Here is a 144,179-nt window from a genome sequence, read left to right on the forward strand (position 1 = left end):
ATGATTCTGTAACTAAACTTTAGCAACAACAAAAAGATTGAGATCAATTTCAATACAAACACGAGCAATTCTCTCTCTCCACATTCATGATTTTGGTATAAACCTTTATAGGAATACTTACTACTAAAGTTATAGCGATTTTAAAAAGCTTTCATCATAATAAAAAAGATTTAGCCCAAAAAGTTTAATCCAAACAAAAGTTTTCTCCATCTTTGCTTCTATAGCAATAAAACTCTGGCTCGAATTAACAACCGTCAAATAATGATAGAAAATCATCTAAGGTGGTCCATTAATAATCTTTTTACGATATTGTTTTAAATCAAAATTTACCATATATAATTCATTATTGATATCCATGAATCAAAATTTTCCAATAGTTTCCATGTCTGCTTTAATTTTTCCATCATGAGTTTGTAGCCCACATGTTTTTCCAAAAGTTTGATAATCAAAGCTCTATTTATAGAACACAAAGTTCATATATAACTGAATTTGCAACTAGCACTTTGGGATTAAGTCAATTTTTACCTTCTAACTCAATTTGAACAAGCCTTTTCTCAATAAAGAATATAAGAGCACGAGAAGTAAGAGCACATGTAGGAGATTTAGAGTCATCAAAGAGTCTTGATTTTATGCACAGGAAACAAACTTCGTTGTAGTATTTTATTTATTTATTTATTTAATAACATGAGAAGATTTAAATTTAATATTTAATATATTTCAGAAATAAAATTTTGAAAATAATGGAAAAGGGTGAACAGATAGAAAGAAAATAGTGCAAAAGCAATTATCAGTGGAAAGTGGAAAGATGAAGTGTATTTCTATGGTCCACGAGGACGCAAGCAATCCCCAACCATAATAGACAAAGAAAAAGGCCGTTATAAATATTTATTATGTATGTCAAAATATTAATTGTCTGAATGAAATAATTTAAAAATATTTATTTCAAAAAATAAAAATAGAAATAAATCACAATATTAAGAATAAAATGTAAATAAAAAACTAAAATATTTATAAGTCAAACGACAACGAAGAATATAACTTAAAGAGTACTTTATAAATTTGGATAAATTAAAGAGTAATGGAAGAGAATGATATATGCATGTATAAAGAGAATATATAAATTTTTTGTTCAAATTCAAAGGAAAAGAATAAAAATAATAAAATTTTTGCTAATCGGTATCTTAAATTAAATAATCAATAAATACAAAATTTTTATAAAAAATTACTGTGGATGTTTATTAAAATTTACAGAGAAATAAATTTGTAATGTAAGAATAGGGATCAAAATGGATCTAATATTCACAATGGGTAGATTAAACACCTGCCAAATGGGTATGTTTTCGAATTTGAATAAATACTTGCAAATTTTGATGGTTACGGGTATAGGTATGGGACTAAAGTATCCATTCTCATTTATTTACACTAATATAAAATAAATAATATGAATACATATATAATAAGCATATACATAAAATTAAAATTTTAAATAATTGTTTTTGTTATAAGTGTATATGTATATTATACTTTAATTTAGTACTTCATTTGAATATAAATTAATATTTTATTTATAATTTTGTATATTGTTTGAAGTATTTTCAAAGAATGTTGTGATATTTATGCTTTATTAGTTTATAAAAATATTATTAGGAGAAATTATATTTTTGAGTAACAAACTACAGGTAATGGGTACAAGTGTGAAGATCTAGGTACTCAATATCAAAGTTTTTACTCAGAAAGTACGAGAACATATATGAATAATTTTTTTAAAACGCATTCCTGCTCCAGATAATTGGTTAGTATTTATCATATAACAATTAAATTACAAATATTTATAGTTTAATTTGCACAGAGTACACCTTTTATGATTAATAGTTCTCTAATTTAGAAATCAAAATTAAGGATGTAATGCTATCAATAAAAGTAAATGATTAAATACGTTGAAAATTTCATTTTTTCCAAATTTAGTAATGCCAAACAAGCAACATGCAATTGACACTGTAACTAAGAAACAAAAGTAATATCATCGGTCATCCTTCCTTTCGTCTTTCCACTTTCCTCACATTTGTCATATGATCATCCACTTTTTCTTTTTAATTAATCTCCACAAATCCTTTCTGATGGTTCCGAGTGTACATCTTTTCTTTCATTCGTAATTTTTTATTATTTTTTCTTTTGAAAAGAAGATCATATATCCTCCTTCTATAGTTCTATTCCTTTTTTTTTACTTTCTTACTATGTATTGAATGGCTGTATCCAGTTTCAATTGTGCTACGTACTAAACTACATATGCGTTCGCATAAAACATGAGCCATAGTGTATGCACCAAGAAGGGGAAAATGGTCATATGCAACAACCATTTGGGTCACAGAAAACACAAAACCCAGTATGCATATCATATCATTGATTCAGAGTTCAGTACACATCAACCGGTTTAAAGCAGAATGATATTTCTAACTGAGTGTAAGTATGCGTGGGAACGTATAAAAGAAGAAAATGCTTTTATGTATTACTCATTTAAAGCTACTTCCCTTATGGAACTAACTCCTTTGGCTCAACCAAAGATTGTGGTGCTGGTGGAGGAGGTGAATGGAAAGCAACCTCATCACAATAACCCTCCAAAATGTCAGTCTCTTCATTGGTGAATCCAAGAGAGCCCACAATGTTGGGCCAGCAATCATGTCCAATCACCCTTATAGCATGGCAACAACCATGGCTTAGATAAGTCTCACCATTGAGGAAAAATGTTATAATTTCTCCACTGCATGCTTGGAGCTGCCACAGTGAGTCCCAACAGTTTGAAGGTTCACCCTCTACCTTCAAACGAATTGCAAGGCTTGGTGAGGTTGATGATGGGTTTAAGAGTGATCTTGACTCAACAATTGATGTTGATGTGACCATTGCAGTTATAGCTACGAAAGCAACATGAATAAAGAGTTTGTGAGTTGAAGCCATTTTAGTTAGTTTTAGAAGAGATGATTATCTTGGTGTGGATGGTGAAAACTTGGTTCAGGGTTTATATAGTAGTGGGAGTGTTTAGTAACAGTTGGCGTATATGAAAATGAAGCGATTGAAAATAATTAATATTAATTTACGGTGGTTACATAAAGGAAGCCAATAAGACAAGAAGTGGATGTTAATCTTTTGTGTATGTGTATTATTCAGATTGGGATCAAATTTTTGTGAAATTTAAATGCTATTGGATTAAGCAAGTCTTTATGTGTGTCTCCGTTATAATTCGATGCAAAGATCGATCAATTCATACATGTCCTATAGGTTGTTTGACCGTTAAGACATAAACAAAAGATGGATAATAGAGGACACACTAACCAGTGCATTTACCTAACATATATAAAAGCTATATATGTTATATTATATAGTAAGAGGTGCAACTTTTTCCTTAACTTATTATCTTTTGAACTTATGTTTTAAATATTATTTTAATTTTAATTTTATTTATTTATCTTTTATTAACTTTTCATTCCTCTCAAATATACCTTGGTTAAATCTTTCCAATTTTACTTTTTTTATATATAAATTATGTTATTTTCTTAATTATCAAAATAAATAGTAATCAAAAGTTTAATAATCTATAGAAAAAAAATTGTTACATACGATAAATAAAAATAAACAATAAACATTATCTTCATTTATTTATTTATAAATTATATTATATTTTCATATTATTCTCGTTTGTTTTGACAAAAGAATATTTATTTAACTTATTTTCTTTTTATGTTTCATTCGAATACATTATAATTTCATATGCATAAGTTAATATATCTTTTTAATTGTTCAGATATAATGTTCAGTTTTATTCTTAATTTTAAATGGAAATTAAACTATATATTTTATGAAATAATAAATTTTACAATTTTATGATAACATGATATAAAAATAATAGAATTTTTGTGTTAAAAATTAATCAAATTATTAGAGATGTTTAAGTCTTTGGTATTATATTAAAAAAGGTATTTTCTTTGGTACCTGTAAATTGAAGAGGACAACATACCTTTTTGTTTTATCAATAAGAAAATAACGTGTGAATATTAAAATTAATCATATATGAGTTGGAATTAAATATTGTTCAAATTAGTGTCTTGGTTTAGTTTAAAATAACTGAGCGATTCCATCGAGCAACAATTCATTTCAAAATAATCGTCCGAAATTTGTATATAGAAAATAATTGATACCCATTGTATATATACTCCCTGTGTGGATTTGTAATAAATCTTTTGTTGAATATTTAAAAGGACCATTATTGTATCAAGCAATATCGGTATTTTAAGCGACCCGTGTTGCAAACTTAAAGACGAAACGTGCGAAGAAGTAGAAGGACAAAGTAAGATTCAACATCTTGAACCAAATTGTGTTGCTGATTCAATTATAATTTACAGAAACGATTCAAAATAAAGGGTTCAACTATGCATAAATGTTAATAGGGCTACAAACACTAGGTTTCTAGTCCATCCAATGTAGTGCAGAAATTGAAACTCTCGGTCCTGTATTTGACTGTGGAAGCCTTAAATAAGATGACAGCGAGCACAACTTCGGTTTCATTTTATATGCTCTCCCAAAATTATGTTATATCATCTTCAATCATAACCATTGGTTGTGATTCAATAAAAGTGCTAACTGCGATGCCCATAAATTTGAAAAGATATTCTATACTCTTTTTAGATTAACAGTTATAATTTATATGTCTTAAAGATTGAAGGATATTAATATTTTTTTTAACTAAACTATTTATCTCACTACTTACTAGCATAAAATTAACGACAATTATTGCACATATAAGAGAGAGTACTAAACTTTTTAATTATAAAGAGTATAGTAAATTTTACCTTCAAAAGAATGACAGTGATATGGTGATTTAGTACAAAAAATTATCATATTTTTATTTTATCTTTTGTGATAATTTTTTTATTTCTTTTTTTTAAACTTTTCTTGACTTTAAAAATACACATACAATCCATGAATACTTGAGAGTCATTCATCAATATATTTTAAAAAATCAACTGATACCTAGTAGGGAATAGCTAAAAGTTTTACAACATGAACAGCATTAAAGATCCTACTACGTTGAATTTGAAATTTTTATTGTCGACAACACGTAGTTGCCAACTCAACACATGTATACCGCTTTTTTATTATAAATTGAAAAAAAAAAAATCTGTGGGCACAATCAAGAATTTTAAATTACGCAAGTTACACAAACAATTCGCATTGGTCTTTTTATATATCTTTCCAACACCTGATGTTTTGATTTGCTATATAATAATTACGCAATAAATTTTTATAAAAATTATAGTAATATTTTGTTTTTTTTTAATTTATCTATGTTCTAACAAAAATTATAATATTTCTCTTTGGTAGCTTCTGAAAAACAGGCAGAGGACACGGAGATATAAAAAAAGGGTATGTTACTGCCACTACACACTCCAATTGCGCCTGATGCCTGAATGAGGTATTATTATCATAAACAAATTTGGATCAGATACTTAAGTCAAACAGTTTTTCAAGGATCAGATATTTGGATCAGATCACACGTTTATTATTATAGTCAAGAACAAAACTCATATTATTATTAGCAGTAGCACCAGCAGCATTATTATAATCACCTAATTTTACCTGCATGACTAAACTAGTTACAAACTAAAAAAAAATAAAAATAACATTTAACTAATTTAACTTCTAAAATATCAAGAAAAAGTTTCCGTTCTAACACTTCTTGAAAGTTTTTTATATCAGCTTAACAACCTTAACTAGAAAATGCATAAATATAGACAAGCAGCATGCAACAAATATTCAAATCTTGTGGTTGAAAAATAAAATATGGTTTTAAAAATAGAAGCATCTATTTTGTTATTAGTACTATTAAGTAACAATTTCTCATTTTACAACAAAGCTTGTATCCATTAGTTTATATTTTTTAAAATGAAACATCTTAAATATTTATGTGAACACTCATTTTTGTCTGGAATACGAAGTTTGTAACATTCTTATTTTTAGATTTATTATTATGACTTTGTATGTTGATTGTACGTGTAAAATTATTTTAATTTAGAAGAGTTTAAATGGTGTAAAATGTATTATATTTCGCTACAACAAGAAAGAGCGTCCAAAATCCAACTCTCTAAATCTCTTTCGTTGTAGTGAGGAGTGAATAAGGATGACCCATCAACATTCTCGTTGTAATTAGGATTCTTGTTGTAGCTAGGATTCATGCTCTAGTGAGGGATTCTCTCGCTGAAGCGAGAAACTCTTTCTGTACTTAGAATAACATATAGCAAAGAACAAATATTGTCTAGTTTTTTTTACTGTAGCGAGAAAAGGGCTTGCTGTAGCGAGAAACAGATCACTGTAATGAAAATGTCGTGAGTTAAGGGATATTTAAGGGTTTTCAACCCAAAAAATTTGGATTACAATCTAAGTTTCAACTTTCGCTCCATTCTTTTTTATCTCTCACTCTCTTATCTCATAAAACCTCCCCTAAACTTCAATTTTCCTTTGAATCTAGGCTTGAGTATATGATAAGGACTTAGTCCAAAAAAGTTTTGAGTAAGTATGATTCTTGAATGGAATGATATTGAATTGTGGTGAAAAGTTAAAGAAGTATGTTTGGCTAATCTAGGGTGTTAGTACTAAATTCTTGCAGTATACTTGTTTTGGACTTAGTCCATAAGTGCTTTATTAAGCATGATCTTTTACTTGAGTAATGAGTTTGATATGAAAAAGAATATAGAATGAGTATAAAGTGTTGAATGGATCTAGTATAAATAGTTATAGAGATACATTAGGGGTATATAGTCCGGAGACAATGGGAAATATGGGGAAAAGTAGGGTGGTGAGCGACATTCGCATATGTATACACACTTTTTCTAAGAACGAATGCATCACATAACCTTACACTCGTTTCCTAACTAGACTCCTAACTATACCTTTGTTAAGGGGCCCATTATTGTGTATGTTGTATCCGTGTGCATGGGCTAACTGGCGATTATTTACCTAGTTGTATAAGACCTCAAGAAGTGCTAGAAGCATCGAATGTCTGTGATCGCATTTCACTAGGAGTGCATATTTGGAAAGAGAGCGTGATAGAGTATGTACACGAATGTGTAAGAGTTAAAAATGTATTGCTTCTATGATTTTTAAAATAAGAAACTCATAGATATGTTGACAAAAAGAAAATTATAAATCTCTATTTGGTTCATTCTTTGCAAATATTAAATGTACAATTCTCTTTCAAATATTTATTGCATGCTCAAAATATTTTGATTTATCTTAAATATAAATAAAACATTCAAAATATATTTAATATTTAAGGGAGTTTCAACCGCAATAACTCATTTGCCTTTATATTTCTATAATCAACGGTAACTTTATAGAAGTATAATTAGTTTAATTCATTAAAAATGTTATCATCATAGGTCATGTGATTGTGCTTCAATGTTTATAAGTCCTATAGCTCTTTGTCATTACTTGCTACATAGTAAGAAGAAACACACAACTACAACTCACATGTTCTTATGCTCGACAACATAGATTTTTGGTCCTTGTTGCTTTGCCTTATTTTTACATATTTTTTTTCACGTGACTAAGTTGGTTGGAAGTCATTATGGGTTTTAGTATTCTTTATATGTTATTAACCAATGAACAAGTATACCCATTAGTTGTAGTAAAAAGAAAGCATTTTACATCCTTCTAGTATCATTCCTACAAAGATCATATTTACAATCATCCACTACTATTGTTCTTTGAATGTTCAATGATTTCACAGTTAAAATTTTGATAATTGAAAAGAGTAAGAAATAAAAAAATCAAGACTTAAAAATAATAGAGAAATTATAAAATGAGTTTAATTATAAATGAATGTTTGTGGCTTTAACTCCCTCTTGTAACTACCTAGTTGTCTTCCAATTCAATCATATTTAATTGTATTATAACAATTATCAATCATCTAATTAAATGTTGCCACTATGAGTGGTGGAGGAGTATGCATATAAAGATATCAAGGTTCTGCATAAAACAGGTAAAGGAAGAAAGAAAATAGATGAAAAGATTGATAGATCAAGATTCCCCTTCAAATTTCTAAAATTTTATTTTTAATTAGTCTTGCAAAGTATCAGTATAGGGTGTGCTGGTATCAACACAAGCGTGCTCAAGTTTGACACTAACTTTATCATTAACCTAGCATAAGGCTAACTCCTCCTAAAAACCTTAAGAGAGTGTTGTAACTTTATCACTTCCATCATGGGGTGTGCTAAGATTATCATGGAGTTCTCTCCTTTTGCTCATACTCATTTCAAGTCTTTTACCAATTTCACTTACTCTTTGCTTTTTTCTGTAGCTTTTATTTCTTGATTTAACCTATTTTAACAAAGTTGCATTATCGCTACTTCCTATAATAAAACCAAGAAAAATTTTAAATGCAACAATTCTTATGTCAAAACAAGTTACAAACTCAGATGAAGTGGCAAAATAATACTTTATCACAAGCCCTACATTTTATTTTTGGACTAAACTAACGAAATTTTTTGTACGATTATTCTTCTTGTAGTAGGGTGGACACTTTTCTTTTGAACCTCCTCCTTCATTACTTTCCTTTTCCTTTTTTTTCATTAAATGGTTTTTTATTTTATTTTTAAATCTATTGCATATTTGAGAAAAATCCTTATTTTCTTCAAGAAATAATATTTTTTTACTAAAAAAAAATCTTAGAAAGACATATTAGGACTTTCTCAACAATTAGTTGATTACTAAAAGTTCTTCACCTAATAATCTAATTTGTGTAACCATCTTTAAAAGTCTAATTAAAAACTCTTTAATATTTTCATATTCCTTTACTTTAATTGTTTCAAATCCTCTTCTCAAATTTATTACTTTTATCCTCCTCATTGCTCTTTCACTACCTTGAAACTATTTTGAGCCACTATTGGGATGTGTAGTAAAGAAGTTGGATTGCTTTCTTCTTGCACCATATTCTAAAATTGAGTCCTCAAATAAGTTTTTTTTAACCCATAAATTATAATTTTCTTTAATAACTAGAAGTGGAGGCAAGGGGATTGGTTAGATGTCATTTTGGTGTGTCATTTTCTACATAGGATTTTTTTTTTTTTGGCTAGTTTTCTCACTTCATAAACTCTTGACTTGTGTTTGGATGAAATAATTCAAAATTCAAGAGAATTTAAAATTTTAAACCTTTTAAATTACATCATTTAAATTTCTATCATATTAAAATATTTTGTTTGAATAAAAGAAATAAACTTAGTTCATTTACAATTCTCTTTATTTTAAAATCTTTGTTTACATAAATTAATTAAATTACTTTTGTTCAAAAAATTGCAAATCTTAAAAGTAATTTTATATATCTAACCAAGTGATTTTCTAAAATATTGAAGAGTCAATTACAAGGTATAAAAAAGGAAAAGCTTTGTTGATATTTTTTGGCATTCAAACACACTCTTAAAGATTCATGAAGCTCTTGATACTATAAAAAAAAAAAACCATAATCAAGGGAAAGAGAAAAAATAGAACTTAAAATTTGAAAAGTGGAAATAGATATTTAAAACGTGTTTAATTTTATTTTTAAAAACAGTTCAACATAAATCAAACATGCTCTTAATTTTTATTATTGTTCATTCTATTTGCATATACGTAGATCTTTTGAAAAGAAATAAAACATTACAAACAAAATAACACAGATATCACTTACTTAATAGATTCACTCCTTAAAAACGTAAGTTATCACTTAATTTTACATGTTACAACATAACAAAATTGGTGGAGACATTTAAATTCTACTATATGTGTGTGTTGTTTCTCTTCTAAAATATTTTTAAAAAATAAATCAATTATAGTAATTTTACTAATTCTATCTCATTACATATTTTCTTTCACTTGCTATGCAGAATTTTTTCTGTATAGTTTCACAAGTTATTTATCAAAATGAACTTAAATTTTTCAAACTCCATGTGCATATTAATATTTGGATCTTTATTATACTTAGGTTTGTTACATCTTTTTAATCTAAAATAGTTTTTTTTTTTTACAAAATAAAAACAGTTATTATGTAAGTGAAATACAAAGATTAATTTGACTTCGTAGGTAACCATTCTCCTTATCTTAACTAGGATTAGAATTTGGAGCTAACAAATAAAAAATTAATGTATTTTAATTTTGTTAATATACTGAGTAGACATAACTTGAAATTTAAATATCAGACATTTATTGTGTTACTCTAATGCAACAAAGATCGTATATTTTGTAATAGAAATTATTCAATCTTTCTACAAGTATACTAATCTCATTTGAGATATAAAAAAGTGACTAAAAAATGATTGACAAATTACCATATTATACATAATGTGTGAAAACAATACATATACAAATTTTTTAGTTAAATTAAGAGTTTTGTAAGATTGTGGTTTCAAAATTTGAATTTCTCCTCTACATATTTGAAATTACCTTTGACATATACTAAAAGAGTCTTATATTGTAATTTTATTTTATTTTTCTTTTATTTGTTTGTTTATTTTTCTCTACTAAATTATGTGTGTACACGACTATATATTTAAAATTATGATAATTGATCCACAATTTGACTAAAAATACATTTGCTTTAAAAAAAAATTGGTTAAACGGTCTTATAGATAATCCATGAATTAGAGTAAATGTATTTTAACTTTTACGTTAAATGCATGTCTAAATTCACATTAAAAAATTTATAAATATAAACTTAATATAAAAATTTACTTAAAAAATATATAAATTCATGATGATTCAAACATAAATTAAACGCATATTATTTCACTACATTCTCATATATACCGTGAAGTAGTTTAAATATACATAATGCATGTGTGAACCTGCCCTCTGTGCTGCATCTATCTGACTATGTTATCATTTTAATAATCACTCGTCACTTTGATTGTCTCATAAGATGAAGATCTCATGTTATCATAGAATAGATCCACATCTTGTGATCACACATGTCCAAGTCTAAGAGTTGAGCTATCTAAATTAGAACCTTTTTATGGCTAATCTGCTATCTGTGCCTTCATGATGTGGCAAAGTAAATTATAGTAAACCGAAAAGTTATGCCTATGATTGATGGGATGCAAGAAAGAAACCAAAGAAAGGATTAAAGTAGAAGACAGTGAAAAACAGAAATAGAATCAATTAATTTGGCAGATGTCAGGACAGGGTTTCGGTGCAAGTAACTGCTTTCCGTAATGGTCAACACTTTCTATCATCACTACCTTTAAGAGTTCATTTTTGAGGAGAAAAATATAAAACTATAAATTAAAAGAATAAGTAAATTCCATTTAATTGGATAAAATTATTATAGACTTCAAAACTTTGCATTCAAATTTTTATCCTAGTTATATTATTAAAAACTCAAACTTGCAGCGAAGAGATAGATATCACATGATTGGAGAATCATAACGCATCATCCTATTCATAATAACGAGTGTTCTTTGGTAATCATCACAATAATTATAATTTGTAGGACAAATTAAATTGGTAAAAACTGTAAGTATTAGATAGCTGTCTTGCAGATGAAGTTAAGGCGCTATTATCCTAAAGGGGGGAAGTAATCGATTATTTACCGCTATAATGATCAGATTTAAATCAAGAGTACTTATTATACAACTTTATACTTGAAAAATATGTATAATTATATACTTGGTTTCACCTGTGTTAAGTGCCACTAATTATTATTATTATTATTGACCGGAAAAAAACAAAAAATAATATGATTTTCTTTTATACATATGAATATTCTGATTTCCGTTAAATGGGTGTTCTATTAACAAGGAAAAATAAGTTAAACTAAAACAGCTTCTAGTCCCTGCTGATATTAATTAAAGAGTAAATAAATAAAATATTAATCAAAATTATGCTAAACATATATTAAAAATACGATAAAATTTTAATAATATATTTCAATATTTAAATACAATTTCTATGAAAGAAAGAAGTAAGCCTGGCAACATGTCAAAATATGTCCTACAAGATTAGAGAGATCGGAACTTAAATAAAATTATAAAATCACATAAATTACAAATTAAATTTAAAATATAAAAATGAAAATGAAGGGCAAAAGTATATTTAAATCAGTCTCAGTTAATAATCGAAAAAGTGTCCATTAGCATATGTCATTCTTTTATAATTGTCGGCCACAGAAGTTTGGATAAAAATTAAATTAGGCTTTGGGAATAGAACATGTTCAATGATGTGATTTAAGATTCCGTCAATTACATGACTACAGTGGAATGTTGGTAGCAAGAAATGATATCATGATTAAGGAAATTTTTTATTTTTTTCTGAGAAAAGTAATTATTATGCTTTCGGGTATGAAAGAAATTGATCATAATGATAGTAATTGATGATACATCTGTCAAGTGAGCTAAATCATAGTGAAGATAACTACTCAGCATACATCCAAAAGAATGTTGACTTTAGGCACTGAAATTCCATCAGAATGATGCTGGGTAACGGTAAATTTCCCCTTTCGCAGCCCTGTCACTCTGACTCTGCGTCTGTATTCCGTAAACAAAACACAAAAATGAGAATTACATTTTTTAATATTTATTATTAAATATATATAATTAATAAATAATCTATTAAAAATAAACAAAATAAATTTATAATTTTTTATTTAATTTATATTTAACAATTTATAATTTCTTATTTTATTAATTGTCAAATATAAATTAAATAAAAAATTAAGATAGAATTAAAAATTTTTAAACTTATATTAATATAAAAAGATTCTTTTTTATTAAAAATATATAAGTTTAAATAATTTTAATTTATTTTATTTTATATTTTTAATTTTTATTATTATTATTATAATAATATTTAGAAAAAAAATTTATATCAATGTAACTTTATATTCAATTTAAATTTTTTATTTAATTTAAATTTAATGGTTATTAAAATAATAAATTATAATTTGTTAAATTTAAATTAAATAAAAAACTAAAATAAAAGACTCTTAAGCTAAGAATTTTTAGACTGTGTAAAAATACTATATATATATATATATATATATATGTATTTATTTAAATTTCAACCGTAAATTATACTCTGCTATTTGGATGGAGTTACCGTTGCGTTGGTATTTCGCTGTCATTGGGGGTTAAGGGCGTTATTCTCCATGAACATGCTCGATTGGCTATCAATGTATGGCGTATTTGTCTCTTCTTGCTTGAATAGTTGTGCCATATCTAAAATCACAACTACATCATCATGTTGGTGCATTGGTGCATCATACATGCGAAATGGTAATATATCATAAGATCCACCTTTATGGATTGGGATTTGGGCATCTATCCCTCAATTATTTTTGGGTGGAACACTCCGCATGTGACAAAATTTACTGCCTTTTGCAATTAGATAAAGATATTAGCTAATATGTATGTCTTTAGGATGGATATTCATTAGAAAAATTTATAAAATATATTTTTTTAAAGTATCATGTTAAATTATATTAAAAATTATAAAAAAACTTAATCACATTTTTTGACAAAAATATTTATTTTAAAATTTTAAATTATTCTAAAAATTCTTATTAGCGTTTACTTTTTATTAAAAATAAATTTAAATCCACTTATGTTATCAAGTAATATGATATTATTATATTAAAAAGTAATTCTTATCGATATAATTAATGAATCATGCACGGTACAACTAATTATAATAATTTTTTATTTAATAAAAAATTATTTTGGTTTTTTTAACATGATCATATGATATTATATAACCACATAAAAAATGAAATAAAAAATAATGAATCGAAACATAAGGAATGTCACATGCGTTGTGCACGGCCATTAAGCCACCTTGCATCCACTAAGCTTGAGTGTTAATTACATTGCTTTTAACAGTCTCCGGGATATGAGGGTCATATTGACATTTGGGTAGACACCAAAAAATTGGATGATCCTCAGCGATTAATTGTTTGGCATTGATACAAAAGCACTAGTCTCTCTCTCCATCTCTCTCTCTCTCTCTCTCTCTCTCTCTCTCTCTCTCTCTCTTAGTCATCATCTAAGTCACCCTTTTCCCACTAGTCCTACTAGCTTTTGGCACCACTACTACTCCATGTAATTTCTCATTGCAATACTTGTCTCTTTCTGTTATTATTGTATTAAAATAACCTGGTTGAATATTATTACCACATGACACATACCAATATGATACCTCAACCATGATTCTCTCCCTTCTCTTTTTTTTTTAGTGGCTTCCTTTTATTATTTATTCATTTTTTCATTCTCAAAATCTTGAATTGGTTACCACTCTTCTCTCTTTATTAATAGAATCTGGTTCTTGTTTCCTAATATCCTTACTATATATCACTATATTATGCTATTCAGTCACCAAAGGTTGAGACTTTAACAATGTCTTCTTCTAGTTATGCTACAACAAGCAGTACAATGTTTTATCTGTTTCTTGCTGTGCTTGTTGTAAAAGTTGGCTTTTGCTTTTCTACCAAGGTAAACTCAAACAGTGGCATCTTTTTCAAGCAATTTTTTATATGGTTATTTCTGGGTTTTGGGTATCTCAAGTGAACTGTGGAACATGCTTTGGATGGCAGGTTTATGTAGTGTACATGGGAAGCAAAACTGGGGAACACCCAGATGATATTCTGAAGGAAAACCATCAAATGCTTGCTGATGTTCACAGTGGAAGGTCAGAATTAATGCCACTTTTCTCTTTTTGCAAAATTCTATAGGTCTTTCTGTTAGTTGCACTTTTTAAAATTTTTTTTTTCCGTTGGAATGGTTTGACAGCATTGAACAAGCCCAAGCTTCTCATGTTTATAGCTACCAACATGGTTTCAGAGGCTTTGCCGCCAAGCTCAGTGTTGAACAAGCTGCACAAATTTCAAGTAAGTCAGTGTTTATCTTTCCCTTTTCCTTTTTCCTTAACTTGACCCTCAGTAATTAATGCTGCTTGATTTAGTGAGGACTAAAACTAACGGCTTCTGTGACTTAATTTTCAAATTTGACCAGAAATGCCAGGGGTTGTTTCTGTTTTTCCCAATTCTAAAAGAAAGCTGCATACAACTCATTCATGGGATTTCATGGGACTTTTGGATGACCAAACCATGGAGACTCTTGGTTACTCCATCAGAAACCAAGAAAATATCATTATTGGTTTCATTGATACAGGTCAGCCGTGTGACCTTTTGCAGAAAGTTTTATTTTAGTCTTTTTGACAATTTGATAACTTCTATGTAGCATAACTGCATTTATTCGTCGGTTCACAAGAATTTTCGCTGCCACACTTCATTTATTACTTTCTTAGCTGGGTCTCCGGGCCCTTTATTCCTCTCCTTTTATTACTAGCAGACTTAAGGAAAGTATAATTAATAGCATTGGAAACTGGACTTCAAGTGAAATAGTTACGTTTGTCAAATTCTTACCAGTAAACTCTTTCAGTTGAACAACTCTTCTGCAGAGCATTAAAATAAGAACCTAAATATACTTTGTCTAGCCAATCAGTGGCTCAAGGAATCAAAAGGGAAATTTTTTTTATTACAAATTATGTTACATTGCATCGGAAATCACAGGGAAGTTGCATTAATATTATTTTTAGACAAAACTCTCTACTTTTAATTCTAAGTATTCATCTAGAAAAACATGGTTGAGAACTTCAGGCAGCGCCATACTGAAAATGCTCCAGTGGTGTGAATGACAGTGATTAATTACTTGGATTTTGTTAATAAATGGGAAATGGGAATGATGATGAGTATAATTCATAGCCACTATTCACTGTTCACTCAGGAATTTGGCCAGAATCCCCAAGCTTCAGTGACACAGACATGCCTGCAGTGCCACCTGGCTGGAAGGGCCAATGTCAATCAGGGGAAGCATTTAATGCCTCATCTTGCAACAGGTTGTGGTGGAATGAATCTTACCCTCTATCTGTTTTCATTTTCATCTCATACCAAATGGTTCATTAATCTTCAATGGTTAATAATTTGTGCAATAGGAAAGTGATTGGAGCCAGGTACTATATGAGTGGATACGAAGCTGAGGAAGAGGGGGATGCAAAATCCTTCAGATCTGCAAGGGATAGCAGTGGTCATGGGAGCCATACAGCTTCTATTGCTGCAGGGAGGTATGTAGCAAACATGAATTATAAGGGGCTGGGAAGTGGAGGAGCAAGGGGAGGTGCACCCATGGCCAGGATTGCTGTGTACAAAACATGTTGGGATTCAGGTTGTTATGATGTGGACTTGTTAGCTGCCTTTGATGATGCAATAAGAGATGGGGTGCACATTTTGTCTCTTTCTTTGGGTACTGAATCTCCACAAGGAGACTATTTCAGTGATGCCATTTCTGTGGGGTCATTTCATGCTGCCAGTCGCGGGGTGCTGGTTGTTGCATCAGCTGGAAATGAAGGCACCCCTTCCTCTGCTACAAACCTTGCACCATGGATGCTCACTGTTGCTGCCAGCTCAACAGACAGGGATTTCATTTCTGATATTCTGTTGGGAAATGGAGCTAAAATCACGGTAAAACTTTTTAAGTCTTAATTTTTCTTTTTTTTAAATGTATTTTTTGTTCTTAAAAAATATGACATTATTTAAGTTTTTTTATATAAATTTTATTCATTTTTAGTTCTTACATTCAATAAAATACTGCATTTTTAGTTTCTTGTTGAGCACTAAAAGCATATAGTTTTTAAGAATTCCATGTACGGGACTATTTGCAGTTTGACAATTTTTAAGAATTAAAAATAAGTAAAATTTAAATAGAAACTAAATTAAAAATGTCATATATAAAATATATTTAGGCCTTAATTTTTTTAAAGGAGACAATTCACCCTGATTGGTTTTCCATGATGAAACAGGGTGAAAGTTTGAGTATCTTTGAAATGAATGCCTCCACAAGGATAATTTCTGCTTCTGCAGCCAATGCAGGATTATTTACTCCTTATCAATCCAGGTGAAGCAAGGTACTTAAAAGTGAGAACTACCCAAAAATCAATGCAAAATGATGGGTTTTAAGTTATATTTTGTTCTCCTTTATTCGCTTCTGTAGTTACTGTTTGGAGAGTTCTTTGAATAAAACAAAGACCAAAGGCAAGGTTATGGTGTGTAGACATGTAGAGAGTTCAACAGAGTCAAAGGTGCAAAAGAGCAAGGAAGTGAAGGGAGCAGGTGGAGTTGGTATGATACTTATTGACGACACAGATAAAGATATTGCTATCCCATTTGTGATCCCTTCAGCTATTGTTGGAAAGAAAACAGGAGAACGGATTCTGTCCTACCTCAAGACTACACGGTTTGTTTTGTATAATTTAATTGGTGTAAAAGTTTTTTGCATTATCATCTTATTGAAAATCATTGACTTCATAATAATTAGTTTTAAGTTCTATTTAGAATAATTTTTAATTAGTTCACTATGTAAATATCTTTACTTTGACATAGTATTTAAAATTAAACTCTCTTTGTATTTGAGAATAAAAAAATGACGTTTCTCTAAAGTACTCTTCTTAATTGTCATTCTCTTAAGTTAACCTTGTGTCCTGTTATATACTGAACAGTAAGCCAGTGTCAAGGATATTTAGAGCAAAGACAGTTCTAGGGGCTCAACCTGCACCCAGGGTAGCAGCATTTTCTTCTAAAGGGCCCAATGCTTTAAACCCAGAAATTTTGAAGGTGGCATTCTCATCAGTAGGCAATTGAACGTTGATATTTCTGCCGTTTCTTTTTATCTGTCCAATTTATAAGAATATTTTGTTTTTGTTTATCTGTCTTCTTACAAGAGCAAGATAATATCAATTACTTTTTTTTTAATTATGCCTTTATCTCTGCCTAATTCTTAAGTACTTTACACACCGATAATGAATGAGGGAGAAATAATAGTGAAGGTCATGTTAGGAAGTTTATAATAATTTTAATATAAAAGAGAATAATAATTATATTCATAAATCTTTGTGTTATCCTCTCTAGCTTTGGCTTTATGTAATATTCATTATTATTTTTTACTTCATTCGTGGACTTCTGATTGTGCTGCTGTTGCTACTTGCTATGTAGCCTGATGTCACAGCTCCAGGACTAAATATCCTTGCAGCATGGTCTCCAGCAGCTGGAAACATGTTCAACATTCTCTCAGGAACTTCTATGGCTTGTCCTCATGTAACTGGAATTGCGACCATAGTCAAAGCTGTCCATCCTTCTTGGTCTCCATCTGCAATTAAATCTGCCATCATGACAACAGGTATGGTAACACATACATCAATAATTCAATATTAATATCATTTTCCGGAGGACTATATAATAACCCTGGTTAAAGATCATTCTTAATTAGACAAATTGAAACAAAACTTTATAATAAATTAAACTTCATTTGTTAATTAATGTCGGAACAATATTAAGAAGAGAAATGCTATCAACACTCTTTCAAACGCACTCATTGTTATTGATTGAAGTTTATTGAAAATTACAAAATTATGAGTCTCACATCTAATTTAATGAGACTTCCTCATGCTTTTGCAGTTTCTAATAAATTTTAACCAATAACCAAGAGTATTATTAGAAAGAGCATGTTAGAGACTATGTTTCTAGTACTCTTCACATTAAGAATTCTACTCTATCCATACCTTGCAGTGCACTGGCTTCTTCCACTCAAGAAACTAATCGTAAATTCATTATGCAGCTACAATTCTAGACAAGCACCACAGACCCATCAGTGCAGATCCTGAACAAAGAAGGGCAAATGCATTTGATTATGGATCAGGGTTTGTCAACCCTGCAAGAGTGCTTGACCCTGGTCTCATCTATGATTCTGAGCCAGCTGATTTTGTTGCATTCCTCTGTTCACTTGGTTATGATCAGCGATCGCTTCATCTAGTTACAAGAGACAACAGCACGTGTGATAGGGCATTCAGTACCGCATCTGACCTCAACTATCCATCTATTGCAGTGCCAAATCTTAAAGACAACTTTTCAGTTACCAGGATTGTGACTAATGTTGGAAAAGCAAGAAGTGTGTATAAAGCTGTAGTGTCTTCTCCCCCTGGCATTAATGTCACTGTTGTGCCAAACAAGTTGATCTTCACAAGAATTGGACAAAAACTAATGTTCACTGTGAATTTCAAAGTGACTGCTCCCTCAAAAGGATATGTATTTGGGTTCTTGTCATGGAGGACTAGAAGATCACAAGTCACAAGTCCTTTGGTTGTCCAGGTTGCTCATGGAAAGAATGGGTTGGTCAGATAGCAATGCCTGTAAATATCCATATTAGCTTAAGAGCTTGAGGGTCTTATAGTTACTAGAACAACCATTCATACTGAAATCCTGATGCAAACTAGATTATCAATGCCAAAACTATGCTAGTTATGTCTTGGAGCAGCAATAGTTATTAAAAGTAGTATCCAAAGAGAGATGATATATTTAAGCTCTTATATTACTGAAATTCATTATTATTTGTCAGTCGTTTCAACATAATAGCTTATACAGTACTTTGACCTGAAAAACACTTAGCTAATCCCATTTTCAGTTATCGAAATTGGAAACTCTTCTAATAATTTTGGAAACTATGGCCTTGCAGAATTTAAGGGTCAGATGATTCATACATATAACTTAAATGTATCTGTATAGCTAAATAAAATATACAAATCAGTCATATCCACACACGAATAGCTGATATAGGCTTCGTTCCTCAAATATTTGTAAAGAAGTTGAAGCTCCTGTGGGGTTTCTGGACATTGTAAATTTTCTGTTTCTATAGTTTACGGGGAATTTTTTGTTTCTGTAGTTTATGGGGAATTTCTACATCTTTGGTCCCTATAATCTCTCCCTCTCCTGTACACTTCTCTGATGGCATACTGAAATTCCTATTTACAGTAAAAGTGTAACCATAATTCCAATTTAGAGTTTTAATACACTCTCTTGGAAAACCTATCATGCAATGACATCTCAGACATCCAATTATGTTTGAACTCGCAATTATGTTTTACATGGTCCGGAATCTATGCAGCTCCAATTTTGCTAAGTCACAGTTCGTTAGTTGGGCGCATAATTAAATTTTGTGCATAGCAGGGTATGTTTGTGAGACGGCTTTTGAAAGAAAAAAAAAGTTATATTTTTTAATTTTAAATTAGGAGAATTATATATCATCTATAATAATAAATATATTATTAATATATTAAATTTATGTTAATATATCAATTTATATTTTATTTTTTTTTAAATAATTTTAAATATATATTTAAAATAAAAGAAATTGTCATCTTCTTTAAAACTCTACTTTCTTATCAACCGGAAAAAATAATAATATACAAAAATACTACTAAGAAGATTGATCAAGAGAAGACATGACAATATTAGTTGAAATTTTCTTTGTTAAACTCTTGTTGACATACTAACTCGTATTGTTTTTCTTCATGTAGTATATAGGCACCTTCCTTCTTATCTATTACATAGATTTTAATGTTTAACTTGAAGACTTTTCCAACCAAGGTGGGGTCTTACACAAAATGATTCACTTCTTCCTTACTTTTTTATTTTTTGCATGGAGAAACTTTATTTATTGATAAATCAAATAGAGGAGGAGGAGTTATGGAAACCTATTCATCTATCTAAGAATGACTCTAATATCACTTATCTTTTATTTGTTGACAATGTCTTTCTTTTTTGTAAAGTTAAAAACACTTACGTATAAAATGTTACCACATTGATTCAAAAATTTTGTGATGTCTCTAGTCTTAAAATCAACTTTTGACAAATCCAAGGTATTGTATTTGGAAGGGATCTCTCGCCAAAAGCATGATATTTTCTATGGTCTCACACTTTCAATCATTTTGTTACAAATCTAGGAACATATCTTGGCTTTTCATTGATAAAAAATAGACTGAATAGATAAGTTTTCCTCCTTCACTCGAGAAAATCCACAAAGGATGACAATTTAGAAAGGGAAACTACTTAATAAAGTTGGTAAACTTTGTTTACAAATATGTCTTAACTTATATTCCTATTTATTCTATGTATATTTGATGGTTATCTCAATCTATTTGTCATTATATCAATAAGGTAGTTAAAGATTTTATTTGTCTTCTTGTAATTCAGACCGTGACATTCATCTAGTTAGCTGAAAAAAATTCTCCTAAAAAATAAGGTAGCTTCAAAGTTTGTGATATGCGAAGGATTAATATCTCTCTTGCAAGTAAATTGGTATGAGGTATTTTACAAGATAAATTTAAATTATGGGTTCAAAAAAAAAGAATAAATATATAAAAGACAATCCGTTATGGGTGACTACTGTTTGGAAAAGCATTCTAAAGGATAAATATATATGTCAACTTCTTGGACCAACAGACAGAAGAAGTATTGAAGACCAATGGTATGGTATTGAGGAGATGCAAAAGAGACTTATCCCACAAAAGCAACTTATGTTTGGCTCAATAATTTGAGATTCAACCCTTTACCAATTTCATATCTTAATTGAGTTTGAAAATTGCTAGTAATAGCAAAAGTTATATTTTTCATTTCACTTATTGGTCTGGATCTTTGCTCATTAATGTTTTGTATCACCATTGTGGTTTTACTTCCTCAAACTCTTAACTTAGATGTTCTTATGATTTTAAAGACATTAATCACTGTTTTAAATATTATTTTTATTCTAAAGAAGTTTGGTTTATCTTGAAGTGTCATTTGTTGATTTTAATTTTCATGACCTATTGCTAATTAGATTGCTACCTGAACTTGGCATAGAGATTGTATTTTCTATTTATCCATTCTTTGGTGGCTTTGGCATTGAAGGAATAATATTATCCTTGATGAGGAGAAATAAATTATCTATCATGTTTTGAATTTCATTAGATAGTTTAAGTTGTTTATTAATTTCAAACAAGTTAACCCTCGAACTCATATTTTCTCAAAAATGTCATGGAATTCACATCCTTTGACTATTATAAAATTAAGGTGGATAGTAATTGTAGGACGAATTATATGGATTGTGGTGATGTTATACAATATTATAATCATAAATAGATAACATTGTTTATTTTTTTTTATGATAACAAATTTACTCTCTGTGTTGATTTAAAAATAATCTTTTAGAATCTTCACTTTGACATATTAAAAAGTTATCATGATGTGATTTTAGAATATAAAGTTTAGAAACAACGAACCTTATATGAAACAAATCAAGATTAGTTTTTCTTGAAATATGTTTTATTTTGTAGAATATTCATCATTTTATATAAAACTTTTTTCATATATTCATATGTCATTTTCTTTGAAGGTTAATTCAGTAGAAATTAACTCATTTGACACTTTTTTTAATATAAATCTTTTTCATCCTACAAGTGATCCTCTAAATACAATTTCTAAATTTTTAGTTCTAAATAATTTACATATTTTATAATTTATTTTTTTCTTTTTTACCAAATAAAAAACTTCAAAATTATTGATAGACCCTACCAAATATTCAAATGTGTATTATACAACTACATGTTATATTTTGATTGCATTACCTTTAAATATTGTATTGTACATTTTTTTAATAATAATAAAAATAATAGTATTATAACTTGAATATAATACTTTTATTTAAATTTGATTATGTTTTTTCCAATAAACTTTTTCAAGAGATAAAATATCAATGATGATTAATTAATATAAAAGTTAGATATTTTAAGAAATAAATTAACAAAATATAAATAATTTATTATGAATATTTAATTTTATTTGAACTATTTTAGCTAATTATTTGTTAGGAATTAAAACTAAGAAATTTTAAATAAATATAATGATTTTTACTATTTAATCCATGTTCATTAAAATGAAATAAAAATAATGAACAAATAATAGATTCAAACGTATTCTACTGATTGATATTTATTTTTAGTTCAATGTAAATTTTGAAAGAAATAAATTTAACAATAAGAGTTTCAATAAAAATTTTGTTTTTCAAAATTTTATGACTTGCTCTTTTCTTTTGATAAAAAGATAAAATTAGTCCAAAAATAAAGAAGAAATTTATCTTAAAAAATAAAATATATAATAAATAAAATTTATAAAGTTTGACTAGATATTTAAAAGTGATCCAAAAGTAAAAAAATTACGATGAAGGTAAATAATGTTATTTTAAATTAAAATATTAAAATAAAATACACATAAAAATAATAACAATAAAACTTTCTTTTATAAAGGGCTTAAGAAATAATTAAAATTCGTTTCTAACTAAAAACTTAGAATCAATCTAATAATAAATAATAACATTTATTTTAATAAAAAAATACAATGAATCAGTGAATAATAAAATTAATAAAGATAAAACTCATCTTTAATATTACAATATTCTTCGATCAATCCTATAACTCCTTTGCTAAAAAATAATTAAGTTATACATTTTGTAATAAAAATTGACATAGTTTATAAAATAGTTTTTACATCTTAAAAATCATGTTTTAATTTTTATAAGAGTTTTATTACGTTTTACTCTCTTTTATCAACGTATTAACAATGTTATGATGACAAAAATTAAAATATAATAAAATACTCATAGATGGATTAAAAAATAAGTTTTTTTAAAATATAAAAATTAATTCATAAATATATGTCAATTACATGGATCAAAGATATATTTTAATCATAAATAAAAAATATTTTTGATAAACTTATCTAAAAAAATTAAAAATGAGTCATCATATAAAAAATAATAATTTTTAAAAATACTAAAAAATGTATATTTAAGTCAAAGATCATTTAATGTTAAAAAAAATACTAAAAATAATTCATATATGATAAAAAAAAATTTATTATGATTAAAATAAATATCTAAGTATATTTAGTTTTGTTTTTTTTTAAAAAAAGGTAGATATGTTTAGTAATTTTTTTCGTTAATTGATAGAAAAAGTACCAAAAATATTAACTAATGAAATTTTGAATTAATATAATAAAAATTATTTATTTATATCATGACAAAAAAATTTACGAATTCATTTATGTAATAAAGTTTGTCTTCTAAAATTTTGAGTAATAGTATAATTTGACATCTTTAGTATAATAAATATTTCATTCTTATATGAGAAAAAATATTTTTTAAAGATATTATAAAAATTGATATATCATATAAAAAATATAGATCTAATTAAATGTTTAATCTTCATAAAAGTTGCACAATCTGGATTTAGTCTTTATAAAATATTTTGTTATGATATATTTGGCATATCTCAATTGACCACGTAATCAAAATAGACTAAAAACAATAGTTTTTAAAAAAGTAGAAATTAAATTCTATCAAAAAAATTTATAGGAACTAAATCTAAATTGTGAAACAGCTTTAAGACCAAACACTTACAATAACAATCAAGTATTGTCCACTAGGTAAAGTTAGCTACATATAGAAGGTTTCAACAAGTTTTACATTGGCTCTTGAAGAATTGATGATTGCAAAGATTTGTTGCTAATCCTCATCAAAATATAAATAGAAATTAATGTAATATTAGGATGCTAACCTAGGTCGTCCCCTTGTGAATTATTGGATTAGTGATCAAATATCAAACATATAGTGTGCAATGTATTCAGAAAGCAAGTAAAAAAAGTAGGTTATGATTTCAAGTTCTTAAACAGGGAATTAAATTTTAAAGTCTAATTAATGGAATGAGTTAACCCCTAGTTTCTCCATATTGATTCTATCCTTATTCCTCTCAAGATTTAATACTCTACCCTTTCCCTGAATTAGGTTAATTAAACAAGCAAAAATTAACCCTAAATTCCCATACGAAATTAAATCAATGAATGAGCTCAAATATCTAATCTTTAGGATTAAGCAACCTTAGAATTAAACTCAGAATTAAGCAAACCAAGTTCAGAACCTTTGTTAAAAATGAATTTGAGTTTGATTAAGCAACGTCCTCTCATTCAATTCTTAACTTATTTCAAGAAATTGGGGAAAGAAGAAATTCATGGAGAAGGGTTCATATTAACATTAAAAATCCAAGAATTCAAGAATCCATATGAACTCACTAGGAATTAACAAGAAAATTAGCCTCTCATAAGGATGGGTTTCACCATTACAAACATTCAATACTCAAAAAAATAGAAAAATAAAGTAAAAGGGGAAGAAGAAATGAAAACCCTAAAATGGAGTTCTTAGGCAGTTGCCCATAACTCCTACCCTAATCCTATGAAAGTGAGGAAATGGAAAATTACAAGAAATGGTAAAAAGTTCTACCCTAAATGGTAAAAATCCTATTTATAGTATAGTTGACGCCTTTGTAGTAGTTACTATCATTCAGAATAATGTTTACGCGCAGCTCCATGAAGTTCCTCCTCTCTATAGTGATTGCTATTGTACATGAAAGTAGTTACTTTCAATGCGCGTAATCACTATTGTCTACAATAGTAAACATGTGCAACATGATTCACTTTAGGGCTCTCTGTAGTGTTTACTTTCATTCACGATAGTAAACATGTGCAAGTCTGTACCTCTCCTTAGCTCTATAGTGATCATTATTGCTTCTCAAAGTAGTTACTATGGCCTGTTCCTTAGGATTGACTTGTTGTAGTGATTACTATAGTGTATGAAAGTAGTTACTTTCACCTCATATTTTTCAAAGAGCCAAAAAATTCATAAAATTTGTTTGAAATTTCTTGCACAATTATCAAATGATCAAATTTTTTAGGATCAAACACTAAATTAAGACCAAAAAAAATTATATATAAATTAATATAGTTAAATGTTACAAAATTATAATAAAAATATTAACATTGATATTGTATTCATTCTTTGGTAGGATAAAAGTTAAAATATATAATTAAATAAAATTCTTCATTACTTAAGAAAAAAGTGGTATGAAGATAAAATTGAGTTATAATACATTTATTTTTTTCAACTAAATTTGGTATATTGTATTTTTTTTAAAATCATAATTGATTAAAAATTTGACATATTTATGAATTAGTCCTTAAACTTAAAAGAAAAAGGTTTAAATGATACTTTTATACATATACGTGACTCAAATTTGTAAGTTAGTTCTTACATGTGAAAAATTTAAAATAAGTATCTATATGTATATTTATTCTTAATTTAGTCTCTATCGTTACTTTCCAACTAAACAACATTTACAAAATTTTCCTATGTGTAGAACAAATCTGGCATGTTAAGTAGTCATTGATGGGGGTACACAACTTAGTTGTCACAACATGTTAAGAAAAAAAACCCTAAATTGAATTGTGCTCACCTTGCTTCCTTTGCTTGCCTCTATCATTCTAAGTGCAATAGAGTAAGAAATAGAGACTACAACAAGCATTTCTACTCTGAGGAGGAGGAATGAAGTATCATTCTATAATTTTGGGGGTCAAGTAAAAATTTATATATCTTAGACTTCTCAAAATTCAGTTAGAAGGTTTTGTAGGTGTCTAAATTTCAAAGTAAGTTGTTATTTTGGTTTTTCATTTTGTTTTCCTATGGTTTTGTCATCTTGTTATGCTATGATGTAATAAAATGAAGACATATAGGCCGAGTATTGTGAATGGGTATTGGCACTTGTGTCGTATATTTGAATAAATAATTGTGAACAATGCGGGCCAAGGGTCGTGTAATATGAATGAATATATGCTTTGTGTTGTGTACTGTAGAACAAATGAGGGCCTAGTGTCGTGTATTATGCATGATGGTGGGCTTTATGCCCTATACTGAGAATGAATATTGCAATGTGTGTGAATGAGGCGTGAATAACTCTGGTCTAACGTGCTGTGAATGGATCAGTGATACATTGGGGGAGTGAAAGATGAGGACAGTAGAAATACTTTCGGTAAGAGAGAGTGGTAGTGACACCGACTGTGGGAGCGGGTGCACCACGAGCCACACACTCTTTTCCTGACTAGACCTCTGACCACTATCTTTACTGAGCAACCCGTGACTGCCCACGTAGTATCCGTGAGGCGGAGGTAACCGACGACCATCTATAGTAAAAATCTGTTATCACAATGCCACAGTGAGCATGGCTGGCTTGCAGTGAGTGCACGAGATTATTGTTTGATAATTACGTATGTGTAAAATGTTTGGTGTCGTGAGTGCATCGGAGTTGAATTAGAAATGAATTGAGTGGTAATGCTGCCTGTGATTATATTGTGTGAAGTGTATTAGAAATAATGCAAATTATGTGCAAAGTGAGACTCTATATTTGTTTTTGTATCTGGTAGTGTAGAGTACTCACCCTTACATTCATTTTCAGGTAATCAAGACGAACAGCACCGGACTCAGTGAAGGGTTTGATGAAATTACTATAGGGCTTAGAATGTTAATTTGAAATTGTTGTATTTGAAATGGTCCTGTAGCAGTTATTTGATATAAACTTGTAACCCTTTTCCTATTTTAAAATGTTTAATAAAACATTTATTATTCCGAATTTGCAAAAGTATTATTTATTAAAATTAAATTTAAGATATTACAAGTCGCTAGATCAGTTATTAACCATTAATCGTCATACATTTAGTGATCTAACAAATTAGTCAAAAAATTAGTGACTAATGAGTTTAACAGCCAAAATTTTTATATTAGTAACTAAAAAATCATTCACAAATGACTATTTTTTTTTGTAGTGAATATTAGTAAGACACTCTTTATAACACACTAAAATCTACTAAAAATTACAAAAATTATGTGAGTCTTATTTTTTTTAAGTGACATTTTGCTTCATCAATCAATGAACATGAGTGACTTACTCAAAAAGGCTAATATGGATATTACAAAACCCATCAAAACTCTGATGGTTGTCGATCATAAATTGTCTGCTAATGATTGCTATACGTTGACAATCTTACTATATGCAGATCTATAATTTGATCATTGCAATATGTAGCAATTACTCATCGGGAAATTTCTTTTGCAGTCAACAAGGTTTCTCGATTTATACATAAACCAAAGGATACTGACAAACAAGCTATTAAACTCATCCTAAGATATGGTCTCACTCTCTCAATCTATAGAACACTTGTTACGTGACAATTGATAGTGTTGGCACGGAACTAGTAGACTTAAACCAATTAGACTGAATTAGTGAGTTTATCGATTACCTGTGAGATATGTCCATTAACCCCCGAATGTAAGAAGTGATTGAATGAGCGTGTGGTTGTTTGAATTCCTTCCCTGCGGTGGAAGATTTGTTATCTGGTATCATAATGGTTTGAGGCAAAACCATTGTCTATAAGAACCTCTGCCATGATCATGTCTTTGCATTTGACAGTGATATATAATGGGCAAACATGCCTAGTTCGATCCGCCATCTGGGTTCATTGACTGTGATATAAGTACTAGTGAAAAAAATGAATAACATGACTTTCACTCCAATAAGAAAAAGGTAAAGGAAGATAAAAAACTTTAAAAGAAATTATTAAAAAATATACAATAACAAATAATTTTTTAAAACTTTTAACTTTTATCAAGTTTAATGTTGTGATCCATACAATCAACCTTGTTTAGTTAAATAAAACTAGTTGTTATATTATAATTCATCTTCAAATTTTATAAAATTAATACAAATCTAAGTAACAAATAATTATAATTTAATAGTCAAATTGATAAAAATCATATATCATATAAAATTATAATATTTTATAACCATATAAAATTCAACGGTATGTGAGGTAACTCATTCGACTATCTTTGTGGATATAAAAGGAGTAAGCACAAAAAACAAAAGAAACGGACAAGTAAGGCAAAAGAGTTAGAACTCAAGAAGCGTAGGGCGCGTTTTAAGTTACGTTAATCTTTTGCAAAGGGAAATGATAAACGGTACGAAACAAAAATACACGAAAATGGCAAAACCGAAACCAGCCGTGATTTTCTGTCAAACGAAGACTGATATTATTTTCTGATACAATAATAAACCGGTAATAACAAACCACATCACCTGAGCAAAATTTGTACATACACTATTCGTACCAAATAGCAAAGCTCTTTGCAAAACCTTATGCATTTTGATGCTAAGAAATATTTATGTAGAATAATGTATATATTTGTATGTGCATGAGTTAAAAAGATTAATAATATATACATAAAATTCAACTAAATTCAACTATACAGCCTAGATCTCTCTAAAAAGATATACAATCTATCCAGCCTTGTTTGATCATGAAAAATGATCAACAAACATTTCAAAGAGAAAATATATCTCATATGATCAATCCAAAGTATTGGTAGCTATTTGGGAGCTTCTCTTTACCTAGAGCCATTAGTGCTATCTGTCTTATCTTTGGTTGGTCGTTCATCTTGAATTTCTTCTAAATCTTCAAACTCAAGTGCTCTACCAGCTTGCTGTTTCCAGTATGCAACCAACTTCTTCAGCCGTGCTATCTCTTTTGAAGAAACATTTTTGCTGGGGTCATTCACAATGGATCTCACTCGTGATGCATACCTAAAAGCATAAAGCAATACCATTCCAACATGAGAAAAATATTAGCTAAATCAGACTATTAAGGAACTGTTTAGTTTCAGAATTTTTTTATTTTTTTTCTATTTTCACAAAAATGTCACATTATTTTCAGTTTTCAAATTTGAAATATGAAAGCAATGAAAACAGGATGACATTTTTGTAATTCAGAGTGAAAATAGAAAACATTTTTTCAAACCAAATAGACCCTAAAAAATACAAAGGTTAACATTTTTCATGTTAAAAATTATTATAATAAAAGAAAATAACAAATAACATACATAAGAGAGTTATTTGTCTCATCCAAACTTGATTCTGCTGGAGAAACATTCACAAACATGAGAGTTTTGGCATTACCACCAAGTGAATCACTCATCAACATAGTTAACTTGTGATTCCTGTATGGTGTGTGTTGACCACCAGAAGACAAAGCACTAATAACATCTCCAAGTGCTGATAATGATTTGTTAATGCTTTGAGCTTCTTTAAGTTGACTCCCTGTGGAACCTGATTTTTTCACTCTTTCTGAACCCGCAAGATCCACAAAACTCAGCTGTGTGTTGAATCCAACATAAAACAAGTAAATGTGTGCCTCAAAATCAAGAAACAATCAAGTGTTACTTAACAATGAAGAAATGTTTAACCCTGATAGTTAGATAACCAAAAAGGGAGAGAAATAATAGAATATAAATAAGAGACTAAAATTTAGTTTTCGGAATAGAGGTTGGGAGAGGGAGCTGGGGCTCTTGAATTTCCTGGGTATGGGAGAATTAGTTTTATTCAATCCTTTCCATTTTAACTCGAGATTTAGAATTAGGAATATATGGTTGAAGTTCATATCTACCTATGCCTTCAAATTTCTCTAGTCCAGTCCCTAAAAGATGATATATTGCTGTTGTTCAAAGGAAAAAGAAAATGTAAAATATACCTTTCCCCTAGCAACTGACTGACTTTGAAGATTGGTACTTTCAATCACAATAGATAGAATGAGATGAGATCTTGAGCTTTCATCATTCATTTGGGTTCCTGATATATGGCGCCGTTCTGATCCTCTTTGTATAATACTATTCAATTCTTCAATTGTAGAAATTGACATAACTGTTACATTTTCCACAACTACCATTCCCTAATCAAGGAATTAAAATAAATCCATTATGACTATGATTGAGAGTGATCAATGATGCAAGAATTCTTCTGAAGTAACAACTTTGGACAGTTTTCACATGTTCTATAATTTTCATAGCTTATTTTGAAATGTTTCCACAACGTTGCAAAAACACCCTAATTCAACAATTGTTAGAAATCATGGTTAAGTAGAACACACAAATTTAAACACAAATAAATAGGTCGGTAAACTTTCTAACAGAGAAATCAAAATTAAGCATACAAATAAACACCTTTAAATCCTTCTTGACAACCAGTTTTAAATGCTTTTCACTCTAGTAATAAAATATATAGAAGTGAAAATTAGCAATGACAACAAAGAGATAATTACCGTCGAATCCTTCTTGATATCCAATTTAAAATGTTTTCCAGTTTTTGGTAACAGAAGATCTATAAGGGTATCTTGATACAACTCTACCATGTATGCCTGCATGATTGACATATGAGAAGTCAACATAAGACTAAGCAAAGTTTCACAAATCTCTATATCGTTTGCATAACTCTTACACAAAAAGACAAATGGAAAAAGACAATGTAAACTTTTAAGCACCAACAATGCATTCAAACTAAATCCTTTAGTCATTTACCTGTTGAATATTTATTTGTATATTCACTAGATCTAATGACAACAATTTTCAACGTGAAAAGAGAAATGAAATTTTACTCATCTGTTTTAGAAAGGTTACCTTCAATGAAAAAGAATACTTGTTATTATCTCTTTTTAAAATTCTAAAAAGTTCTGCAATTGCACGAGGGGTAAGTCCAGGGTTGTTTTCACATCCATAGATTGTAAATGTCTTTCCAGAGCCAGTTTGACCATAAGCAAATATGCAGACATTATAACCATCTACAGCTGACTGCACCAAATACTGCATTGCAAATACAAGAGAAATTGGTAATGTGTTTAAGTTGTATATGTTCCCATGTTCCCATAAGCAAGAAATGAAAATGACTATGATTTATGACTTACCCTTGTATCCTCAAACACGCATTCTTGAGTTGCATCAGCATCAAAAACACGGTCATATATGTACTGCTTTAGCTTATCATCTTTCCATGGATATTCAACTGTAAACTCATCTACTGCAGTAAGAACTCCTCTTTCCTTCTCAGCGATCTCTTTTTCACCAAGAGGCCTTAGTCGGCAGTAAACTCTGATCTTGCCTTTCATATCTGAAGGAAAACCAAGTTCCACAGTTGAATATGTGTCAGTTATGTATGTCAACACATTCACATAGATTTAATTCCAAATATAAAGATTTTCCATCACCCACCTTCTATTATATTAAAATAGCGCTTCCTTAAAACCTGTTCTTCCTTATAAAGTGCTTCCATTTCAGCAAGTTGAGCCCCTTGCATTTTCAGTATGGCAGCTGTCTGTTCATTTTTTCTATCGATGTCCTAAACAATACAATTTGTCCATATTTTTATACTGTCCCAAACTAAAGTGAAAATAAACAAAACACTGAAATCTATATTGGTTATTAAACAATTTGAGCAGTGAAAAAACTGAAATAAAAGTATTAAAACCTCTCTCATTTCTCTCAATTCTTCAAGTTCCTTCAGATTATTCTGCAATGCAGCCAACTCAGAGTCCTTGACTGAAATAGTAGACTTGGCAGCCAGTAATTCTTGCCTACACGCTTCCAGCTTTCTTTCAAGGTCATACACTTCAGACTTCACAGCTTTGCGTTCTTGCTCAAGTTTCCTTTGACAGGAAGCAATCTGCTTTACAATGATCACCATTGTTGAGAAAGAAGAATGAGAAACATAAGATGAATCCGTGTGTCTTGATTACACAACAGAGCATATATTTATAATAGGGATCATTAATATAGAATATACAATTACATAATCACCATAATTACAAAGATACTAATTTTCCTATTTATTGCATTACTATAATTACAAAATTCCAACACTTTCCCTCAAGTTGGAGCATATAAATCATATGCATCAAGTTTGTCATATATAACTAATTCAAGGACCTCTTGAAGACTTGGTATAGACACCTGCCAATTGATCATAAGAATTTACAAAACTATTAGTGATGACTCCGGATAAAATCTTCTCTATAATGAAATGGCAATTTATCGCAATATGTTTCAGTCCTCTCATGGAAAAATAGATTTGACACAATATGTAAAACTGTCATATTATTGCAAATAAGTGTCATTTGCCTAACTTTCCCAAATCTCAATTCCTTGAGCAATTGTTTAAGCCAATTAAGTTCACAATTGGCTAAAGCTCTTGATACTTTGCACTTTGCAACTACACTTTGCTTTTTGCTTTTCCCAAGAAACTAGATTTCCACCAATAAGGATGCAATAGCCAGATGTAGACCTCCTATCACTAGGTGATCATGCCCAATTTGCATTTGATATCCCACTACCTGAGTATGTCTTTTGTCTTCATACAAGAGACTTTTTCTTGGAGCTTCTTTAATATATATTTTAGAATGTAAATGATTGCAAGTGCATCCCAATGTCCGTAACAAGGAGTTAAAGAACTAACTCACCACACTGCCTGCAAAAAAGATGTTTGAACGAGTAACTTTCAAATAGTTCAATTTTCCAACAAGTCTTCTATACCTTTCAGGACCTGAAAGTGACTCCTCCTAACTTGGCAAAAGTTTGGTATTAGGATCTATAAGACTGATAGGAGTATCAACAAGTTTGACCCCATCAATCTTGTTTACTCTAAAATATCTTTTGCATAATTCCTTTGGGTAATCACAACACAACTTTTGGATTGTGCCACCACCTCAATCCCCAAGAAGTGAGTAGCCGAACAAATGTCATTTTGGCTACAGGAGCGAAAGTGTCATTGTAGTCCTAGCCAAATATCTGTGTATAACCTTTCGCCATCAAACAAGCCTTAGGATGATCAATCTTACCATCAGGACCAACCTTGACTATATAGATCCACCTACAACCAACAAGAGACTTGCCGGGAGAAAGATGAACAAGTTTCCAAGTACCACTATTCAGAAGAGCACACATTTCATCGATCACCTGTAGATTGAGGAATAGAAATAGAGGACAAGGAAGACAAACAAGTATAATGGTATAGAGGGATTACGGGTAGAGCATATACCTTTGCGAAGAACCTTAGAAAGTTCAGTAACAGGAGGCACATCCAAAGGAGAGAGGGTGAGTGGCACCAAAAGCTAGTCAAAGGAAGGCTCGTTAGACATTGGTGGTACAAAGAGTGGCTGGCGACGATGATACACTTGCAAAGGAGGTGGTGTAGTGAAAGCATGAGATGCTTCTAGTAGAAGATAGTAAAAGAAATAGAAGCTGAAGAAGAATTGGACTCAAACTAAAGTTGGAAACTAGTTGTAAAGAAAGGAACAGACTCAAAAAAAGTGATATTAGCCGAAAAATAAATAGCAAGAAAGAGCTAAAGAGTAAAACTTATAACATTTCTAAAACCTAGTGTATTCAAGAAAAATACATTTTTGAGAGCAAGGTGAAAGCTTATCAAGCCTAGGACGAAAGTCATGAGCAAAGCAAGTTGACCCAAAGACTCAAGGGGTAAAAGGTGAAGGGATTAGTGAGGATATAAGACAATGAACAGAGGATGACATTCTATTAATAAGGTAAAACATAGTAAAAACATCACACCCTAAAAGCAAGGAGGAACTTGACTATAACATAATAAAATAAGAGCAATTCTGATATGTTTAATTTTTCGTTCAAAAATTCTATTTTGTATCTTTGAAGCCATAAAATTTTGAAATTGATTACATAGGTATTCACGAGCACATTGTAAAGTTCAAACTGGAACACCAAATCGAGTTTTAATTTCAAAAAATAAAGGTTTAAAAATAGAAAATAAATCAAAATGATATTTCATTAAAAATAATTAAGTATATTGAGAATAATCATTAATAAAGGTTATAAAATATTCTTATCCTAAAGTAAATACAATACAATTTGGACCCTAGACATCAGTGTGAACTAAAAGCAAAGGGAGAAGTAGAACAATGATGGACACAACTAGTAAAGAACTACAAGTATGTTTTTCAAATTGATATAACTCACATGACAAAGTAGATAAATTGGAAAGACTAGGTACTAGTTGTGGTAACTTGGTTAAATTAGGATATTCTAACTAGGCATGAATAAGAAGAGGAGAATCAATCATACAACCAGCACGAACAAAAGTATTTAACTGATAGAGGCCATGAAACATCTGGTGCCAATCCTCCTCCTCCTCAAACTTTGGTCCTATAGGAAAACATAATCTATAGTGAAAGAGATTATATAATCAAGGGAACAAGTGAGACAGCTAATGGATAGTAAGTTAAAAAGGGATCTGGAATCATAAAGAACATGATTAACGAAGCGGAGAGAAAAGAGTGAACAATATCAACACCCTAAAATTGTGTTTGGAACCCAGCAGCCAGTGACAAAGGGTAAATAATCAGATGTAGAAATAATAGGAAAAAAAAAGAATTTATTATCACTGATGTGGTCAATGGCCTCAGAATCAAGAACCCATGGGCCAAGAATGGAAGAACAAAAGACACCAACAAAAGAATTATGCGCGTGTGCAACAAAAAAAGTGGAACCAAAGGATTAACACTCCTCAAACCTTTGAAGGAAGTCAATGTATGCAAGTGAAGGAGAAGGTGTTGGTGGCACAGTTGAAAGTGCAGAGTTAAAGGGTGTGCATTGACAACATTAGCTGCCCATGGAGGGCAACCATGTAAGATAAAGCATTGGTCAATTGTATGGCACTCCTTGTAACAACGGTCACACTTAAAGATAGAACAAGATTTGTTTAGTTTGCAAGAATGAGCACAATCACTACTTTGTGAGACTAAGGTAGATAAGTTTGGCAAAGTAGAAGCAAGAGAAACATCCATAGAAGTAGATGGGGTTTTAGCTAGTACTGGTAGAATCTATAATAGGTATAACAGGCGACCCCAAAATTTAATCACGAATAATAGAATATTCTACAGGCAAACCATACAAAGCAACATAAAAAGTTGCTGATGATTTTCACAGTTCCTATCAATTGAGGTGGCAAGAGGCAAGACTTCATTCAAGTCATGGAGAATGTTGGTCACACAACCCAAATATTCAGTCATGGAGCCATCAAATCGTTGAGGAGCAAAAACATTCACGAAATTTTGACAAACCTTAGGCACCGAGTGTCATTGGTATACAAGTCTTTAGGCTATATCCAAACAAACACACGTCTCATGAGGGCGAAAAATTTGCTTCAAAGAAGGATGAATGGTAGATTTAATGACACTACAAAGCTACAAAGCTGAGCATTAATTTACTCCGTTTAAATTGTTCAGCAGCATCAAAGGAGTCCTCCTTAGTAGTGAGATGATCAACATAACTTTGACCTTTAAGCCAAAGTTTGATGTTGGAAGCCCATGTGGTGTAATTACTCCCATCCAACTTTTTCAAGGATAGAGGGGCAGTAATGTAGTTGCGTACATTACTGAAAAGTACCAAACAGGCTAGAAGTGCAAAACTAGGAGTGAAGAAGAAAGGACTTATCAGAGTAGAGCAACCTCCGGTGACTCCAACGAAACAAGCAGTGGCCAAAAACAATGTCGGACTCACTGCCACGTGCCGGCGAGGAGAGAGAAAACCAAATGGGAGAAGCCACGCGTGTGGGCACGTGGGACTTTCAGTCAGTGTGAAACTTTGGGGACAGGCCAAACTGAGCAGAGCAAGGCAAACCAGATTTGAGGGTGGTTGCTAAAAAAAAACGCACATGAAAAGTTGCCAGAAAAGTACAAGTGGTGGTGCAGTATCCAAGCGACCGAAAACTAAATACAAAGGACAGTTTTTGGAAAAAAAATTTGCACTAGCAAGCAGTGGGCCAATTGGGTAATCATGGATTAGGGTTATCCTATGTTAGGCTCTAATATCCTGTTGAAAAAGAAAAATGAAAAATATAGGATGAATCTGTGTGTCTTGATTACACAACAGAGCATATATTTATAATAGGGATTATTAATACAAAATATACAATTACATAATTACTGCCCTATTTACAACATTACTATAATCACTTACTTCCAACAACCAACAACCATCAACTTCAATTTATTGTTTTTTTATTTTATTTTAAATAGCAATTTTAATTTTTTATGTATGTTACCTCTTCAGCATTCCTCTTCTCAAGTGCATACAACTTTTGCTCCAACATCAATTTTTCACTTTTCAAACTTCTGATAGTTTCTTCAGCTGCATGTAGCTCATCTTTACAAAGTCTTAGCTCATCTTCAAGCTTTTGAGTCTCCTATTGGTACCATACAAAGTCCATAGTTTATACATCAAAAGTAAAAGCAATATTAATCAGAAAGATTATATAATAATAGTTTCATATAATATCTTACTTGGTTATTTCCAGCAAGATCCTTTTTGGTAGTGTTTTCTACAACTGCATTACTTAACATGGCCATCCTAGATTCCATATTCCTCTTCTCTACAATTGCAGCCTATTAAGATTGTATGATCAGTAAGACAAGTCCAAGATAATGTGAGATAGAATGAGTACAAGACCCATTTCACAATGTCATGATCTTTACCTGTAGCGCCTTATCTTTTTCATTGCATAGTGATCTAAGTCTATCTCGATCACTTGTAACTGCATCCAGATTTTGCTTAGCAGCTTTCCAGGATTCTTTCAAGCCATCCAATTCTTCTTGCATTTTCTCTTCTTGCTTTTGCTTCTCACGTAATTCTTCAAGCAACTACTCAAGATAATTAAAGATTATAACTAGTTACTGAAAAGCAAGCATTAGACATCAAGTATAATATGAAAATAAATGCAAATGTATCTTTATTTTACCCAAAGACAACTAGTATCAAACCTCAACTTTGACTGCCCAAAGGGAATTAAATAAGTTTTAAGGTTTCATTTACTATATGCAACAAGCCATAGGAAATGCCCTCAAGGCCACATAACGTGTTAAAATCAATTTTTTAAACTAAAACCAGCAATTGAACTGGTAAAGGATGTTCATGGTTTGATGGTTCAACTGTGGTTGAACTACGCTCAAACTGGTGATAATTAAATATATATTTTTAATATTATATAATATATTAAATAACAAATTAATATCAATATAAAAAAATTAATTTAAGAAAAACTTCAAAGGAACATATGATGTTTTATAATATGAAAAATTCATAATAAATAGTTAAATAACAGCAATTCATGTATACATCTCATATATGACCCTTTATTTATTTTAGAAATTTTTTTTAAGAAAATACAACCAAACTTTATCCCACTAAATAAGGTTGGCTACATGGATCACATGACACCATTGTCAAAAAGAAAATTCAAACACAATTTTTAATATTTTCTATTTTTTTAAATATTTTAAAAAAATAAGCAAAAGAAAATTATTTCAAATAATTCAATTCAGAACAGTTCGAGTTATTCAACATTGGTTCATACATGGTTCTAGACCAGTATTTTTACTCCACTTTTAGAACATGTTAGTGGATACTCTAAATTATTCTAAGATATAATATTATTATGAGATATTCAATGTGTAAGACTAGTTTAACTATCAAGACTAGTTGCACTAGAATATTATCTTAGCAATTAACTCTTAAGACTAGTTTCCTAATTTCTATATTTCCAAATATCTCATGATTTGTTTGAATTATTTATTAATCAAGATTAGTCATATAAACAGAAGATAGAGTTATATTTTATCATGATGTTTCATCAAATTGTAACAAATCATGTCAAATACTCAACAGCAATTTTATTGTATTCAACCTTGGGTCTCTCCTTTTTCTTGCTTCGGTGTAAAACATTATAATATCAAAGTAGTACTGAATCACACTGTTTCACCAAGTAAAGAAAAGTTACGGATCAACAATCGCTTAAAATATTTATTACTTGTTCTTCAATAATGCTCACAACTCACAACTCAACTGTTGGCAATTTTTTTTTAGGAAAGGTATATTTTAGAACTCAAGGTATAAATCAAGGAATTTCATCTACATATAATTTCTTGAACCTTTGTTGAATGTTATTGATATTCCGATTCATTTTGACTACTACTTTTCTTAAAATTTTGGATTGGTCCTAAAGAGTGATTTAGTTGATTCTTCACTGTTGTGAGTTAATAGTGATTATCGTGTCTATATCTTTAAGATTATTATTTAAATTATATTGCTTTAATATTTTGTCTAAAATTAGTTACTGGGGAAACATGCATTTATATTAATTCCTACTAACTTCAAAATTATTGCATTATGGGTTATGTTCAATACAACGAGTATATTTATGACATAGGAAAGGAGCAAAGATTTTCACTTTGTTTGATGTTGTTTAATTATGCAAAATATGATTCCAAAACTTCAATTATCAAAAATATATTTAATTCATATTTGAGAATGATTTTCTATGAATTATATTTTAGAAGGTAACAGTTTAGGTGCACATAATTTTACCCAAGAGAAAGAGGATTAGATGGAGTTACATGGAAAGAACTATCAATAAGATGAAGTTACCTTTGGCGAGATGAAATAAGATATCATAACATGAAGTGATTTGAGAGAGGAAAAAGTTTCTTCTTAAACAGTGTCACCACAAGAGAGGGTTATTAACAAGGTGAAACTACTTTCTACTTAAGTTCTCTAACATGTGAACTCTAAAGAATTAAACCTCTTTCATTTATAGTATTTGGATGAATTGTCATCCCATTATCATCTATATGTATCTTATTATGATGGTCATAGACCTAAGAAAATTTACTACCTAGTTGAATAAATTTCTTAACTCTTGATTATACTAAAGTTCATCGGAATGTAATTAGATAAACTTATTTTTATTAATTTAGCATGTTATAGTCACGTTTTATAATTGTGAACTACTCATGTATTAATTGTTTCTCCTTTTTGCTCATTATGAATATTATGCCCTTATCAAGTTTGTATGATTGACTCCTTTGTTCCTTTTAGATTATCCAATATGGTCAAGTTTGTATGACTGGCCCCTTTTTTATTCTTCTCAGATTATCCAATATAACAAAGTTATAGACTATTGAGAATTGTGGTCTCTCTCGGTAAGGTTCTCTATTGACAAGTCTTCATTGTTTCGGTAGCCTCCTTTTGCTTTATATTATTACACTTTGGACAAGATACAACTTTAGCAAAAAAATATCATTATTTCAGAAATGTAATAAATATTATGGTATTGACATGATGTGATATTATGTTCCTTTGGCTGTTGTTGAATCATGGTTAGATTCCAACAGGTTATTATTTTGAAGGAGACTACTGAAACCTTGGTAAATATGCAGCATTTTTAGTTTGGAAAATTGATTATATTGTAAATGCCTGTTTTGGTTAGGCTTGTTTGGCTAAGAGGTTCTTTTTGATAAAATATCTTGGATGCCAGCCATAGGTCCAATTTTTTATCATAACAAGTACCATCCACCACAACCTGCCTCATTCCTATTCAATCTAAGAGACTCAACTTTGCTTCTACAAATAAACTCTAGTCATCTTTGCTGTGGGTATCCTATCGTCGTTATTGCAACATTTTTTACTCAACATCCTTCATTGCAAAAACCTCGAGCACCTTCGTTGTGCTTATAGTTGCTTTCTAGTGCCATTGTCAACCACCATCCACAACCAGCAACAAAGTTACCCTTCATATTGGTAACCCCCTTCATATTGGTAAGCCCACCATTGGAAGCACCCTCATCAAACTAGTCAAACCACTGTATGTGTTTGCACCTATAACGGTTGAAGAAGATGCAAGTCCAATACAGACTTAAACACACTAAAGATTGCTGGTGAGGCACCATTGTCTGACAAGAAGACACTTACTCTTAAGTCATAACAAATATGAGTAGTAGTGTTTTAGTGGGTTCTTATTAGTTCCTCTTCAAGAAGTAATTTGGCACTTGCACTCCAGTCATGTGTTCATGACGATACCTCCACCTAGTTCAAAAGTTTCTGATAGAATAGACCATTGCTCTAAACATTGTCACCAGAGCATCATCTCTTATGCACTTTTGCACTCATTTTTTTGTTGTTCCTGTAGCCCAATTGCCAATATTGCCTCTTCTTGCAACTAGTCTAGATTTGTTCACCAACTCCTTGTTCAGTTTTACCCAAGTTTGGGCCATGCATCTTCCTTCCACATTTTTAAAGCATTTGGTGTAGTTTTCTCTCTTCATTTGCGAAAGCCTAGGCTCCCTCCATCGTATCGATTTAGTAGAGACCTTCATTGTCCCTATCACCAATAGATTCGAAGTTATTTTTTAATCAGACATAAAAGCATCACTGCTTCCATCAAGCTTCATTGCTAACAAATTTGAGAGTGGCCACTCTTCATTGCAGGTCCACTTTTTTATGCTGTCAACCTTCATTGCTTGCATGTGAATGTCTAGTCTTCATTGCAGGGCTATTAGTTAATGTTGTCAGCCTTCATTTCTAGCATGTACATGTCTAGCCTTTATTGCAGACCGCTTTTTTTGTTAATTGTCCAGTCTTCATTGCAGACACACAACTGGTCAAGTGTTTGGGACTCAACCCACCTAACCAATATCACATCGGAAGATGACTATCACTTACCCTAGAAACATTTGGTAGAGCTTACATAATGTTTTGGAAGGGTTTTATTTATAGCAAGCTTAAAGCTTAGTCCACTCTTGAGGGGCAGTGATGGAATATCTTAATATCAACATTATATTTTAGAATTATTTAAAGTACCCAATAATGAGACTAAATCTTAAACCTAAACCACCTAAGACAATTTTTAGTCATTCTTCCCACTATAGATGTTACTTCAATATTCTTATGTATACTATCATTTGTTATCTTTTCCTTTCTCATATGATCACTCATCAACTTTAATATTCTCATTTCTGTCAGTCTCACTTTTTTCTCATGTAGATCCTTTAAAACTCAACATTCACTACTATTAAGATGTCCCACATTAGTTAAGAATAGAGTCAGAATACTCTTTATAAGAGCTTCAACAGTCTTCCTCTTATGAGTTAGATTTTCGGAGTGAGTTAGGCCAAGTTTCTTAACATGGTATTAAAGCCTATTCAGTTTGAATGTTGAGCTCCACAGATGTCTAGTCCTGTTGGATCCACCTGTACAAATGTCCAATCCTGCAAATTTCACGTACCAAATGTCCAATCCTAAGCGTGAAGGGAGTGTGTTAAGATGTCACACATTGGTTAGCCAAAATATTCCTTATAAGGGCTATGACAGTCCTCCTCTTATGAGCTAGCTTTTGAGAGTGAGTTAGGCCCAAGTTTCTTAACAACTACCATAAAGGCTAGCTGGTCGTATTGCAGTTGGTAAAATCTTCCTTTCAGTTTAATAGGTACTTTACAATCACAAATAATTCCTAATATCTTTCTCCACTTTTAACAATCAGGTACTTTATATGTAACATCTTCATTAAATTTTTCATCATTCTATAAAATCAATCTCAAGTACCTGAACCTAGAAACTTGTAGTATAATATCATCTTCAATTTTAACTTATAACGCATGATCTTCATCTTGTTTTTAGCTAAATTTATAGTGCATATACTTTTTGTTACTTCTATTCATGTGAAAACTCTTAGATTCTAAAGTTTACATCCATAACTCGTTTAGCATTAACCTTCTTTCGAATCCTCAATCAACACTATGTCATTCGCAAAGAGTTGCACTTAGGAATAATCTTTTGTATCTCACTTGTAAGTATATTTAAGACTAAATTAAACAGGTAATGACTCAAAGCGAAGCCTTGTTGTAAACTTACCCCTATTTGAAAGTCCTTAAATACACATCCAGAAGTTCAATTACCCCTTCATTCTCGTCTTGTATAGCCTAAATATGCTACTCAGACTCTTTTCTTTTCTAAAATCTTCCATAACACTTCTCTTGGTACTCAATCATAGTTTTTTCCAAATCAATAAAAATCATAAGTCATTTTCTTTGTAGCGATACTTTTCCATCATATTTCATAAAAGATGTTTATAGCTTTTGTTGTAAAGCTTCTTGACATAAACACGTTGATTTTCTGCAATCTCAATTTCCTCCCATAGTGTATATGCATTATGCAATCACCTTTTCTGACAATATCATAGTATGACTCATAAGTTTAATACATCTATAATTTGCACAATTTTGAATATCACTCTTATTCTTATATGTAGAAACCAAAGTACTCTTCCTCCATTCATCTAACATTCTTAGATCTCAAAATCTCATTAAATACCTTAGTGAATCACTCAAGTCCTTATTTTCCCAAACTTCAATAAGGATATTATCAGGACCAACCACTTTACCATTGTCCATTCTTTTAAGAACTTCTTTTACTTCTCCAACTCGAATCATACGGTAGTATGCCAAATTTAGATTATTTTATTCCACTTCTAACCGTGTTATATTTCCATTTGTTTCTTGTCCATTGTTAAAATGTTTGTATATATTTCTCCCATACATCTTTGATGTCTTATCCAAAACCAAAATTTTACCTTCTTCATCCTTAACACATCCAACTTGATCCAAATCTCTAGATTTTCTTTCTCTACTTCTGGCAAGCTTATAAATCTTCCTTTCACCATACTTTATCCCAATATCTTGATAAAAGCCTTAAAACACATCCTCTTCTCTCTAATATTCTCTTGCACGTTTCGTTCCATCACCATAACTTTCTGTCTTTTGATCCAAAACCTCTAAATTCACCTAAAATTTTATTGAAAACTTTCTTAACCTTCTTAGTCATTTTGTCTCAAATGATGTTAGCATTACCTTTTGTAGCCTAGCTACCTTCTTCTACTAACTGATCCTAAAAGTTTAATAGTTTCTCACCTTTAAGTAGCCACAACTAGATTTTATGAACAATAATTTTTTGAATTTTCTGCTTACAATTCTTGAAATGATCATCATTTTACAATCCTTGCAAATTCCATTGTTTAAATTCCTTACAAAAAATAAATAAATAAATTTGTGACCTTGAAATCCTACTCTTAAAAGTGGTAAGATATTTTATCCCTCTTCTTAAAACAAGTGTTCATAATCTTAAAATCATAGGTCATTGAGAAATCAACAATAGATTGTCCTTCATTTAACTCTCCAAAACTAAAACCACCATGAACCCTTATAAAATGTCTTGCCTCACAACCAACATGACCATTAAAGTCTCCACCTATGAAAATCTTTTCAATTTGTGAAATGTCTTGGATCAACCTCTCTAAATCCTCCCAAAACTTTGCTTTCAAAAGGGCTTCCAAACCAACTTGTGGAGCATAAGTACTGATAATATTAATAGTATCTAGTGCAACCAATAACTTTAAGGACATGATCTTATCTCCAATCCTTTTAATCTCTATCACATTCTTTTTTCGAGTATGTTAGAAATTAACTCTTAGGACTATTTTTTCTATTCTTTTAGTTTCTACATTTCCAAATATCTCAAGATTTGTTTCCATCATCGAATTAGGATTAGCAATATAACAATAGTGTGTTATATTTTATCATGACATCTCATCAAATTGTTAAAAAATCGCATAATATAAAGTCAATAGCAATTTTATTATATCAACCTTTGTTTTCTCCTTTTTCTTCCTTCTACGTGTAAAACACTAATTCCACAATATGCTATATCATAAAGTAGAAGATTAGACTTACTTGATCAGCATTTTTTTGAGATTCTACAACAAGGTTTGATAAATCTTGAATGCGCTTCTCATATAGTTCCAGATTAGGGGGCTTAAAATTATTAGAATTATCTCCATTGAAAGAACCACCACCAGTAGCAGCAGCAGCAGCAGCAGATCGTGCTTTTGAATAGCGGCGCAGCATTACATCATTGATATGTGTCTGAAGAGCTACACAAATTTCTTCTCCCTACAACCAAAGGATAAAATACCAATGAGGCAAATAATTCCAAAGCAATAGGGCTTGTGTCACATTAATGGAGGTATTATACCTGCTTGGTTTCAAACTGGAATATGTGGAGAACACCTGCAACTCGCATTTTAAAAAAGACTGCAGTATTGCTGCTTCCAAATTGCATTATGTCTTTCAACTCAGCTGAGTGCAAATATTCCTTAGGAACTGGACGGAAAAAATGAATCTATAGCCAATTGATCATAAAAGCACACAATTAAAAGAACAATTTATTTAACATTTATAATTGTAAATTACATAATGTTTATTTTAACATTTTTTTCTGTTTAGTCATACCCCTCTTTTATTAATTCCCAAAATTATTCGACCAGGGAGGAGTCCAATAGGATCATCAATCTTGCGAACATTGAAGAAAACAGAATTGCCATAAGGAAGTGTTCTCAATATGCGTAGAAATTGTTGTCTTGCATCATCTTTTGTCATATGCTGCTATTAGAGAAGAAAATTTTATATAAGGAGGGGGCAAAAAACTCAGCATTATATTTCATTAACTACAGAGCATGGTAGAAGAAAATATCAATTCTTTTATAAACTAACACAAAAGTGAAAAATTACTAAAGGTACATGTACAAGAAGGGCTTATACATAATTAACATAGTTATCACTGTTTGAAGGTCAAAGACAAATAAATAGATAGCTTTCTCCTACCAATGAATGATAACGAGAAAGAATGTCTAACTCCCATTCCCGTTTTGCTCGTGTCATTGAAATTTGTCTAGGCAAGAAACGCTCCAGAAGTGAATTCCAGTCACTGAGAAATACAGAACTCCATCAGTGTCACAATAGTATAGGGCATAGAAATTAACAAGTTCACTCACTAGGACAAAGTTTAAATGAGACTAAACACTATTACGACACAGTTACTAAGAAACAAACATTAAAAATCACTCACGTGCATGATTCAGGGGTTCCAACAAATCCAATCTCAGCCAAGATTTGTAATGCAGAAAGCTGAGCAGCATCGTCCCTTCCAATAGGATAATTGCCCAAAATATAATCATGCTGCAACTGTAGCAAGTAGCAACACATCCAGCATCAACAAATCTATAACATGAAGGTAATTGCAGCTTCATACATAAACTAGATATGAACAATCAGATGTAGTTTTCATAATGACAAGGCATACTTGTACATAGGACAATTGCACAAACATTGGATCTGTCACAGCTTCATCTGACTCACGAAATAACTTTTTCTTGAATATCAATTTACAGTGCAAGATTTCTCCCTTACTTCGATCCTTTGCTGATTTAAATTCCGCCAGGAGGTCCCCAATATATTTGTTATTATCTAACCCAATGTACTCCTCTAAGCAACAATAAAAGGAATTGTCAGACTATTAATTTCACCTTGATTACAATATAACAATCAAGGAGAGGAAAAAAGACATGCCATTCCCAAGATCAGGTGATTTGGAGCCATTAACAACTTTACGACATTCAAATAGACTAAAGCTGGAGTATGTCGACAGTTTAATGAGCCCTGCAAGTTCCTGGAGTAAATATGTTGAGTTAGGAATAAAAGGATATAAACTTGATGGTATAAACACAAGTTTTTGGGGGGTATCAAGAACTTCAAGCAGAAGCAAATAAACAAACATGATATAGCATTCCTTTATGCAATTAACTTTATTAACCAAATACAATGTTCAATCAAACAAGTTTAAGAACATAATGCTGCAATTTAGCAGCTATTAAATATGTAATGCAATCAAAAGGACACATCAAACAAAAGAAACAGATACAGATAATGAGCAATTTGATCATGTTAGAAAGCGAAAGCTGCCTATGTACAAGACAACAAAGCAGTAGGATGATGTGAAAAGGAAGAGCATATCCATGAAAAACACTTTAAAGAGAAATTATAATCAAATGGATACTGCTGATAACAAAATTTCTTCTTATTGATAGAATCTGTTGTAAAATTCACCAAATGAAACCCTTTCTCAGTTACCCACAAAATCAATCCGTTAAATCACATACTCATAAATAAGCCATAGTAGTTTATGAACCATGTAATCCAAGAAAATAGAGAACATTTCCCAAGTTAACCAACTCAAGACACCTAGTTAACATCAACTTACTAAAGCTTCAGCTTGTCTATTTTTTCCACAAAAGGTCAAGATAACATCTTTCTTAATCACTGCAGGTGCAGGAGGTCATGAATCAACTAGTAAATTAACAATGTTAGTGCCATTCCCAAGACCTTTAGCAACTTAACCACTAAAGACAAAAAAAGATTGTCACATACAATTTAGTTTTATTTACTTCAATGAAAGAGAAGAAAGGCTGTTTATGAAATTTTTAGGCATTACTATAAACTATCAAGTATAAGCCACAGAAGGACTTGTAAGTCGCAGAGAAGTAATAACCACAAGCCTATAAATTCCATTCATCTTATTGAATGCAAACATTAATGTAAAATAGTAAGTCACTGATGAGTGGTAAGTAATAACCACTGGTAGGCTTTTATTCATTCTATTGAATGATACCATTCTTGAAAATTTAAACATCCACTAAAAAATACTTGCTGATTGAATCAATGAATCTGACGAAGCATAGAGAAAGAAACAAAATGATTTACTGAATTCTCTTCCACCAACTTCATGAAACTTGAACCATAAATGTCAGAACATCAAGGTACTGCTAGTTATAATTCTAGTAATAATCATCATCCAAAAGCTAATGCCCTTTCGCTAGCTCAAGCCTTTGATCCTTATCTGAGTTGTTGATTTAAAGGGACTGAAAGCTTTCGGAAAGGTCTAAAATTGGATGCATATGGATTATCTTCTTTAGATTGAGTAGATTCTGTCCAGGGACTCCCAATCCCTTTCATCAAGTCATTCAGTAATGTATCTATTTCACATTCTTGAGTTTTCAATCTCCCATAACATTTTTTATAAATTATCATTAGTTAGAAATGCATGCATGATGCAAATGTAAAGAAAAAAATATAAGTTTCAAGAACCTCAACAGCATCGGCAACTGTGGTTGACATGTCATATGTAATTTCTTCAAATGTTTCATCTAGGAAGAACACTATAGTTGTTAGCTTTCTCCCAGTCAACAGAGCTTCAATCTCCTCACGCGCAGGTATTATAAGTCTGGGACCAGCCTTGACAGAACGCTTCAAAGCATTTAATGTATTTAATGCAATGGCTTGAATCTCAGGATCAGTAGTCACACCATTTGCTATGTTATGAATGTATTCTGATAGATAACTGCCAATATCTTTACTAGGAGACATTGAGGATGCACATAAATACATGAGCTCCCATGCTTTAATCAAGTATTGCCTATTTTTGAGACAAGATAGATATTAATGACTAGTACAAAAACCACAGTAGATAAAATTTTAATGATTGAAGACCAAGAAAAGAGGAAGCATGACACTCAACACTAAACCTAAAAGTTGCATACCTCTCTGGGTTATTTCTTGTTTGCTTCGATATCTGAACAAAAAGTTCATCTCGGAGTTCTGAACGCTTCAAACTTTGCTTGTACAGCTTCCCTACAAGCTCAACTCGTTCATCTAAGCTTATTGGAGTTATACGATCAGACATATCGATTCCCATATATTTCAAAATTATTTGGAATAACTTTATCGCCCGACTCACTAAATCACCATTTATCTTAAGCAATGCTGTTGGAATTGGATCCTACAGAAATTAGTGAATTAGCTCTTCTTACCACGTATATTTTGAAATAGCTGGTATTTGATTGATTACCTTTTGGAAACTCAACATGTCCTCAAATGTAAATTTTTCTTGAACTTGAGGACCTACAGATCTTTTAGAAAAAAAACCACGTTTCCCAGCAGATTGAATTTGTTTCTGCATTAATTTTAAGAATCCTTCCACCTATGGAAAACAACATATACAGAAACTTGGTGATATCAAATGTTCATGCACATATAGCAAAAATATTTAAAGATAACAGGTAATTAGTCAAACAGATCATTGATGCACAAAATAACAGGAAGCAATAACATTTAAAGAAATTATATTATATCTAGATTAAAATATAAATTTTGTCACCTGGAATCTGCTAATCAAGGGTACAGCTCCAGCAAGTTCTGTTGGAATGGCCATTGATGGTGTGCTGCAACAAACAACTCAAATATACCAAGTTAGCCGCTCAGCTCAACGGGAAAATACTAAAATACAATGTCGCAAAGAGTAAGATAGATCATTGTCAATAAGAACAATATTCAAGAATAATGTTTGAGTGCATACAGTGAAAGTGGATAAATGCTTGCCGAGATGTAAAACTTCCAAAGTTTATAGTTTTCAAGCATGAGTCATAAGTATTATTTGAATATATTAAAGAAGGAAAATATGATTTATAGATTACATAATATGTTAAATTTTTGCATCAAATGCATTTTACAATCTATCTGACAAGAAAGATAGATGAGATTCTAATATACAATTCAAAAAGTACATATACTAGATTTTCGCCAAATAAAGTTTTTAAACACTAAAATGTAAATCATCATTTATAAAAAAAAAAAAATCTAAATTTTTAATGTACAACTCCAAAAGAAGTATGATACTCACGGCGATGCAAAATTGGAGCTATCACTGTCATGGTCATCAGCATTGCTAACAGCAGCACCATTTTGTAGAGAGGCATCATCATTGCCATTGCTAGAGCCAAAGGAATATCTGCTTGACCTACCGTTTTGAGCCATAGACGGGGGCATATCACTGGTCATTTTCCTTTCTTATTATCTTAAATCAATCAAATCAACAAATTTTGCTCTCCTTTTCCCTTCAAGTTCTTCCACTGCATAACAAAAATCCAAACATAAGTCAAAAAGAACACACTTCAAAAGGAAAGAAAAAGAAAAATAACGGCAATCATCTGAGCTTTGCTGATATATCCAATCTCAAAAGCAAAATGGAGAGAGAAGTAGTGTGATTGTTCTAGAGAACTGAAAACTCCTCTTCAAACATAAACCATTAGAAATCATGAATCAAGCAAAAGAGAAAGGAAAAAAGATTAAGGATTGGAATGCATATAATACCAAGTAGGGAGAAAACCCATCTGTCAAATTTTTCAAATAGAAAAAAAAAATCGGAGAAGGGAAAAAAAAACACCAACCCAGGAATTAAAATAGTTCAAAATAAAACAAGAAGCACAAGATCAGCAAAAGTCAGAAACTGTCAAGAACCAAACACCCATTTTGCAGGTACATCACTTTTACTAAGCAAAGACCCACTTCTGAAAATGAGAGAGAGAGAAGGACCACAGAAACTGAGCTGAAAATTTTAAAACAGAGGAAATAGAAGTAAAAATGCAACCTTTGTGACAGCAATGAAGTGAGTGGCAATAACATTGGTGTGTTGCAATGAATGGGGGAGAGAGATCTGAGTCACTGACAATGCAATTTGGTTTACAGTGAGATAGCAAACTGAATTTTGAGTGTGATGGTGAAAGAAAGTCACGAGTGCATTATAAATGCCACAAATCAAAATTGCTTCTTTTTTTCCCTTTCTCTCTAAGAATCAAATGAAAGTTCAGATTTTTATTTGTTTTACTTTAATTTTTTGGGTGCAAAAATGAAGGTTGAGATTTGGGAAGGAGAAGATAGTTGTTATAGCTAAGCTATGGATCTTCTTCTCCTTCTTTGGTGTTTACCCATTTTTTAAAAAATGTATTAATTAACAGTCGTGTTTGTTGGAAGCGGTATGGGCCAAACGGTAATACGGCCAAATGAAAAGCTTCAAGTCTCTTTCTTACCCCTTTTTATTCCTTCACAGACAAATGTATATAAGAAAATATTTACAAATATATAATTATTAAGGTTGTAAATGTATAATTGATTACATTATAATTATAATATTAAATATAGTATATAATAAAATTAAATAACATTTCCTCCCGTCTAAATATAAATAAATAGACATTAACATGTGATAGTCTAAAATATAAGTAAATTTAATTATTTTACACTATTTAATGAAAATTTAAATATCTTATTAATTCCATTTTATTTTAATATTTTTTTTTTCAAGATACAACTTTAACAATTACATACAACTTTCAAAATAAAAAACTACAATTTTACTCAAAATAAATTTATATCATTTAAGTCTTCTTCTTTTTTTAATTATTTTTTACTTTTAACATTGGCATTTGGTCGTAGGAACTTAAACAATCAACTAATATTTTTTTTTCTTATATTTAAGATCAGACAGAAAATGACTTAATATTATTTTCATTGATATATTATATTTATTAAATTTAATAAACATGATATATATATATATATATATATATTAAATGTATGATCTTTTCTATTAAAAAGATTATTACAGAAAAAATAAATTATTCCAGAATTCAATATCTGAAAAATATAAATGAAAAATATATTTTTTATAAATATTTTAAAAAACGGTTAATAAAATATATTTTAAAATAATAAAATTCACATTAATATAATACATGAATAGATTAATAACTATACTAATTTATCTTTTAATTTTTGTGTTTAATTGTTATCTTAAATAAATCATTATGAGATATTTTGAATTTAAATATGCATTAACACTTTTTTAATTATTAATCTTCACAAAATTAAAATTATTTTAATGTAACAAAATTCAAATGTATATTGAATTTATTTTATAAAACATACGTTACTTCTAATTTTATTTTAAGCATAATTATATTTTTAGTCTCTTTAGTTTTCACTATGTGTAATTTTAGTGCTTTTTTTTAAAATAACTAAGTCTCTCAATTTTTAAATTTTTTCTAATTTAGGCCTCATATTAATTTTCTTCTACTTGAAATTCTCAAATCATTATTTTATATCTGATTTTTAGGAGTTTTTTTTAATGAAATTGGAACGTAAAATATTTTTAAAATTATGAAATTTAGTCAAAACTTGTTAATTTGAAAGATTTTATAAAATGAAAGATTAGGGTTTGAAAAGAGAAAATTGAGATTTTATTTGTGTGTGAAATTTAATATCTTTGTTGGTAAAAGTTAGAACCAAAAATGTCTATTTTTTTAGTTACTAGAATATTAATGATAACATAATATTTAAACATAAATAAATCTTTCTTAACAATGTGATTTTTAAAAGAAAAATAGGTAAAAACATCAAGGATCATTGGAAGAATTATCTACAGAATAAGCATGGACATGAAGACTGATCAAAGATTGTTCTAAGAATTGTTTATAGCATTTTCTTCTTTACATAAAAAGCTTCTTTACATTTGTCAAGTTAAAAAAATCTACTAAGTTAGTCTCATTTCTACCTAATTATTCTCTATAGAAATACATAACAAAGATACATTTTTTAAACAATATCAACATAAAGTGATTTTGAAGTAAAATATAAATAAAAATTATTGGCAATAGCAAGACACAATAGCCTCATGCATTGAATGCTTATCATAATGTTTATCTCCAAGAAGATTTATAAATAAAAGAAGTTACATTTAAGAAAAGTAAAGATACATAGAAAAAATTTGAAAGCACAAGAACATGTATACGAAAAAGGTTAAATTGTGTGTTAAATAAAATAACTATAATTTTTTTTTTTAAAGTCAAATGATATATATCATATGATTTTTAAAATATCCAAAAAAACTTGCACAAATTGTTCATCAAAATTATTTTCAAAAGCGACAAATAAAATAAATAAGAAAAAATAGGTAAAAAATAGATATATAGCCAATAAATTTTAGACATTTTTTGTTTTATCAAACTTCAAATACTTAATCTTACTTAAAATTATTGTCTTATTAAGAACTAAACACTTTATTCAAAACATCAAGTTATTCTAACTCTTTTTTCTATATATCTTTAAATAATATTAAATTTAATTTTTTATTTATTTTAAATGAAAAATTCAAAGAGACTTGTATGAAAAAAAAGTAGTTAGTTGTTAATGTTAGAGAGAATTTTTATAAAAAAAATACTCAAACATTGATGCTTATAAATTTTATTGTTAATGTAACTGTTGTCGGAGTGAAAGAAGAGTGAATCAAGATAAATTTATAAATAAAATATATATAAAAGTCAATTAGTATAATATTATAACAAGCACATTTAAATTGAATTGTCTAAATTTTTTTTTTGACAAGTATAACTACCTTACAAAATTAAATTTTTATTTAATAAACTTTTTAACTTAAAAAAAATTATCAATTGTACACTAATTTTTTGATGTGTTTGTAAATAATGGACTTATGCCTAATCGTAATATTATTTACTCAATAATTTGGCTCCTAGTCTAATTAATATTTTTTTTAAAATTATTAATATATAAAAAATTATTTTTGACTTTTTTTGTTATATTGCAAAATGTATCGTGATGATACTTTTTTTAATATTTAAATCAGTATTACATATTTCAAAACAACATTGCCCAAGTAATAATAGGAGTAGTTGTTCATACAATTCCAGGCAGTTAGATATATTTAAAAGAAGATTTTTAGAGGAGAAGGGAAAGGAGGACAAAATTTTTAATTTTTAATTAAAAAATTATATATTATTTATTACGACAAATATATTATTAAATATATTAAATTTTTTTAATATATTAATTTATATTTTTTATTTTTAAAAAATATTAAATTTAAATATATTTATTTAAAATATAAATTTATACCCTCCCTCCCTTTCCCTCCAAAACCAAAACAATCCTTCCTAAACAACCCTGAGAGTTCTCTTACATCTACTTTCAATCTACCATAATAAGGAAGGCAAAAAGATCTTGAGCAAATACCATCACTTTTGAGGTGAAATTAACATCATCAACTAAGAGACCAAACTTTTTAAAATGTTGACATGTATTTAAGATTATAAAATTTTAAAAAATTAAGATTATAAATTTAAAAATATTTAAGATTTTTTAATAATAATTAATATTAAAATTAAAATAAATATATTATAATTTCTAATAATATTTTTAAAATTCCTAATTTTAATAAGTCAAATATTATAATTTTAATTTTTATGCATCTTAGGTCAACTAAACTTATTACAACTATTTTTTTTTACTAAAAGTTAATACTATAATTAAAATTAAATTGTTATTATTCATTATTTTATTTTTTAAATTCATAATCTTATTTTTTAAATTTATAATTTTAATAACTCAATTAATTATAAATTTATACTTTTATAAAAAGTATTCTATTAAACTTATCACAATTTATTTTATTATTAACAATTAAAATTAAATTATTATAATTTATGATATTATTTTTAAAAATTCGTAATCTTAAATATTTTTAATTTCAAATTTTAAATTTTTTTTAAATGTATAGTCTTAAATATTTTTTAAATTTATATTGCATATCAATATCTTACAAAGTCTCGTCTCTGTCAGTGAGATATCAAAGTCTCGCATTAGAAGTAGAAATATTTACTCTTTGCATGCTACGTGTTACTACATAATTGTGTCATGTGTAATGTGTTGTGTTTGGCTCAACTTATGAAATTAGTTTGAAAAAAGAAAAAATTTATAACCATTGACTATCCAAATTTTTTTGAATTATTAAGCTAAGGAGTGTTAAATTTTATTAAAATTTATTTTAAAAATAAAAATTTATAAATATTCAATTTAAGAATAAAAAAAGAATAAAATTTACATATTTTTAATTAACATAATTAATAACTAAAAATATATTAAAATATATATTAAAAAAATAGTGTAAAGGTTTTGTTAACCTCAGTTTAAATATTTGTAAAAAATTTTTTTATAAAAAATATATATTTATTATAAAAATTTGTAAAATTTTGTTGTACCCGATTCAATTTATAAAATTAGTTTGAAAAAAGAAAAAAATTGTGATTCACATATTCAGAAAATAGGTGGTAACGTGATAAAAAGACTCTAAAAAAGTATATATTTTAAAAAAATATTAAGAAAATAAGGCGATGATATAGTAATACATGATAACTTAATGATATGAAGGTGATTTGTTCCTTGTATGACACTATTGTGAAACAGTGGGCAGCATCTTTCCCGAAGGACTAAGTATAAAGCAGAAATGATGTGTACATAATTTGAAGCAGCTAACAACGGACCCACAACTTTTGTGCCCCTTTTGTCCCTCCAAAGATTCGTCCTCAGCTCAATGTTTGTGTGGGGTTATGCGTGAGGTACACAAAATAATTATTGAGGAGTTATGAGACCTGAGCCTATGATAACTATACATAAATGATATAATAATAAAAATATTAAATTAAAAATTATTAGCAATATTATTGACTATTGAGATTTCAGCATAAGATTTTATTCGAGTATATTATTATCAATCAATTTCGTATATAAAAATTAGAGATAGTATAGTATCATTGATAGTCCTTTTTCCCTACAGCGATTTTTCTTTTTTATTCATCTCACGTAATAAAAATTATATCACAATAAAATATATATATACTCACTTTTACACTGTTAATAATTTATTATACAAAATAATTTTTATTAATTTATCTGTTAAATTATAATTATATATTATTTAAATTATTTATATTAAATTTTATTAAAATTGAATATTTATAAAATTGTTATTAATTTTTTTTTATTTTTATAAATTAATTTAAATATATGTGAATAATATATAAAATAATTTTAAATTTTACATATATGATTTACGTATAATTAAATTATTCAATATAAAGTTATTAAACATTATAAGAGTACCTTTAAACTTTCTTGTTTGTGTATATAAAACTTTTTTTACTCAAATGATTGTACATGTTAGTAATTTAATTTTAATTATTTTTTCTCTTAATAAAATTTAGTTAGTTTTTAATTAATAATTTAAATATATATATTGGAAACATTAGTGAATTTTATACCAATGACACCAAGAAATTTTCTTTTAAATTTGGAGCGAATCTTTTCAATTCTAATGAAAACTCGTACCATGAAATTTACAGTTCCTATTTATAATTTTTTGCATCCAAAGTAATGCCCATTTTTTACCCCACCAATCACTCATTAATAATATGCATTCCACAGCTCAGCAACTCATCATAATATCTTTAATAAATACTAAATGAAACATTGATAACTTTTCCACGTCACAACAGCTTTTAGAAAACAGCATTTCAATTTAAGATGCTAAAACAATAGCAATTATATATATTATTTTCTTATAATCCGTGGATAGAAAGAAGAGCTAGGGTATTGAAATTGAATAGAGGAGCTGTAGGCACTACTCAGAAATTTCTTATGTATATGATTGGCTTATATTTTACAATTACTGAAGTAGTTAATTAACTATTATTTTGGCTATTATCAACTTGTCTCCAAATGTTTATTAATTAATATAATAATCCCTTCACACATACAAACAAAAAAAATAAGATAATTGTAATTGACTCGTTCAGAAAAGCAAGAGCCAAAATGCATGCAAATAACTAAGATCTTATCATCTAAAGCCAAAACTGCACGCAGCCAATGTTGCCGGCGAGGGTCTGTGAAATGCGCACACAAAAAGGAAGACATTGCAGAGAGAGAGAGAGAAAAGATGGGTTAAATTAATTAATGTGGATTTTATAAGGTTCACGAGAAGGGGCACTTTGACTGAATAATTTTCATAGCCATTGATTCTGAATTGTTTCGAAAAAACATATAATGTAAGAGTTTATGAAAGGGAAGCTTTGAAGTTACTCAACACAACAACCGGGGCAGTGATAGCTAGAAGAGTCTCTACTGGCAATTAAGAGGGGCATGAGAAAGTTGAGGAGCAATATTAAGTCATGAATTGGTGGACCAAATTGTAATAAGCGCGTAAGAGAAACTAAGCTTTATTGAAATGATCGAAAGTTGTTGGCAAAGGCAACTTTGGGTAACGACTTTGATAATTTATGTTTTGGTTATTGAAATGATTAAGACTTTGCTATTTGCAGCAAAATGGGAAAACACCAATTTGACGGAAACTATAAGGTGAGCTTTTATCTTTAATACAATTTTTGTCATTTTTGTTTTATATACCATCTATTATTTCCTTTATAAATTAGGATTTATCACGCTACCCTTTCTTTTCTATTTTTGGAAGAGAAATTTTAGTTAAAACGGGTACCACAATCTGTTCATTCCAGGATTGCTTTGCTCTCTTCTAGTTTGGGTTCAAAACTATGGACAAATATGGTAGCATGCCTCTCGTTAAATATTCTATAATCTTTCTACTCCTTATAAACAGGATTGACTTAAGACAAAGTTCGCTAACACCTATCTTAGGGTCTCCTTTATCGTGTGTCTCAACCAATATACATATAATTGAAAATTGAGAATAAATTAATTCTTATAGAATAAATTTAAATTCTCCTTTTTAAAAGTGAATGCTTTTTTTTTTTCTATTTTCTTTCTTATTAGGTCATGTGTCTTCTTTTACACTATTTGTTTAATTAAATTTTTTATTTATAATTTTTAAATACTATTACACTATTTTAATTTTATTCTTTTACATTAGTCAGTTAATTTTTACGCATATAAATAAGGTATTAAATAATTTTGAATTAATCTTAAAATTTATAAATATGATATATGTGATTTGAACTTTTAATTTAATGGTTGATTTTATGATTAAATTATCTAATAAAGAAATTATTAAATAGCATAAGAGTAAATATAATTTACGTCAATATAATTTGATTCTTTTTCTTTTATTTATATATATATATATAATTTTAATCAATTTAAATTTAAATTTAAATTTTAAATTTTGACATATTGCATCAATAAAAATGCATCTTAAATTTTCGCTGTGGTTCAAGTGATTCATATTAATTTTTCTTAAATAAGGAATAAAGTTCAAGTTTTACACATGAAAAAGAAAAAATCTCTAATAAGAGAGCTAAAATTACCATGTTGTAAATACGTACTTTAATTTGAATAATTTATTTTTTTATAATTTTATTTTCAATTTAAAAAGAATTTATTTTTCAATTTAACAGTATCTAATTCAATTTAATCTGTAATTTCGAGTTCGAATCTTAATAAATATAGCTAATGATACTTATGGTTTAGACTAAAAAAATTTAGTTGTGTCTAGAAAAAATATTCATGAGATTAATTACTTTTATTTAATTTTTTATTTAAAATTTTTACCTAAAATTACTCATTCAGAATACAAAATATTTTTCTAGTTCTTTTTCAAAAACAACCATAGCTTATAAAATATTATGACCTGTTCATGTTGTAATTAATGTTTTTAGAATCAAATTGGTAACGGTACCGGTTTATGATTTATTGGTCGAATAATGGTTATAAGTAATATTTTAAATTCATATTAGTTAATTTTATTACATAATAATAATAAAAATATATTTTATCTTCATAAATATATTTATTATATGGATTTTTTGTAATATGCTTTTATATATTAATATTTTGTTATAGTAAATTAATTTTTTATTATATTCCAATAAAATAATAAATATATATTAAAATGTGCTATTTTATAGAATAAAAATTAATGGTTCAGGGTTAAAAGTTTTATTTGTAGATTATAAAGTCAGAGTTTCGAACTTATTATGACCATTTGTTACATTTTATTGGGTCTAACAATAGAACTGGTTTAGACTAAAACCGTCTGGTTCTTATCGATTTTTCCGGTTCAAGGCCGATTTAACGGTTCGAAGACCGGTTCTTGAGCTACCGGTTTTGGAAGGTCAACTAAACCGATTATTAGACAGGTTCCCAGTTGGACTGATTGGTTCGGTTTGATTTTCCAAACTCTGGTTGTAATTCCTACAAAATAAAATAAATTCAATTTTAGTTGCATTTTAAAGTATTTCTAAAATCAACTTAAATAATTTAGCTATTTTATTAATTTAAACATTCGCTTCTAAATTTGATTATAAAATTTTATATTTAATGCTGAATCATAAGGAATAAATATAAATAAAAATTATAAATAATTTTAAAAATACATATTATATATTATTAAAAGGCCCTTATGCAATAATTTTTTCCTAAGGTCCCAAATACCATTGGACTAGCTTTGCTTGTAAAACATTTTCATTTTTCGTATAATTTTTTTGTTGTATTTGTTTTATACGTTAGGTGTTAAGTAACTATAAAAATGAAAAACTAAATAAGAAAGTTATGATATTTAAAAGAGTTAAAAAAAAAAAAACACTTAGCGGACAAAATTAATGAGAAAATAACAAATATAGTATATTAAAATAGAAAAAAATTGTAATGACCAAGTAAAATATTTCACAAACAAAAAGTTAAAATATTTAAATGAATCAACAGCATAAAACCCATACCTTTGATGAATCAATTTTCTATTTGATCCTCTCCCATTGTTTTATATTAAGGATCGAAATAGATGCTTGCGGACATGTCAAATTCAATGTGTAATGCTAACCCGTCGGCAGTAACAAAATGGTCCTTTGCCAAAAAATTAGAAAAAGGGACCAAACTCTCTTAAGTTTCCAATTTCAAAATGTTTATTAGAAGACACGAGAGTACGTTGCTGATATGATAACAATGTGACATGTCTAGCTTTTGGGTAGTTTTTTAAAAGAATTTCTTTTCTTTAAAAGTAAAAATTTTCCAATTATTTTTTATAGAAAATGCACTTTTCTTACTTTTATTTATTAAAATGTACTTTTGCTTTTAACAATTTTTAAAATTATTTTTGGTCCTGCTTCTCTTTTTCTAAAAAAAAACTAAAAAGAAGAAACTAATTTCCATTTTAAAAGCAGTTTTTAGTTTTTAAAAATAAAATATAGAACAAATTTATACTAAGTTTTATTTTTAAAAACTAAAAACTATTTTTAAAATAGAAAGCAAACATACTCTAAATACTACATGAGTTAAAAGAATTTAAAATTGTGTCAGATGTGACGTAAACAGAGAGATATCGAAAAATATGAAATTATGTGTATACAAATTATAACTCAAGAAATTATGCTCTCTACACCTGACCCAGTAAACCTATTAAAAGTAGGTAACTCCAGCTGTTGATTGTTGTTTGTCAAACAGAACTTGTAATCTATTCAAGTTAATCAATCATCGAGAAAAAATCTTAGCAGTCTAAAATGTATTCATGGCCTAGAGTTGCGTTTAATTCACCAAAAAATGAATGCACAACACAAAAACATTTATTCCATGTTTGGTTTTAAAAGATGAACCATAATAAAACAAAGGGTCTTAAGATTTTATTAAGGACGGTGAAATTGCAATAAAAATCAGAGTAAAGTGTGCTGGTAATACTTTTATATATATATAATTTTGTTTCACTCTTGATGCCTTAACTAGTTCTGAAAACACTTGTTAACAGTTTTCTAGAACAAAAAAGATGAGACGCATAACAGAAGTCTTAAAATTTATTATTTAGTAAATTAAGAAACAACTTGTCTCATACAAAATAGAAAAGTAAAAAATACTTCATCCTTCCCTCCTCTGCTCGATAGTTCTCTTTTCCTAGTTTTCTTCTCTCCCTCAACCCTCAACCCTCAACCCTCAACCCTCAACCCTCCTCCATCTCTTTTTTTTTTTTTTTTGGTTTTTCTTTCTCTAGAATTTATGTGTATGCTTCGGCTGCTAAAAAATATACAGAAGAAAAAATGTTATAACTCAAATCTTTGTAGTGTACTGCTCCAATTGTATTGTCCCTATGTGTAAAATATACTGATTCATCATGAAAGGCAATGCAGAATAAGTTATCAAACCACCAAGAGACCAGAAATTCTTTTCATATTCATTATGTGGTGTAACTTCAAGTTAATCTATTAAAGGGGAATTAGAGTTCTCCACAAGAATATAATTGTATTACTGATAATTGTCTTTCTGATTATACTGGAGTCTTATTTATAACCTTTTTTTCTTAACTAAATCTATCCTTATCTTCTAATAACTAATATATTCTTATATTCTAATAACTAATTACCTTATCTTTTAATAACTAATTACCTTATCTTTATCTTTAATTATAAATAACTTATAACAACTTTTCTGCCCATGAAAAATGACCTTGTCCCCAAGGTCTACAAAGTCTTCCTCCAATCAAAGTTAGGATACTTGTTCTCTACTTCATGTAACTCATGCCATGTAGCATATTCAGGGATAGTATGCTTCTATTGGATCAAAACTTCAGTGATAGCCCTATTGTGTCTTTTCTTCATTCTTTGTGCAAGAACAGCCAGAGGTTGCATGGAAAGCTCTCCATCATCAGTGAATAGTGATAGCTGCTAGTATACTAGATGATTGCCATGGTGCTTCTTAAGTACTGAGATGTGGATATTTTGGTACCAGCAAGTAATTCTAGTCGATATGCCACTTTGCCAATCCTCTTCAACACCTTGAATGGGCCATAATATCTCGCTGCTGAATTTGCTAAGGAACGTTGTTTGTGCGGTTGAATCTTTAGGTAAACAAGGTCTCCTTCAGCATATTCTCTGTCTACTCGTTTCAAATCTGCATACCATTTCATTCGTTCTTGTGCTTTAGTGAGGTTGGAATAAAGTAACCTTGATATCTGTTCTCTCATTTTTAAAGTATAGTCTACTGCTTCCACTACAGAGTTCGCAAGCTGAATTGGACATGGAATGGAGGGCTTGTAACTATATAATGCTTCGAAAGGGGTCATTTGGATTATTGTATAGAACTTTGTGTTGTACCATAATTCCGCTAATGATAAGTATGTCGACCATTTCTTTGGAGTCTCACCTGTGATGCATCGCAAATATCCTTCTAGTGCCTTATTAAGAGCCTCTGATTGGCCATCTGTTTGTGAATGGAAGGCAGTAGATCGAAGCAACTTGACACCATGAGCCTTTCATAATTCTGTCCAGAAGTTGCTTAAGAAAATAGGGTCCCTGTCAGAAACTAGCTCTCTTGGCCAACCATGTAATTTAACAACCGTATCCATGAACAATTATGCAACCTTTGTAGCACCAAATGGATGCTTTAATGGTATAAAATGTGCATATTTTGTGTATCTATCAACCACTACTAATATGATAGACATACTATTAGATTTTGGAAGACCCACAATAAAATCCATAGATACAGAATGCCATGCTTTATCAGGTATTGGTAAAGGTTGCAATAAGCCTGTTGGAAGTTGAGGGAAGTTCTTAAATTTCTAACATACTTGACATTCCTTGACCCAAGTCTTGACGTCCTTTTGCAAACCCTTCCAACATAAATGTTCTTTAATTCTTCTGTATGTTTGATCACTACTTGAGTGCCCTCCAATAAGAGAATCATGAAAATAGCTAACAATTCAGCTTCGTAGATTTTGATTCGCTCTCACTACCAGTTTACCTTTTCATTTCAGCAAGCCTTTATCATAACTAAATTGCTTATACTGCTGCTGTGTTAGTCGAATTTTGTCTATAATCTTTTTTAGTTTTATATCACATTCTCAAGTAGTTTTTACGTCAGTCACCAAGTCACTTACTAACTGAGAGACAACTGCTAAGTGCCTTGTAACTCCTTTCCTAGACAACACATTCGCCACAACATTGTCTTTGCCTTTCTTGTATTCAATGCTAAAATCAAGGCCCATAAGCTTCTCTAAGCTCCAATTCTGCATTAATGTTGTATGAGGTTATTCTAGTAAATGCTTTAAGGCTTTTTGATCTGTTTTGATAATGAAGTGATTTCCTAGAAAGTAATGAAGCCACTTTTTTACACATAAAATATGGCATAGAACTCCTTTTCATATGCGGATAATAGCTGAAACTTCTTCCCCATAGCCTTGCTAATATATGCTATTGGATGGCCTTATTGAAGTAGAACTGCCCCAATTACATATGCTGAAGCATCTGTTTCTATTGTAAAGGGTTGGTGGAAATCTAGAAGAGCCAAAACAGGTGCAGATACTAAGGATTCCTTAATGGTCAAGAATGCTTCCTCAGCTTCTTGTGTCTAGTTGAATGCAGTATCCTTCTTCAGTAATGAAGTTAATGGTGATGCTATTCTGCCATAGTTTTTAATAAACCGTTTGTAGTAGCCTGACAGCCCTAAGAATCCTTGCAATTCCTTCACTGATGTTGGTGTTGGCCATTCTTGTACAACTACTACCTTATCATTATCAGGGGCAACTCCATCAGCTATGATAATGTGTCCCAAGTATTCAACCTTCTTCTTTTCAAAGCTGCACTTCTTGTAATTTAATGCTAGTGAATTTGTTTCCAATATCTTCAAAGCCTTCTCCAAACACAAGAGGTGTTCATCCCAATTTTTTGTGTAAACCAAAATGTCATAAAAAAAGACAAGTATGAACCTCCTCAAATGTTCACGAAAAATATCATTCATCAAGTTCTGAAATGTTGCAGGTGCGTTGCTTAGGCCAAATGGGAGAACCACCCATTCATAGTGTCTGCTGTGAGTTCTAAAAGTTGTCTTGTAGATGTCAGATTCTGCCATTCGAACTTGGTTATATCCACTCCTTAAATCTAGTTTCGTGAAATATGTTGCTCCTTTTAACTCATCCAAAAGATCTTCAATAAGTGGAATAGGAAACTTGTTTTTCACAATCATAGCATTTAATCGGCAAAAATCAGTACAACACCTCCATATAGCATCCTTCTTTTTGACAAGAACTAGAGGTGAAACAAATGAGCTGCTACTTTATCTTATAAAGCCATTAGACAACATGTGTTTAATTTGTCGTTCAATTTCCTCTTTTTGAGTATGAGGATACCTATAAAGTTTCAGGCATATAGGATTATCACTAATGAGGTTGATTTTGTGATCATACTTTCTTTTTGGAGGTAATTGAGTAGGTTCCACAAAGAGTTCAGTATATTTCTGTAAAAGTTCATCCAACTCAAGAGTTTGGCTTGAATCCAATTCAGTGTCATCTTCTGCAACTGTTATGTCAAAGCTAAGTGGGCCATGAATTGGAAGCAACATTGCTTGTAAACTTATTGCTTTAAGTTTCCTAGCTCTGTCCACGAACATATTCACTTGTTGTTCTCCTGTCAACGTCACAGTGCTGCCCCTATTAACAAATTGCATTGTCAAGTTAGCACAGTTCCAAGATATTTCACCCAAGGTTTTAAACCATTGCATTCCTAGGATGGCACCAAAAGTTGAACCAGGTAGTACCAGAAAATCAGCAACAAAAGAGTGTTCACCAAATTTCCATTCTAATTTCTCACACTTCCTGATTATCACAATTGGCTTATCACTTGCAACCATTACAAGAAAATCTTTTATAGGTTGCGTTTTCAACCCTAGCAGCTTAACCCATTTTGCACTTATGAAATTATGTGTGTTGCTTGTGTCCATCAGAAAGGGCACGTCTTCTTTTTATAAGCCCTTGCAATTGTAAAGTATTACCTCCAGCTATACCTCTTAAAACATGCAAAGAAATCTGTACCTGATCATCATTTCATAATTATAAACTTTTGTCTACTAGAGATTCATCTGCATCATTGTCACTATCATCAATTTCCTCTGCATCTGAATTTTCTTGTGCACAAAAGATGGCATTTAGCTTACCCCAAACTTTGCACTTTAATCTATGATTCTTCTCCCATTTATCACTGCAAAATCTACACAATCCTTTTGAAATACGCTCACTTATTTCTTTTCTAGAAAGTGCAGAATTGGTACTAGCCTTTGAATCAGTAACTGACGCATTGACAGAAGAATTTTGTGGTTGAGATTGTAAGCTAGTAAATGATTGGTTCCTAAAGTTAGGGAATGGATTTGACCCAGAATGTATATATCTAGTTTGATAATCAGAAGTAATTGATTTTCCTGTTAATATCTTTTTCTTTAATTCCTTAATGACATCATCTTGTAATTTTGCCAATCGAACAACTTCTTGCACTGATTTGGGGTTGTGAATTCGCACAGATTTCTCCAACTGAACTTCCAATCCAACAAGAAAGAAGCTGATGGCCATGTCTTCGGATAGTGCAACTCGAGCAAGCAGGTTATCAAATTTTTCCAGGTACTCATGTAATGATCCTGATTGTTTCAAACGAGATAATTCAGCAATTGGGTCATCATAAGTGCCATGATCGAAACAGTTGCCAACATCTTGAAGAATAGATTTTTAGGATTTGTTCTGGAATTCTTGATTTTGCATGTAATGTCTCTGCCACACAAATGCTTTGCCATCCATGGATAGTAACAGTAATTTGCCTCGCTGATTAATGGGTGTGCGTTCTAATTCAAAGAACTGTTCTGCTTTCGCTCTCCATTCCCTGAAGTTGATGTCATCGAATGAAGGAAAAACAATTTGGGTTCGTTCAATAATCTTGCTCGAGTCAGGATTCGACTCGGCTTCTTTTTCGTGCTCTACGGTGGATTTGAATGGTTCGTTGATGTTTAATTTGGCCAAGAGTTGCGCCATCATCGCCTTCATCAAGTCGATATCCGCTTTGTGACTCTTTTGCGATTACTCAAATGCTTTCTTGTTGTTGCAGTGGTTCATCGAATTTTCCTCTTGTGAGGATGCCATCAATTTCTCGAGTCCTTCAATTCTGTTTTCCAGATCTTTATTCGTCGTTGATTCGTCCATCGTTGCCGGCAATACTGATATCAATTGTTAAAGGAGAATTGGAGTTCTCCTCTAACACCACTCACTCTCTCAATCTCACACGAGAATGAAAGAGGAAACACAAGAATATAATTGTATTACTAATAATTGTCTTTCTAATTACACCGAGATCTTATTTATAACCCTTATTTCTTAATTAAATCTATCCTTATCATCTAATAACTAATCTATTCTTATCTTCTAATAACTAATTACCTTATCTTTTAATAACTAATTTATCTTTATCTTTAATTATAAATTACTTATAACATAATCCCACTAAAAGAAAGTTGGATTAGTTAGTATGTTGTGAATATTCACCATCCTCATAATGCAGATTACTACAATTTTCATCCGGTAACTATCTTTTCCTTTTATAAAAACATTAATAATTACACATCATATTTTACAGACATCACCTCAGCCTCAGTCAGATTTTTAAGTGTCGTATCTAAAAAGACTACAATTTTTTAATGAAAGTACAATTTTGAAAATACACCCGTTAGTTTTAGATTTGCTGAGCCTGATAGCCATCTTATCTCTTCTGGTAACAATTTTGAAAACTTCTCTCTCAGAATGATGCTGCCCTTGTTTTCCGCTCTTTGCAGTAAATTTATTAGCAAAAGAAAGAGAAATGTTCACAACCAACAAAAGAAGGGATCAAACTAAATAGGACCAGCACCATGTGGACAAATAAACAAGGAGAATACGCACATCATATGAAACCATGAATTGGAATATTGTACATTACACAGAAAGAAATGAACAATTAGACACACTCGAATTGTGTAACCCCCGAAATGCCAGTCCCAGCTGTTTATTAATCTATTCATATAACTCTACTAAAATGCTAATGATCAAAATCCATTCACGTTCTTGTAAACTATCCAAAGTTACTACCTCTGGACTGAAACTCTTTTTTGAAAATTTGGATGTTGAAATTCTAGCCCATCTAATTTTGGGCTTTGCATGGAGAGGGCATGTACCTCCCCCATCGAATGACACTTGATATTGTTACCCCAAAAAAATAATGTCACTCCATTATAAGAAGCCGAAGTTAAGAGCTCTCACTCAACCAATAACAAAAAATGATACAAATAGCAAACTCTTGATCTGAAAAAACTTCGGTAGGTTTGAACCTACGACTTCCCACAACTTTTACCAAAACACCTTAATCTCTCCATGGCAGCACGGATTTGCTCTGAAATTGTAGTGTAGAGATATCTTTGTGCTGCTTCATCCAAACCATCAGTAGTGGGCCATCCAATGGTAGGGAATGACTCCCTACGAGACTGGGAAATAGCCTTTTGCCTCATTGCTGGAAGGTCAAACTCTATTGGATCACCAATAATTATGTCGATTTTCTTATTACACAAGGGTAAAAAGGGCCGTCTACCAAACAAATATTTCTCTGGCATCACCTATAAATATAAGCAGAACCTAGCATTATTTACCAACAACCAGGATAAACAAACAGCTTACAACAAAATCAAATACGTTCTCACCAAGAAAATGAGCACTCATTGCGACTGTTCAATCATCAAACAAGCAAGAATTTGATAGACCAAAAACATGCACAAAAGAAAACCATGAAGACACTTGCATATTCACAAATCACAGTTAGGCATGTATAGAATTTTTATGGGTAGAGAAAATGCCTTATGAAGTAAATAATAAAAGAACTTTAGAAAAAAGTATGTCAGGAATTTTCGAAAATGCTCAATTTTGCAAACATGTATAGAAAAACAATTGCAACTCCAGTCTTACTTAACGCACAAAACTATTTAGTTTGTGGGCTGGTCAATATAATATTATATTATGAAAATTTATCACAAAATAGTGAAACATTATAGAAATGTTTCATCTTTCTCCTTATAGAAATGTTCTCTTGCTAATGTTAATAACAAGAAACCTATATAAATTATAATAATAGAGTTAGGTGAAATCTACCGCATAGATTACACAACACAATACCATTGAACTCGATCAGAAATCAAATCTTTTGAAATGTTATATACCATAAGATCCCTTTTAATATTTTTTTTCAAAGTCCTTCTAAGTCTCTGCTTTTTTCATCAGACTAAAAATTATGTTATTCACTTTTCTCATTAATGCCTCTAGTGACTTTTACATGTGTCCAAACTATCTTAGTCAATTTTCTATTTTTTTTTATAATAGGTGTTACTCCAATGTACGAGGTCATTTATTATTTTGTCCTTTTTTGTGTGACTACTTATTCATTTTAACATTCTCATTTCTACAACTTCTACTTTTTTTCCTTATGTTTCTTTAAAGCCAAGCATTCATTAACATATATAATCGCTCATTGAATAATAATAAGATAAAACTTTTCTTTAAGCTTAGTAAATACTTTATAATCACTAACAACTCGCAACACCTTTTTCCATTATAACAGCCCAACTTATATTCTATGAGTAACATCTTTATTATTTTTTCCATCATTTTGTAAAATAAAACCCAAATACTTAAACTTAAAAACCTATGATACTACGACATCTATAATTTTGACTTCTTCCAACGCATAATCATCAACTTATTTTTTTGTTAAAACTATTATACATATATTTATTTTTCCTTTTATTTAAGCAAAACTCTTAAATTCTTAAGTTTACCTCCAGAGCTCAAGTTTATAGTTAGTTTTCTTTTGATTTTCTAACTAGGATTATGTTATCCACAAAAAAACATGCATTTAGAGATGATTTTTTGTATGTCACTTATAAGTACATCTAAAACAAGGTTAAATAAGTAAGGACTCAAAGTTGACTCTTGATATAAATTTACTCTTATAAACAAGTTTTTAGATACACCTTCAGGAGTTCTCACACTAGTCATTACCCCATCATAAATGCTTTTATATCTCAAATATATGTCACACGAACACTTTTCTTTTCCAAAGTCTTTTACTATACTTCTCTTGGCACACAATCATACATTTTTCAAAACAATAAAAATTAAGTTAAATTATATATTTAGTTCTCATAGTTAACACTCGTTTACAACTCAGTCCTTATGTAAAAAAAATGTGTTAAAATACTTGTACAAGTGTTTTGTTATGTTTTGATTCCTATCGTTTACATTTTGGTCTCTACCGTTAACAGTATTATAACGCCAAAGACTAAAATGTAACATCCACTCATTCAGGAACTAAAACATAAGTTTTTTTAAGTATGGAGACTAATCTACAGACGAGTGTTAACTATTAAGGATGAAATGTATACTTTAACAAAAAGTATAGAGATTAAATGACTAAAATCTCATATATTTAAATAAAAAATCACTATTTATAATTCAAGATCGTTCATACTTATTGATATAGAACTTATTGATTCGGTAAATACATAAAATAATATAAAAATTATAATTATAATTAATAAAATACTAAGAATAATTTATTTATGACAGACTTTTTACTATAGTTGAAAAAAAACTAGATACGCCTAAATATTTTTTTTATGGATAAAATATTAAATTGATAAAAAAAAGTTACCATAAATATCAACTAATGAAATTTAGTTAATATAATGATAACTGTTTATTTATATCATAATAGAAAAGTTACTACTTCAATCATGTAACAAAATTAATCCTTTAAAATTTTGAATAAAGTTATAATTTCACATCTCAAATATAGTAAATATTTCATTTCTTATAAAAATAGAATTTCAAAAATTTTATAAAAATTAATATATTACATATAAATTGAGATGGTTACATATTGAAAAATTATAATAAAAATATTAACATTGATATTTTATTCATTCCTTTAAAGAAATGATAAAAGGTAACAATATAAAATTTAGTAAAATTCTTTATTAATCAATAATCTAGTGTTTTGAAAATAAGATTGAGTTATAATACAGATTTTTTTCAACTAAGCTAATTTCCAGTATTCTACTATTCTTTCAAAATTACAATTGGCTAAAATACATATTTAGTTCTTATATTTGAAATGTTTAGACATTAATCTTAATACTAAAAAAGCATGTTTTTTAAACACCTATATAAGTATTTTGTTATGTTTTGTTCTCTTTCATTGTTAATAGTGTTATAACGGTAGAAACTAAAATATAACAAAACACATTACTTAACCATTTTTTTAGGCGTTAAGGACTAATTCATAAACAAATGTCAATTCTAAAGACTAAATATATAGTTTAATCTAATAAAATCTATTTTTTTGTATTAATACTTTTCCACCAGCTTTCTTAAAATATAGTTGATGAAAAAGTATCAATACCATTTTTCCTATACAATTATAATTTAAATTAAAAGAAAAAAATTTTGTTATATCAAAATAATAATGTGTTGAAAGCCTTGAGAAGGGAACAAGCACGAGGGGAAAAAATCTTTGCCAAAGCAAACACAAGTGTAAATTACAATGACAATTACAATTTGAAAGTGATATGACATGTTTTTTATGAACTATTCTGCTAGGTTATCTTGTATGTATATTTTAAGTGAATTTGATTATCATTAGGAGTGATACAACTTGATTTGAACATAATTTATGGGTGTTTTTTGAAAAGTAAATAGTGCAGGAAGAAGACGCAATAAAATAAAGGAATTTGGAGAAACTTTTAGCAAGAAAATGGTAAGATTAAGAAAAGGTACGTCATGCACGGTATGAAGCATGACTAGGCATAAAGAAGCACGACTTAGGGACAAGCATGCCATGCTGAAACAAGCATAGCCTGATGCTGAAACTATGCACGATAACAAGCAGAACTGTGATAAATTATGCATACTTGACTTCGAGAAGTTGCATGACCATGTTTGAAGTTGCACAACTTATGCCAAAGTATGCACAACCAAATGCATGATTGTGCATCATTATTCATGCCCTGATGCCCTTTGTATGCATGACCATGCCTGCTCATATGAACAATTGTGCATAATAAAAACATGGTCTTGTCAAACAGATCCCACTGTCTGGCAAGAAGCACCTAGAAAACCATCCATCTCCCTCACAATTCAATATTCTCTTTCTTCCTACTTTGAATGCACTTTGAAGAGACATGAGAGTCAATGAGTCATTCCAAAGTTATTGCCAATCTTCCCTTAGAGTTGCTACGTAATCATCAATATTGTGTGATCTTCCAAACGTCATGCAATAAACTGAAAACTCCTTAGCAAACGTCTTAGGTTAGTTCATAATGGTTGCTAAAAATTCTCTTTTCTTTTTGTTCTCTCTCATTTTATTTTTTTGCCTCGTCTATATTTAATTTCATTGAGCAATAATGCATTCATTTTTCTTGCCTAAATAATTAGAGAATGATTTTAATAATTACCATGCATTATTAATTGTTGACTATACACTTGTTCGTTCTTTTTCACAATAGTTCTCAACACTCATTAACTCTTCATTTAGTTATTGGAAGATACATGCTCACCACTTCTTCCAAGTTCCAATTAAGTGATTAGTTTGCAACATAATTTAGAAATACTAAATTGTTTTCTTGCAATACCACATTGCAGATCTACAAGATTCAAATACTCCAATTCCAGATATGTTTAACAACTGAAGACAATGACTTATAAGTTATAGGCTTTCTTTCCCCAACAGACGTGGTTAATTGAAAGTGCTACAAATGGTTTAGACAACATGTCTAGAAGACTAAAAGTTCATAATATAAAATTATAAGTAGAGAAACGTTGAGTTACCTCGTGGAAACCATGATGAACAATTGGCAATACAATTGGAGTTATAGGTGCACGAACAATTAGACTAGCAGTTCCCCATTTCAACCGCCTTATAGGCACATCTTCTTGATTCACTTTTCCTTCTGGAAAAGTATGCAACTGCCATAGAAAATTCATAAACGATGTATCAATTTTTACTAGTATAGAGAGTTTTTCATTTGGGGTACCAAAACATAGTATGTCAGTATCTATCTAATTATAGCATCAAATAAACTAACATCTAAAAATAGTTCTCTTGAATTATGGCTCTAATACATCAATTTACAACATTGACATCCATAAAATTTGCATACAAAGATTAAATTAAAAGGCTTTGTCAATCACAGGTGTTTTGATTTTCTTTTTTGCCCAAAATAGGAAAGAAAGCTTGTTAGGTCTCCACAAATTCAATATGCATACAAGGTAAGAATGAATGAGAAATGTGAAAGTATGATTCAATCAATCAGATACTGTATAAGTGAGATACAATGCCTCCAAAGTATACACTCCTAAACTAGAGGTCTTTGTCTTATAGTCTTACCACGTCACATAATGCATGCATACCCTCTCTCCAAGTCATTCCCTCCTAAAATACCCAAATTCCTGTGACTAAATCCTCTTTCTCTCCCTAACCATGTTAGGTAAAATTGGGAGTTGAATCGTAAAATCCACAATGTTACAATTCTGGAAGGCAGAACGATTCAAATCACATAATCGTTCCCAAGTGAAATCGGGATTTCATACTGATTTCATGAAATTATAGGTTTATATCCAGATCTCAGCCAAATTCATTCATAAGCCAATTGATATGGCCCAATTTTGAATGACTCGACTTATATTTTTGCTTGAACCTAAGTCCCGACCTCCTAAACTTAGTTAGGCCTCCTTCTTTCCTTTCTTCGAGATGACATTGGTCACCGACAATGTGTGACCTGGTTTGCAGGCGACCATGACTCTATCTTCACAATCCTCTGCTCCAATCTTGCTCTGTTCTGCTTTTTGGTTTTCTTCTCATTTTGCTCCGTTTTTTCTTATCTTGTTCAAGTCTGAAAATGGGTTCAAACATAGGTGCTGGTCAAAGCTCAGCTGGTGGCAGTTCTGGGTCTGTCCCAACTGCTACTGACAGCTCCACTGCTACTGACAGTTCTGCTGGCACTTAGCTTTCAGTGATCTATTTTTTTTTAATTTATATGCATAATATGAATTTATATGCATATATATATATATATATATATGATTTTTATAAAATTTTATGATATTGATTTACGATTTACAATTTTTACTCCCCTTTATGATTTTAAGTAAAATCCCAATTTTAACTACCTTATCCCTAACTGTCTGCCAAATTTGCAGCTGGAGAATATATAGGTCTTGGCTAGGCCCAAGTCCAGCAGTTGCTCACCCTCCACATCTGAGGGCCTAACACTTTTGCCACCTAAATGATCCATCCGAGGTTAAACCTTTCCAACAGGTCAAGAACTACTTCTATTGTTTCTCATCAATAGAAATAATCCTACTAGCCGGGGACTTCAGCGCCAATACTACAAAAAGCTTGATGTACTTGTTCATTGTTCCCTCTTGCGTCCCTCAAGATAGTGAGCTCCTCAAAAGGGTTGTCCAAGCACCCTATTCCATACCTCCCTACCTGCAGTTGCTTGAGCCCAACCTACATTGAAATTTCCTCCGCTTCCTTCCATAGATTGCACCACCTAGATGGCTCCATCTTCTTCACTGAAGCACGATTTTGTAAACACCATCCATGCCTTAGCCCGTTGTTACATGATGCTCCACTCCCTAGGTCACCCTTACCTCTTCTTACTTTGATTTTGTGAATCTCACTCTGGAAGGATTTTCCAACAACGATGTACAAAATGAAGTTTGCAGATTGCTGATCACAACTTCTATTTGGTTCAAACGTCAATCCAATGCATCTACATTCCTTTGGTGGCATGACATGATATCCAACAAGTTGGACTAATATTTAGGTCTCCACAAATTAGATTATGCAGATAAGCTAAAAATGAATGGAAATGCAAAGGTATGATTCAATAAATCAGAAACTATATCAGTGAGATACAATTCCTCTAGAGTATACAGTCCTAAACTAGAGCTCCCCCTCCTACTCACCAAGTTTAAGAATACATGTGTAGCCTCTCTCTAAGCCATTCCCTCCTAAAATACCCAAATTTCCATAACTACTCTTTCTCTCTCCCTTCCTATCTGCCAGTGCCATGTTGGCAGCTGGAAAATATTTCTTTCTTCTAGAATAAACATGCCAATGCCATAACTTGGGTTGGCTGGCCCAAGTCCAGCAGCTGCTTACCCTCCACTTTTGAGGGCCTAACAAAGCTTATGTTTAATTTAGCTTAAAGGAAAATGTTTCATAATAAATATTTTCAATGTTTCCACTAAACCACAGTAGCATCTCTGACTCTCACAATTTACATTTCATAAAAATGCTAATTCTAAACTCTGGTTACCCATTAATGCAAAGGGAATCATCTCTAATAATCAAATAAAAGAAAAACAAACACCCATTAACCTACATTGATTTACAGTGACCCTGTTGGAAAATCAAGTAAATATTAATTTATTTCCTTTTCTGCACCTCTATACCCTTCAATTCAGCTCATAAATGCATCAAGGATAGCCTAGAAATGAAATAAACCAATTGCAGTCTAGAGCTTTTCTTATTATCTACAGTATAGAATGCTTGTTGGAGCTTTGGTGATCAAGGAATTACAAGTGAAAACTGAGAACTGTATTTTATCCAAGTTTCTTAGAATAAAAGGGTTAAAAACGAAGAAAAAGGAAAAGAGATAGCTACTGCTAACACCTTCCCAGAGTAAGCTCCTATGGAGAATACACCTCCAATCCTCTACCCTTAGCTTACAACTAAACAAGAGAATAATCTTTCATGCCCTTTCTCCTCTATCCTAATCTCCCTCTAAAATCATTCTCATTCATTTTCCTGGTCTTCTTGTGGATGCTCCTCAACAACTAACTTCCACTAGGCCTAGCCATCTCACTCACTTTGTTGGGGTTTCTTGTGCCAAGGGACGACTGGTCTACCATCCCTAGGCTCATGTGTCATGTTCTGGTTACTAAAAGACTATGTAACAGCCCGACAACTTATTCAAGATTGGTGACTGTCCCCACAAACCAACACAAGACTTTTTAATGTGTTTTGTCTTCACTCACACACTTCCCGGGAGCTTCTCAAAAGGTCACCCATCCCATAATTTCTCCAAGTTAAGCACGCTTAACTTTAGAGTTCTTAAGTGATAGGCCACCGAAAAGTAAATGGTATAGATAGTCCTTTTAAGCTATCCTCAACTGTATACACAGTCTATGGATCCCTCTCATTCCGGTGTATGTTCGATTCATTCATGTGTCCCTTAACACCGGAAGCTTGTAGGAGCCACTCCTTGTCTGTGCCACATCTCCGCCCTCGCTTGAAAGCCTGCCAGGAGCTGCTCATTGTCCGTGCTACAATGCACCGGCCATCATTCACTCTCCGCCCTCGCCTAGCGACTAGATGTCATAAACTAGGTGACTTGGAAACTTTGTAGCCCATTTAACAACAACAAACGAGGAAAACAAGAACAAGTACGTTCCTAGAGGATCATAACAATCAACACTTCACATGAATTATCCAAAATATCATCATAAAAATGATAAGCTTTTGTGAAAGAAAAAGTATGAAACGTTACATAGATACCCATTCTCCAGCATTTAAGCGCTCAAGAGCTTCGTTCATGTGCTCTTGATAAATTCCACCACCTCTTGTAATCGGTATGCATTTCCCTGTGCAAGTTACTGTCTCAGAAACAACAAAACACAAAATATTTTGATGCATAAATTAAAAAAAAAATCAACCTAAACACACAAAATAGTATTACATTATGGACCTTCCACTCAGTTCAAACTTCGTTTAACTTGTGAAGTGAAATAGACTCTACACAAAAAGACTTCATCAGAATCACTACAACGTGATATACGCATTTGCTATATTCATGAGAAACAAGAGTTCGTTTTACTTGAACCGTCCATTTATTTAGTTCTTAGTCATCAAGATTTGTTTAAGAGACGCATTCTACACAATAGCACTTACCAAGGCGAAAAATATATGAATAGAGGGAATTCTTGAAGCAAATATCTTCGGCAGCGAGAACCCATCGAGCTAGTCTTGTGTCGAAGATGGGAAAACCCTTGAAACCCCACATAACAGGGTCGTCCAAACTGCACCGTTTCACATAAACAAACAAAAAGGAAGGAAAAAAGAAAAAAAAAAAAAAAAAAAGAACAAGAGAGAAGCGCTGACGTGGACATGTGATTGCTAACGGTAATGAGGGGGACACGTGGGGGTCTGGAGCGGAGGAGGCGAAGGAGGGTGTCGGCGTTGTGAACGGAGGTGCTATTGAGAAGAGACGACACCGTTTTGGCGAAGGCGCCCACAGCCGCTATGACGAGTTTTCGGGGTATGCCATCCAAGTGGTCGGCCCTCGCCGCCCACTCCATTGTCCGTGACATTTGTGACGGAGGAGTTCCTATCTATAAGCTCTTGCGTTTTATTCAACGCCACACTCAATATTTCACCAGCAAATTTGCGTCTCGGATTTAGTTAATTCTACTTGTTAATACATATTTTTTTTATTTATTAATTTACAACTCATAAATTTAAATCTCGATATTTTATATTAAATTAATAATTAATTCATATAATTTCTTTATTTTATTTTAAAGGTCTTATCTCTATTTTATCTGCATATAATAAAATAAGAATTTCTATTTTAAAGGTCTTATCTCTATTTTATTTATATATTTATTTATATTTGTTAAATTAAATTTATATGATAAACTATCTATTTATAATTATAATTTTAAATTAGTAATAAAATTTTACTATATAATTATTAAAACATGATATCATATTTTTTAAAAATAACTTATTAGACTAATATATAAAAGATAAAGTATTTCTTTAACTAATGTATGAAATTTTAAAAATTTACTTTGAATATCAATATACACAAAATTATATGTTAATATTGAAAAATAAAAATATATTAAAATTTTTATATATAAATAAAATTATCATTAAAAATATTGTAAATAAAATTAATAATAATGTAACGTATATATTGAATTTAGAAATTTACTTTTTGATTAAAAAAATATAGAATTGAGTTTTTTTTTAAATGATTAAATTATTTTATATTTTTTATAACTTAATAGAATTAATATTGATTGACATTATAAATAAATTTTTAATTTTATTTAATAACTAATTAAGTATAATAAAATTATGTTATTTGAATAATAAAATTAAAATAATAAATTTATTATTTTTTATATAATTATTTTTTAATTTTTAAAAATAATTAATACAGTTTGTTTATTATTTATTGTTTTAATTAAGAATTAATAAAAATAAATGTATCTATAAAATAATTTAATGATAAAATAATATTAAAATTTTTTTATTAAAAGAACAAATATTAATTTAAATAAAATTTAAAAAATAAATTTAAAATGTTATATATAAAATATATATATATATATATATATATATTGAACTAAAAATAAGTAAAAAAAGTATATTATTATTAGATCTCTAAATATTTTAAAGATATATAAATATAACTTTAATATAAATATATTAAATTATTATATTGCCATTAAAAAAATAGATGAGTTCTAACTATTTGACGTAGATATAGTGAATTAGAAATTTAATTTTTATTTTCAGATATATTTTTTGTCTATCTCTATAATATATTACTTAGTTCTACAAAAAGATGTTAATATTCAGTGAACTTAATTTAATTTTTTTAAATAAAAAAATGTATTATTTTAAGAATATAACATAATAAATAATTATAATAATAAATAATATTTGTATTAATTTTATATTTTTATATACAATATCTGTATTTTTATTTATATTTAGAAACTAATTGTAAGTTCACAAAATGATTAAATTTTTCTATTAAAAAACACTCTTCTTTGCATTTGTAATTGAATGCTATCATAAAAAAATTTAAAAGTATTAGAATTTATATTCCAATTTAAAAATTTTGATTAATCATATAGTTAAAATATGAAATTTTAATAAAAAAAATATAATTTGATATGTTAATATAAAAAAAATTATAACATTTTAAACACTAACTTTTATCTTTCTAGGAATTAAAGTTTTTTAATAGTTGTAAAGATTTATACTTTATACTTATAAAATTTTAAAATAAATGATATATATAGAAATTAAATATAACATTTGAACTTAATTTAAAGTTAAAACGTTATATTTTCTTTACTTATTCATTCATTACAATATAAAATTATTAAATATAAAAATAGAATGGTTAAATCTTATTTATTTTTATTGTTATAATATTTAATAAATTTTAATTTATTTTAATTATTATAATTAATTAGTTTTAATTAGAAAATTTTAAACTTATCATCATTATAGCATTTTATAAAAAAAAAATTGTAACAAAATCACTAAATATAAATATTGTTAATTTTGAATTTAAAAAATAAAACTTATTATCATAATTATTATAATATAAAATATAAATAAAATATTGTCTATATTAATAGATTATACATAATTATGATATATCAATTCTTATTAAATTATTTTTAAAAAAAATTAAAATAATAGAAGAAGAGATAAAAAGAGTGGTTAAAATTTTTTAATTAAGATTTAGGTAGAAACTAAAAGAGAAGAATTGTTGTATTTAATATAAAAATTCTTTATATTAATTAAATTTACAGATGTTGATATAATATAAAATTTATGAATCACATATAAGATTTGTCTAAGAACAAAGTCAATACATAATATATATAATAATAAAGTAAGAAAGATATATATAATAAAATTACAAAATTTTTTTATAAAATACTTAAATGTTTGGTGACATTTTATTTTTCAGATTCTACACAATATTTAAAGTATTTATACAATATTGTAATAAAAATAGTTCAATCTTCTAAATCCTCCATTGTTGCCTTTTGTTTATCATTTTTTGCTTTATCTTCCTCAAGTTACAATCTAAAAGAAAATATCAAATATAAATTACTAATCTAAGAAATTTGAAGAATACATTATAAATTTATAATTTATACATTAATTTTCTCATTTTTTTTAGTAAATTTGGTGTTTCCATGGTTAGAGGATATAGATGAACAACTTATTGTCAAATCATTTTCTTTTGTTTTTACATTTGTATTTTCTAAACTTTCTTCCTTCTCAATATGTAAATATCAAACAATGAAAATAAAGTTATTCATCATTGTATTATAAACATTATAAGTGAAAATAATGAAACTCTAATTTAATTTCTATATTACCTTCACTATCGACTTCACAATTTTATTTACATTGAAACTTTATCTTCCATGACTTTCAAAAAAAGTACTCATTTTTATTTTAAAAAAATATATGAAGTGCCAATAATCTTTAAAAGTTGTGGAGGCAACTTTAGCACTTCACTCTCACCTTTAAAAAAATTATCACATAAAAATAGTTATATGTTTTAATATATTTTATTTATATAATCATTTATTTGATTAGATTTTTTAGGAAGTTAGAAATTAACACATTTGCTTACAATTTCAGATGTTGCAATACAATTTTTTAACTTTACTTGTGCTAATTGTTCAACAATTTCATCAAATAAGACAAATATAGTTGAATATGCAGAATCTTTAACATCAAGTTCAAGACGAAACTTGTAATGTATATAAATTAAGGTCATAATATATAATTCAATTTATTTACATATAAAAATTTAAAAATTAGAATACATAGTGATAAATTAATTACCTTGTCATTGGATACTCAACGTCTTTATAACATGATTCACATTTAAAATTTGTAGTTGTGAAAGAAACTTTCTTCTTGCAATAGGGGCAAGAAATATAATATCAACCAATTTTAAGCAATACATCGTTTACAGTTGTAATATAACCAATTACGACATTCTGAAAATTAATTAAAAAATTAGTTTAAAAATTAAATAAAAAGCACAAAGTATAAGAGAGATTAAATTTATCATATCACTCTTTGATTTTGCCATTGTCAAGATTTCATATATGTTTTTGAAATTTTCTAACTTAGGAAGAATAGTAGATCTTGTTTTGTCAACATTGTGAGCAATATGCATATCATTAAAATTTCTTCAACAAAGTGATAATGAATAATTGAAAATATAGTTAAAATAAAAAGTAAATAATTAGCAATAATTAATGTAACAAAGATTTTAAATAATTTCAATACTTGAATATATCTATAAAATGAGTAACTTCTGATATGTCAATATTGAGATAATTCTTTGTAGATCTTGACGTGAAAATATAAATATTATCTATAATACATACACTCATATTTTTTATAATTAAATATCACATATATTTGCACTTTTATTTTCTATTCTTCTGTTGTTGAATTTAGATCATTAAGAAAAGTTCATTTATCTTCGTTGAAACTTGTTTTTCTCCTACAATATCATGAAAAACATAAAAGTAAATAATTACTTGTGATGAATATAAGAAAATAATAAAAGATTTGATACAAATTAATCAATTAAAATAAGATTCAATACATTATATCATTTAAAAATAATACGACTTTATGCTTACTCACAAAAATAAATTAAAATATATAACACAATTTAGTAAAAAAATAAAAAATATCAAACTTGAAAATACATATACTTACATAGATAGGACATGGTTACAAAATATAAAGAAAAAATATGACAATAAAAAGAAAGTGAACAAATTTTCAAAAGTTATGTAAATATGACTTATATAAGTAGAGAAAAAGTCTTTCTTGAAGATATATGAAAAGTCAGCAAATAAAAAATTAATATAATAAAAGTTATCTTTTCATTCAAAATTTACTTTAATAATATAATATATAATATAAAATAATAATTCACATTTAATATATATTTTAATTTTTAAAATATATATTGAACTATATATTATATTAAACTAATTAATAAAATTATTTAAATATATAAACTTACCTTTTCATTATAAACGTAATTTAACAATATATATTATAAACTAATAATTTTACAAGTATTTTAATTTTTGAGATATATATTGAACTATATATTATATTAAACTAATTATTAAAATAATTTAAATATGTAAACTTACCTTTTTATTATAAATTTTGATTTAATAATATATAATATAAACTAATAATTTTATATATGTATTTTTTTTATTCAAATTATATTTTAATATTTGAAGCAAATATTGAGATATAAATTAAATTAAAATAATTAATAAAATAATTTAAATATATAAAAAATTTATAAAAAATTTAATTTAATAATATATAATATAAAGTAATAATATTATACAATAATTTTTTAATTCAACGTATATAAATAATCATAACTTCTAATAAATTCTTAAATATATTTCATAATAAGTATGAATCAGATATAATTTTAATTTATAAATTTTAAAAAATATTGTAGTTAATTTTAATAAATGGTAATTTAGAGTAATTTATAGTATAAATATTTATGTTGCCCTTTGTAACGTAATATAAACATCAATTTTAATATTTTTTTTAAATACAAATCATCAAATCTAATAAAGATTCTTTAAATACAATTCAAAGATAATAAATATGAATAAAATATAATTTCAATAGGTAAGTTTTACTTTTCGAATTTTAACACAGAGAGTAATAATTAGATGTAGTTAATATGAGTGACTTTATAGGTTTTGAATTACTTCTTTAAGTACAATTCATCAATGCTAATAAAAATTCTTTAAATGCAATTTAAAGATAAATAAGTATGAATAAAATATAATTTCAATTTATAAGTTATACGTTTCAAATTTTAATGCATAGAGTAATAAGTGAGTGCACATACGACTGACTTTATAAGTTCTAAATTTTAATGCATAGATTAATAAGTAAATAAAGTCACATATATAAAGATAACTTTATACGTTTGAAAATTTAATATATAGGGTAATAAGTAGGTGTAGTCAATTTTACATATAAATATAAAATATAGATAGATATAGATGAGTTAGCAATGATAATATTTTTTCTTTAAATTTTTTATAAATAAAAAACTTTAATTATATTTAAAAGATTTTAATTATATTTTATAAAAATATATAAGTTACAGTAACTTTTAACCTATTAATAAGACCTATTATCTTTAACAAAGAATCATAATATAATAAATACAAATTTCTATTTTAATTTAAACTTTTTGAGACTAAACAAACTAAGAGATTAAAATTTTATAAGCTTTATATGGTAAATTTAAATTTCTATTTTTAAACTTAAAATATATTGTTGGTATTTATTTTGATACTTTTAAATTTAATGAATTTAAATATCTGTATATATAAAAATGTTATGCAAAAGTCGATAATTCATGTTATTATATTATATATATATATATATATATATATATTATTTTTTTATATTAAGTATTCTAACTCCTTACAACTCTAAAAGAAATTAATGATGCATGTCAAGAAATTATTATTCTAATTCACATGAACAATTAATTTTTATCAAGATTCTGTTGTAAGTCACTTCCAAGAATTATTATATTTTTTAATAAAAATATTTTTTATTTTTAATTAATACTCTTAGTAATTTTTAAGATTTTATCTTATTCCTCTACAATGAGCTAAATCAACTAAGCGATAATAAAATATTGGTGATAATATATTGATGTTTTGTAACATACAATGTGAAAGTAGAAATTTAAAAGAATTACGTTAAAAAGTAATATTTAATATACTCTAATTAATATAAAGTATTAAGCATATAAAGTATCAAGCATTAACAGGGGTTTTAGGGAGGGGAGAGCCCAATCAAAAATTAAGGATGACAATCCAACCTTATATCCATGCTTAGCCAGCCAATCAACACATTGGTTGGCTTCTCTTAGGAAGTAGTTTAGCCTAACAAACTTAATTTTTTTAAGGAAGTGCCTAATCTTATCAATGAAAAAAAATAACAGATGCTCACAACTTTGAATATTAGCAACTAAGGATAGAGCTTCTTTAAAGTCACATTCAACCCATATTACATCAATATTTCTAGAAATAACAATCTTAATCCCCAAATATAGTCCCCATAATTCTGCAACAAGGGGAGAGCAAGGCAAAAGAGTTTTATAAAAACCAGCCAAGAATGACCCCTTCTAGTTACGAATCAGGCCCCACAGTTAGCTTCTCAAGAGTTAATTACAATTGCTCCGTCCATGTTTATCTTGAATTGACCATTAATAAAGGGAAGTCATTTCACAATGTTCTTAGGCTCCAAACTGCCAAAAATGAGTCTAGTTACTCTTGTTACAAAACAACACATAGTCCAAATCATATACAATTTTATTCAGCAAAGCATCATTAGATCAAAGATTCCAACTAACTATACCAAATAATTTGCTCCAGGAAGGATATGTTGCAAATAATATAATTATATTTTAAAAGAATTTATTAATTATTAATTTTATTTTATTATTCTAATTTAATTATTATTAATAATTATATCTTCAGTTATATGTAACGTTTACGTGAGCAATTATAATGATTAAAGTATTTTAAATATTTTGAGAAAACTGCATGAAACCTCACTGACTAGAAGTTTACTAGTTCTTGAGAGCCTTATTTTCAAATAAGAACAGTCTATTGTATCCTGGAAGAATTTTGACTACACCAAAATAATCCTTAAATTGTTGTCAAAATGATTCGAAATAGCTGATCAATAAGAGAGAAGTTCATCATCGGACACTATTATAAGTGGGAGATGAACGATGAAAAAGATATCAATACTCATATCAATGAATATCACAAGCTCTTGGAAGATATAAAAGGTGAGAAGATCATACTGCCTCAGAATTTTGTCATTGGACTATTAATTGAAAAATTACCAGAATCTTGGAACGATTATAAGCAGCAACTAAAGCATAACAATAAATCGCTATCTCTAGTTGAACTTATCACCCACATTATCATTGAGGAAACAAATAGGAAGGAACTCAAGGCTGCAAGGGCAAAAGCATTAGCATCAAGGGCAAACATAATACAAGCTAATAAGAAAATGTACGACAACAAACCTAATCAAAGGTCTCATTATAATAAACCTTATGTCCTAAAAGTGAATAATCCCACTTTTAAAATTGGTGGAGGAAATTGTTTTGTTTGTGGCAAAACAAGTCATCGTATTTCTCAATGCAGAAATAGGAAGAGAAGTGACAATCCTCTAAAACCAAATTTGGTTGAAGGAGATAACGTTATAGTTGCTGTCATTTCTCAAGCCTTACTAATGGCTAATTGAGTGATTAAGTGGTAGACTCTGGGGCTACCAAGCACATCTGTGCAAACAAAAATATGTTTACCTCTTACACTTTAGTGGGGGATGGAGAAGAACAAGTGTATCTTAGTGATTCAAGGACTGCTGAAGTTCTTGGAAAAGGAAAGTTCTTCTAAAGCTCACATCTGGCAAGACCCTGGCTCTCAACGAAGTGCTACATGTGCCTAGTATTAGGACGAACTTAATTTCTATTAGTTTATTGGGGAAGGTTGAAGTCAAGGTGTCTTTTGAATCTGATAAAATTGTGATGACAAAAAATAATGTGTTTGTGGAAAAAAGTTATTGTAAACAGGGACTCTTTGTACTCAATGTTGCTAATGTTATCAATGAAAATATTTCATCTTCTGCTTATTTGATTGACTCTATGGATATTTGACATGCTAAATTAGGACACGTTAGTGCTTCTCATATAAAGAAAATGCAATATCAAGGTTTGATTTATGGTTTTAGTAATGGAAAATTAAGCAAATGTGAAATATGTGTGGAATCAAATAACAAAAGTCATGCTTACTTATAAAAAGAAACACCAAAATGCTAGAATTAATTCATTCTGATTTGGGAGATTTAAAACAAACTATGACTAGAGGTGGAAAAAATATTATGTGACTTTTATTGATGATTTTTCTAGATATACCAAAGTATATTTGCTTAGAAATAAAGTTTGTAAGCTCCTCAAATCTTTATATGGTCTAAAATAAGTTCCTAGCAATGACATGATAAGTTTGACCAAACTTTAGTTAGTAATAGTTTTTCTACTGTTAAAGTTAATAAATGTGTGTACAGAAAATTAGAAATGATGAATGTGTGATTATTTGTCTATATGTCGATGACATGCTTATTTTTGGTACTAGCCATGACATAGTGCATCAAACAAAATGTTTTCTTGCATCTAAATTTGCATAAAAGACATGGGTGAAGCTAGTGTAATTCTGAGAGTTAAAATCATAAGGCAGTGTGATAGTATAATACTATCACAAGAACCTTATGTTGAGAAAATTTCTAAATAAATTTAAATATTTTGATGTCAAACCAATGAGTAGCCCTTATGATGCTAACATACAGTTGAAGAAAATAGAAGTGAATCAATTGCTCAGTCTCAATATGCACAAATCATTGGGAGTCTTATGCACTTGATAAATTTCACTAGACCTGATATTTCATATGCTGTATGCAGATTAAGTAGATATACTCATAATCCTAGGAATGATTATTAGGTCGCTTTGGCTAGGATATTAAAATATTTGAGAGGTACCATGAGGTACTATGAACTATGGTCTTACTTATAGTGGATTTTCAATTGTATTAGAAGGATACAATGATGCTAACTGGATTTTAGATTCAAATGAGATTAAATCCACTAGTGGTTTTGTCTTCACCTATGGTGGTGGTGCAGTGACTTGGAGTTCAGCAAAACAAAAAATAATTGCAAAATTCACCATGGAATCAAAGTTTATAGTTTTGGAAAAAACCAGAACTAAGGCTGAGTGATTAAGAAATTTCTTAGATAATATTTCATTGGGAATAATAAAGCCAACTCCTTCTGTGTATATACATTGTGATAATAAAGCGACAATATCTATTGCGAATAATAAAATCTTCAATGGTAAGAATAAACACAGTAGATTGAAACATGGGATAATAAAGCAGCTACTAAAGGATGAAATTATATTCATTGACTATATGAAGTCAGAATTGAACTTGGCAGATAGACCAAGCCCTTGGAAAAGAATTTAATAAATACCACATCGAGGGGAATGAGACTTAAGCTAATTTGATATCTAATATTAATAGTGATGACAACCACAAACTATGTCGCCGAATTAAACGACCTTGAATTGGATTTCACACAATAAAAAAAAATTATTAAGGCACAAATAGGAATTAAAATAAGAAGAAAATTAATAAAAAGTGAAAACAGAATAGAGATGGAAAATGGCGCCAGAATCGCAAGATTGATAAGTCAAGGAACGATCGCCACAAGAGTCTTGGCCTCTTAATAAGATCAAAGAAAATTGGCTCACTTAAGAACCTAGAGTCACACGCTCTCACAAGAGTATTCAATCTCAAATTGTATTCAAAAACTAATTAAATTTGTGTTTACAAGAGTTTATATATGCCTAATGCTTGTAAACTAATGCTAACGCAAACCCTAATGGGCTTCTTGTACCAACAAGTCTAAATTCAAATAAACTAAATAAAATAACAAGATTTTATCCTAAATAAAAAACTTAAAATAAGTAATGACTAATATTAAAATAAATAAACTAAACATAATAATTAAATCCTAATAAAACTCATTAGAGTTCAAATCCTCTAAGCATATGTAATTGATTATCTTGGGCTTTTCTAACTCTAAATTGAGCTTCCTTTCAAATAAGACAACAACAATCTTTTTTAAGTCTCCATTTATTCTTTTTGCCCTTGCCCTTGTCATTGGTCCTTGAAGCTCTTCCAATGCCTTCAACTCTTTGTCTTCAATGAGTCTTCCTTGATTCTCATCAATCCCTCCTTCTTCAAGAGAATTTGCCCTCAAATTTGACTATTTATTATCTACATCAAAGAGAGATAAATCAGATACATTAAAAGTAGCACTAACACCATATTCACCTGGTAAGTTCACTTTGTATGCATTATCCCCAATCCTCTCTAAGACTTGGAATGGTCCATCCCCTCTTGGCTGAAACTTTGACTTTCTTTATATAGGAAACCTCTCCTTATGCATGTGTACCCAAACCCAATCTCCGGGTTCAAATACCACTTTCTTTCATCCTTTGTTGGCATATTTTGCTTGTTGTTCCACTTTCTTTTCAATTTAAGCCTTCACCTTTTCATGCAACTTTTTAACAAATTCATCCTTGGCATTGCCATCCTTATGTACTAAAGACGCAACATTAGGAAGTGACAACAAATCAAGCGGGGTGAGAGAATTAAATCCATAAATAACCTTAAAGGGTGAATGCAGGGTAGTTGAATGAAATATCCTATTATATGCAAATTCAATATGAGACAAGCATTCATCCCATGATTTGAGAATTTTTTTTACCATAGTCCTGAGGAGAGTAGTTAAGGTACGATTTACCACCTCTGTTTGTCCATCTGTTTATGGGTGACATGTAGTAGAGAATAGAAGTTTGGTTCCAAGTTTTTGCCACAAGGTCCTCCAGAAGTGACTTAGAAACTTCGAATCTTTATCTGAAACAATGCTCCTTGGTAAACCATGCAACCTTACAACCTCTTTGAAGTATAGGTCCGCAATATGTGCAGCATCATCTACTTTCCTACATGGAATAAAATGAGCCATCTTTGAAAATCGGTCCATAACCACAAATATGGAGTCCTTGCCATTCTTTGTCCTTGGCAAACCTATAATGAAGTCCATAGAAACATCAATCCAAGGGTAATCTAGAACAGGTAACGGAGTATAAAGGCCATGAGGATTTACCTTGGATTTAGCCCTCTTGCACACAACACACCTTTCACAAAATTTATAAACATAATGTTTCATTTTTAGGCCAAAAGAAGTGTTCTTGCAATATCATTAAAGTCTTAGGTACACCAAAGTGTCCCATTAAACCACCCTCATGGGCTTCTCTCACAAGCACGTCACGAATTGAGCATTTAGGCATGATAGCTCATATTTTGTTCCCACATTTTTAGTCTTATTGCATCCTTTGCATGTCTTTTCATTCCCTTATTTCTTCCATTTAATATGTTTTTGCATTTCTCTTGATAATTAGGAATTTTCGTAAATACTATACTTTTGTTCATATTTTCTATTCTAACCTTTGGTTACTAATTTGACCATAACTTTTTCTGTAGATATCCTTTTTGGCTGTTTCTTTTTGCATTGTATTCCTTACTGCTGGGGGTTTAATTTCGATATTTGGATCATGCTGTTTGGAGTCTGGAGCTTTTTTCTATGAATTTTAGAAGTTTAGACCTTTAGTTGACTATTGTATAGTTTTTATTTTGCTTTTATTTTGCAGTTCTTTTGTATTTAATTTCGGCCCCACTTTGGCCCACTCGATTTTTACTCTTTTAGGATTAGTATTTATAGAGGTCAGGGGCTGATTGGGAAGAACTTTTGATTCATTTTTTCCTTTTTCAGTTTGCAATACCTTTCCCGCTTCCAATAGAACCTCTCATTTTTTTTTTTACCATTCTTCTTCTTTTCTTGCATTTTTCCATTCTGAATTCGTATGCCTTTGCAATTACAATTGAAAGACGTTTAAGATTCTACAAAGTCAAGATGATTTCTGCTATGTTCCCCCTTCAATTTCATTGCCAAAGTCCAGATCGTATTTGTTCAAGACGTTTTTGATGCTCCGAGTTTGTTTTCCGATCTCACATTTTTACGATTGTATAGAAGCATTGTTCGATTGAATTATGCATTATTCTTAATCGTATAACAATCAATTGATTAATTGTTTGTTGTGCAGAAGAGATTTAAACAAATTCGATTTTCATTCAATCTTAGTTTTGGATTTTCGTGCTCTGGATTTCGATTTTAACTTTCAGTTCCAATTCTGTGCAATTTCATTTGTTGCATTTCAATTCTGTGCAATTTCATTTGCTGCATTTCAATTCTCTACGATTTCGTTCTCTGTAATTTCATTTTCTGCATTTCAGTTCTCTGCGATTTCATTCTCTGTAATTTTGTTTTCTGCATTTTAATTTTACAATTCAGTTTCTGCATTTAAACCCCCAAACATACAACCTTTTATGCATAATTGAGATTAGAGCAATGTGCATTTGCATCCTTGTGAGATATGACCTAGGTTGCTCCCTGAACTGCATGTTTTTGTGAGGAATTTAGTAGTTTTTGATACCACTGTGACATGGCTATCAAAATTGGCGCCATTGCCGGGGATGCATTTCGTATTGTTTTGATTCAATGGTGCATTGTGTTTTCTGTATTCTGTGTTTGTGTAGTTCAATTGTGAATTCTGTAAATTCTGTTTTCTGAATTCTGTAATTGTGCATTGTAGTGTGTTTAGTGTCCTGTGTCCAATATAGTTCGTATGCATTTGGTTATGTTATACAATTGTAGTTCTGTGATTTGTGATTCATGAATTGTTTAGTTACATATCGTATGGTGTGCTCTGTTTTGTTCTACAATGGTGTGATTTGGTGTAATCTGTTATGATTCATATTACATGTGTTTGTATTGCATGATATATAGGTGTTGTCCTTCAATTCGTGTTTGAGTGTGTGACTAGGTTCAATAGATCTGTGATAGCATTTTGTGTAAGTTGCAGTTTAGTGTATGCATGCTGAAAATAGAGGACTAGTAGAAATCATGTTTGCCTTGCTGAATTGATGAATTCCTGAACTATTCCTGCACTATTTATCTACTATTCATCAGATTTTGGAAAATCTCAAAAAAATAGTAAATGGTCAAATTTTGGCCTGAATTTTTGTGTCCACATTACATTTAGTGTATATTAGTGTGTAGAGTTGGTAGAATTGAAAAATCATTTGTAGAGAAAGAGATACACCTTGGTGGTAAAGAAAAATTTTGTGCAACTTAAAAGTGTCATAACTTTTGCTAGGAGTGTCAGAATTTTTTCCACCACACATGACTTTGGGGTAGAATAAAATTTTCTATTCATTGCAACCCGCTTTGCGGGTTGAGGTTTCCCTAATTTTCAAAAATCGCATGTTTTCTAAAAGTTTTTTTATTTTTAAGCATTTATTGACCTATTTTTCTTGACTTTAGGCTTCCAGTTTCCATATCAGATCAATTCCAAAAATTCTGAAAATTTTTGTGGTGTTATCCTATACCATTTGGGGATTTATCATGGTCTCACTTCAACCATTGCTTGTGTTTTGATGGTACTTGCTTTGTTAACTGATTCTGTGCATTCAGGATTTGTGTGTTATTCCTTGTGACCCTAACCTTGTATGACTAGATCTAATCCAGGCATACTGCATTCATTTGACCCTGAGATAGAGAGGACGAGATTGAAGCTTTTGAAATTGAGGAAAGAGCACAACACTACTCATAGTCAGTTTACTTCACAAACAAGCAACATGGCAAACAACCAAGAGAGAACCTTGAAGGAGCTTGTTGCCCCTGATGGTTGACATCAACCTTTATGCATTCAGATACCACAATTACAGGAGGGAGTAGCAAGTTATGAATTGAAGTCTGGTCTTATTCATGTACTTCCTAAATTTCATGGTCTTGCAGGAGAAGATCCACACAAGCATTTGATGGAATTCCATGTGGTGTGTTCTACCATGCGACCAGTGGATGTGCCAGAGGACTTTGTCAAGATGAAGCCATTTCCATTTTCATTATGTGACATAGCCAAGGACTGGTTGTATCTGTAGCCAACACCAATCTGTACATGGAGCAACATGAAGAGGCGATTTTTAGAAAAATTCTTCCCTGCGTCCATAACAGCACCAATAAAGAAGGAGATTAGTGGCATTAGACAGCTGCAAGGAGAGAGTTTATATGAGTACTGGGAGAGGTTCAACAAGTTGTGTTCGACCTGCCCAAACCATCAGATAAATGAGCAGCTTTTGATTCAATATTTCTATGAAAGATTGATGCCTATAGAGCGCAGCATGATTGATGCAGCTAGTAGAGGTGCTCTGATGGACAAAACTCCAGCAGCTGCAAGATATTTGATCTCCAACATGGCAGAAAATTCTCAGCAATTCAGTTCCAGAAATCTTACCACTAGAGTTGTACATGAGGCATCCACAAGCAGCGTTGCTGCAGTTGATAACCAAAGGCTGGAAAACAAGCTTACAGAACTGACTTCTTTGGTGAGGCAATTAGCCATGGGCCAGGCAATTCCACAGATCCAGCAGACGTGTGGTATTTGTGCAGGTGACCATTATACTGATTCTTGCCCTCAGCTGCAGGAGACAACCCAACCTTCTCATTTGGTAGCAGGCATACACCTTCCTTACCAAAGTCACCAGCAGCAACCTCAGCAATATAACCCTTTCTCCCCTACATACAATCCAGGGTGGAGAAGTCATCCCAATTTGAGGTATGGTCCACCAGCACCACAGCAATAGCAGAAATATGTGTACCAGCAGCAGTCTGTACACCCTTCATACCACCAGCCACAACATCACCCTGTGCAGCAGCAACAACCAAAGTATCTGCCTCCTCCTGTGAGACAACAACAGCAGCCTGCACAGCAAAATCAGACTCAACAACAACCTCTTCCACAGCCCAGCAGTAGTGGACCTTCTTTGGAGGAGTTGATGAGTCAAATGGCCACTCAAAGTCTGCAGTTTCAGCAAAACGTTTCAGCCACCATTCAGGACTTACAGACCCAAATTGGGCAGCTGGTAACTTCAGTGAATAATTTACAACAGCAAGGGTCTGCAACACTTCCTTCGCAACCTGTAGTTAATCTGAAAGGTAATGTAAGTGCTATTACTTTAAGAAGTGACAAGGAACTGACCAATTGTCCAGTGCAGGCTAGTAAAAGTAGTGGAAGTGAAGAGGGAGTCTGAGATAATTTACCACATCACCAGATTCCCCTTCCTTTCCCAACCAGAGTTCCTCCACCAAAGAAAATAGAAATGGACCAAGAGTTGCTGGATACCTTCAAGAAGGTGGAGATTAATATTCCTCTGCTGGATGCCATCAAACAGATTCTTCGATATGCGAAATTCTTGAAGGAGCTCTGTACTTATAAGAGGAACTTAAAGAAGAGGAATGTCCAGCTAGTTTCATCCTTGTCCCAGTCTAGCCTTCCACAGAAATGTGGTGATCCAGGAACTTTCTCCATTCCCTACACAATTGGAGAGTCCTCTTTTGCTAGTGCCTTGTTGGATTTGGGAGCTTCTATCAATGTTATGCCTTCAGCCGTATATAAGTTGTTGCATTTGGGAGACTTGAAACCAACCAACGTGATTATCTAGTTAGCAAACCGAACCACAGCTCAGCCCTTGGGAGTGCTCGAAGACGTGTTGGTAAAAGTTAACCAATTGATTTTTTCGGCTGATTTTTACATTCTTGATATGCAGGATGAGAACTCGACCTTAATTTTGGGTAGACCATTCTTGATGACTGCGAAGACAAAGATTGATGTCCATACTGGCACACTGTCCATGGAGTTTGGAGATGACACAGTTCATTTCAATATCTTTGATGCCATGAGACATCCGGCTGAGAGCCATTCGATGTTGTCCAAGTGTTCTGATTTTTCTGTTTTTCTTATTAATGTAGTAGATAGAAATTCTGATTTATATTTTGATACAGTTCATGTAATTGATTCTGATTTTGATTCTGCTTTTGATTCTAATATTGATATTGCTGTAGATTCGGATTTTGACTTGTCTCAGTTTTCAGACTTAGATTTAGATTTAGATGCTTTACCGGGATGCACCTATGATAGTGGCATTTGTTCCATTTGTGCTGAGATTAATACTGCCATATCTTCTGCTGTTTTGCCTTCCATTGCAGGTGCATATCCAGATTCTGTGATATCTATGACTACTGCAGCCCCACAGTCTCCATTATCAGTTATAGAGCAGCAGCCAAGTTCATTGGAGTTGAGCCCTCTGCCAAATCACCTTAAATATGCTTATCTGGATGCAGAGCAGCAGAGGTATTCGGTAATTATATCCAGCAGCCTTCTGGAGGATCAGGAAGAGAAGTTGCTACAAGTCTTGAAGGTGCACAAGAAAGCCATGGGTTGGAGCTTGAGTGACATTCCTAGGATCAGTCCAGCTGCATGCATGCACAGGATTCACTTGGAGGATGAGTCTAGGCCAGTGAGGCAGCCCCAAAGAAGACTCAATCCTACCATTCTGGATGTAGTGAAGAAGGAGGTGACCAAGCTACTGATGGCTGGGATCATCTACCCCATTTCTGATAGTACATGGGTGTTACTTGTCCAAGTGGTACCTAAGAAGTCTGGGATTACTGTGGTGCAAAACCAGGAGAATGAGATGGTTGCCACCAGAGTCGCCAACAAATGGAGAGTGTGTATTGACTATAGGCAACTCAACCAGGCTACTAGAAAGGACCACTTCCCTCTTCCATTCATTGATCAGGTCATTGAGAGGTTAGCAGGTAAATCCCATTATTATTTTCTGGATGGTTTCTCTGGCTACATGCAGATTCATATTGCTCCTGAGGACCAGCACAAGACCACTTTCAACTGTCCCTTTGGCACTTTTGCCTATAAAAGGATGCCATTCGGCCTATGCAATGCACCTGCCACTTTTCAGAGGTGTATGTTAAGTGTTTTTTCTGATTTAATTGATAATTGCATGGAGGTGTTTATGGATGATTTTACTGTTTACGGTTCTTCATTTGATTCATGTCTGCATAGCTTAACCAGGGTGTTAGGGAGATGTGTTGAAACTAACCTCGTGTTGAATTATGAGAAATGCCATTTTATGGTAAAAGAAGGTGTAGTTTTAGGACATCTTATTTCTGAGAGGGGAATACAGGTTGATAAGGCGAAAATTGATGTTATTTCCTCTCTATCTTACTCGCGTCTATGCGGGAGGTGCGTTCTTTCCTTGGACATGCAGGTTTCTACAGGCGATTTATCAGAGATTTCAGTACCATTGCACTGCCGCTATCCAGTCTTCTAGAGTACCATTCTTATTCTCTAATTCGTGTAAGGAGGCTTTTGAGGAGTTGAGGAGGAGACTCACCACAACACCTATCATGCAGGCACCAGATTGGGAGCTTCCCTTTGAGTTGATGTGTGACGCCTCTGACTATGCACTTGGAGCTGTTCTATCTCAAAGAGTCGGTAAATTTCCTCATGTTATTGCCTATGCCTCTAGAACTCTCGATGTAGCCCAGATAAATTATACCACCACTGAGAAAGAACTCCTGGCTATAGTGTTTGCATTGGATAAATTTTGTTCTTATTTGCTAGGTTCCAAGATAACTGTCTTTACAGATCATACTACACTGAAATTCCTACTGAAGAAGCCGGATGCGAAACCTAGATTGATTAGATGGATGCTTCTTCTGCAGGAGTTTGATATTGAGATAAAAGACAAGAGTGGTGTTCTGAATCAAGTTGCTGATCATTTGAGTCGTATTGAAGGGACTATAGACCCTTTACCTATTCATGATAGTTTTCCTGATGATTATTTATTTGCTCTGAACTCTATAGACTCTATTCCCTGGTTTGCTGATATTGTGAATTATTTGGTTACTTCTGTTGTACCTCCTGATGCATCTAGATCCCAGATTGATAAATTGAAAAGTAATGCTAAATATTATGTTTGGGATGATCCATATCTGTGGAAATTTTGTAATGATCAGGTCATTCGTCGATGTGTTCCTGACCACGAATTTAAGGACATTCTGTATTTTTGTCATGGCACATCTGTAGGAGGCCATTTTGGACCGCAGAGGACAGCTAGGAGAGTTTTGGACAGCGGATTCTATTGGCCTACCATTTTTCGAGATGCAGCCAGATTTTCTGAGAGTTGTGAGATATGCTAGAAGGCGGGAGGGACTATTAATAGGAGACATGAGATGCCTCAGTAGCCCATTATTTTCTGTGAGATCTTTGATGTTTGGGGCATTGATTTTATAGGTCTTTTTCCTGTTTCTGCTGGATACTCTTACATATTACTTGCTGTTGACTATGTGTCTAGATGGGTGGAGGCAAAGGCCACTAGAACTAATGATTCTAAAGTTGTTTCGGATTTTCTCCGTACTCATATTTTTTGCAGGTTCAGTGTGCCTAAGGCTGTCATCAGTGACCAGGGAAGTCATTTATGTAACAGGACCATTGCAGCCTTGTTCCAGAAGTTTGGGGTTACACACAGAGTTGCTACACCATATCATCCCCAAACTAATGGGCAAGCTAAGGTATTCAACAGGGAAGTCAAGCACCTGTTGTAGAAATTAGTGCACCTGAATAGGAAAGATTGGAGTAAGTTTCTGGATGATGCTCTCTAGGCTCAGAGGACAACTTATCAGACACCATTAGGCATGTCTCCATTTCGAGTGATGTTTGGTAAAGCATGCCACCTTCCGGTGGAAATTGAGCATCGATCATATTAGGCTGTGAAGAGTTGTAACATAGCACTTGAGCAGGCCGAAATTGAAAGGAAGCTCTAGCTTTAGGAGCTTGATGAAATACGCCTGCAAGCCTATGAGAATTCTAGATTGTATAAAGAGAAAGTTAGGAGATTTCATGATACACATATTCTGAGGAAAGAGTTCTCTGTAGGCCAGTAAGTGTTATTGTTTAACTCTCGATTGAAATTGATTGCAGGTAAGCTTCGATCTAGATGAGATGGACCTTTTGTGATTACTCATGTTTTTCCCCATGGTGCAGTTGAGATTCAGGATGAAGCTACCAGCAGGACTTTTAAAGTCAATGGTCATCAGCTAAAATTATTCCAGGAGAGTAGACTAGTGGAGCCGGCTCAGAACATAGTTGATCTATCCTTAGTGGAGCCTACTTTGATGGAGGATGTGTCTTCTTAGGCACTTAGAGTTTAGAGCATTGTGTTCTTTGATCTTTGTTTCTTTTCCTTATAGTTTCCTTTACTTTCTCATATATAGTTTTCATTCTATTCTTGGATTGTTTGCATGTTTTGCATTTTATATTTCCTTTTCCCACATTGTGGACAATGTGTGTTTTAAGTGTGAGGGGAGGGAGTAGTCCTTAGCATATTTTTCATTGGATTCCCCTGCTTTTAGAGACTTCATTCTTGTGAGCATCTTTTCATTTGCCATTCTTAGTTGGAAGTTTCATAACTTCATAGTTGTGTTTCTTGCATTTTGAATTTAGCTAGTTTTTCATGATGATTAGGTTGTGGATCATTAATTGGTAGAATGCATGCCTTAGTGAGATTTGAGCTTATCTTCTTTCTTGTGTGATTCACTCATGTTTGTAGGTATTTTAGAACTTGAATTGACTCTTTTTGATGTCATCTATTCACATGCACTTTTGATATGATTTATGCCTTCTTTTGATTTTAGCCACTTGGCGAAATTGACTTACCTTGCATGTATTCCATTGGTTATCCCCTTTGAGCCTTATTGACCTTTTTCTTGATGATTTTTCAGCTCATTACAAGCCATGTAACTTGAAAAACCATGATGTGCCCAACCTTTGGGAATAGATGAGCTTTGGAATTGTTTTGGGAATTGGTTAAAAACAAGTGTGGGGGTGTTTTGTACATATTGCTTTGAGCATATTTTGATGCATTGTAGGTTGACTAGAAAAGTGGATTGTATAAAAACAGTGCAGTACTTACAAAGTAAAAAAAAATGAAAAAAAAAATAAAAAAAAGAGAGTAAAAAGTACTATTCTATTTCTAGCTTTTGTACATGTGTTCTTGATTGTTGTGATGTGTTGTTGTTTTGCTTTTACTTGTTTTTAATCCATTCCCTATTGCTCTTCGTTTCTCTTTGGTTTTTAGCTTTGTTCACTTTCTTTTATCTTACCTTTACCTTAGCCACATTACAAGCTTAATTAAAGTCCTATTGATCTTTGGTGCATGTGTTTTAAATGATAGAAATTAGAGGCTCTTCAAGGTTATGGAATTACTTACTTTCATGATGTGCTTTGAGTGAAATTTCTTGCCTAGACACTTGAGAGATGAAGGGATACACATCTATGTGAGAATTCTATCAATTGTGATCCATAATTTGATTGAAACTCTTCTTTACTTTTAATGTTGGAGCATATTCTTGATTGTTTTGATTCTTCCATACTTTGATTGCTGGCTAATTTTTGTTGCTCACATTACTTACACTTTGGGAACCATTGAAAAATTTTGCTTTGTGTTCATTTCATTTCATTTCTTTTCTTTTGCTTGGGATTGCAAAAGCTTAAGTGTGGGGGTATTTGATAGCTCATATTTTATTCCCACATTTTTAGTCTTATTGCATCCTTTGCATGTCTTTTCATTCCCTTATTTCTTCCATTTAATATGTTTTTGCATTTCTCTTGATAATTAGGAATTTTTGTAAATACTATACTTTTGTTCATATTTTCTATTCTGACCTTTGGTTACTAATTTGACCATAACTTTTTTTGTAGATATCCTTTTTGGCTGATTCTTTTTGCATTGGATTCCTTACTTCTGGGGGTTTAATTTAAATATTTGAATCGTGCTGTTTGGAGTCCGGAGCTATTTTCTATGAATTTTAGAAGTTTAGACTTTTAGTTGACTATTTGTATAGTTTTTATTTTACTTTTATTTTGCAGTTCTTTTGTATTTAATTTCGGCCCAACTTTGGCCCACTCGGTTTTTGCTCTTTTAGGATTAGTATTTATAGAGGTCAGGGGCTGATTGGGAAGAACTTTTGATTCATTTTTTCCTTTTTCAGTTTGCAATACCTTTCCCACTTCCAATAGAACCTCTCATTTTTTTTACCATTCTTCTTCTTTTCTTGCATTTTTTCATTCTGAATTCGTATGCCTTTGCAATTACAATTGAAAGACGTTTAAGATTATACAAAGTCAAGATGATTTCTGCTATGTTCCCCCTTCAATTTCATTGCCAAAGTCCAGATCGCATTTGTTCAAGACGTTTTTGATGCTCCGAGTTTGTTTTCCGATCTCACATTTTTATGATTGTATAGAAGCATTGTTCGATTGAATTGTGCATTGTTCTTAATCGTATAATAATCAATTGATTAATTGTTTGTTGTGCAGAAGAGATTTAAACAAATTCAATTTTCATTCAATCTTAGTTTTGGATTTTCGTGCTCTGGATTTCGATTTTAACTTTCAGTTCCAATTCTGTGCAATTTCGTTTGTTGCATTTCAATTCTGTGCAATTTCGTTTGCTGCATTTCAATTCTCTGCGATTCCATTCTCTGTAATTTCATTTTCTGCATTTCAATTCTCTGCGATTTCATTCTCTGTAATTTTGTTTTCTGCATTTTAATTTTACAATTCAGTTTCTGCATTTAAACCCCCAAACATACAACCTTTTATGCATAATTGAGATTAGAGCAATGTGCATTTGCATCCTTGTGAGATATGACCTAGGTTGCTCCCTGAACTACATGTTTTTGTGAGGAATTTAGTAGTTTTTGATACCACTGCGACATGGCTATCAAGGCACATACAATTTATTCCCCTTAAACAAATGCCCATCATGCTTGTAAAACCCATCATGAGCTCCCTTTTCACAAGATGCATATAATTCAGCAAAGTCAGCATCATGCGCATGAAGTTCCTTTACATGTTTAAATCCAAGCAATTTTGTATCAAGCATAGAAAGTAACACATAACGCCTAGATAATGCATCAGCCACTACATTCATTTTACCTTGCTTATGCTTAATAACATAAGGGAATTGTTCTAGGAACTCTACCCACTTAACATGCCTTTTATTTAATTTCTCTTGACCCTTAAGATATTTCAATGATTCATGGTCACTATGGATCACAAATTCTTTAGATAAAAGATAATGTTGCCATGTTTGGAGTGCCCTAATCAAAGCATAGAGTTCTTTATCATAAGTAGGATACTTCAAGCATGCTCCATTAAGCTTTTCACTAAAGTAAGCAATGGGATATCCCTCTTGCGTCAAAATAACCCCTATCCCAACATTAGATGCATCACACTCCAATTCGAAAGATTTAGCAAAATTAGGGAGTGCAAGTATTGGTGCATGCATAAGCTTATTCTTCAAAGTATTAAAGGCTTCTTGTTGCTCCCTTTCCCATTTAAAACCCACATTTTTCTTAACAACTTCATTTAAGGGTGCGACAATGGTACTAAAATCTCTCACAAAGCGCCTATAAAAGCTTGCTAACCCATGAAAGCTCCTCACTTCAGTCACAGTCCTAGGGGTTGGCCAATCTTTAATGGCTTTAACCTTTTCCTCATCCACATGCACACCTTTAGAATTAACAACAAAGCCAAGAAAAATTACATGATCTTTACAAAATGTGCATTTTTCAATGTTTGCATACAATTGTTCATGTCTTAAAACCTCCAACACACACCTTCAATGCAACATATGCTCATCAAAAGATTTGCTGTAAATTAAGATATCATCAAAGTAAACAATAACATATTTTCCTAAGAAATTTCTAAGCACATGATTCATTAAGCGCATAAAGGTGCTAGGTGCATTAGTCAACCCAAATGGCATAACCAACCATTCATACAAGCCATATTTAGTCTTAAAAGTTGTTTTCCTTTCATCCCCTTCCCTTATTCTTATTTGGTAATATCCACTCTTAAGATCAATCTTAGAAAAATAACAAGCACCAAACAATTCATCAAGTAAATCATCCAAACGGGATATGGGGTGTCTATATTTTACAGTAATATTATTGATGGCACGGCAATCAGTACACATCCTCTAGCTTCCATCTTTCTTAGGTACCAAGATGACTGGTACAACACAAGGGCTTAGGCTTTCCTTCACCCATCCTTTCTCTAACAATCCTTCTACTTGTTTTTGAATTTCTTGAGTTTCTTGAGGATTGCTCCTGTATGTAGGTCGATTGGGCAAGGTTGCCCTGGAATCAAGTCAATTTGATGTTCTATCCCTCTAATTGGAGGTAGGCCATGAGGCACCTCTTTAGGGAAGACATCTTCAAATTCCTGCAAAAAAGAAGAAACACCACTAGGCAAAGTATTATTAGCAAAAGAATTAATATGATCACTATGAGGCCTTGATGATGAGTCCTACATCGGTTGGGGGGAGTGACTTATCAGTCTTTAAATAGTTGTGGCGTCCTTCCTTCTAGCATGAGGCCTTTTTCCTAGTGTGTCATATCTGGGAGAAACAAAACCGTAAGGGGTTAACCCCCAAAGCGGACAATATCATGCTAACCGACAGATTGAGTGTATGTTATCAATTGGTATCAGAGCCTGGGCCGGAGCCAGTGGACCTTATCGGCGTATCTGTGGCGGCTTAAGTGCCTTATTAGTGCGTTCGTGGCAGACTCTCTTGAAGAGGGAAGGGATGATAAGTCCCACATCGGTTGGGGGGAGTGACTTATCAGTCTTTAAATAGTTGTGGCTAGGGATGGCAATGGGTAGGGTATGGGTAAGGTACTATAGTACCCATCCCCATACCCGCGTTTTAAAAAAATACCCGTACCCGACTCCATACTCACGTGGGTATGAATATTAATCCCTGTACCCGTACCCTCTAGGTACCCGCATACTCATCTTGTACCCATTACCCGCGCTTGTTTGAGAAAAAAATATTTATAAAGAAAAATATGTTTATATAACTTCACCTAAATAGCATAATAATATAAAAATTCAATATGTAATTGCCGAACAAGGTACAAACATAGATAAAAATAAATATTCAAAGATTATAAATGTTAAATGTATCTTAATATAATAATTTTCTAAACTAAAATTCTTAGAAACAATAAGTGAAACTAAATACATAAGTTAGAGAAAGGATGGGTGAAGGATTGTTATATAACTTCGTCTTTCTCTAACAATCCTTCTACTTGTTAATATTAATCTTATATAACTTCACATAAGTAATATAATAATACAAAAATTCAAGCATATATATATATATATATATATATATATATATATGCAGGTATAGGGCAGGGTGGGTACTTAGATACCCATTCCCATTAAAATTTACGGGTTTTTACCCACACCTATACCCGTACCCGTATAGCGGGTAAATACTCTACCTATTGTGGATAAATTTTGCGGGTACCCATCGGGTACTTTACCCATTGCCATCCCTAGTTGTGGTTTCCTTCCTTCTAGCATGAGACCTTTTCCTAGTGTGTCATATCTGGGAGAAACAAAATCGTGAGGGGTTAACCCCCAAAGCAGACAATATCATGCTAACAAGCTCTCTATTGTAGTATGTAGGAACAAATCTCCTACGCATTAGGTTCTTCATTTCAATCCATGTATCTATAGGTTCTTCATCATATCTCCTTCGTTCCCTTTGAATTTGATCCCACCACACCAAAGCGTAGTCATGAAACTCTAAGGAGGCCACCTTTACTTTCTTTTCTTCACTATAATCATAGCATGAGAATACTTTCTCTATCTTCAATTCCTACTCTAAGTATGCTTCAACATCATTCCTTCCATGAAAACTAGGAATCTTTATTTTAACTCCACCAATTCTCTCATTTTCTCTTATTCTTACATCTTTTCTTCTCCTTCTTTGATTCCTCCTTTCTCTATTATCTCTCCACCTATCATACCTTCTTTTTTCATCATCTCTCCTATTTCTTCTCCTTTCTCTTGAAGAATTACTAGAGTCTCCATGAGCATGTGGAGAATGATCATGTGACCGCCTTCTTGCATTATTTGCCAACGCCTTTTGAACATTCCTTATTGCTTCATTTTGCCTCTCAAACATGCTTTCAAATCTTTGAGCAAGTCTTTCAATTTGCGAGGCAGGAGTGCTCTCTCTACTTGATCCTCCTTCTTGAGACATTCTACAAAACAATAAAAGTTAATGCAAAAAGAAAAGGTTCTCTCCACTCACTAAGTGTTTTCACTCAGTAGATATTCACTCATGTTTCACTCTAAATTGGCTTTTGTGTAAGAATTTCTCTCTTGCCTTTTTCCCCTTAAGTGGTCTCAAGAGTTCTTAAGAAAATCAACCTCCAATCCACACAATTAACCAAAACCAAGAGACGATCAATCAATGAGAATCAAGTGAAGCCAACAAAAGAAAACTCTAAGACAAAACTAAGGAAGCCAACAAGACAATAGAAAAAAAAAAGACTAAATAAGAAATAAGCACACTAAAAAATAGATTGCAAATAAGACAAAATTGAAGAATTTAAAGAAGATTGTGTAACGTGAAACAACGAATATTTTTTTTTTGTATGGAATCAAGCAAAATAAGTGAAAGATTGGAAGAAATATATCAAAAAAATACTTTTGTATATTGCAATTTTTTTTTGTAGTAATTTTTTTTTCTCTTGTTTTTTTCAATGAGTAACGTGCAATGAAAAGTACGTTTCAATCCAATTCTAACCAAAGCTCTCTGATACCAATTGATGACAACCACAAATCGTGTCACCGAATTAAACAACCTTGAATTGGATTTCACACAATAAAAAAAAAACAAAATTATTAGGGCACAAATAGGAATTAAAATAAGAAGAAAATTAATAAAAAGTGAAAACAGAATAGAGATGGAAAATGGCGCCACAATCGCAAGATTGATAAGCCAAGGAACGATCACCACAAGAGTCTTGGCCTCTTGATAAGATCAAAGAAAATTGGCTCACTTAAGAACCTAGAGTCACACGCTCTTACAAGAGTATTCAATCTCAAATTGTATTCAAAAACTAATTAAAAGTATGTTTACAAGAGCTTATATATGCCTAATGCTTGTAAACTAATACTAACGCAAACCCTAATGGACTTCTTGTACCAACAAGCCTAAATTCAAATAAACTAAATAAAATAACAAGATTTTATCCTAAATAAAAAACTTAAAATAAGTAATGACTAATATTAAAATAAATAAATTAAACATAATAATTAAATCCTAATAAAACTCGTTAGAGTTCAAATCCTCTAAGCATATGTAATTAATTATCTTGAGCTTTTCTAACTCTAAATTGAGCTCCCTTTCAAATGCCTTTAAGTCTTTGTCTTCAATGGGTCTTCCTTGATTCTCATCAAATAGTAACCCAACCTTATGAGTGGAGATCCCATGAAAAAGTTCATATGGGTAATAACAAGTCAATTGTTGGTCTTGCTAGTACATTGTTTATCCTTTCCTATGGTGTAAGAAATATGAGAAGTATTAGATTGCATTAACGTGAAGATAAACAAAAGCTTTTAATGAATTCTATATCTCTTATGAGTTGTGTATAAAGTGCAGTATACACATGATAGAATCACCTATATAAGTGTGGAATGGGACCGCTCCTATGAGATGATAGCTTAGTCTCTAGAACACTCATGAACATCCAAGCACATACATGGCCGAAAAGCACAACACAACGTTAACAGCAAGAGAAAGGTATGATGTAAATGTGATCAAATAAGACTCTAATTTACATAAAAAAATGTATTGGTTCATAGAAGTTTTACTTCACTGATTACATTGTTAATTAAAGTCATATTTATCTAGGTCTGATTCATAGTCTAGAAGACACCAGACTTGAAGCATTTACATTCATTGTGTAACCCAGTTTTAAAATAATTTATTTTATTACGTTACATTCTTTTGAAATAAGTAGGGGATTGTTAGAAATAATATAATTATATTTCAAAATAATTTATTAATTATTAATTTTATTTTATTATTCTAATTTAATTGTTATTATTAATTATATTTTCAGTTATATATAATGTTTACATGGGCAATTATAGTGATTAAAGTATTTTAAATATTTTGAGAAAACTGCATAAAACCTCCGTAACTAGAAGCTTGCTAGTTCTTGAGAGTCTTGTTTTAAGATAAGAAGAGTCTGTTGTATACTGGAAGATTTTCAATTACACTAAAATAATTCTTAAGGACATTCATTGTTCTACACACTTTAAACTATATTATTGATAAGCTACTTTGAGTCATTTTGACAATAAGATATAGGGAAAAATTTTATTTGGATAGATTAAAATGCAACCAATTTTGTCAGGGGGAATAAAATGGTTCCAGATTTGGGTAGCATAGCCATAATTTTTGAGGACATGAATCACTGATTTAGAGGCCACATTACACCTAGTACATAAGGGAGAATTAGACATTTTGCGATTATATCTTTCATCATTAGTTAAAAGCTTGCCATGAGCAATTTTTCAAAGAAAAATATTAATTTTAAGGGGACCCACCCTCCCTATCCCAGAATAAGTTAAAAATAAGATTATTATCCTACCTATTCTGGTTCTAATAAGAGATAAGATTATAAGCTGATTTAACTAAAAACACACCATTATTTGATAGATCCCAGAAAAAGTGGTCTTAATCAAGAGTCATAACAAAAGGATCAAGGTTTGCAATTAAATCGCAAATAAGGGAGGGGGGAGAAACTGGTTAATTCTATGCCAATTCCACCTACCCTGGTGAGCAAAAATAGCAACAGGATCGTTCAGGTTCTCCCCAAGAATGGCTGGAAAGCAAACAGGGACAGGTTCTGATGCTTAGGAGTCCAACTATCCTTCGAGAACCTAGTAGTCATCCCATTGCCTAAAGACCAACTGAACCCTCTACAGAAAGATTCCCAGACCGCATCCATTCCTTTCCACAGAGGAGAAGCTTTTTTGTTATTATTAACCACAGGGTATTTGCCTAAGGAAAATGTATATTTATTACACATGACGTGGGACATAACTTAGTGGGAAAGAAATAAGCCTCCACCAAAGTTTCATGATAAAGGCTTGGTTAAACCATATAAATACTTCTAAAACCCAAGCCATCCTTACTCTTAAGTCTACAAATTTTCTCCCAACCAATCAAATGACATTTTCTACCACTCAAGGAACCCCAAATAAATAGATAGTGTCAATTTCTATACAAACAGACTTAGGAATTAGGACAACTTACATAAAATAATTAGGAATGCTCATAATACAAGATTGAGTAAGAGTAATTCTACCAGCCATAGATAAAGATTTCATTTTCCAAATAGAGAGTTTTTTCCTTATTTTATCAATTGTGAAAGCAAAATCTTGTCTAAAGGGATTAAGATGACTAATGGGAATTCCAAGGTATTTTCCAAAGTGAGAGCAGAGTTTAAAACCTAATCTGCTACTCAAAGCCAGGGAAAGGGCATAATCACAGTTTTTGGAAAATAAACATAAGACTTTTCTTTATTAACAGACAAACCAGATGCAAGACATAAATCATTTAAAACCTCAGTAATGACCTCAACATTCTGCCTATCTGCTCTAGCAAGCAAAATAATATTATTAGAAAAAAAAATGATATTTTTGGGCCCATACTACTGACAAAAAGGAATCTAACTACCATTACTAATTTTATCCTAGATCAAGTGGGTAAGTCTTTCAATGCACATGACAAATAAATGAGGAGAAATGCGATCCCCCTATCTAATACCCCTACAAGGTTTAAAAGTTTCAGTCTTGTTTCCATTCCAATTAAGAGACATAAAGGTTGAAGAAACACAATGACTAATTATATAAGAGAATTGATAACTGGAGCCTGTAACCTTAAGAGTATCTATCATCAATGAAACTCCACCTAAGCCTTTCATAAGCCTTTTCTAAATTAATCTTAATGATCATGAACCTAAGAGTTACTAACTTGGTTCTTCAAATCCTCATGGAACAGCCAAGGGGTTAGGAACTTAAAAGGTTTATGAATCTTGCTCCTACTATCTTTACTTCTAATTTTTAACCATAAAGCAACATGATTAGACTTAGGAATAGGGAGATGGATGAGAGAACTATTCTGAAATAGCATCCTCCAAGAGTCATTGATAAAACTCAATCAATTCTTTTCTTGATGTTACCTCTCTGCCAGGTAAAAGGATTTCCTTTGAACCCCAAATCTTGGAGACTACAGACATTGAGGCAATTAGCAAATTGACCCATAAGACTCAAATTAGTAAGCCTACCTCCAAAGTTCACATTCTAAAAAGATAAAGTTGAAATCCCCAACAAGGCACTAGGAACAATTTATAGTAGAGCTAAATTCGGAGAGTAATTCCCAACATTTGGCTCTTAACCCCTCTTATGGCTAGCATAGACAACAGAAAGAACTCAATCACTCTGACCATTCCTAATTTTTAAGTGAATAAAATAATTAATTTTCCCTAAAATATCAACCTAAGTTTCCTAGAATTCCAAAATAACACTATATGCCCCTAAAGAAACCTATAACATCCATTTTAATAGAACTATCAAGGTTAATTTTATTAATGACTTAGTTAGCTTTGAAAGAATTAATTCTAGGCTCAAATAAGGCCACAAAATCTAGATTATGAATTTTAATAAGACCATTAACGAGTTTAGGAAAAGTCTTTCTCCCAGCACCCTTACAATTCCAAAACAAACAGTTCATAATGAATTTAAGAAGAAAAGTTTGAAACATCCTCAAGATGTTTGAGAAAGCCCTTACACATTACCTTCCAAACACAAAGTATTGAATTCTCTACTAACATCATTACTAGTCTTATCTAGTTCTATTAACAAAATAGGGTCTGGAGGTTTATCAGAAGGTACATGGGTAGAATTTTCCCTACTCATCCACAGAAAATCATAATTGAGACCAATAAGGTCCTGAATACTATACCCCACATTCCTATTTTTCTGAAGAATATTCCATAATGTAGACATTAGCTTTAGAATATCCTTATTATCTTGACTAGACTCACTTTTATGATTTTCCTAAAAATTCCTGAGAGGACTAGCCTTTCCAATTTGGGCACTACTTTCTTTTTCTAAACCTGATTTGACCCCATTAGAAGGAGTTTTGCTTTTAGGCCCTTTCCTGGTATAAACATTGAGTTTAGAGTTATTAAGGGACTTATTTATCTTCTTATTAGTTGTTGGTTCCTTAGAGGATAGGTCTTTTATTTGGTGAATTTTAGGAAGCTTTGTATTATTGACTCTTAGTTCCATAGAAAGATCATCTACATTCTAGATCTTGAGGCTAATTCTTTTAATTTCTCATTTTTTATAGATGTCCCAATAGATTGGGAGTAATTAGACTAGGGCTCAAATTAGTCTTCATTTACCTTAGCTCCAATCTCAGGGCCATCTATAACCATGTCTTTACTTACACTTGGATTATTTTCTAAGACATCCTCACTGTTTTTTGAATTATTAATAGTAGAGCCCTCTTTATCTAAACTAAGGTGATTATGTCTAGTAATTTTCATGCATTGTTCTTGCCTATGCCCTACTTACCACAATTAAAATAGATCAAGTGCAAACTATTAATGTAACATATTTTAGGTTTATATTTAGAGTTTTATTTTGATTAATAAACACTTTTCATATGCTTTATTTTTAGAGTTTTTATCATTTTCTAGTTATTTGAATAAATTAGGTTTGTTACAAATAAATGCTTTAATTTCATATTTTCGGTTATTCTGACCTCTGACTACTCTTTTGGCCATAACTTTGTCTACAGATATCGTTTTTGGCTGATTCTATTTGCATTAGATTTTACACATCCAGGGCTTCAAAATGCATATATGGATTGCTGGATTTAGAGTTATTTTCAATTTTTTATGAATTTTTGAAGTTGAGGCAGATTTGTTGAATATTATTGCGGGATTGCATTTGGACTCTTGTTATTTAATAATTGTATTTGGGTATTTATATATTATTGAGGCCTAAAATTGGCCACTTAATTTATCCTAATTAGAACCTATAAATAGATTAATAAGGTTCTGAATTAATGGTGTCTGAGATTAGACACTTTGAGCTTTTGAGATTTGGCCGAAATAAGAATCATTGTTTTTACTTTCTCTTGAATTCTCTCATTCTCTTCTCATTCTTACGAGAGTTAAGTGCTTCGATGGAAGGATAAATCTCCCGTTCAATCTGCAGAATCCAAATGCTATAATTCCGATTTGAGTTCTGAGTCAAATTGTTCTGAGTTTGTTCTCTTTTTCTCTAACCTCAGATTTGTGTATTGTAATCATGATTAACTTTTTCGTTGTTAGAATTCAAATTAGGATTTGATTGATATTCTAATATGATAATTAATTCGAGTTAGGTTAAATGATAATTTGATTTAATATATGATCTAGTTTAATTAGATTATTCGATTGAATTAATAATTGAATTGGATAAACGTTCAAACTTAGATTAAAATCTTTAGATATTGTGATAATCAAAATTACACACATTTAGTATTCTGTGGATTAATATTTTTTCATTTATTTTCTCCCAAATTTATTTTGTTTATAGTTCAATTTAGTATTTTACAGATTTTAAAACCCCCAAAAGTTTACTCTCGTTCCTGAAAAGAATACCTAAAATTAAATTTAGCTGAAAATATGTCTCTATGAATTAACCTAAGTTTAGCGACTCGGCATTACCTATCAACCATCGTACTCTACCTTAAACTCTTGACCTAGGACCCTAAAGGCAGGAACTAGTTTTTTCCTAAGGTCTATCTCAATACAAATTCTACCAAAATTTTCTCTTGATAACAAAGAAGTATAGGGGTCTACCTTTAGCATAGACCCTAGGCAGGCACCAACCTGCCATAAAAACTTACTATTGTATAATTCAAGGGGTAGGTCAGGGATTCTTACCTACACAACAATCTTCCTAAGGTTGTAATCTTTAGTCTCTACCTTTACAGCAAGAGATAATGGTCAAGAATCAGCCAAGGGCCTTCAAACAGAGCATACTTGTAATCCTCTATGTTCTCACACTTAACTAAGAAGAATTCATTGTTTAAGTCCAAAATTTTCAGTGACCCATTTTTCCCCCAAATACTATTCAATCTTTGATTTAGGTAATTGTAACTTACTGCCTAGAAGTTTAACTATAAGGGTGAACTTCCACAAATTACACTACCCCTCATAATCTTATAAGGGGATCTTGATGTTAAGATAAAGATTGAGTCATATTATGGGTTTCATCATTTTCTTCAAATTCAGGGTTAATATTAAAATTGTCTAAGATAGATTTAATGATATCTTCCTCATTTAAGACTAGATCTATTCATTAAAGCCTATCACTTTATCTTTATAAGAGGAAGATTAAGAAAAAATAGGGTTAGAGACTGAAAACACTTGAGAAGTCTTCTGAGCTTCAAGGAAGGGTTCTTCTTGCATGCAGCCCTCTTGCGATATTGGGAAAGCCTTCAAATTTGTCTTTACCTTCTTTGTGGTCTTATTTGCTCGATCGATTTAATTGTTAGATCTTTTTTCCACCTTGCTTCACTCCATCCTTCAAGAGCCACTAGAGCAATGGCTGGAAACCAGAATGCTCAACCACAAGGGACCCTTCTCCGCACTAGGTTGAGGTTAGGGTTGCAGATTCGCATAAGGGCTAGGATGAGAACCCTAGCAGTGCTTCTCCATACTTCTTGAAAAGAAAAGAATAAGTCTTGGAATCCCGAGAAAAAGCTAAAAGCCTAGTACCTAATAAAATATTTTTTAATAATGTAGTAAAAATTTATATGTATTTTATAATAAATAACTCATGTATTTATTTAATATTTTTTGGAGTTGCATCATTAGATGAAAGGATTATTCAAACTAATTACCTAATTAGTTTTTTTTTACTTCAGTATTTCTACATTTATTCTCATCTAATTAATTTTTTTTCTGCTGTATAATTTTGGATAGAAATATTACCCATTATATCAAATAATTTTTTTATGTGTATTGTAATTAGAAAAAATCACTTGCTTTTTATGTGTTTGGAATGATGATCTATATATATAAATATACGAGTCTTTATGTTTTGTATAATTAATAGAAATGAAACCAACTAATCTTGTTCATGTTTTCTTTAATTATAATATAGAATAATTTTTATTAAGTTAAACTCATTGTCAATGTTTTGTAGATTTTAAGTGTATTTTTATTAAAAAATAAATAATTTAATATATTAATACTATTAAATATTATAATTTTTAATAAAATATTATTAAATATTGTTGTATAAATAAAAAAACAATTTTATTTATTATTAAATATTTATTGACAATTAATCTTAAGTAATATAAAAAAAGTTCTATTGGCTATATTCGAACTCTCTTGCGCTGGTCCTTGAGTATGGCGGTGGTGCGGCTGCGTCTGCATCTCCCACTTCCGCAGAAACTGTTGCATCCAATCCCACTTAGCTTCGATTCCTCTTCCCTATGCCTCAAACTCTCCCTCTCACCTCATTTACGTATCGAGATACTTGTTCGCATTTGAACACTGAACAACCCTTCTTTCTCCATTCCACAACGCTCTCTATCCATCACTATTCTATGCTCTGTTCAAGAATCAAGAGTGCACGTCATCTGTTCGACACAATCACTGTAAGCCACTTTGACACTCTGATTTTGATTGATAACGCTGATAATTAATTATGAGGGGACAAAGAAATTTTTTTTTGGTTGGAATCGAGACTTTCCTCAATTCACTTGAGAGTTAAGATAAACTAATTTTTAGGTTCTTTACTCCACTTCATTTGTTTTGGAAGTATCCTACTCCCCATTTGGATATGAAAATCTTATACGGAAATTGTAAATGCAGAAGGTTGTGAAATCTTTGCAAATGCAGAAGGTTGTGAAATCAAACATGCTCTAAAAATTTCCTGCATAAAAATAATATAAACTCGTCTTAAATTAATTACTTAGTATTGATTTCATTCATCTAAAGATACAAGAATCAGTATTTGGCTATTTAATAATTCTAAAATCAAAATGGTGCTTCAAACATTGACATTAGAATGTGTCAGTTGTCTCAAATGGTATCGGTTTTTGCATTCACGCATGTATCAGTAACCCTCTCCCCCTGAAACTAAACACACACACACACACACACACATAGAAACAGAGTTTTATGGTCTCCTATTCCTCTTTCTCGATCTTTTGTCTATCTAATCTCTCACGTAATCTTCCAGTTCTGACATTTTTAATTTGACAATGGTGATTACTGGCAAGTTTTTAAAGCAAGGCTATTAAATAATGCAGACCCGATAAAAAATATATTTGTCTCTCGTTTAGCTCAGTTACAGATAAGGATGTTATAAAAAAAACCCAGTAGTTGTTAATTACAGTGAAAATGAACTGACTCTAAAAATCCTCGAGAGACTGGTTATAGAAAGACGAAACCAGTATTTTATTCCTGTTCTAGTTCTTACTTTCAAAATTTGTAAAAAAACAATGAAAAGAAAAAAACTATTTTTAATATTTCCTGTATAAACTTTTTTTTTATTTTATTATTTTTGTCTTAAATTAGACACCATAGATGTCTTCAACCACAAAGAGCTTAAGATTAAATCTTGCCCATGGTTTATGGTTGTCGCCGGTATAAATCTTTAAAAACAAAATGGAAATAAGATAATAGGATTATGAGTAAAAGTGGATGCAGAAAGTGTTTTTTAAAATTAGAGTTCCTTAGTTTACTTGTACTGCCAAAAGTTTAAGAGTGTTTGGACAGAAACTTTAAAGTGAGGAATTTAATTTTTGTGAGTTTAAAATTATGTGTTAAAATACTTTATTTGGATATTTAATTTTAAGAAATTTAATAAACTAAATTGAGGAATTACAAATTCTATTAAAAGAGCTTAAATTTAATAATTATTCTATGAACTCAGTCTCCCTCAATCTTGCGTCTCTTTGTCACCCATGTTCTCTCGCTATCTATATAAATATATTGACTTGACTTGTCTCCTAAACTATTGATCTTTGCTTGCATCAGTATTTTCATTCCTTTTCACTCATTTCCAACTTTATTTTCAATTTAATCCTCTCTCTTCATTTCTTCCAAGAGACTAAAAGATAGTAATGTTTGTAAGCTTGCAGATGGAGGTTGACAATAAAAAATAAATAAATTGAATACTCCATTCAAATAAAAAAATTTGAAATGAGAGAAATTTAATTCTCAATCCAAACAAAATATTTTAAATTCATAAATTTCAAACAATATAATTTAAATGTCTTAAAATTTAAAATACTCAAATTTTTAATTTCTCCATCTAGACAAGAGTTAGAAAATTTTACTTAACCATTAATTTCTCTCAACTTTAACCGCAAGCACTTCGGTGAAAGGCGATAGGAAAAATCTAATTAAAAAACTAAGGAATATACACCATTTTGTTTTCAACATAATATGAACCACCTTCCCTATGTTTTTTACCCGATGATTCTACAATATCTCAAAGGTATAATATTATTTCCAACTAATGTGACACAGGTTGTTGAGTTAAATAATAGTTACAATACTTAAGTAATTATCATACTTAATGCTACATTAATCGTTTTTTCCTTCGACAATTTTACATAACCTAGGGTCTAGGCATAACGAATATCACGCAAGGGCACCGTAATGGTATACCCCTTTCAGAGTCCATCTCGGTCACTTTGTGCAGATATTTTTCAAAATGTCAATATTTAATTTTATTCATCATAAATTTTACTCTTTTGAAAACGTATAAATAATATCTTAAGCCATAAAACGAAGAAATTTTACACAACTGAAATCAATAGCTTATTCGTGTAAAACATGAGCATTGTACTATATTACAACTTTTCGGTAGTTTAACTTTTCAGTGTGTTTTTCCCAGTCACCACTAACTATAAAACAAGTTGAGATTCTCTGTAGTAATGGCGTTATTAGTCTGAAAAATGGTATGAAAACAGGCACAAATGAATTGATCTTAGCAGTTTGATGAGCTTCTCGTGCTCAGAAGACTTTGATGCTTAATTAATATCTGAAGGTTATGGTCACTGGAAATCTGTACAGTGGTGGCAGAACATGGAGACTCGGTAGCTACTAAGGGAGAGTGGTAAGGAATGATGGAAAAGTGCTTGTTTGTTGTGCTATGCAACTTGTGGAGGAAGTAAGTTTAGAAGTGAGATCCAGGCGAAGCAAATTAGTTTGGAATTAAACGATCTGGCCCCCTCAGGTCATCTCCATGACAAAAACCAAAATGCTGGGACAATCATGTATAAATGTTTTACAGCTTGCAGTGAAGATTTAGAGAAAAATAAAATAGAAGGGAAAGAACTGAGATATCCTTTTGTGAACAAGTATCATTAATTATGCAGTACAATGACAACATGGTCTGGCTATGCCCTGAAAATTTTCATCTCGGGCAGTTCAATTTAATTGGCCTACAACTCATGTCCAAAATAAAAAATTTGTTGCACAAGTACAGAGTCCAAAATTACAGAACATAGGTTAAATGAGTGGGAATCTTATTTAAGTATGGCTAAGGAACCTGTACTAATCTTCAGAAAACATAAAAAGATCAATCAACAAAAAGAATATGCATGTGCTTTACTAGTATATAGTATAGTATTTACCTTTAACTATTCTTATGTTACAGTAAAGAATGCCTATGAAGAATGGATAAAGCAAAACTGAAAGGAAGAGAACGGTTTCTCTATATATAAAAAAAAAGAAGTAAATTTCGAGAAGATATTAGTGTAATCATACCAAAGTTTCCAGAAGACGATGTCCTAAACCTTCACCATGTGTGCCTCAGCCAGTGAGGAATTCAGGTCTTCTCGGGACTGTGATCTCCTACTCTGCAGCCGCATCTTACTTCTGTGGGGTGACCAGAATGTCCCCATATTGCTGCTGTCAAACTGCATCTGTCCTAAATTGCTTGAGGAATAACTATGCGAGACATTACTAGCTGATGGGTAAAAGGTAGATTCCATCAGCTGGATGTCACTGCTGTTATCACCAAGACCATGCCCCAGGCTAAATGGTCTATCTTGTGAACCTGCAATTGTCGGGCTGAGTGGCGTCTTTGTTCTTCCATCTGCAATACCATACGAACATTGGCATCAAAGCTATCGTAAAGAAATATTACCAACACTGTACACAGATTCCGCAGACATTCAAACTATCCAAAACGAACAACCCATCTATATTTCGTAAATAAACTGAAACAAACCACGTTATGTTGTAGAAGTACATGATACACATTTTTGTCAACAGCAAATGTTACAGTGGAAAAACTAAGAGCACAACAACAACTACAATTAAGCCTTATCGTTAGATTGCCTACATGGATCACCGATGCTTTCAAGGGTCTTCTCTCCAACGTTCAAACATTATGAGCACACAATATAATTAGGATATATTTTTTAATCATTAGCATTTAACAGTGTAACTGTATAGTGCATTTCAGATATAGCATTTGCCAAAGATCCCCTTACGTGAATTTGATACACAATTTCTTAGAATATTAAGAATCTGTTTGGTTTGAGAAAACAATTTTTGTTCGAATTTTCTATTTTCTATCACTAATAATTACAGTAATGTCTTGTTTTCACTTTATCTCAAGTTTTCAAATATTTGTATAAAAAGTTCAGATTAAAAACATTTGATTATTTTTGCTATTTCCTATACATTCAGTTGCAAAATAAAGAAGTTCCATATTGGATGGAAATGAGAGAAGTAAAGAGAATATAAGCAAAGAAATGCACAAGTCCAATTGCCGTTAGCATTTTGGATAAAGTTGTTACCTTAACCCCAAAACCCACCTTAAGAGAAAGACCAGCCACTCTCCCTATACTGCTGATTTGAATCAGGACCGTTCACAAAGTTCAACAAAAAATTTTCATATAAAAAGAAATAAAGTGAAAACATGGGGGCTTTTTATAATTAATAGTGAAAATAGGAAATAAAACAGAAAACATTCTCTCAAATCAAATAGACCATAAATTTGTGATTGACGACCATATTTTATAAATCCCAAATATTGGTCGTGAGCAAATGATCCCAAAAACACTGCAATGCGATGGGAGATAGTGGGATGGCCCCTAATTTGAAGATTATCAAAGACAAGGTAAATAATGTATGTAGCAGCAATCATTTGAGCTTTGCTGATATATAAGAATCCAATCTCAAAAACAAAATAGAGAGAGAGAAGCGTTATAGAAAACTAAAAACTCTCTCTCTCTCTCTCCCCCCTTTATGGAAATAAAATCTCAAAACAAGAAGATGTAGCATATTCATAATTACTAATAAAATAAAAGACACGGCATCGATGAGAGTAATAAGTGGTCAGAACACAATTAAAAAATATCAAAGACCGGTGTGCAGGGCATGAGTCAGGAATCAGAACAAAGCTGTAGGAGTGCTGGAAAACATCGGCATGGAAAAGAAATGCTGATGAGCAGTGTATTAGGGGTTGGTTGAGTGTTTGCATTGAAACACAGGTCAATGCTTGTGTTCCATCAAGGATCTTCAGAAGGAAGAAGAAAAGGATAAATCATGAAAATACCCAAAAAGAAAGGGTTGGATAAAAAAAAAAAGGAGCACAGAGGGGTTTTTTCCCCTGGTACACCATAGGGGCTGCAGTGGCTACTACTTTCCACAATTTTGCTGTGGTTGATCATGAGCACAAAACAACAACACAATGAAACTTGGAGCAATCACCAGTCAAGACTCAATGCCACTGTAGCAATGTTATCAGAATCGGGATCCTACATAAGATTGACAATGGGGGTACATGATCCTAAATCATAGGATCATAACAAGGATCGTAAGATCCTACCAAGTATACAAAATTATACTTAATCATATACATATGTATAGAAAATAATATAGATAAAGAAAATAATCTCCAAATCACATGCTTTAACTAAATATAAACAAAAAATTAATAAACATATGATCCAATACAACTCACAATTAGCCAAAAAAGTAATAAGTTTTTCTAAGAAATAAAAAAATAAGCCCAGAAAATAGAGGACCCATGAATAGCAGTCATGATGCAAAGCAATGGCAAAGAGGAGCAGACAATTAGAAACCAGAGGACCATGAACAGTGCCACAAACAATAGTGTCAATGGTAACAGAAAACCAGAAAACCTCACAACAGCACTTGGGTAATGTGAAACAAAGGACCATGCAAAGAGCATGAAGGCAGTTTCGAAAATGAAAAAGAAAGAGTGAAAACATTCTAACCTAGGGCTAAAAATCATCATTACGCAAGAGGAAATGGTCTCAACACAAAAATCGGGTTTAAAATTTATGGGAAATGAGTTTTTTTCCAAAGAGTATCCATAAACCTGAACCACTAACCCATGCGCAAAAGATCAGATTGAATTTGCGGTCCTTGGGAGGAAGATTGCGATCTTGATAACGGTCCTCCATGTTTGTGATCTATATGTGATTAAGATCGATGATGGTGCAATCTTTATTGCGATCTTGACAACACTGCACTGTAGTACATGATTGATTCCCATGTGGGCAATCAAATAAGATTCATGTAGCCTTCTAACTATCCCTAGCTCCAGAAATGTTGCAGGTACAATGTAAAAGGAAAAATAAAATGAATATTTGGCACATAACCATAACTGAGAGAACTCTAAATATGCACTATACAAAAGTAGCCTAGACTGCTTTCCTAGACAAAAATGAAGGAGCAATTCTTTAGAAAACCTTTGAACTTGATGAAACTATGTAGTTTTAGACAGAGGGACAAAAAGAACAAAAAAGAGTGTGAATATTATAGAACTGATATTCACATAACTTGATGTGATGTCTTACAATTGGTGATGATGTTCATAAAATCTAAAGCACTAAGCCTTTTTTGTAATAATTTTTATGGTCTAGGACTACCAATATCACGAATACCACATTGTGTATTCAACAAATTTGAGTTAAGCTAGATAAGATCACCATGATCAACAAATTTTTCCTTGAGTTTTTAATGAATACATTACTAGACCACTGATTAAATTAAAATAATCCCCCAGTAACTAATCTATGTGCGCTCAATTGTACCATCATTTTACACTAATACTAAATCATAATCCTCATCAAATAAGGATATGATCAAGATACTATTAAATATTTTTCACCTGTTTTAACAATTTTCTTGTTAAAGCCTATTAAGCTCTAAGCTTGTTACAATTAAACCCTTTCAAAGAAATATTGGCTCTACCAAACGTGTCTGCAATGATCATCATCTTGAGATTGATGCTTAGTGGGACCAGACTCCAGAGCATCCAGGACTGAAGACTGACATGGCCAGGGTGTCTAACATAGAGATTAGCAGGGCTAGACGGTGTCTGGGAATGAGATTAGGGCTTAAGTGCGTTTGGTACAAAAGCTTGCGCTAGATTGCATCTTGGACAAACATTGCTGGGGTTCAATTGTGCAAAGGACTAAGACTAGGGCTAGACCATGTTTAGGATGCTAGAATGTGAATCATACAGCCCTACATATGCAGAATAAGGAGGCATGGGTCCTGAAACAGATGAAACAAGGATAGATCAGGGAAGGGGACATCAGCACAAGTTCCCGATACTACAAAGATTATATACAGTTGCGCGAATGCTGAAACGTGCTGGAGAGAACCAGAAAAGTATGAGTTGACTTTGGGATCATGACTCAAATTGGGTGGTTGTCAAAATGAAACATGCTAGATGCTGAAGTAGGTCACAACAAAAAAGCAGCAGCACAGAAACAAATCTGACAAAAAATCAAAGATCAACTGGAAAGACAACTAATTTGAAAGCAAAGAACATGAAAAATAAAGTAGAGCTCCATAATTGAGGAGCGAACTCAGCAGCAGAATAGAGATGAGACAAATCATGGAGGGAGGTACTGATCTGATACAACGCTAAATTATAAAGTTTAAGGTATTGTGGGAGGAAAATGGGAGAGGAAAAGACTGACTACTGCATGATTGATATTAGCTTAATTCAGTGGGATGTATCACAATTTGATGATGTTCATAAAACCAAAAGCATTAATCTTTATTTATAAGTAATACCAAATCATAATCCTAACTAAAAGGGAAACAGAACATTAGATAATAAGGAATTATGTGAACTCAAACTTAGGAGATTCTGAGAATCTATAATTCTATGCAAACTAATCCTAAGAGATAATATGAATTACTCTAACTTATTCCAATATATGATGATCAAGAATCAAGATAATACAGGATATTTTTCATACATTTTAACAAAAGTTATTCGTATAGAAATTAGAGTTAGTCTTCAAATTTGGATGAAAGAAGAAAGTTTGATTGACGTCAGTCCGTATGTAATGTATCATCTTTCTTCTGTAACAAAATTAAATATATAAATAATATCCATTGGCCACATCAGTCTAGGAAAGCTGGGATATTGCTCTTCCCAAATAAGGGATCAAGATATTAACTACAAAGGTAATTTTGCTTCACATACTGGAGCACTAAGGTGCATGGCCAGATTTGCATCACTCTAGTTCACTTGTAAAGGAAGAACACGTAACAACCATCTATGCTCAACAATGGATCATTTTCTTAGTTAAAACTCCTCAAATCAAGAATCCAATTGAGAAAACCTAACAGAGATCATGTCCCCCTTCATCCTAGGCCAATGTAGTTGAATACGTTGTATACTTGGTTTGTAAAAGCATACATGACAATGGCAATAAATAATTTGTTTATAAATGTTCGTGGTTTGAGTTGTAGTAATTTCGTGAAATTATCATCAGAAATCATCAGTTGTGAAAATGGAATGACACTAACTAGAAAGAATATTATAGACTTTCGTTTCTTAAGTTGTGGTAAGTTCAGAAATTAAATTTCATGGGGATCAGAAAATCAGATATCATGTGTTAAATAGCTTACCAGAATTGATTGGACTCCATCGCTGGAACCGGAAAGGAGACGGGATATTAAGACCAGATGCACTGGACACACCGTTATGCCGGAAAAGTGGAAGATATTGCATCCGGAAAAACCTTGGTGTCCATTTGATAACACATGATAAAGCACAGAGTAGAAAAATGAAAGAAAGTATCAAAATGGGAATAAGAATAAGTGGATTTGTCTTCATCCGAAGCATGTCAAAACCATGAAGCCCAAATCTAGCAGAATATGCCTTCCCAGCTTCCAACAAAGCAACCCCAAGTGTCCAAGTGATACTTCCAGAGCCCACAGTTATATGTTTATCAGTAATGTGCAAACCCTCTCTCAGCAATGATGCAATGTACGGTGCCCTAAAGCAGTATTGCTCAATAAAGGGCTGAGGAGCAACACTTTTCTTAGCAACATCCCACCTTTTTTCACAGAAATTCCTACCCTTTTCCAACACATCATCAAGCGTGGCTTCAGAAGTTAGGTTGAAGAACCTATACACCACGAAAAATCCAGAAATCACATAAAAGTGGCCCAATGGGCGAGGGAGATTATCACGAAGTGCACAAGGATGCACTTCACAATCAAGCCCTGGACTGACATCAGACCATTCAGACAAATTGACAGCAACTTTCGCAAGTGCACTGCATTCTTGCCAATTCGGAGCACCAACAACTGTCACTGCAGTCCTCAATTCTCCCTTCTTACCCAACACATTCCCATCAACTCTAGGACTTTCACCTCCTCGGCCAACAGGAGAACAATGAGAACAAATATACTGATTCTTGTACCCAGATTGCAAGCAGGGATGCTTAACTTCCACATTCCCATTAGCCACATCCGCATCACTATACCCAAACTCCTTAAAAATATGCGCCACGGACTTATCAAACGCCTCATTGAGGCCATACCCAGCAAGCGAATACGCGGTGAGATGATGATTCACAGATCCAATCCTAACATACAAGCTAGTCTCACTATTCAGCTGTTGAATATCACTCTCAAATGTAACCTGCAATGATGAACCACCCAAATCGAGCGCGCCATAAGTAGCTTTCTTAGGCTTAACCCCCAAAATGCCACTATGATAATTAAGTGCAATCCACCCAAAGTAAGCTTCTTCAGTGCCAGTAATAATCTTAACCCAATCCTTTCGACACACGAAAGGCGAACCCTTAAGAACATTCCAAGCATTATCAAGCAACCACTTGGAATCCTCAAAAGGAAGCCTCCTAACACCAGCAGTAGCATAAAGAAACAAAGAAGTAGTCTTGTGAGAACTCTCAGGTATCTGCTTCTGCGCCCACTTTAATAGCGGTTTCAACGCAGTTTTCAAACCAGAAACATTGTGCACCAACTTATCAAGCCCCGGTTCAGTTTCCATTCTATCATAGGCACGCCCACTCTGCGAACCACGCTTCTTCTGCAAACCCTCCTTCAACGATTTAACAGCGATTGGAAGGTTACTATCCTCCTTGTGATCAATCTCGGCCTTGTAAACATAGACACGTGTCCCCGTGCTTCCACAATCGAGTACAACGTAGTACTTCCCCGACCCTTGGGACCAGTGAGAATAAACAGCGTAAATCAGAAAAAGAAGTAATAAGACACAGAGAAGCATTGAGACCAGTCTGAGACATTTTTTGCGAACCGGGTTGGAGGGTTGAACCGGTTTGGTTTTGGAGAAGCTGGTGGCGAAGTTGGTTTCCTTGTGGAGGAGGGGGTGATGGGGTTTCTTCAAATCGGGGGTGACAGAGACGGCGACATCTTGGGGATCGAGGTGGCGGTACGAGGAGAGATCCTGAAGGGAGGAGGAGATTCGGAGGTTGTTTTTGGCGGCTGAGACTTTGCCAAAGACCATATCTTTTGAAGGGCGAGAGAGGACTTGGATCAAGAGGATTGGGATGAGAGCTATGAGGCATTCCGTTGCATGGTGAGTGCTGAGGATCGCGTTGGATGAGGCAAATGTACAAAGTCCCAAGCTGATTCAGATTTTGGGACACTGAGAAAGCCAATTCAGTGAAAGTGGTTGTTGTTGAGGCGAGATCAGGGTGAAGACGCAGTTGTGTAGTGTCAGTTTCAAGACCAAAGTGCAGTGAATGAGAGAGAACGAAATGCACGCAGATCTCTGCACCGAACTGCGTCGTTGATTACTGGTAAGAAAACAAAGAGGGTGGCCAGTTTTTATATTTTTTTTCTTTGATCATTTTGTTTACTTTGATGCTATGTTACATCATCGGCCTGATACACCAAATGGGCTCCAGGCCCATTTGTCATATTTAATAAATAAGTTTTTCAAAATTATCAATCACTTATAAATTTATCATTTTTGACATAACACTTACACAATTAATTTTATAAAATTTCATATAAAAGTAAAATATATTAAGTAATTTTTATATTTTTTGTAAATAAAAAAATATTATATACTCTTTCATATGTAAAATAATTATTACATTAATTTTATATTAAATATTTATAATAAATAATGAGGTTAGCAGGCTATTTAAAAAAATAAATATAAATATTTTTTTAATTTTTAAGATATTAAAAAATAATTGCAACCATCTTTTTAAAAAAATATAAAATTTTCTTTTAAATTTATTGACATTATAATAAATATTAATATATAAATACTTTATTACGTTATTTTATTTCAATGTGTAATATTTTTTAAATATAAATAATATTAAATTTTAGATAACATACTTATAAATATTTAAATATGTAAAATTTGAAATACATGATTATGAAGACAGTATTAAGTAATTTAATGGTTGAATTAATATAACATCTTTAATTCTTTATTTAAAATAAATAAATTTTTCATAATAAAAAAAGAAAAAGAAAATATTTTTGTTTTGTTTTATAACTTAAAGAATTAAATAAAAATAACTTATATTTTTTTTATGAAATTTTATAAAATTTAAAAGTATTTAAAATTTTAAAAGAAATAGTTTTGAGATTTTAAAGTGATAAAATGAGATTTAAGTTTACATTTAACAAATTAAATAATTCATATTGCATACGTATAAGTCTAAAACATTATTAATAATGCTTCTCAAGAGAATAAATTTTCTTTTTTCTATGATTGCAAATCACCATAAAATAACTAATCGTCAATGTTACAAATACACTTTAAAATTATTACTTACAACAAAATTTATTCAAGTATTATAAATTCTAAAATTTGAAATTTGAAGTATTTACATAACCCAGTCAATATAAAATGTAAATAATAAATATTACAATTCTTCAAATTATTCTAAACCCTACAAAACAGTCTTTCCTTCAAATATTACTAGACTATAATCTTAGAATAAACCAATTCTTTTATTTTCTTCAAAGTCCATTCCTTGAAAATGTTTAGTAAGGGTGAGTATTTTCTACCTTACTAAGTCCCTTATTTGCTAGAAAATATTATATAATATTAAAAATATCTTCTAATATATATTTAACATACATTGATTAACAATAACACACAAATCATTCTCATAATAAAGCACATACATTTTACATTGAGCTATATGTCATAATACATGTATTATATTATTACACCAATTGATATGTTACAATACATGTATTTTAATCATACCCGTCGATGTATTATAACACATATATCATAACAACACCAATTGATATGTTACAATACATATATTATAATCATACAATTTCTATACTACACATTCATCACACTTTTATCATCATTACCCCTGGGATTCCTTGAGGACTTCATAGTGTAATACCTTAAATTTAATTTCATTAATTATCAAATTTCAAAAAAAGGAGAAAATAAAATTTCTTTCAAAATAGTTTTTTCCCATTCATGGTTCATTAAAATATTTCAAAATAAGGATGGTTGCAACTTGTATTAAATCGTTGCTACACGACTTAATGAGTACATCAAATATTTCAAAACAAATTCCTAAGTCCTACAGCAGTTTCATCCATCCTTCACTAAGTCCAGTGCTGATCGTCTTGGTCACTTGAAAAATAAATATAAGGGTAAGTACTCTACACTATCATACACACACATAAACAAGCATAGTCTTACCTTACCCATTCCACACATTTTCTAATATGTTTTAAATCATGCATCAACAAGTACAAGATATTAATTCCATCATTTCATTCTCAATCACAAACATGTGCGCTCATTATAACATCAAACTTCATCATACAACACTCATGTGCGCTCACTGCATGCTAGCTACGCTCACTATGGCACTGTGATTACAGATTCACACCATGAACAATCGTCGATTACCCTCGCCTCACGGATACCGCATAGGCAGTCACGAGTCGCTCGATAAAGGTAGTGGTCAGAGGTCTAGTTAGGAGGAGAGTGTGTGGCATGTGGTGTACCCACACTCACAGTTGGTGTCACCACTACTCTCTCTTCCCTAAAGTATTTCTACTGTCTCATCTTCCACACCTCTAGTATATCGCTGAACCATTCATAGCATCATTACAACAACATTTAACACGCCCCATTTACATACATTTCATTCACAGCACACGGCACAATGCCCATAGTCATTCACGTTACACGACACTTAGGCTCACATTTATTCATAGTACACGGCACAAGTGCCTATATTCATTACACGACATTTACAACATAATTCACATTCATCAATGACAGGTACACTCACTCATTCATCCATATTTGGCTCAATTATTTCAGTCATTACATTCAACATCAATTCCTAATCAAAATATACTCATAATAGGTTTTAACGTTATCAAAATCATACCCAATCATGCATTATTTATTGAAATACGCCAGTTCACACATCCTATCTCAATCACATTACGAAAACACAACAATCAAACGGATCCTCAAGCAAACTAAGATAGGGTAGAGTCCCCAATTACCTCGAGTTGAAGATCCACACACGAATCAACAATGAAAAAGAACCTCCACACAAATTTCGATCATAAAACGCATGGAAATCCCATGAGAACCCAGGAAACAGAGAAGAGGGACGAGAACTGAAACCTTAACCATTAAAACTCACCTTCAAGTGTTTCCAACACGAATCCAACCTTCAATCCAACTCACGAAGCGCTTTGGAGGCAATTTAATCGGTGGAATAGGGTTTGGGATTGAGAGGATCAAAGAAATTTTGAAGGTAAATATGAGAAATGAGGTTCCCCAACCCTAAACCCCTTTAAATTCCTTTCTTGTCGCGACACTCTTGCTACAGCGAGACATTCTCGCTGCAGTGAGGCATCTCTCGTTGCAGCGACGCCCCTTGTCGCTACAACAAAAATCTCAATAGAAACTGCACTCTAGTTTCTGCAGAATCTCGCTATAGCGAGACTGCACCCAGAAATGCACCCTAAACTGTTGTTTTGTCGCTACAGCGAGAAGGCAACAGTTTCACGCCTTCCTCCCAGGGTCCTCTCGTTACAGCGAGACATCTCTCGCTATAGCAAGAACACCGTGCATCAAATACTTACCCAATTTCAGTCTAGTTCCAAACATACACATTAACATTCAATATTCATCACGTACTCAAGTGTACATTCCAACCAGGGTCCTCTCGTTACAGCGAGAGATGTCTCGCTGTAGCAAGAACACCGTGCATCAAATACTTAGTCAAATTTTAGTCTAGTTCCAAACATACATATTAACATTCAATATCCATCACGCACTCAAGTGTACATTCCAACATCCGTTTATATATAATAATAATAATAATAATAATAATAATCAATATTACAAAAAATAGGGCGTTACAACTCTCCACTCTTTGAAGGAATTTCATCCCCGAAATTCAACCAAATACACACAAGTTATACAAATAATCTCGGATATAACTCTTTCATTCTACTCTCCGTTTCCTATGTGGCATCACCCTCATCACGTGAGTTTCATACCACTTTCACCAATGAGATTTTCTTTCCCCCAAGCTGTTTAACACAGTGGTCCGCTATCCTCATCGGATATACATCATAAGACAAGTCTTCTCTCACTTGAACCGGATCAAGATCAATCACATGGGAAGGATTCGACACATACTGCTTGAGTTATGACATATGGAACACCGGATGTAAATTTGAGAGACTCAGAGGTAGTGCTATGTGATATGCTACAGAACCAATTCTACTCAGTACTTCGAATGGCCTAATAAACTTAAGAGATAGCTTCCGAGATTTAAGAGCTCTCCCAATGCCGGTCACAGGTGAGACCTTCAAAAACACGTGGTCACCCACCTGAAACTCCAACAGCTTTCTCCTCTTATCATAGTAGCTCTTTTGTCTATCTTGTGCAGCCTTCATTTTCTCTAATAATCTTGATTTGTTCATTCTACCTTTGGATTATATTCGGTGCACATAGAGTAGCCTCTCCATTCTCATACCAGCATAGAGGAGTTTTACATCTCCGTCCATACAGAGCTTCAAATTGTGTCATTCCGATGCTGGCGTGGTAGCTGTTATTGTAAGTGAACTCCACCAGCAACAGGCACTCTTCCCAAGTTCCTTGTTGCTCGAGTACACAAGCTCTTAACAAGTCCTCCAAGGACTGGATAGTTCTCTTGGTTTAACCGTCTGTCTGTGGATGATATGCTGAACTAAGCTTCAACTTAGTGCCTAACACCCTCTGCAGGCTCTCCCAAAACCTCAAGGTAAACCTCAGGTCTCTGTTAGACACCACACTGGTCAACACTCTATGTAACTTGACTATTTCCCTCACGTACAAGTCTGCAAGCCTCTCCAACTTATACTTTATGTTAATCAAGAGAAAGTGTGCAGCCTTAGTCAATCTGTCTACAATCACTCAAATGGCATCATGATTATTCCTGATCCTTGGAAAATTGAAAACAAAGTTCAAGGAAATGATGTCCCACTTCTACTCAGGGATCTCTAATGGGTTCAACAACCTAGGTGGATGCTGATGTTCTACCTGTGCCTTCTGCCAAGTTAAGCATCTAGCTACATATTTGGCCACATTTCTCTTCATTCCATTCCACCAAAAACTCTTCCAAAGATTCTGATACATTTTGGTCGCACCGGGGTGAAAATGCATCCTGCTCTTATGTGCTTCCTTAAGTATTATTTGCCTTAACTCATCCACTTGGGGAATGCATACTCGGTTCCGAAACTTAATCACCCCGTTCTCATCACAGCAGAACTCTAAATTCTTTCCCTCATTCTTCTGTCTCGTCATATCTTGCAGAAAGGCATCTCCCTGCTGCGCATCTCGGACATACATTAAAAAGTTATTATAGATTGTTGTCGCTTCGAGATACAAGCTTCCCGGCCTCATGGCCAAGTTCATGTCCCGAAATTCCTCAATTAACTCCATCTCCTTCACCATCATTGCCGCCACGTGCAATGATTTCTGGCTCAAAGCATCGGCCACCACATTTGCCTTACTAGGATGGTAAGACAATGTAAAATCGTAATCCTTGAGGAATTCCATCCATCTCCTCTACTGCATGTTTAACTCCCTCTGATCAAACAGGTATATCAAACTATTGTGGTCGCTGAACACCTCAAACCTTGCTCCATACAGGTAGTGCCTCCATAACTTAAGAGCAAAAATCACCGCGGCTAACTTCAAGTCGTGAGTCAGATAATTGGCTTCATGCGGGCGTAACTGTCTTGAGACATAGACAACCACTCGCCCATCCTGCATCAAAAGACACCCAAGTCCGTATCCGGACTCATCACAATATACATCAAACTTTTGCTTCAGCTCGGACAGAGCTAACATGGGCACTGAAGTCAACCTTATTTTCAACTCTAGGAAACTGGCTTCACACCCCTTGGACCACTTAAACTCCCTACCCTTGCGGGTTAGCTTGTTAAAGGCAAGACTATCTTAGAAAATCCTTCAATGAACTTCTTGTAATAACCAGCCAGTCCCAAAAAACTACAGACGTCAGTTACATTCGTCAGTCTCGGCCACCCAGCCACTTCCACCTTTGCGGGATCCACCATAATTCCTTCTTTCAACACTACATGCCCCAAAAATTGGATCTCTGACAGCCAAAACTCGTACTTCAAGAATTTTGCACACAGTTGCCTTTCCTTTAGAATCTGCAGAATAATCCTCAAGTGCTCGGCATACTTTTCCTGGGTCTTTGAATATATTAGGATGTCGTCAATGAACACCATCATAAACTTGTCTAAAAACTCATGGAAGATCCTGTTCATACAGTCCATGAACACTGCAGGCGCATTGGTCACTCCAAACGACATCACCAAGTACTCGTAGTGACCATACCTCGTCTTGAACGCCGTCTTGGGCACATCCTCATCCTTTACCCTGATCTGATAGTACCCTGAGCTCAAGTCAATTTTAGAAAACACTACAGGTCCTCTTAACTGGTCCATCAAATTATTGATCCTCCGAAACAGATACTTGTTCTTGATCGTTATGTTGTTCAGCTGTCGATAGTCCACACATATCCTCATGCTATCATCCATTTTTTTTCACCAAGAGCACTGGTGCTCCCCACGATGACACATTCGGCCTTACAAACTGTTTTTGTAATAAGTCTTCCACTTGCTTCTTGACCTCCACCAACTCTATTGGTGACATCCTATAAGGTGCCACAGAAATCAGGCTTGTTCTCGGAATGAGGTCAATCGCAAACTCTATCTCTCTTTCAAGCAGTAACTCAAAAATGTCTTTAGGAAAAACTACCAGGAACTCCCTCACCACTGAGATATACTCTGGATCCACCACGCTTTCAGCCTCCATAGAGAACATGACCATAAAGGCCTTAGAATTCACTGCATTTTCCCATGCACCATGACTTAACAGACACTTAGCCAAATTTCAGTCTAGTTCCAAACATACACATCATCATTCAATATTCATCACACACTCAAGTGTACATTCCAACGTCCATTTATATTTAATAATAATAATAATCAATATTACAAAAAGTTGAGGTGTTACACATAGTATATAGTTGCTGGTTAGCCATTGCACATGGATACAATGTGTGCCAACCCTGCCTTTTTTTTAGTAAAAGTGTTGGTCAGGGGTTTAGGTCAGGAAATGAGTGTGAGGCCTGTGGTGTCTTTTCCCTATATTTTCATTAATTATGCGCATTTTAAGAAAAGTATCCACCACCCTCATTTCTCCCAAATTTTCAAAATCGCCCCTGTCTTCCACATCCATAGTGTATTTCTGTGACTATATATACTCATTCTCAGTATTTCTCATATCATTCTCTTTCTCAGCATTTCTCATTTCATTTTCATATTCTTTTCATCGATCAGCATGTCATAATACGTGAGTTATAATTTATATAATAAATCCATGTATTATAAGTACACTTGTGGTGTATTACAATACCTGTATCATAATTACATCTATTAGTCAGTTATGACTCACATATTATAATCACACATTTCATAATTCCACAATCATGTAATTCACTTTTTCTCAATAATCTAAATCCACTAATTTCAACATACATCAGTCAAACATTCATATTTATCATATCATATCAATCCATCATAGAAAAATCATCAATCAATTTCACATTACACAAATCAATAAATGTGCCGAAGGTTAGACACTACCAAAGTCAAGTCAATTGTACAATTTCAATACACATACTTTCTTCGTATTAATAAAGTTATCTATCCTAAAGTTTGACATAATCTAATATTCACTAGTACAATCATAATATTTCTCAAAATGGTTCTGATTAGAGCTTTTGTTATAAATTGTATTTAACTAGTTCTAAAATAATCATGTGTTTGTCATGTCAAAAATCTCTATTGCTACACTTAGATTTTAAGGAAACATTATGATTCTAGAATTCTAATAGAAAAACTTAGTGTTTTCAAACAAGAATACGAAAAAGGAGTTAGGGTTTGGGATTAACTCCCTTTACCTGGAAATAGGTCTTTTAGAGCGAGTTTTCCTAGAGATTCAAGAGAGAAGTACCACGTCCCAATGGAAGATATCGTCTTAAGGGTTAAGATTTCCTTAAGTATCATAAAGTATAAAACTTTAAATCAGAGAAAACTGAGAAATAGGTGTGAAGTTAGATAATCAAGCTCTAATAAGCTTATTTCAATCTAAATGAAGTAGACATTCAAGCTCGGATCTGGAAGAGATTCAGAGTTTGGGAGAGTTTTCTTTAGGAAGGGAAGGTGAGAGAATAGAGAGAAAATAAGAGAAGAAATGTTTGGTAGGAAATGCATGTTTTCTATGCTGATATCCCATAAATACCCCTCCAAGTCTGCGTGTTATTGCTTGAGCAAGCCTTACTCTCACTTGAGTGAGCCCTTCCTTGCTTGGGTGAGAAAATTAGAGAGTGGAACTACTTAGTTTTCTGCTATTCTTGGCAAAGCGAGAGACATTCTTGCCTGGGTAAGCAGCATATCACCCGGGCAAGAGGCATTCTCGCCTGGGCGAGCTCCATCTCACTTGGGCGAGACCCCTTCTCGCATGGGTGAGAGGACAGTTGAGACCACTTTATCCTATTTTGTTTGAGCGAGAATGCTCAAGAACACTTTCTTTCAACAAACTCTATCTCGCTTGAGCGAGAAACCCTACACCTCAAATTCCTATTCTCCCATATAAGGGCAATAAAATTGAGAGCATTACAATTAATAAATCTCACATTTTATAAAAATTTATTAACTGGTAAAAGCATTTAAGTTTAACATTTGGTATTAACTGATCTTGACACTCTTTCTATATATTCACACACAAGAATCCTTTATAGTGACATTATCATTGGAGAGGATCTTCGTCATTAGAAGAAATTATTTTTTATTAAAAAATACATAATATCACAATGAATGACTAAGATTAAAAGAGTTAGTGCATTAAATTTTTCATTGTAGAAGATTTTGATAGACATACACAAGAATGGTAATAAATTCATATTAAGTTTTAGCTACTCACAAAAGTATAAATGACATATTTAGGAAAATACTATAAAATTAATAAAAAATAAAAATTAAATCAAGTTGGAATTAGTAATTAACAATTGTCACCTTCTAATAAAATTGATATAAAAAAATTAACAAAAATAATCATTCTTATTTGTGTATATGCTTGCGCATACCCACACATGCATTAGCACATGTATAGTAACTTCAAACTTTATAAGTACCTTAATAAGAAAAAAATTAACATAGTTTACTATGAATTTTGATAAAATAGATCTCTAGAGTGAGACAAATGGCCTTACCTCTAGCAAAATAAAATTAAATTTATATGATAAATGCACACTTTAATAATATAAAACAAATTATGTAAAAAAAATTGCTTACTAATTTAATGTCTTTTGTGAATTCAAAAAAATAAGTAATTTTTATTATTTAATTGATAGGAATCAACACCCAATAGACTGTATAAATGATGTGTTGATAAGTAATAACTTTTGAAATAAAAATATTTAACTCATAAGTAATCATTATGTGAGCAACAGTTAAGTTACTTGTTCTGCATTACTAGAAGCCAAGTCAAAGATAACATATTCCTATCTTATTTTTTATGATCATATTAGCTATATATTGTAATATATATGTGGTGATGCAAGGAATAAAAATGAAAACTTGTCTTTTGAGTTGGAAATATCAATTCAAAATATAAGTACCTTAAATAGAAATACAAATTTGAATTTTCAATAACATCAGTTGGATATAAAAAAATATTAAAAAATTATTTAATTAAGAACAATTAACTATACATAAGTGCAAATACATATCTGAAACTAAACTATATAGATCATTATCTTTTGAGATAAATTGTCGTCCATTTATTATATTTAATTTGATAAACACAAAAATATATATAAAAAATAAAAAATGATTTTTACTTTATTTTTTTTATTCAAAGATATATGAGAAGAAGTAAGACTAGTGTAGACCTTTTAACTAAGTTTGGTAAATAGTAAATATTACTATTTGAAAGTCAATATTAAGATATTTAGTCTCTTTATTTTTTTTTATTGATGGTTATGCTAAATTGACTATAATTTTTATAATTACCTATCTGTTATCTCAAAGGACCAAAGGACCAATCTGACTTGAAGGACTAAAAAAAATAATTTGTAAGAAAAAAATAAGGATTATATTCTAATAATTTATTTTATAGAGATTAAGTTAAAATTATACAACTTTTAATCAAACCATATTTAATAACTCAATATTCTTAACTCGTAAAATAGAAACATGATTAAATTATAAAAATGATTATATATAAATCTCACACTAACTTGAAGATAGATGGATAACTTGACATACTAACTTAGATTAGCCATCATTATCATTATTTAAAAATTTAGAAGTACTTACTTTTTGATGCACATAGTAGTGTACCTCTCGCTCCATTCCATCTTTAACCTAGATTGTAACAACTGTCTAAACTTTACATAATGCTTAATGTAAATAAATCCTATACATGCACACTTATATTGGGTGAGACAAATAGTTACTGATAAATGCAAATTTTACTAGGTTTTTATGTAGTTTTCTAGGTTATTTTTTATAGAAAATGTAACTTGGAAAGTGAAAACTGCACAAAAAAATATATAAATGTTCAGTAAAGTAAATTGTTGTCTTTAATAATTTAAATTGTGTGAATTTGATAGAATTTTGATGTAATTTTGTTAGTTTTGCATGAAACTCTGAGCTGAGATCATAAGGTTGGAGGATCAAGAGAGAAAGTAGAAGAAAGTAGCAAAATTGGAATCAAGGAACAAGGTTTGGTGAAGCAAGAGCTAGGCGTGATCACTTTTCCTGGCAAAAGTGATTGTTCCAGAGCCTAACAGTGAAGGATGACCTGTGCGTTATCACTATTGTTGATGATAGTGATTGTTCCAGAGAGCTTTCAAGCATAGCAAAGTGCGCGTTATCACTTTTGTTCATAAAAGTGATCATTCCAGAGAGAGCCCCAACATAGCAAGATGTGTGTTATCACTTTTGTTTACAAAAGTGATCGTTTTAAAGAAGTCTCTAGCAAAGCAAGCTGCACGTTATCACTATTGCTAATAAAAGTGATCGTTCTAGCTGCGCGTGATCACTATTGCTGACAAAAGTGATTGTTCCAGAGAAGTCTCTAGCAAAGCAAGCTGCACGTTATCACTATTGCTAATAAAAGTGATCGTTCTAGCTGCGCGTGATCACTATTACTGACAAAAGTGATCGTTCTAGCTGCGCGTGACTCCTATTGTTCACAAAAGTGAACACGCACAGACAACGAACCTTTGCGTTGCTACTTTTATGAAAAAATAGTGAAAGGCGGAAAATTCTATAAATAAGAGATTAGCCCAAAAACTTGTATCTTTTTCTTATTTTTCATTTTCACATCTCAGGAGAGTTAGAGAGGAAGATTGAGTGTGACTTCCAAGCTCTGGACCTTGAGGAATCAGGCTGGGGATTAGATTTATAAAGAAATTCTGCAGTTTCTCTTCTTCTACTCATTCTCTCTCTTTTTCTTCTATGAACATGTTCTGATTTCTTTTTGTTATGGATTGATAGATCCGATTTTGATATTATAAAATGATTGTGGATCTGGATTTTAAGATCTTGATTGTATTGAATGTTTAATTCTTTTCTTAATGCAATTCTTAAATTAGCTATTCAATTGAATTGAACCTAGAGGATTTTTATTAATGGAAGTTGAGTTAATTTCTTAGATCTGAATTGAATTTCAAGGTTATGGGTATCTTCGGGATAAGAATTTGTGATCTTGTGATCTCTTAATTTCTCATACTTAATGCAATGTTTGATTAATTTACACCTAAGGAATTAGGGTAGTTAATTGAATATTAGGATCATTGAAGCAAGGGATTGTCCTTTGATTAAATAAGTGAAATTGATCATCAATCAATTAAGGAACTTAGAGTTCAGATCTACTTCAGTTTTACAATTGATAAAGAGGTGAAATCAGTCCTAACTCCACTCACACATCAATTCATTTCTAAATTCGTCACTCTATTTTGCTATTTTTTTTTTCTGATTTCTACACTTTATTGCTTTTATTTACAAATGCTCAAAACACTCCAAAATTCGTTTAGCTCAACTAGTTATTGATTTGTGAAGTGATAATTGATAGAATTAATCCTTGAGGACGATACTTGGGACTCAAACTAATTCCAAATTTTATTACTTGCTACAACTACCTAGTACACTTGCTAGTTAGTGTTCTCTCAACTTCGTGACAATTACATCTCTAAATTTGAAGCCACACCACTTTTGCAAGTCATGAAAAAAATCATAACTTTCAAACATGTTTTCCATATCTAAGTCAAGTGGAGATTAGATAGATATATACAAGATCAAATTTTGTTGCCATGCTTAGTGAAAAGAGAACACATTTATTAAAAACCAAGAGACAAATGCTACTTCAAATAGCCTTTTAGAAATTTGTTAGAGATCTGATATCATTATTTTGAGAATATTTTGGTGGTCATTTCAACTTTTGTTAGTAATAGTTTTGATTTTAATAAGAGGTTTTATTGATATTTAGAAATTAATAAGCTTTAGACATTGAAATACAAAAACTTTTATTATTTTTAGATTTTGTTCTCATTTTGATCTTTTCGGTGTTGTACAGGGCATAACTTTTGCCATAAAGGTTAGATTTAGATGTTCTAAGTGTCCTTGGAAAGCTAAGAAAAAGATCTACAATTTTGTGTCTTATAGATGAAGCCTAATTCGGGCTGTAACAAGGTCAATATCATGTTAAAGTTTCTATGTTTATACTGAAGAATGAACAAGTATGGCTAGATTCACGATCATGTATTTGTGCGTGTACTTTTTAGGTTGAGCAAATTGTTATGAATGTAGCAGTAGAGATTTACACAGGCAAGTGCACGCACATATATATGCTCATGTACTTCTCAAATTAAGTAAAATAAGAAAAATCTTTCAAGCAAAGATATACACGGTTAAGTACATGATTGTGTATTTGGGTGTGTAAATTGACACGCAGCAAATTTGAGCATTTGTGAGATAATAAATAGTGGGGCTGGTTGATATAAATAGAAGAGGAGGAAATTCATTCAAGAGATATTCAAATTACAGTTTTCAATTGTAGACTCTTCAGATTCTCTCTCTTTTCTCTCTACTCTTTTCTTTCTTCCTACTTTATTTCTTAATATTTCTTTCCTGGAGATTTTGCATGGAAGGCTAAGCTCCTGAATCACAGTTCCAAGCATGTGCAATTTATAGTTTGAGTTTTACTTCACAATTATCAAATTCGATTTTGTTCTTCTCTTTTTAATACAAGATCTATTAATCATGATTGTGATATGCACTTTTGTGACTTAAACATTGAATTAGGTAATCGATTGATAGCTTAATTTGATGCATTTTAACGGATTAGTTTGGATGATATTTCAATTTAATTCGTAGATCAGTTTTATTTTATTGTTCAATTGAATTTTGTAGTTACACCATTTGTTGTTCACTTTCATATTTGAATCTTAAGCTATTGTGATAATATGTAATGCATGTTTATAAGGATATGTGGACTGATGTTTTCATATTTTGTTAGATACTTTTTCATTTTTCTTGATATTATAAAGAAATTCCTAAATGATAACTTGTGTAATTTGTATTTTAATAAACAAAACTGGAGTGGAAAAAATTGATTTATGTCTCTATGAATCGACTTAGGTTGAATTATATATTGCAAAATTTAGGAAAACTTAGTTGTTTTTTTATACCGATTTGGCATCATTATCAAGATCCAATAAAGCTAATGGGCCCAAGTGCTAATTTGGTGTAGCAACAATCAAATAGGCCAACCATTTGGAGGTATATGTGAGAAAGAATAAGAAGAGTAGGGATTGATGATGTGGCAGGGGATGCAGTGTGTTTGGTGTGAGCTTAGGGTGGTTTTGAGTGATTTTCTGTTATATAAAATTCGTTAGAGATAGAGAGCTATAACTCTTTTAAGATCTTTGCTCTGTGGACAGGAAGATCATTCCTGTATTTTTCTTTTGATTATTCAATAATACAAATAACATTTTTCTTTCAAATATTTTTTGTAATTCTTCCTTTATCCCTAAACGATTTCCATCAAATAGTCTAACTTGTCGAATACCATCAATTCATTTTTTTTCCTTTGCACATGCCGTCAAAGAAACTGCTAGTAAGCAAGAAAGCAATGGATGTGAAAGTGATGGTGTTGGAGCAGAGGTCCAAGCATTGAAGGTAATGATTGATACCATACAAAGGCATGTTGCTATACACCATGTGTTGATTATGGAGAAACTCTTACTTAGATGCGTAAAAAGATAAAATATACCTATAATTATATTATAAAACTCATTAAACTTTAAAACTTTCATTTTATTACTCAGGTTTACAAAATTGTACTATTAGTAAAGCAATATGAAATCAATAAATTTAGACAAAAGCTGAAATCAAGTAGATGTACGCTAGTTTCATTAATATACAAGAGTTTAGTAATTACAAAATATAATTCCAAAATGCATTAAGACTCATGCCATTTACAATATCAAAATAAACTAATTCTAATGAGCAGTTATCTCTACTCCAAAATCCTGAGGATGATACTAGTTGTCATCCCAAACCATCCCTTAATCTCAGCTAATTCTTCCGAGGACAGGTCCTCATCCTCGTGAAGATCACTCGTATCGGCCACCACCTCAGTACTAATGACTTGCTTGAATATGAATCGAGTGGATCTTCCTACGTAGTCATGAGCATCGAAAAAGGTGTTCAAGTAATTCACTGTACCTGGCGTTTGGACCATCCCTTGATATATGTACAAGTTAAGTGTGTGTCAAATTCTACCATGCACGAGATACCAAAAGGAATACTATAATCTATGTCCAATTCTACTATAAATACATTATCCGATACATCATTTTCATCTATGGTTTTTTTACAAAAATAGAACTGTTGTCACTCTCTAAATAAAAAATTTAACCTACTAAGTATAAATCCTTCCTCAACCCTAATGTTTCTCTTGGGAGTGGTCATCTTGATTCCTTGAAATATTTAGTAAGGATAAGTCTCTTTTCTCATTACTAAATATGATTTACCATAATATCAGGCAATACATACATGAATAACATATCAATCAATTACAAATAACAATTATAATTCACATCAATTTCATACACATTTAACACTCATTAATATGAAGATTTCATTCTATTGTTACTCATAACATTCATTAATTTTCTATCCCAATCATTCATTGCCTATGAGATCTCTTAAGGTCTTCCTTAGTATAGATAGTTGTTGGATAGCCACAACAAAACAAATATAACGTGTCCCACCCCGGCCTCTTTTAGCAAAAGTATGGCAAGGAGTTTAGGTCATGAAATAATTGTGAGGCTTGTGGTGCTTTTACTCTCATTACTTATGCGCAAATCAAAGAAAAACATCTACCATCCTTATTTTTCTAAGATTTTCAAAATCGACTTTATCTTCCATACTCCCATTGTATATCTGAACTATCCATAATTATCCTCATCACTTTTCGTTTTTCACTAAGACTTTACTCTTTTTATTTCTCATCATAATACAAACTTGTCACTTTTATGATAACATATTTTTCATCATTTTTCTCTTTCTATTTATTCAAGTTCACTGTCTATATTATATATCAATCATTCATTGCTAAAGATCAGACACCTCCAGACTTAGTTCACAACGTACATACATATATACTTAACACACATATCATTCAAGTCGTCAAGGACAAGGAAAACATATTTTACCAACGATTTCATGCTAACATATATCTACAAACAAGAAACACACGATAACATTCTTATGAACACAAACACATCATGTTGCTAGTAACGGAATAAAATTCTCCTTACCTTAATAAATAGTTTTATAAAAGTTCTACGAAAAGGATCATTCAACAGATCAAGGTTTTCCTAGATTTCACAAAGGAGAGTCTTTTGAGATTAGAGAAAAATAGAAAAAATGTAGAGTTGAGATTGAAGAATGAAGCTTAGAGAAACTTACCAAAGATTCAAGAGGATGGATGTTCAAAGCTGGATTTGAGACAAGTTCGAAGCTCAGGGGTTTTCTCTAAGAGAAATAATAAAGAGTTTAGAGAGAAAAGTTTAGAAATATTTCTTGGATTGCAATGCAAGTTTTCTGACTGGAAATCTCTTAAATACCCCCCAAGTCTCACGTGTTAGCGAGATACCTACTCACCTAGGCGAAAAAAATCAAACAATGTTTCCTCAAGCTTTTTCTAATATTCTCGCTTGAGCGAGGGTTGTTCTCGCTTGAGTGAGGGTTGTTCTCGCTTGAGCGAGAACAGGTCCAGAGAGCTACTCAAATTTTCCCGCAAGGCCGCCAAAGCGAGTTCCATCTCGCATGGTCAAGATCTCTTCTCGCCTGAACGATAATGCTCTGCAATCTTGTGGTTCTGGGCATTTAGTCTCACTTGGGTGAGACCTTTATACCATACCTTTATCAAACACTCATTTAATCAAATTAGAACACATTCTGACATCGCCTATTATCAAACATTTTATCAAATAATAAATAAATTAATTAAAAAAGGGTTTTATAAATCCAATGGTGATGATGAAAGTGTGCACAATGATGGAAGTGCAAAAAAGAAGCAAAAGTCTCCAAGAACCGTTTATCAGGGACGAGCACATATGGGTCTAGTTTGAAGAAATTGTAAGGCAAAACTTTTGAGGAATTTTGTCAATGCACCTTACCTCAGAGTTGTAGTTATGAATGATCTTCCACCTTTTAACCCTAATGCCACTGCCCCAACCTCCCAAGGTGTTGAAGATGCAGATGAAGCTGAAGATGATGAAAAGGAGGAAGAAGAAGAAGAGGAGGATGCAAAGGACAGTTCTTCTGATGAAGACTCTGCAAAAGATCAAATTTAGAACTTCTTTTATTTTATTTTTTATTTCTATTTTCTTTCCCTGTATATACTAGTCTTCCATTTCCTTTTAAATTCAGTATTTTCCCTTAATTTTCTTTTACTTTATTGCTTTCTTTTTACGAATCACATGACATTATGCTTGCACTTTACATTATAAATTTCAGTCTTATATTTTTCTCTATCTTATGCTAAACAAATTGTGACTCTTTTTGCAGACAATGCCCTCAGTCCCATCAAGAGGAGCAATTGAACTCTAAATTGTGAGTGATCTATGAAATGGGGGGGGGATGAACTTTTTACCTCTGTTTCATGTGATTGCAGTTCAATTTTTCCTGTACAGTGAAAAATCTAAAATACAATTTTCATTCTTTTTCTGGTTTTGGTTTGTTGAGTTCTAAAATTCTAATTGAGTACTATAACTGCACTTAATCTTCAAATCATAACCACACTTTATTTTCCTAATAACTAGAATTCTTACCATGCTAAACAACTTTCATTCAAGGCAAAGTGTATTAATATTTTGCGAAGAAATTATCACCTGTGCCATGATAAAGAATTGAGCCTTCTCTCAGACATTTTTCTTCTGTGTGCATTTTACATAAATTTTTGCATTCATTTTCTAGAACTTGCCTTATTTCTTATTGAATATACGCTATACAGTTTTTATTTAAATGATTGAGGTCTTCTTTGCACACTTTCACTTAGCCTAAACAACCTCCCTTGCAATCTCATCCACCCTAGAACACCCTCTTGAGCTCACTACCTTGTTTCTAAATTTAGTCACCTTGCAAATTTCAGATTACATACCCATTCTACCTATTCCAAGAGAGTAGAGTTATTTTGAGTTGCATCAAGAATGAGTGCAAGAACTAAGTTTGGAGTGATATTTTTACTGTAATTGCTTGAGTGTCGCTTATTGGGCAAAAAATAGAGACTTTGGAAAATTGTGTTTTAATTTGAAAAAATGTAAAGCCACCACCAAAATTTTATTTATTTTTATAAGGGTGAAATATTGTAAAATTCTTAAGAGTCTCGAGTTTAGGAGTTAGCTACGAATAGAGAAAGTATTATCACTCTTATTCGTCTGTCTAAATAAACAGTACCTCAAGATTAAAAAGTGCGACTAATTTTAAATATAGACCTAGATATTTATTTTTTTGTTTTCCTATCTTCTATTTTTATTTTTTTATTTTTTCTTTTTTCTTTTATTTATTTTAAAAATAGGCTTCAGTTATAAGTTGTTATCTTCGTAGACAAAAATCAGATTTGAGATTTCAAAAGAATCCTTGATCTCAAATCATATTTTATTTAGGAAACAAAACAATTTTGTAAAAAAAATAAAATTATCTTTTATTTGAATGGTGACAAAGTCTTAATAACCTGAAAATAGTTTTTTTATATTTTTTAAATGAAAATTTTATATTTTATTTTGGAAAAAGTGTTAAACAGAAAAAAGACTTTATTTTGAAAGTGATTTAACATTCTCAATTTTTTATATTTTATTTTAAAAGATTTAACAACCAAAAAATTTAAAAATTATTTATTTCTTTTTTATTTTTACTAAAAATTAATTTTTTTGGATGGATTTTTAAAAAAATAATCTTTAGATTTTATTTTAATAAAAAATTTATAATTAGAATGTTTTAATTAAAAAATGGTTCCCTTTTTATTTTATTTTTTATTTTTTGCACAATAAGTAACGCTTGTGGAAAAAAAAAACACAAAACAAAAATACAAAGAGAATATAAGGATAAGAGAAAAGAGAAGGAAGAGGGAATCACACACAAAAAAGCATTAAAAACAAAGAGATAAAAAGAGTAAAATAACAAAAAAAAGCAAAGAAACAGTTGTGTAATAATTTTTATTTACAATGAAGGACATATAGAATAGAAGAGTAATTAAAATTCCTATCTTTTTCTTGTAGCATCTAACTCTTTTTGTATTTTTGTGTAAAAATTCTGTATGAAAAACTTCCCTCTGAAAAATTCTTTGTGAAAAACTTTCCTATGAAAAAAATCTCTCCTTATGTGTGTAGGTTAGTCATTATTTATAATTGGATTAGTATCTAATAAAAGGAAATTAAGTATATTTTTTATACCTTGATTATTTTGACTCTATTCTATATATCCCTAAATTAACTAAAATTAAAAATAGAATCAGTGATTATTATTTACAGAATATATTTATGATTTTTATTTAATTATCCCTTTTTTATTTTCTATTTTTTAAATTCACTATTTATTATTTAATGAAATTTGCAACCTGGACAAAGAATGGGTGTTCACATTGAGGACAAGCAAAACACTAAATTTGGGGTGGTGTACATAAATAAAAGCCAAAAACAAAAAGAAAAAAGAAAAAAAAGAGGGAGAAGAAAGAAGAAAAAGATTAGCAAAGTGTATTAAATCATACGTAGAAAAAGAAGATGAAGCAAGGCCTATGTGTTGGAAAGTGTGACCACATTAGGCAACTTAATGAAAAATATGATGAAAGAGTGCTTGAGTCTTATTTGCTACATCATTCAATGCGCTTTATTCTAGTTTTTTGTGCTCATTCACTTAAACTATTTTTCTTCTTTTGGAAAATCATCTGAGCTGTTGTTCTTCCTTACCTAGAACATACCCTAACCTAATCCCATTTTTGACCAACAAAGTCCTCATGATATGTGATTCACTATATCAAGGCAGAGAAAATTGAGAATATGGGCAAACATATGGTAGGGTGAAGCAAAAAGAAAAATTGATGAATTAAGGGGAAATACTTAGCGTAAAACACTATATAGTGAAGAGTGAAACACTATCCTGTGAGCTTAGATAATTTCTTTGCATTATGTGGAGTACATGAAGCCTTGCTAAATTTCTAGTTCAGTTTAGTAAGACTTGGCATGAGAATGATTGATATAAGCATGATTTCTCTTTTAATAAATTCATGTCTTTTGAAAATGATAGAAGTGACAGAGTATGAGTGTTAGATCAGTGCAATTATGTGTTTATTTATATATATGTTGGAATATATATATATATATATATATATATATATGTGTGTGTGTGTGTGTGTGTGTGTGTGTGTGTGTGTGTGTGTATAAGGGTTATATGTTTGCTGGATTAGGAGTAGTGTGATTGTTGTGCTGGGTGATAATGTTGTTGAATGTAAAGTGCAATGTAAGCAAAAAATGATTATTAAGTGTGTTCTATGTAGGATAATGTAGAAAGTATGGTTAAGAGTTGGTATTATCCCAACCGAGAGAGAGAATTGGAGTTATAGGTGCAGAGTGTCACGCTCAAGCGAGAGTAGTATCGCTCAAGCGAGAATTAGTCGTGTAGGAGTAAGCATTTTGGAGTGTTCTCACTCAAGCGAGATAAATCTCGCTCAAGCGAGACAAGATAGGATCGCCCCGACTATCCCCTCGCCTAGGCAAGAAAAGATCTCACTCAGGTAAAAGGAAATCTTGTTTAGGCGAGAGAATCTTGCTCAAGCGAGGAGTCGCAAGAAAAATGGGTAACTCTTTGGACCTAATCTGGCTTAGGCGAGAATGCTGCTAAATCAGACGAGATGCAACTTGCTCAAGCGAGATGTTTGTTCGGAAGGTAATTGTACCTATCGAGAAGTAATAAAAGGTTCTTAAATTAAGTTCCCGAAATATCGTGCCACACAGATTGATTTCCAATTACTAAGAATTTTATAATTCAATTGTTTAAGCTTCAAAGATACGAGATTAATTAAAAACAAGAATTTATAAAATCAATTATAAAACTAAGAGCAAGGAATATAATGCACATATTGGTTAAACTTATTGGAAAGGAACGTAGGGCATATGGGTTTTCTCATTCAATCCTTTATGTTATTCTTCTGTTTAACTCTAAATTTGATTTTCTTCTGATTAGCAATCATTCATACAAATACTATTAATACCCAATGGTCATACAATATTCATATTCTTTTCTCTAAATTCACATTCCCAATGGTCATGCAAGACATCAAATTGAGAAAGCTTAAGAAACCTATGAACTTGTTAATTTAATAACGATTAGAAGAGAAAGATTGTTTTGGTCCACCTAATCTGTTGTCTCATTTTACCCTATAGATCTATTAATTAACCAAGGTACGGTCGCCCGACGATATAATTAATTAAGATTAAGAGAGAAGCGCAATAGGATAAAATCTAATCACAAAACGGAAATCAAATTTAGATTCAAACATCAAAATTCTATAAATTCATGAACAATAGTTCTCATAGCCCTAGTTATGGACTTAGATACTCATGCCAAAAAAAAAAAACTAAAACAATCATAAACAAAGCCATAATCAAAAGAAATATCAAACTAGAGTATGAGATGTGTTTTCAGTCTTCAAGTACGATCGCTTGAAGCTCCAAGTCTTGCCAAGCATGTGCCGAGGATCCCGTGCAAGAGAGACGAGATGAGATGTATTTTAGAGCAAAAGTCAAGATGTAAAAAAAATGGTCTCTTACGATGCTTGAGATCTCCTTTTAATAGGATTTTAAAACCCTAAAAACTCTTGATAATTGGGCTTCTCGCAGATGAGCACAGCCGTGCAAGGCCTTAAGCCCGATTGTGCATGGGCTTGAAGCACCCCTGTGCTTGTTGAAGGGGTATGAGAGTGCTGACTGCTGCGAAGCTCTAATCTTCTACCAATTTGGGCCCAAAACACACAAAAGTATACTTGCGGCATCTTTATACCAAATTACATAAGTAATATATAAATTAGTGTGGGCACCAAATAAAATAAAGGTCAAATATGAATATATGGGCTGTAAAATAGAGCCTAATTACAGACTCATCAATTTTCCTATACTTATCTATTTGCTTGTCGTCAAGCAAAGTGTTGGTTAAGAGAATAATATAATAACTTGAAACATAATACCACACAAGGAACCCGAGATGAAGGAGATAAAGAGAGCAACAAGAGTAATATCACTGAGCATAAGCAATCAAAAGGATTCCCAATTAGAATCTTATATTTCCATACTTTTCACTCAAACGTCAAACTAAGATACTCTGCTTTCCCCTCTCACTAAGGGACAAAATAAGATATCACTCAATTCTCTTAAAGAAAAGTGTACTACCATAGGCTTGACTATAAACTGACTCTCCACTAAATAAATTAAACACAAATAAAAATCATGAGTTCTTTTTGTTGTGCTCATATTCTCCAAAGTCCCACATCAGGCAATTTGGAGAAGGGAGAGGGAGAAAACCATTATAAATATGTGGATTTGGAGTGAGTATTTCTACTACAACTAAAAGAGTCTATTGTATAGTGGGCTCAAGTAAGTTGTGAGTCAGAGAGGGTTTGCAATTTTCTTGTCCTAAAAATTGCAAGTTGAGTAATAAAATATTTGTTGAGTATTTGTGGATGTAGGCCTTGAGGTGCCGAACCACATTAAATATTTTGTGTGCTTTTATTACTTTTATTGTGGGTGTGTGCTTTCGCTATTGAAGTTTTGTGCAGAATTTCTTTTACCCATCAATGGTATCAGAGTCTGGATCTCCAAGTAGTACCACGTGGATGTGGATGTTGGTGGTCATGTGGATGTGAGTATGCACGATCTCAGGTAGTGCCACATGGATGGTGAACCCCATGTGATGAATCTCCTAAGTAGGGCTAGGGAAGGGCCCAATGAGGCAAGGGTGAAGGGTGCATTCGAGGGGGAGATTGTTGGGATATGCGAACAAAGTCCCACAGAGTTGAGGTTCTCATCAAAGGAGGAAGAGAAGTTGTGTAGTTGTGCATTTGGAGAGAGGCTACTGCTAGATGAGGTGGTGAGATCTTTGAAGGAGAGTCAACAAATGACAGGTGGTGATCAAAACTCAAAAGACTTGTGATGCATGAAGAAAAAGACAGGGAGGTTTAAGAGTGCTCCTTCTGCTAATGTGGTTAGCTATGATATGATCTTTTACTATGTGAGACTTTGGATGAAGGGAGGATATGTTGTGCTCATATCCCCAAAGTCCTACATCAGGCAATTTGGAGAAGGGAGGGAGAGAAAACCATTATAAATATATGGATTTGGAGTGAGTATTTCTACTACAACTAAAAGAGTCTATTGTATAATGGGCTCGAGTAAGTTGAATCAGAGAGGGTTTGCAATTTTCTTGTCCTAAAAATTGCAAGTTGAGTAATAAAATATTTGTTAAGTATTTGTGAATGTAGGCCTTGAGGTGCCGAACCACATTAAATATTTTGTGTGCTTTTATTACTTTTATTGTGGGTGTGTGCTTCTGCTATTGAAGTTTTGTGCAGAATTTCTTTTACCCATCACTTTTCAGGTTATAATGTGGCCAAGAGGTTATAATAATTGAGGTGAGATACATGAAAGAAAGAGGATATACAAAGAAGTAATAAATTATAACAATTACAACATCCCCTAAGTTTACAAATGAAGCTCCTGGAGTAATTTTTATATTTTTGTGTGTAAACAATATCTTTACTCCTCTCTCCTTTCAATCATATATAGCCTTTTTTTTATACTCTTTCTTTCTTTTTGCACATGAGAGATATAGAGAAGAATTTATTAAACAATTCAACAACTCAATTGCTCATTTCATAGACTTAAGGTCATCAAAACATTCTATAAATTTAACGTAAGGGACCAAGAAAATCAATAAAGCTTAAAATGGACAACCAGTTGTATCTCAAACATATGGAAAGGCAAGAATAAAAAATCCTATTATGCCTCAATCAGATTAAAACATGCAATTAAAAAGATAAGTCTTAAGTCGGTTCCAAGTCAAGTTCTAGAACACAAATCCTAAGGAGATAATCACACAAAACAATGAGGAAAGGGGTACAATTAATTAGATTAAGATAAGAATCCCCTTTAAGGCTCAAAACTCACATATGTAGGTTAAAGTTTAATGTAGAGCATAAAAGTAAGGAACTTAGCTAATTATTAGTTTTCAAATGAAAGTGTAATGCCAATAATAATCACTTAACATGCTCTTCTATCTGAAAAAACTGGGTTCAATGAGGGAAAAAGTTTTAAATTATCATAAAAAAATAGCATAGACACTTTACTCAAGAACATGCAATAACAATTATATAATCAGGAATTACTCCCCCATACTTAAAGCAAAACATTGTCCTCAATGTTTGAAAGCAATCAAATTAAAATCATACAAAGAGGGCAATTGAATAAACAGGAAAGAGGTTCCCTAATAATTCTTGGCGTAACAACTTTAAGTGAGGGAGCATGCTATGCTGAAATCTTAAGCACGCCCATGCTTATGATGTAAAGCTTCTCTCACAACTGCGACTGAATGCATAGTCGTGTCTGGGATGAGCACGAACGTGCTTTCAGATCAGAGTTCAAAAGTGTATGCGAGAACAATCAACTTTGTTCTTGCAATCTTTCAATATGCTTATTTTTTATTCTAAAAATAAAATAACAATAGAAAAATTAAAATAAACAAAAAGAAATAAAATTTAAATGAGATAAAAGACACAGGTTGCCTCCTCGGAGCGCTTGTTTAACGTCACGAGCCTGACGTTCCTGTTAAATCATAGTCGGAAGAAGGTATGAGTCTCAGAGGTGACTCTCTTAATATGCAATTGTCTCCCAGCAGCTTTGCCTCCCCAACACCTATTACATCAGAAAAATTATTCATAAGATGGGGATTAGAATTAAGAGAAGAAAATTTAAGCTTCGAATTAGGAGGTTTATTAATGGGTGGTTTAAGCTTTTGTCTTTTCTTCTTCTTATATTGCTTCTTCCTTGACCTTCTTCTTGTGGTTCCATACTTCACATAAATTAGAGGAGGAAAAGCAACATATACAGTACTCATAAAGTGACAAGACTCTTGGCTAAAAAGGTACTTGAAAGAATTGAAAACTTGAAATATAATTTCCTCATCATCTAGCCTTAGTGTGAGCTTCTCTTCTTGTACGTCTATGATGGCCCTAGTAGTGGCCAACAACAGTCTCCCTAGTATGATGGGGACATCATCATCTTCCTCCATGTCAAGTACCACAAAGTTAGCAGGAAATATAAATTCTCCAACTTTTACAAGTACGTTCTCCATTATGCCTTTGGGGTATGTGATCGATCTATCTGCCAGCTGAAGTGACATGGAGGTTGGCTTAGGTTTATGTATTTCA

The 144,179-nt window shown here is 31.4% G+C and overlaps 6 protein-coding genes across 6 annotated transcripts; 1 reads left to right on the plus strand and 5 right to left on the minus strand.

Annotated features, from left to right (window-relative positions):
• Window positions 1-2,529: 2,529 nt before the first annotated feature.
• Window positions 2,530-2,952, minus strand: LOC113859412 (egg cell-secreted protein 1.1-like). Its single transcript, XM_027492194.1, has one exon. The coding sequence runs from the start codon at window positions 2,950-2,952 to the stop codon at window positions 2,530-2,532; it is 423 nt and encodes a 140-aa protein (XP_027347995.1).
• Window positions 2,953-14,290: 11,338 nt separating this feature from the next.
• On the plus strand, window positions 14,291-19,460 carry LOC113858834 (subtilisin-like protease SBT3.5). Its single transcript, XM_027491603.1, has 11 exons — window positions 14,291-14,501; window positions 14,603-14,697; window positions 14,799-14,896; window positions 15,021-15,179; window positions 15,795-15,906; window positions 16,003-16,528; window positions 16,867-16,961; window positions 17,058-17,300; window positions 17,563-17,677; window positions 18,056-18,239; window positions 18,678-19,460. The coding sequence occupies exons 1-11, from the start codon at window positions 14,406-14,408 to the stop codon at window positions 19,238-19,240; spliced, it is 2,286 nt and encodes a 761-aa protein (XP_027347404.1). The 5' UTR covers window positions 14,291-14,405; the 3' UTR covers window positions 19,241-19,460.
• A 9,475-nt stretch (window positions 19,461-28,935) lies between these two features.
• Window positions 28,936-49,980, minus strand: LOC113858035 (kinesin-like protein KIN-14I). The gene is made up of 24 exons (XM_027490441.1): window positions 49,800-49,980; window positions 49,053-49,281; window positions 48,531-48,594; window positions 48,222-48,353; window positions 47,914-48,152; window positions 47,462-47,789; window positions 45,887-45,986; window positions 45,621-45,802; window positions 45,387-45,502; window positions 45,143-45,245; window positions 44,771-44,923; window positions 44,514-44,660; window positions 44,213-44,431; window positions 37,130-37,294; window positions 36,938-37,039; window positions 36,700-36,840; window positions 32,098-32,292; window positions 31,842-31,968; window positions 31,538-31,740; window positions 31,254-31,436; window positions 30,899-30,994; window positions 30,332-30,529; window positions 29,685-29,956; window positions 28,936-29,388 (listed from the first exon to the last, which is right to left on the minus strand). Exons 2-24 carry the CDS (start codon window positions 49,208-49,210, stop codon window positions 29,193-29,195), a joined length of 3,819 nt encoding a protein of 1,272 aa, XP_027346242.1. The 5' UTR covers window positions 49,211-49,281; window positions 49,800-49,980; the 3' UTR covers window positions 28,936-29,192.
• Window positions 49,981-65,708: 15,728 nt separating this feature from the next.
• LOC113858260 (N-acylphosphatidylethanolamine synthase) lies at window positions 65,709-75,219 on the minus strand. The gene is made up of 5 exons (XM_027490806.1): window positions 75,010-75,219; window positions 74,800-74,927; window positions 74,407-74,492; window positions 70,668-70,805; window positions 65,709-66,406 (listed from the first exon to the last, which is right to left on the minus strand). Exons 1-5 carry the CDS (start codon window positions 75,216-75,218, stop codon window positions 66,125-66,127), a joined length of 843 nt encoding a protein of 280 aa, XP_027346607.1. The 5' UTR covers window position 75,219; the 3' UTR covers window positions 65,709-66,124.
• Window positions 75,220-111,183: 35,964 nt separating this feature from the next.
• On the minus strand, window positions 111,184-119,375 carry LOC113858302 (probable apyrase 7). Its single transcript, XM_027490873.1, has 2 exons — window positions 117,212-119,375; window positions 111,184-112,394 (listed from the first exon to the last, which is right to left on the minus strand). Exons 1-2 carry the CDS (start codon window positions 119,079-119,081, stop codon window positions 112,087-112,089), a joined length of 2,178 nt encoding a protein of 725 aa, XP_027346674.1. The 5' UTR covers window positions 119,082-119,375; the 3' UTR covers window positions 111,184-112,086.
• A 3,725-nt stretch (window positions 119,376-123,100) lies between these two features.
• On the minus strand, window positions 123,101-123,508 carry LOC113859414. The gene is made up of 2 exons (XM_027492195.1): window positions 123,344-123,508; window positions 123,101-123,247 (listed from the first exon to the last, which is right to left on the minus strand). Exons 1-2 carry the CDS (start codon window positions 123,506-123,508, stop codon window positions 123,101-123,103), a joined length of 312 nt encoding a protein of 103 aa, XP_027347996.1.
• Between the last annotated feature and the right edge of the window lie 20,671 nt (window positions 123,509-144,179).

Source organism: Abrus precatorius, unplaced genomic scaffold, assembly GCF_003935025.1.
Source record: "Abrus precatorius isolate BTA unplaced genomic scaffold, Abrus_2018 Scaffold2, whole genome shotgun sequence".
NCBI classification, from domain to species: Eukaryota; Viridiplantae; Streptophyta; class Magnoliopsida; order Fabales; family Fabaceae; genus Abrus; species Abrus precatorius.

Coding starts and splice junctions, on each gene's coding strand:
- LOC113859414 (XM_027492195.1), bottom strand. CDS start 123,508: ATGAAGGCTGCACAAGATAGACAAAAGAGCTACTATGATAAGAGGAGA. Junction 123,248..123,343: donor AGTTTATTAGGCCATTCGAA/GTACTGAGTAGA, acceptor TAACTCAAGCAG/TATGTGTCGAATCCTTCCCA.
- LOC113858302 (XM_027490873.1), bottom strand. CDS start 119,081: ATGGTCTTTGGCAAAGTCTCAGCCGCCAAAAACAACCTCCGAATCTCC. Junction 112,395..117,211: donor ATGGAGTCCAATCAATTCTG/GTAAGCTATTTA, acceptor ATGGTATTGCAG/ATGGAAGAACAAAGACGCCA.
- LOC113858260 (XM_027490806.1), bottom strand. CDS start 75,218: ATGTCACGGACAATGGAGTGGGCGGCGAGGGCCGACCACTTGGATGGC. Junction 74,493..74,799: donor TTCATATATTTTTCGCCTTG/GTAAGTGCTATT, acceptor TAACTTGCACAG/GGAAATGCATACCGATTACA. Junction 66,407..70,667: donor TTCATCATGGTTTCCACGAG/GTAACTCAACGT, acceptor TTATATTTATAG/GTGATGCCAGAGAAATATTT.
- LOC113859412 (XM_027492194.1), bottom strand. CDS start 2,952: ATGGCTTCAACTCACAAACTCTTTATTCATGTTGCTTTCGTAGCTATA.
- LOC113858035 (XM_027490441.1), bottom strand. CDS start 49,210: ATGACCAGTGATATGCCCCCGTCTATGGCTCAAAACGGTAGGTCAAGC. Junction 45,803..45,886: donor ATCACCTGATCTTGGGAATG/GCATGTCTTTTT, acceptor ATTGTTGCTTAG/AGGAGTACATTGGGTTAGAT. Junction 45,246..45,386: donor GGAACCCCTGAATCATGCAC/GTGAGTGATTTT, acceptor TGTATTTCTCAG/TGACTGGAATTCACTTCTGG.
- LOC113858834 (XM_027491603.1), top strand. CDS start 14,406: ATGTCTTCTTCTAGTTATGCTACAACAAGCAGTACAATGTTTTATCTG. Junction 16,529..16,866: donor GAAATGGAGCTAAAATCACG/GTAAAACTTTTT, acceptor ATGATGAAACAG/GGTGAAAGTTTGAGTATCTT. Junction 16,962..17,057: donor TTTACTCCTTATCAATCCAG/GTGAAGCAAGGT, acceptor TCGCTTCTGTAG/TTACTGTTTGGAGAGTTCTT.